This window comes from Camellia sinensis, chromosome 11 (genome assembly GCF_055761805.1).
Source record: "Camellia sinensis isolate YWXY chromosome 11, ASM5576180v1, whole genome shotgun sequence".
Lineage (NCBI taxonomy): Eukaryota > Viridiplantae > Streptophyta > Magnoliopsida > Ericales > Theaceae > Camellia > Camellia sinensis.
In genome coordinates this window covers 26,854,651-26,998,829 of record NC_138971.1, presented here as the reverse complement: position 1 = coordinate 26,998,829, position 144,179 = coordinate 26,854,651, and positions in this window count along the sequence as shown.

The window sequence follows — 144,179 nt, the reverse complement described above, 5'->3', positions numbered from 1 at the left end:
AGCTGCTGTGATTCCCAACAGATCATGGGATAGAGGAGGTTAGAGGGGATCAAGTGCAGGCAAAGAATTGCTCCATGGAAGCAATGAAATCTACCTGCAACATTCGGGAAGCAAAACTAGCAGAGGTTGAGGATGAAGATATGGAAGTCCTGGAGGATGTCAGAAAAGAGCCAACTGAGAAGAGTGAGGAAGCCCTGAAGAAAGTCCTTGTCCAGCAAGGGGACGAAGAACGCTTCTTCCTTCTCGGCTCGGGCTTGGTTGAGGAAGAAGAAAAAGAACTGGAGGCGTTCTTGAGAACAAACATTGAGGTGTTTGCCTGGACGCCTTACGAGATACCTGGCATTGACCCCGAGGTCACTTGCCACAGACTGAATGTGGACAGGTCAGCCAAACCTGTAATCTAACGAGCCAGAAGGTTGACGTTGATGCATGTTGAGGCAGTAGAAGAAGAAGTGGACAGACTTCTGGAGGCCAGAGCCATTCGAGAGGCAAGTTACCTGACATGGCTATCAAATACGATTGTTGTGAAGAAAAAGAATGGGAAGTGGAGGGTTTATGTGGATTTCACTAGCTTGAACAAGGCTTGTCCCAAAGACAACTTCCCATTACTCAAGATTGACCAATTGGTGGATGCCACTTCAGGGCATGGAAGGATGAACTTCCTAGATGCTTATAGGGGGTACCATTAGATAGCTATGTACCCGCCAGATGAGGAAAAGACTGTGTTTATCACCCCAAAAGGGCTGTATTGCTATAGAGTGAAGCCTTTTGGGCTGTATTGGTAACCAAGATGTTCAGACATCTAATTGGCAGAATAGTGGAAGTTTACATCGATGACATGGTCATGAAGACCAAGGAACCTGAAGGTCATTTGGCCGACCTAAAAGTAGTCTTTGTGTCATGACCCGAACCCGCCCCTATGGGTTAAGGACATAACCGGCCAGTAATCTTGAGATTACCTACGGCCTCAAACCAAACAGACATAACTCATCAGATTAAAGAGGCCAAACAGAAGAAAAAATTTAAAACTTTGTCCATAGAGCCGTGCTTATATGTACATCAAACAAGCAATACACATATATGTTAATAACCCACGACAAAATACAGTACCATAAAATACTTTACAGACAGGATCATCCAAACTGAGTCAACCCATATCAAAACTATATACAGATATCCATAAGGTCCTAGCCAACAAGACAAAATATAAATACATAGCAAGATGGCAAGGATGGGTCTCGTGCGTGAGACACAAGGCTGACTCTCTAAAACTCATGTTGTTCCTGGCAGACTTCACTGGGGCTGGGTTTGGACTTCTCTTGGCTCACCTACAAACACATAAATGAGCGTGAGCAATAGCCCAGTGAATAATATCAAATACAGAAACTACATAACAATGTAGAACAACATGTTCCAAACGGCCTTGGGCCCAATTCAGGTTTCCATTCCTGTCAAAACGGCCTTCGGCCCACTCATTTATGTCAAAATGGCCTTCAGCCCATTCATTTCTGTCAGAATGGCCTTTGGCCCATTCATTTCTGTCAAAATGGCCTTTGGCCTATTTATCTACGTCAAAACGGCCTTTAGCCCATACATTCGTGTCAAAACGGCCTTCGGCCCGCTCATTCATGTCAGAACGACCTTCGGTCCATTCATATAGGTCAAAAGGACCTTCGGTCCGTTCATTTACATCAAAACGACCTTCGGTCCATTCATTTATATCAAAACGACCTTCGGTCCATTCATTCATTCATGTCAGACTTTTGTACACAATCCCAATTAAATATTCATAAAGTTTATAAGGGAATAAACAATTGGACATTGACAAGCTTTCAAATATTGATATTACTCACAGTGATCGGCTTGTGGATTTGCCCTGGAGCTTGACCCTACACATTTCATGAACACAAAAGGGTCACTAACAATTCAATCCGTTCATTAATTCACATATTCCTCTTTAGGCTTTGTTCCTATCTCATTAACTCATTTACAATGCTTAACATATGCCTAAGAGTGCTTACAAGTGAAAGAGAACGGAAAACGAATCACAGAATGCATGAACAAAATTTCAGAAAACATGGTCCCCGCTCGAGCGTGGAATTACCCGCTTGAGCGGACCCTGAGGCCTGCAAAAGTACTGGATATGGGAAATTTACGCTCGAGCGTTCAATTCGGCGCTCGAGCATAAGGCCTCTTTGCATGGCTCCCCGCTCGAGCGTGAAATTCCCCGCTCGAACGTAAGCCATGTCTACAAAAAGTTCTGGATGTATCATTTTTACGCTCGAGTGTGACCTCGGACACTCGAGCGGAAGTCCATCCTGCATAGCTCCCCCGCTCGAGCGTGAACTTACCCACTCGAGCGGACATCAAGGTCTGCAGAAAGAAATACTGGGAGCACGTATTTCCCGTTCGAGCGGCCATTACCCCGCTCGAGCGGACTTCAAAATTCTGGAAAACCCAGAATGTGTTCTTGACCTCCAATTCAAAATCTCAGCCTCAATACTTGCATGCAATGGCTCAAATCTCAAATATAATCATACTAACATGGTACCAATGCAAGATTATAACATTATGGAGCTCAATTTCTTGATTTATCTACATGCATGTCTCACAACATGTCAAACTCAACATCAACATAACAAACTCATGCATTCAAGCTCATGTCTTCTCAAATTGTACATGCATGTGATGAATTAGCCACATCCTCAACTTAGATGGCACAAATGATGATTATAACATGAGCTTCAATTAAAATTGTACATGGATTATACAAAACATGCAAATTCAAGGTACTTTCTTACATGCATGCACATAATGGTCTTCAATTCAACCAAACCACTTCAATTTCCTCATAATCAAACTAAATCATGTTCTTGACCATCATTCCAACTTGAATTCACAAAATTACAATTTAATATCCATGAATTCACTTACCTAGAGGCTTGATTCTCCCAATCTATGGTCAAAACTTGAATAATCTTCAAGGCTCCCAAGCTTTGAGCTAAGTTTGCTCAATTCTCTTCTCTTCTCCTCTCTACAGCCGGCTCTCTCTTTCTCTCAATAGTCTAACTCAGATTTTGAGTTCATAAGGGCTAGAGGGGAGTGTAATGCTATCATACAACAAGGCCCACTAACATAATATTCCAATATAAAATATTTGGGCACTAATTCATCAATTAAATCGACTTAATCTGGCCCGAATCAATTTTTCAATTAAATTTTACCGTAGGCTCTAAAAATTACGCTAATCACAAAGGCGTAATCAATTTCGGGTTTTGTAGCTGATAAGACCCTCAATTTAATTTCCAAAGTGGATTATTCAAATAGATATTCCTACGGTGAACAGATAGAATTGCAAAATCACATATATTCACATAATGGCACATAAAATCATGCTAAACACATAATCATACTCAAATTAAGGACCAATTAGCATACTTCGGAACAGGGGTATCACAGTCTTCCCCCCTTTAGGAAGTTTGGTCCTCCAAACTTAATTTACCTTCGTCGGGAAACAAATGTGGATAGCGGAGACGCATTTCCTCCTCTTTTTCCCATGTAGCATCTCTCCCATAGTGTTCCTTCCATTCCACTTTCACCATTGGGATGGATTTGTTTCTCAATTCTTTCACTTGTCGGTCAACAATCCTTTCCGGCCATTCAGCACATTCCATATTTTCATCAATAGCAACCCGGTGATAATCAATCACATGCAACGGTCTCGGAGGTAACCCCTCAACATTGACACATGAAACACATTATGGATTTGCTTGAATCCCGGTGGCAAGGCAACTTTATAAGCAACTGGACCGAGTCTCTCCAAAATCTGGAACGGCCCAATGTAACAGGGCGACAACTTGCCCTTTTTCCCAAATCTGACTTGGCCTTTCATCGGAGAAACACGGACGAACACATGGTCACCAACCTCTTACTCAAGAGGTCTTCTCTGAACGTCTGCATAATTCTTTTGTCGGTCCTGAGCTGTTTTGAGCCTTTGACGAATAGTCTTGATTTTCTCAGAAGTGTCTTGTACAATTTCTGGCCCAAGCAAAGCTCTTTCCCCAACCTCTGTCCAACAGATAGGTGACCTACACCTCCTACCATACAAAGCCTCGTATGGTGCCATACCAATGCTAGAGTGGAAGTTGTTATTATAAGCAAATTCTGCAAGTGGCAAATAATCTTCCCAACTCCCCTGAAAATCCAAAGCACACATGCGAAGCATATCTTCCAATGTCTGTATCGTTCGTTCTGACTGCCCATCGGTTTGTGGGTGGAATGCAGTACTAAACCTTAGTTCTGTTCCCATAGCTTCCTGCAACTCTTCCACAATCTAGATACAAATTTCGGATCTCTATCCGACACAATAGATACTGGAACTCCGTGTAAACGGACAATTTCATCAACATAAATAGTAGCCAATCTATAAGCAGTAAATAAAGTTTTGACAGGCAGAAAATGTGCAGATTTAGTTAGCCTATCAACTATAGCCCAAACAGAATCCATACCTCGAGAAGTCCGAGGTAGGCCAACAACGAAATCCATAGTCACATGTTCCCATTTCCATTCAGGAATAGGGAGAGGTTGAAGTAGACCGCCTGGTTTTTGATGTTCAGCCTTAACTTGCTGACACAGAAGGCACTTGGACACATGTTCTGCAATCTCTTTCTTTATTTTAGGCCACCAATAGGTTTGTTTCAAATCCCGATACATTTTATTGTTACCCGGATGCATAGTAAATATGGACCTGTGGGCTTCATCTAACACCCTCTTCTTTAGTTTAGGGATATCTAGGACACATATTCGGTTCCGGAATTTCAACACTTCATTCTCAATGCTAAATTCTGCTTTCGGACTTGTCTCAAATTCACCAATTACCTTTCTGAGGAACTCATCCTCTTTCTGTTTCCGCTTGATTTCATCAACAATTGTCGGCTCAGCTGTAATGGCGGCTATCAATCCGCCCTATTCACATACTACCACTTCAATTTCAGACTTTTCAAAGTCTTGCAAAATCTCCCTTTATTCAGTAAGCAACCACGCCATACTCCCTGTTGATTTTCTGCTCAAGGCATCAGCTACTGTATTAGCTTTCCCGGGATGATACTGAATCTCTAGATCGTAGTCTTTTATCAGTTCTAGCCACCTTCTCTGACGCATATTCAACTCTTTCTGCGTGAAGAAGTATTTCAAGCTGTTATGATCCGTGTAGATTTCACACTTTGCCCCATACAAATAATGCCGCCAGATTTTCAAAGCAAAAACGACTGCGGCCAATTCTAGGTCATGTGTTGGATAATTCTTCTCGTGTGGCCTCAGCTGTCGGGAGGCGTAAGCAATAACCTTTTCGTTTTGCATTAACACACAACCCAAACCCTTATAAGATGCATCACTGAAAATCACAAAATTTTCCGTACCTGAAGGTAGTGTCAAAATTGGTGCAGTGGTCAATCTTGTCTTCAATTCATGAAAGGCTGATTCTCTTTCACTATTCCACTCAAATGGTTGTCCTTTACGTGTCAATTGGGTAAGAGGTACTGCTAATTTTGAAAAGTCCTTCACAAACCTCCTGTAGTACCCAGCTAAGCCCATGAAACTGCGAACTTCTGTCACATTGGTCAGTGTAGGCCAATTCACAATTGCCTCTATCTTTTGCGGGTCCACTAAAATTCCTTCCTTGTTGATCACATGCCCTAAGAAAACAACCTCATCCAACCAAAACTCACATTTCTTTAATTTAGCAAATAGTTTTCTTTCCCGAAGTATTTGTAAAACAGTCCTCAAATGATGTTCATGTTCAAGTCTATCTCTAGAGTATATCAAAATATCATCGATAAAGACTATAACAAACTCATCAAGGTAGGTTTTAAAGATTCTATTCATTAAGTCCATAAATGCTGTCGGAGCATTAGTTACCCCAAATGGCATAACAAGAAACTCAAAATGACCATACCTTGTTTTGAAGGCGGTTTTCTCAACATCCTCTGCCTTAACCTTCAGCTGATGATACCCGGATCTCAAATCAATCTTAGAAAACACCTGTGATCCCTGCAATTGGTCAAATAAGTCGTCAATACGGGGTAAGGGATATTTGTTCTTTATCGTTACCTTGTTCAACTCCCGGTAATCAATGCACAAGCGCAAAGTACCATCCTTCTTCTTTACAAATAACACTGGTGCACCCCAAGGCGAAGTGCTAGGCCAGATAAACCCTTTATCAAGAAGGTTTTGCAACTGTTCCTTTAATTCTTTCATCTCGGCAGTAGCCATTCTGTAGGGAGTTTTAGAAATAGGCTGGGTGCCTGGCACAGTTTCAATGGTAAACTCGACCTCCCTGTCTACCAATTCCCCTGGTAATTCATTCAGAAACACATCCATAAATTCTCTAACAATAGGAACATTATTCAATTCAACATTCTCAGATTGTTCAGACAACACATAGCACAAATAACCCTGGCACCCTTTCCTAATCAGTTTACATGTTTTCATTGCAGATATCAAATAAGGTGGAGGCACTACCCCATTACCCACAAACACAATCTCTTTCTATTCTGGTAGGTTAAATACAACCCTTTTTGTCATACAGTCTATGGTGGCACAATACTTGGTCAACCAATCCATGCCCAAAATTACATCGAAATGTCTAAAGTTCAAAGGCAACAATCTACATATAGGGTAGCATCCTCGATATGCATGTCACAAAACCGATATATATAATCACATAACACAGATTCCCCCGATGGAGCAGACACACATAACAAATATGATAATAACTCTAGGGGTCTATTCAGTCTAGATGCAAACGTATACGTCACAAATGAGTGCGTTGATCCAGAATCAATTAATACAAAGGCATCCTGATTACATATTGAAATAGTACCTGAAACAACGGCATTGGCATTCCGTGTATCGCCCAGAACAAGTGCAAAGACTCTCCCCTGTCTCACTGTATCCCCAGTAGTAGTAGATTTCAAAGTGTTCCCCGGCTTCGGGATCGATGCAGTGGAACTAGCTGCTAGTTTCCCACTGTTCTGATTACATTCTCGGGCTATGTGCCCTTGCTTCCCACATTTGAAACAGGCTCTTGATGCACGGTAACAGACTCCACGGTGCCTTTTGCTACAAATATTGCACATGGGAGCTGTGTCTCGGGAAGAACTCGAAGTATTTGAGGAGCCCGTGTTTTGCTTTTTCAGAAATTTCTTCTTCGAAAAGAAGCCTTGTCTTTTGTTGCCTTTCCATTCTGTTACTGGCTTAGCTTGTCTGGCTATGTTAGCCTCTGATATAATGGCTCTGTCAAGCACCCCAATGTAGGTTTCCAATTTCAGGACATTCACCCTTTCTAGGATGTCATTGCGGAGCCCACCTTCAAAATGTCTTGCCTTCTTACAGTCCGTGTCAATTACATGTGGTGCAAACCTGGCCAATTCAGTGAATTTGGCCTTATACTCAGCTACAGTCATGCTGTCTTGCTTGAGTTCCATGAATTCTGCCACTTTTCTATCCCGGACACACTGCGGGAAGTACTTGTCATAGAATATTTCCAAAAACTTTACCCAGTCAACATCCTTGTGATTTTCTCGCATCAACATCCACCATCTTCTTGCTTCGTCTTCCAGCATAAAAGTGGCTAGAAGCACTTTCTGAGTCTCTGAACAGGGGAACACTTCAAATAATTTCTCAATGCCGAGGACCCACGCTTCGGCTTTCAACGGATCTAATCCCCCGTGGAACTGTGGTGGTTTCATTTTCTTGAACTCCTTGGTGAGAGCTATTATTCGGCCATCATTTTGATGATCTGGCATGGGTGGTGCCAGAGGTGGAGGTGGCGGGTGTGGTTGCTGCCACTGTTGTTGCCACTCCTGTTGCTGTCTCAAAGCTTCTGCCATTTCCTGTATCAGTCTTTCCATTCTGTCCATTCTGGCAGTTGAGGATTCTTCTATTTCATCTCCTCTGGTTCTCACCATTTGATTAAACTTGTATTATACTTATACAAGATATACACAAGTATGCTTGCAACAAAGAGCATATATATTCAGGTAATTTGCAATGCAAGTAATTCACAACTTACAACATATAATTGCTCGTATCAAAACATTTAAGCATATAATCAATGCTTCCAATTCATATTTATCACATGAATGCGTCCTAGATCTTATCTAGACACTTATTGCTCTTTTTGGACAAGTGTGTGAGTTATTAACTCGTGCTTTGATACCACTCTGTCATGACCCGAACCCGCCCCTATGGGTTAAGGACATAACCGACCAGTAATCCTGAGATTACCTACGACCTCAAACCAAATAGACATAACTCATCAGAGTAAAGGGGCCAAACGGAAGTAAAAATTTAAAACTTTGTCCATAGAGTCGTGCTTATATGCACATCAAACAAACTATACAGATATATGTTAATAACCCACGACAAAATACAGTACCATAAAATCCTTTACAGACAGGATCATCCAAACTGAGTTAACCCATATCAAAACTACATACAGATATCCATAAGGTCCTAGCCAACAAGACAAAATATAAATACATAGCAAGATGGCAATGATGGGTCTCGTGCGTGAGACATAAGGCTGACTCTCCAAAACTCATGTTGTTCCTGGCAGACTTCATTGGGGCTGGGTTTGGACTTCTCTTGGCTCACCTACAAACACATAAATGAGCGTGAGCAACAGCCCAGTGAATAATATTAAATACAGAAACTACATAACAATGTAGAACAACATGTTCCAAACGGCCTTGGGCCCAATTCAGGTTTCCATTCCTGTCAAAACGGCCTTCGGCCCACTCATTTATGTCAAAACGGCCTTCGGTCCATTCATTTCTGTCAGAATGGCCTTTGGCCCATTCATTTCTGTCAAAATGGCCTTTGGCCCATTCATCTACGTCAAAACGGCCTTTGGCCCATACATTCGTGTCAAAACGGCCTTCGGCCCGCTCATTCATGTCAGAACGACCTTCGGTCCATTCATATAGGTCAAAACGACCTTCGGTCCGTTCATTTACATCAAAACGACCTTCGGTCCATTCATTTACATCAAAACGACCTTCGGTCCATTCATTTACATCAAAACGACCTTCGGTCCATTCATTCATTCATGTCAGACTTTTGTCCACAATCCCAATTAACAATTCATAAAGTTTATAAGGGAATAAACAATTGGACATTGACAAGCTTTCAAATATTGATATTACTCACAGTGATTGGCTTGTGGATTTGCCCTGGAGCTTGACCCTACACATTTCATGAACACAAAAGGGTCACTAACAATTCAATCCGTTCCTTAATTCACATATTCCTCTTTAGGCTTTGTTCTTATCTCATTAACTCATTTATAATGCTTAACATATGCCTAAGAGTGCTTACAAGTGAAAGAGAATGGAAAACGAATCACAGAATGCATGAACAAAATTTCAGAAAACATGGTCCCCGCTCGAGCGTGGAATTACCCGCTCGAGCGGACCCTGAGGCCTGCAAAAGTACTGGATATGGGAAATTTACGCTCGAGCGTTCAATTCGGCACTCGAGCATAAGGCCTCTTTGTATGGCTCCCCGCTCGAGCGTGAAATTCCCCGCTCGAGCGTAAGCCATGTCTACAAAAAGTTCTGGATGTATCATTTTTACGCTCGAGTATGACCTCGGACGCTCGAGCGGAAGTCCATCCTGCATAGCTCCCCCGCTCGAGCGTGAACTTACCCGCTCGAGCGGACATCAAGGTCTGCAGAAAGAAATACTGGGAGCACGTATTTCCCGCTCGAGCGGCCATTACCCCGCTCGAGCGGACTTCAAAATTCTGGAAAACCCAGAATGTGTTCTTGAGCTCCAATTCGAAATCTCAGCCTCAATACTTGCATGCAATGGCTCAAATCTCAAATATAATCATACTAACATGGTACCAATGCAAGATTATAACATTATGGAGCTCAATTTCTTGATTTATCTACATGCATGTCTCACAACATGTCAATCTCAACATCAACATAACAAACTCATGCATTCAAGCTTATGTCTTCTCAAATTGTACATGCATGTGATGAATTAGCCACATCCTCAACTTAGATGGCACAAATGATGATTATAACATGAGCTTCAATTAAAATTGTACATGGATTATACAAAACATGCAAATTCAAGGTACTTTCTTACATGCATGCACATAATGGTCTTCAATTCAACCAAACCACTTCAATTTCCTCATAATCAAACTAAATCATGTTCTTGACCATCATTCCAACTTGAATTCACAAAATTACAACTTAATATCCATGAATTCACTTACCTAGAGGTTTGATTCTCCCAATCTATGGTCAAAACTTGAATAATCTTCAAGGCTCCCAAGCTTTGAGCTAAGTTTGCTCAATTCTCTTCTCTCCTCCTCTCTACAACCGGCTCTCTCTTCCTCTCAATAGTCTAACTCCGATTTTGAGTTCATAAGGGCTAGAGGGGAGTGTAATTCTATCATACAACAAGGCCCACTAACATAATATTTCAATATAAAATATTTGGGCACTAATTCATCAATTAAATCGACTTAATCTGGCCCGAATCAATTTTTCAATTAAATTTTACCGTAGGCTCTAAAAATTACGCTAATCATAAAGGCGTAATCAATTTCGGGTTTTGTAGCTGATAAGGCCCTCAATTTAATTTCCAAAGCGGATTATTCAAACAGATATTCCTACGGTGAACAGATAGAATTGCAAAATCACATATATTCACATAATGGCACATAAAATCATGCTAAACACATAATCATACTCAAATTAAGGACCAATTAGCATACTTCGGAACAGGGGTATCACACTTTGACATCGTTAAAACATATCGGCTCCGACTCAATGCATCGAAGTGTACATTTGGAGTTGGGTCTGGTAAGTTCTTAGGATATTTGGTAACCAGAAAGGGCATTGAGGCAAGCCTAGATCAGATCAAGGCTATCCTAGAACTGAAGAGCCCAACATCAGCAAAACAAGTGCAGATGTTAACCGGAAGGGCTGCAGCCCTGAACAGATTCATAAGTAGAAGTTCTGATAAATGTAAGCCTTTTTTCAGCTTAGTAAAGAAAGCCACAGACTTCTTATGGACCGAGGAATGCGAAGCCGCCTTAACCGACTTAAGGAGGTATTTGACCACAGCTCCAGTTCTCTCAAATCCAGTACCTGGAGAGGAGCTGTTCTTATACTTGGCAGTTTCAGAACATGCAGTAAGTGCAGTGGTAATCCGAGAAGAAAAGAGAGAACAAAGGACTGTTTGCTATGTAAGTAAAACCCTTGCAGATGTAGAGACTAGATATCTACCCTTAGAGAAGTTAACACTAGCTTTAGTAATGGCTTTCAAGAAACTAAATCATTATTTTCAAGCCCACAAAATTGCAGTGTTAACTGAACATCCCTTGAAATCCCTGTTATAGCAAGGAGATCTGACAGGCAGAATAGCCAGATGGGCAGTGGCCTTGGGCCAATATGACTTGGAATTTAGACCCAGAACAACCATCAAAGGCCAAGTTTTGGCTGACTTCGTGGCCGAGTTCACACTAGGTTCCATCACACATCGGGCTCCGTTGAGCCAAGGCGTGCGATGTCCAGGTGAGCAAGAAAAAACCCAGCAGGGAACAACAGAGCAAAGGAACAAAGAGAAACTCAGGCCCTACAGTATTTACATCAGCGACTCCTTCCGGTTGTTTGTGGATGGGAGTTCAAACCGACAAGGAGCGGGGGCAGGAGAATTACTAGTATCGCCAGATGAGCAGATACCGGAACAATTCATTCGTTTGGGGTTTAAGGCCTCAAACAATAAAGCAGAGTATGAAGCACTGATCGCAGGACTAAAACTGGCAGCAGCCATGGAAGCCGATCAGGTAATAGTCTTTTGTGACTCCCAGCTGATAGCCAATCAGGCAACAAGGGAATTTGCAACCCGAGATGAACGGATGTCGGCCTATGCAAAGGAAGTAGGTAGACTGGTAGCCTTATTTCAAAATTGCCGACTACAGCAGGTAAGTTGAGATGACAACAGCCATGTCGATGCTCTGGCCAACCTGGCTAGTGCAATGAAGCTTGGTGAGACAAGAACAATAATGGTTGACTACTTGTCAGGACCAAGCATAGAACCACTGAGCACAAAGCGTGAAGCAATGTGTGTGGAGATAGAACCAAGTTGGATGGATACAATAGTAGCATTCCTTAAAGAAGGAAAATTGGCAGACGACCGTAAAGAAGTGCACAAGATCAGACTGAAGTCGGCAAGATTCAGTTTGATAGCAGAAGGCCATCTCTATAGAAGATCCTTTACTGGATCCCTTCTGAGGTGTGTGCATCCTGCACAAGTTGAAGACTTTCTATACGAAATACATGAAGGAGTATGGGGAAGCCACGCTGGGGGCAGGTCACTTGCTCATAGGGCCATTACATAGGGGTATTGGTGGCCCTACATGCAGAAAGATGCTAAAACCTATGTCAAGAAGTGTGAGAAGTGCCAAAGGCTTGCACCTTTGATACACCAACCAGTAGCAGACTTGAACCCAGTGTCCAACCCTTGGCCATTTGCCCAATGGGGCATGGATCTTGTTGGAAAACTGCCCTAAGCAACTGGACAAAGGAAGTAACTGCTGGTAGCAACGGATTACTTCACCAAGTGGGTAGAGGCTGAACCCCTTGCCAAGATTCGGGACGTTGATGTGAAAAACTTCATATGGAAGAACATCATCACCAGTTTGGAATCCCAAGAGCAATAATAGCTGACAATGGTACACAGTTTGACAGTAAGCTAATCAAAAGCTTATGTGCAAAGTTCAAAATCAAGAATTATTTTTCCATCCCAAGTTTTCCTCAAAGCAATGGACAAGCAGAAGCATCCAACAAAGTCATCTTGGATGGGATTAAGAAGAGGCTGCAAACAGCAAAGGGAAAGTGGGTGGATGAACTGCCAAGTGTACTCTGGGCATATCAGACTACGTTGAGAAGATCAACTGGGGAATCCCCATTTGCCATGGCTTATGGCACAGAAGCAGTCATTCCTCTAGAGCTCGGCATCCCAAGGATCAGAACCCAGGGAGTAGAGAATGGAACTAATGATGTATTTATAGCCCAAGATCTAGATCTGCTAGAAGAGAGAAGGGAAAAAGTAGCAATTCAGTTGGGGGCATACCAGCAGCAGCTTGCCAGGGCTTATAATAAGAAGGTAGGCCCACGAGAGTTCCAAGTTGGTGACCTCGTCCTAAGAAAGGTTGTCGGCAACAAGAAGGATCCCAGAGAGGGCAAGCTTCGCTCAAACTAGGAGGGACCCTATAGAATCATCTTAGTCTTGGGCAATGGGGCATATCGGCTTGAGGACTGTGAAGGCAAAGAATTGCCAAGACCTTGGAATACTTGCAATCTAAAGTTTTTCTACCACTAGATTTTCTTGTTTTCTAAGATTTCTTTTTATCTTGTTATTAGCAGAAGTAATAAAGTTTTAACTTGATCTTTGAACTTGTCTAATGTGATTGACCGGATACTTGACGATGTTTCTAAGTGAAACATGACGAATAACTTCGACTTATTATATGGTAGAGTAGAACTTTTACTTGCATATAATAGAGTTGAACTAAGTTGACGATGTTTCTAAACGAAACATAACGAATAACTTAGACTTATTATATGGCAGAGTAGAACTTTTACTTGCATATAATAGAGTTGAACTAAGTTGGCGATGTTTCTAAGTGGAACATGACGAATAACTTAGACTTATTATATGGCAGAGTAGAACTTTTACTTGCATATAATAGAGTTGAACTAAGTTGGCGATGTTTCTAAGTGGAACATGACGAATAACTTAGACTTATTATATGGCAGAGTAGAACTTTTACTTGCATATAATAGAGTTGAACTAAGTTGGCGATGTTTCTAAGTGGAACATGACGAATAACTTAGACTTATTATATGGCAGAGTAAAACTTTTACTTGCATATAATAGAGTTGAACTAAGTTGGGATGACCTGGGCTGGTCAAACTGACAGAATCAAACTCAGATTGGAACTAAGTACGTATCAGTCAGATTAACAAAAAGGCCGAGGTTAGTTACCTCGGCCAGTCTTTATCTGAATCTGACCTCTGCAACAAGGTCAAAGCCCCAGTCTTAAATGAGAACACAAGTGGAACTTAGGTTCACATTAGGGGGCAGAGGGCTAGGGCTGGAAATTGATGCTTGGAAGATTGGTTTAACACTTGTTGAAACCTGAGTTTACAAATTGAAGTTAAACCAATGTCATGTTTAACACTTGTTGAAATTTAAGTTTACAAGTTGAAGTTAAACCGAGGTCATGTTTAACACTTGTTAAAACTTGAGTTTACAAGTTGAAGTTAAACTAATGTCATGTTTAACACTTGTTGAAATTTAAATTTACAAGTTAAAGTTAAACCGAGGTCATGTTTTACACTTGTTGAAACTTGAGTTTACAAGTTGAAGTTAAACTAAGGTTGAAGTTACAAGTTGAAGTTAAACCAAGGTTATAACTAAAAGAAAATTGGTCTAAACACTTGTTGAAATTTTTTAGAAAAATTTACAAGTTAAGACCAAAGTTGTATTAAAAGAAGTATTTGTGTACTTGCCAAGGTAAACCATTGGTTTGTATAACCAAGGTATATCACCCCGAGGAAATTGCACAAATAAGGTGTATGCTTGAAAGCATGCAAAATTATTCTAAGTACAGAATCATACAAGAGTCATACAAAGGAAATTGTACTTGCATTCAGAAGAATCAGTTCAAAAAGAAGAGGGCACTTCGGCCTACCAAAAGAGTAGTTGTTTAGAAATTACAAAAGTGGCACTTCGGCTAGATCCAAGCTTACATTGATTCAAAAAGTAAGACAAAGTACTAAGTACAAAGCAAAAAACCAAGACTATTAGGCATCAGCAGTAGGATGGGGCTCTGAAGACATTTGAGAATTATTCTCGGCGTCCTTCTTGGCAGAAAGCTCGGCATCGATCTCTTTGAGAGTCTGGTCGATGCTCTTGTCGGCAATGGACACGTTCGATGTTGTCTTCTCAGGAGTGTCATTTTTGGGGACCTCACCCTCCTCGTCCTGAGTCAAGTTTAGGACTTGCTCATTTGGAGTAGGGGACTTGAACCTAGTAGCTTCCTTCGATTTCCTCACCAAAGCTTCCACTTCAGACTCAGAATCGTCTTCAAATTGGCTTGGAGTAGGGGGGAATGGAAATGGGAGGATGTCGGCATTCTTGAGGGGGGAGTCCTCAGGGACATCAAGCTTTTTGAGGGCAACCATCCAACCAAGGGTGAAACCTTTGTTTCATGCCTGCTTCACTTGCTTTTTGTAGTCCTCCTTGACGTCGGCCGCCCCCTCAGCATACGCCCTCTCATCAGCGGCCTTGATCTCGGCCTCTTTTATGGCCAAAGCATCCTGGAGTTCTTTTTGGGCCTCGGCCATCTTTTTTTCGGCCTCTTTCTTTTGGGCCTCAAGGACCTTGGCAATGGCCTCGGCAGCATCAGCTTTCTCTTCGGCCTTATCTTTAGCCTTGATGGCTGCCTCGGCCTGATCTGACAAGGTCTTTATCTTTCCCTTGGTCTTTTTGAGGGTCTTCTGCAAATTAGAGACCTCCCTGGTCTTGTCGGCTAACTCCTTCCTCATTTCAAAAGATTACATTGAGAAGGAGTGGGTGTGCTGGATCGCCTGAAGAAAAATGGACAGAGCAGAAGTTATTAGAAAAATCTCTAGGTATAAAAAGAAAAAAAAAGAAAAGTACCAAGTGTAAAGAACTTACTTGAACGGAATGCTGCAGCATTAGAGCAAAATTTTCGTATTCGCTCATCCTACCTTTACGATTAAGATCTTCGGGCAGAAGCAAGGCGGCGGAGAGGGCAACGCCGACCTCAATGTCGTTGGCGCTATCACCAGCCTTAACTGGCTTGTCGTCGATTGTGATTGGCGGGGCCCAGGGGGAATCATATTTTAATGGCCCCAAGGTGGTCACAGAGGACGACCTCAGCCTCTTTGATCTAGTAGATTCGGATGGTTGGGCCTTGGCGGGCCTCTTCTTGGCAGCAGAAGGGGTCTTCTCACTCTCAGCCAATTTTGAAATTGGCAAGGTATCCTCAGTATCAATCTGAGTCACTGTTGCCTTAGGCTGAGCCTTTTTGAGTCTTTTTGGCTTTTGCTTTGGTTGAGGCTGGGTTTGTGCTGGTTGAGCGTTAACTGAATCAGGGATGTCGGCTAGAAGATCTTCATTGACAGCTTTCTTGCGACCCATCTCGGCGACAATTGCAGTCCTACGGCGGCGTTGGCATTAAGATGATGGGATCAGATATGGAGCCGAGGTTGACGGTTGCTCTGCTGGATCAGAGGTTGATCATTGATCTGGCCGAGATGATGAGGCTGTTGGAGGAGTTGTGGCGGAAGGGTGAGAATTGCTTTTCTTCCTCTTTGGGATGTCGGGAAACACCGACTTGTAGGTCGGGATGAAGTTCAGAAGCAAGGGAGCTCTCCGCTTGTGAACTGTCAGATCTAGTGGCTTCTTCAAGTCCTTGCTGGTGAAGAAGGACTTGCGAAAGCCCTTTGATGGTTGTAGAAGAACTGCAAAAAGAAGAGCACAGACGTCAGAACAAAGTATTGAAAACTTGAAAAAAAGGCAAGGAAAGGTGACACTTGGTTCTTACCATCTCTTTCCCTGAAAACTGTTCGGCTTAGGGGATAAAGGTGGAGGTCATCGTTTAGTTGAAATTTCCAGTTGCCCGAGACGATGAAGTAATCATCTCCAACACCATTGTTTGAGTTTGGGAGGTCGGCAATAAGCTTGTACTCCGTGGACCTCGGCTTGAGGTAATAGATGTGGCCTTTTTCCAATTTTAGGCGACACATGATGTAGCAGCACTGGATGTTGGCAAGGGTAACCCTAGTATTTTCTTTCTTGGCTAAGGTGATTATACCATTGATAACTCGATAAGAGTTGATGGCAAGTTGCATTGGGTTCAATTTGTAGTAGTGGAGGACTTCTCAGAAAAGGGTGTCAAGTGGAAACCTAAGTCCACACTCAATAAAGGCCACTACTGGGAAAGGCATGAGGTCCACGTCGGGCATAATGGAATCCTCCTCCCCTGCCAACCTGAGGTGGACATCGGCAGGAATGGAAAACTCCTGCCTAAAGTATTCTAACTTAGTTGGGGTGTCCACTCTATGCTTCCACATACCCATGACGTCGGCTTAATTAGAGGAGTTGGATTTCAGAAGGAAGTGTTTTGGAAGGGTTTAAGGGACCTCGGCTAAAACCTAAAAATGTACTATGGTAAGAGTTTGTATGGATCTAAAAAGAATTCTTGTCAGTTTTTCCTAAGGTTCATAAGTTCTATAGACAAATCCCAATCCTAAGTCTAGGCAAGTGAAGATTGAAGGCAAGAATCTGGAAAAAAAAAAAAAAAAAATGGCAAACAGAAACAGGAACGTGATTCAGAATCAAGAACAGTGACAAAGTCGTCAAGAACACTAACAAAGTTTGTGCAGGTGTGTGAGGCCAAGAACAGTGGCAAAGATCAACAGATATGTAAGCAGTGTGTGAGTAATCAAGAGTGGATTGGGCCAAAAATAAAATCACGATGTAAATATGCCCAAATGCATGATTGAGTTCACATACACAGATTTGTAAAAAATATATACGAAGCCACAGTAACAGAGCACGAATGTAACAGAATTCAAAGAGAACCAAGAACTAGGAACCATGATGAAAACAGTGGCTTACCAGAAGAGTGAACCCGGTGTTGAAGACGCCGGAGTCAGGAGGTGGTTACAATCGGAAGAGGACATCGAAAGCTTCACCGAAAGAGAGGAATAAAAGTGGTTACAGATCTTGAAGATCTGGAACAATGGCAGATTTAGAGAGAAAAGTTAAAGAGAGAAAAAGTTGGGAGCTTGAGAACGAGGATGCAAAAGTGAAGAGACGGAGAGAGAAAATTGATTTTAATCAAACATGGAGAATGGCGGCAAAATACCATCAATGCGTCTAGGGCGACGTGCTTGTCAGACAACGCACCCAGACACAAGGCGACTTACAGGCGCGTATCAGGTACAACCCAGAAGGAGAAAAACACGTGGCAAGAACGGTTGAGTTGTTATGTGTGACAGCTCATACGCGTAAAGGAGCTCTTGGAGTTCTTGATTTAATGGAGCAATACCTCGGCTTGAAGGATGATCTCAGCTGAGCAACTTGAATGAACCTGGTTAATGGTTCTAAGACATTGGTGAAAGCAGGCTATAGGTCTTGGACATATTGAGCCCACAAGTTATGACTTCGGCAATAAATGTTGAAATGAGCTTAACCGACTTGCAAGATGGAAGAAATGATATAGGTTCCATCACCTCAGCATGCCGAGGTAATAGAACCTAGGGGGCAGTTGTGGGGACATAATTTTTGAGTGACAACACATGGCCGAGGTGGCACCGAAGTGTCAGCCGAGGTGCCACGTGTCCTGGACATGACGCCGAGGTTATCTCGGCTAGACCGAGGTTATCTACAAGAATACCAGAATCTAGGAGAAGTGGATAAGGGACAAGAGTCCTAAAATGAGAGAAGACTTCAGTTTGGGTAAAGATAAGACTCTTAGAGAGTTTATCCCAATCCTGTTGGGAGTCTAAGATTAGCAGTAATCCTAAGTCCACTAGAGCTAAGCTTGTGTTGGGACTAGGATTGTGTTGGCTGTAAAAGAGAGGCACCCCCATGGGTCTAAAGTACGCTTTTTGTATTCTGAATAAGTGAATTAAGCACTTTTGCTATCTTTGAGAGATAACTAACTTGATCATCGGAGTGCCCCCAGGTGGACGAACCACCGCTGAAATCTCTTATTTCTGTTGCAGGTCATTCAAGCGCCATCTATTCTACCAGTGCTCTCCAGTTGAATACTAAGTAGGCAGTATGGTTAGAAATTCACTCACACACATACTTAATCCATATTGTATTTTTTATTGATCAAGAGTACGACGTAGGTAATATTTAAAAGGGCACTCGGTTCATAAATCCAATTTTGAATTTTGTTTGTCTAAGGTCCACACTCTAAAATACTTTGTCCATAAAGACAAGCTACCACAAAATAACCAAACTACCCATGTATATATATATATATATATATTTAAGAGTGGGCAATGATTTATTGGACCCGCACAACCTGCCCAAATCGACCATACGTGCATGCATAAATAGGGCAGGTGTGGGTCTATTTTTAAATTCAAAATCAAATTCAGGTCAGATCCGACCCTGCCCGTGCAAATCCACAATCCGCCCGCAGATTATGTTTAAAAAAAAAAAAAATCCCACTCATGTTGAACTAAACAAATCTTCATTCTTTTGGTCCACCTCTATCTCTCTACCCATCTCTCTCTCTCTCTCTCATCTCGCCTACCTCTCTCTTCTCCTCCCTATCGCCGTCACCACCACCTTTCACCCCTTGCTCGTTGTCTCTTTCATCTCCTCCCCGTCACCATCTCTCTCATCTCCTCCCCGTCGCAGATCAGCCCCTACTCTAGCGCCACTCCATTATCTCTCATACATCAATCCAACCATGTCGTTGGTTGCTTGCTGTTGTCCCCTCCTCTTCTCCCTGTCGTCGTCGCCCAATCGCAAACCAGATATGGAGATGCTAGATCTAGAAAATGTAGAAACTGGAAAAAAAAAAGTTTGTTTCATTGCACAAAGGTATGAATCCTAGATCTGGAATCCTCCATTTTCATTTATTTATGGTTTGCTAGTTGTGTTATGGGTATGTGTAGACGTCCCCGAATGTCCTGGGGGGAATCCCCCGTTTTGTTCATTGGGCTCACTACAGTTCGGACTCAATGTTGTCACGGTTCTTAATCTGATCTCACAATGTGCAATGTGAGATTGATAAATCACCAAAGAGTCCAAATCCGGCAAATCGTTTTAGAAAACAAATTTTTGTAAAGAAGTGCCAAACATGGACTGCTTTGCCAGATACAAAGTCGCTACCTAAATATTTATTTTGGGGGAATTTAGGAAACCCTGACTAGTTTGCCTAAGGCCATGTGTCCGTCATCACCAAAGTTGCCTCGGCTTGGGAACTTGGGTACAATTGGGGAAGGTAAGCTATGAGCACCCCCGCTCGTCTGATCCTAAGATCGGCCTCTACTAACCATGATATCGAGTTTTGAAAACATTACGCATTCTTATTCCGGTTATTAGCCTAGAATTACTATGTGATGCGCACAGCATAAAAGTATAGACTAGATCGCCTAATTTGGAACAAAGCATCGCATATCCGTTTGGTTGAAAAACAATTTGAAATTTGCTACTCACAAGTAGGCTAAAACACGGATTTCAATGAGTTATTCCAACTCAAACAATCCGACCTTCACCCACAGGCATTCAGGCAGTTTATATCACATAAGCATATAGCCGCATGGTAAGCGTGCTGCCATGGCAGTCACTCACACGCATGCAAGGTTGCTAAAGCATAAACACTTATCAAGTACTCCAAGCCAAAACAGAAACTTGTTAGTAATCATATGCATGATCCTAGTTCATGTTAAGATGGCTAATGCAACACATGCAAGATGCAACTACAATAGGCTCGGCTATTCTAAGATGGCATATGACTATGCTACAGCTAACACGTATTCAACTCGGAATTGAAATACTATGCAGTTAGTATGATGCGCCGAGCCCGGTGCATGTAAGACAAATGTATGGATGCACGCATGCATAGCATAAGGTATGCTAATTTAAATATGCCCTAATACTAACCATTGAAAGCAGGTAAGTAAAAGGGAGAAAAAGTGGGGGTTGGAAGACATACACACACTCACAAACACTTATTACACAATTGCCCTCGCTCGGAGGGTCCGAAAGAATAATACAGGCGGAATAATGAACCAAGTATCCTAGCTAATTAATTATTACAAAACTTCTAATTAATTAACAAATTAATTACAAAAAAAGGCCTAAATATGAAACTAAAGAGACCGCTGCAACTCTGCCTCGGAATGCGTGGATGATGCATGCTTGACTCGCCTTGCTCAGAAACCCGGTACCATGCCACTGTTGCCTCTGTTTACACTGCCTTACTCCTCTGAAAAGTATGAAAGTTTCCAGGACCCTTCTGAATAACTCCCTGAGTGTTGTGGGGTGCCACCGGCCGTGATAGAGCATTACCGGCTATGAGAATGTGGCCATCGGCCAAAAATTGAACCACCGGCTGGACTTTGGTAGTCAGTCGGCACTGTAAGTGGTCGGCCGGCCATTCCTTCCTGCAGAACCCTGTTTTGACAGCAGCAGAGGACAGACAATGCATGGCATGGAAATTTCAAAGCAATGTGTGCATGGTCACTCTCCCAATCACGCTATGGACTCAAGGGAGTGTGGCCCTTGGTCCTCGGGCCACCAATCACGCATTTCGATGCATGATGGCCAAAGGCACCAAGCTTGCAAATCAATGTAAATGCATGCGACAAAACAAATAAATGCCTTGTGCCCTATCATGTTGAGATCAAGGGCATCGGCGACCGAGGGTTGAGACGTGTTTCGTCACTTGGAGTACGAACACACCTTACCTCTCTTGCTTGGTTTGACACCCCAAACCAAGCAAAATGTAATGCATGTATGCAACATGGCTCAAACATGTGAAGTAGCTCAAGTATGCCATATGGGACTAAGGTAATGAACATGCCAAATGGGACTAAGGTAATGCAAGATGCAATGCCATGCAATCTATCATGCAAGCTAGGATATGAAATGCAACTAGCTAAACAATATGCAAATGTGCAAACATGATACAATGCAAGCATGATACCAAAGCAATGCAACACATCAAACATGCGATTATATACAAAGATGGACTTAAACCGAGATGGGAAGGCCTCAACCCATCCCAAAACAGTGGCCAAAATGATGGGTGAAGGTGACAAAAATGCAAAGCAAACAAGCTTACTAATCGGTCCATTACTTAGACCACGATGCACAACCTTCAAGCATGAGTGAAATGAGATGAATATGAGGATATGGCATTATAGTAAACTTTGAAATCTCATGAGGAGTGATGCCAACTCAAACAAACATGCAAGTAAGGCATGCAATGGGGCTCCAAACTTGAGGCCAACAAGGGAGTTCAAACCATAGCTATGGCAACCAAACCCCAAAGGACCAAAATGACTAAAAATAGTCCTAGGGCATTCCAAAATAAGACTAGCACATGCATGAAACATGATCAAAACAAGCCAAGAAATGGGCCCAAAACAAAGGGCATTCAAAGCCACGAAAGGGAGCATTGCTCTACACCCACCCCAACCAAACATGGTATGGACTAGACAACCAAAAACAGAGTTTTAATACATCAAAATGTACCCCAAAACCCACTGATATGGCAGCCTAAGGTCTTAAACAAAAAGACATACACCAAGGCCCATTTTAAGGCATAAAAGAACAACTCTTCAAGGCATGAAAGGGATGATGAATGCAAGCATACAAGCAGGGATTATGGATTGAAATAGCATGAGAAGTGATTCTAAATCACTGAAACAACCCAACTAAAGCATGCTAAAGACTCACACACTCAAGGCTCACAAGCCAAAATGCAAAGGGGCTATACCAAACATGGCAAACATGATCAAATCAGTACCCAATAGACCTTAAGCATGGCAAAATATGACCAAAAGCTTCATGAAGTTAAGCTAGAACATGCAAGCATGGAGGGGCAAATGCATGGCACATGTTATGACAATAAAGGGGATTACTAAGCAAGTATGTGATGCATGTAATGGACAATAAATCCGACCAAAAACAAAGGTATAATATGACCAAATAACACCCAAAAATCTCTGAAATGAAGCTAAGAACAACTAGGCATGCATGCTACCCTTATGAGCCAAAAACATGAACAAATGAGACACAAAGGGAGAGGGGTGTCCCTCCCCTATGCAAGACCTCAAAACCACTTTTTCACCACTGAAAATCCTTTGGATTTCAGTGGTGAGAAGGCCAGTGCACAAAAGTATTCAAAGCTCAACCAAAGAAAGCACAAAAGGGGCCAAACAAGGCCTGAGAGGGGGAGGTCAACTCCAAACACAAATGAGACCTTAATGAAACATCTTAAGCATGCAAATACAAGACTTTTTTCAGTTATACACAAAGCTTAAATCAGCATGCAAGATAGGTTAAAAACTAGTGCAAGAATGGGGAATATAAAGCAATTATACTCACCCTTGAAGAACACTTGAAGAACAGCAAGTCCAGCCCCTTTATCTGATCAAAACCAACCCAAAACCTCCAAGAACAATCTCTCTCAACACCTCAAGAACCGAAGTATGGTGTAATACTATGTGTCCTAGTGCAAAACTAAGAACAAAACACACTTTTGAACTCTCAAACACATACAAATGAAGAGATATATATATATATATATATATAGTGGTTTATATATCAGATATATATATATTATCTCTGGTTTTTACTGAACCTCTTCAAAGGAAGAGGAAGGCTCTCTTATATAGATAAGGCAAAGGCCTAAGCTTCCAAGAGAAGCTAACAAAAGGGGTCAAGGCTTCTCAAAGAAGCTAAGGCAAAGGGGCCAAGGCTTCTTTAGGAAGCTGAGACAGGTGTCCAAGCTTCTTGAGGAAGCTAAGACCAAGGTCCAAGCTTCCCCAAGAAGCTAGACCAAAAGGGTGCAAAGGGTGCAAATTCATCCATACACGTGTATGGAGGACAGGTCCGTGCACTCTAGTTGGCACAGCTGGCATGCACAATGCCTGACAAAGACAAAAAGGAGGTGCCGGCCAGAAAAGGAGTCCATCGGCCAAATAAATGGTCGGCCGACCACACAAAGTGCCGACCGACCATCACCAATGGCCGGTGGCAAGAAGACACGGCCACTGGCCTCAAGACAAGGCCGGTGAGGCGTGAGGATGGCCAACAAGCCATTCTCTACCTTCCAAAGCAAAAACCAACAAGTGTTTGGTCCAACCAAGCACAAGACAACCGAGTTGAGAGATCCTGAGGCAAGGCGCGTAGTCGAGACCTCCGGGAACTCAAAACGAACACGAACATGGATGATCACTGAGTGTTCAAATGGTGACGTCCAAGTCTTGAGGACGGTAAAAAATATGGTGTCTACAGTTGCCCCTCTTTGACAGAACTCGAAAGTCATAACGATGACGGGAGTGAGTGTCAAAGCTGAGAGACGACCCATTTTTGACAAGGCCGAAGACTTAGACAAAGCATACAAGCTACAAGCAAAGATATGCGCCCGAAGGCAGAGGTAAAATGCATGACAATACACAAAGCCGAGCATAACTTATGATCATGTAAAGAAAGCTGTAACGAAGTATATACATACAATAAATGCAACAGTTTTAAGCAATTTAACATAAATCCAACTACATTACAATGCAGAAAGGATGTAAGAGAATTACTGCAATTCTCACTGCGAATACAGTGTGCATGTGTGATAGATACACAAAGCGAGAGTGTGTGATTGATACACAAAGCGAACGTGTGTGATTGATACACAAAGCGAGCATGGTGAGCATAGTGTGATGGACACAAAAAGGGAATATGTGATAGATATACAAAGTGAGCATGTGATAGATACACTATATGAAGCAAAATGTGATAGCTACAGTAGCTGAGCGCGTGATAGATACACTAAGCGAGTGTGGTGAGCACAGTGTGATAGATACACAAAGGGTGAACATAAAGTGTGATAGATGCACTAAGTGAACAAAGTGTGATGGATACATAAAAGGTGAACACAAAGTGTGATAGATGCACTTAGTGAATAAGGTGTGGTGGATACACAAAGGTGAACACAAAGTGTGATAGATGCACTAAGTGAACAAGCGTGATGGATACACTAAAGGTGAACACAAAGTGTGATAGATGCACTAAGTGAACAGAGTATGATAGATACACTAAAGGTAAACACAAAGTGTGATAGATGCACTAACTGAACAAGACACTAAAGGTGAACACAAAGTGTGATAGATGCACTTAGTGAACAAAGTATGATAGATACACTAAAGGTGAACACAAAGTGTGATAGATGCACTTAGTGAACAAGTATGATGGATATACTAAAGGTGAACACGAAGTGTGATAGATGCACTTAGTGAACAAGTATGATGGATATACTAAAGGTGAACACGAAGCGTGATAGATGCACTTAGTGAACAAGTATGATGGATATACTAAATAAATAAAGTTTGATTGATACACTAAATGAATGAAGTGTGATTGATACACTAAATGAGTGAGAGTGTAATAGATACACAAAGTGAATGAAGTGTGATTGATACACTACATAAATGAGAGTGTAATTGATACACTGAATGAAGTGTGATTGATACACTAAATAAATGATCTTAAATGGAACTTCTTTGAATGAACCGTACATACAATATCGTGCATGACTGAGAAAGAAATTTGATAGGTACAATGCATTACAATGCATGATGCTTAAGGAAAGCAATAAATGGACAAAGTGGCGCTTTAGAAAGCACCTCATGAGGTGAGTGGCGGTGAACCGGTCTTCTCCGACGGGGATCTCCCCTTGTGCTCTTCGAACACTTACCTTCAACTTACAGTACAAAGGCTCTGAAATACTGACAAGGGTTCTTCACGTAGAACACTTTGGATGCTTCCTTTCTTCCTGATCATATTCACAACTTTCCCTATTCTCCAACGGGGTGACAGACTAGGTTGGTTCAGTATCCAGAATTGAGATGCATACACGCTATCTCAACCTATGGGGCTTCCATACAGATTTCAAGCCGGGGATACACTCTTGGGTATTTAAACCAGACTTTAGTCCCAGAAATCCCGAACCTTTACATTCTAGGCATTAGTCATTTGAACTCTAGTTTCCACCATCGCAGTTGGTCTCCTAAGAACTCATTGCAAACACGGCCATGATGTCCCTGGCACGAAACGATACTCGAGGAGAGCACTTCTGATCGCCATTCTGGCTTGAAGAAGACTTGATCTTGAGCTTGAGGTAGAGGCACACTCATACTTCGGAGCATTGGCAAGACCTGAAGAGGTACACACGGAATGTAGTCTCGGAACTTACTGAAGTTGAAACAAACTCAGATACCTGACATTTTCCCTCTATTCTTTTTTTTTGTAGTCTGGAACCCATATAGCTTCAAATAGGTCCTGGTTTTATTGTTCTGACATGACCTGGGTTGAACCCTGCGGTTTTACGAAAGAAAGAATCTTGTTTTGCACAGATGTGGCGAACGACACGGCACGGCACGACACTCAGAGCGCAAAATGATTTTATTTTTTGAAATTGAGAGGTGAGTTCTCGACCGGGTATTGAGCCTACGACTGACCATAGAAAAACCGACTCAACAACGAAAAGCAAAAGATAAAACAACCTAAACACAACCGTTGACACTCAAAACGACTCAAAACAAGAATCGAGACAAATAAAGACACAAACACAACACTCGGATGTGTTACAAAGGCAAGAGACCTCTCGGTGCACGAGGAGCCAGTTTCTCCGGGTATTGTTTCCCGTCCTTCCTCATTTGTGATTCTCACATCACTCGGCCCTCAGGCTCTGTTTTTCTGAAAAAGAAGCCCCTTTTTCTCACTTTTTCTCTCAGCGCACATCTCTCTATTCTTCAATCTCTCATTTTTTATCCCTCCCCTGCGTAGTTGATGGATAAACAGAAAGTTGTGGGCTCTTGCCCCTAGCATTTTGTTAGATTTTTCTTCTTGTTCACAACAATGAGTTTCTTCCACAGAGGGGCTGTGCTACAACTGGGTGTGTAGCAAATCTGCAGCTGACATCGGTTGACGATGCTTTGCTGGGGAGTTTGGACGTGATCAGATCTGTCCAGATGAGGAAGTGGAATATCTTGATCCATTCCAGTTCGTGCTTCGCACTTGACTTGATACCTTGTTGCTCGGAGGGTGTGAGAGCTTTCTGCCCTTTTGCGGTTAGCTTTAGTGGTGCCCTTTTCTGGCAAGTATGATGCCCTTTCTGGTAAGTGCGTTGATAAATGGGGAAAAGACAGAAAACCTGACTCAACTGTGCTCCTAGTTCATTATTTTGACCATTTTTGTTTTTGGCCTTCTACTAAAACAATTTTGACCAATATGAGAGTTAGATTAACATGCTTGTTCAACTTTTCTGATTTAAAATCATGCAAGTCAGGCTATAAGCACTGAAAATTTTTCTTTTTTTTTGGGTTCAAGAAAATGGTCTAGTTTTGGAAAATGAAATAATTTTCGAGAAATTAGTCAACCTCAGTAAAAATTCTCAAAAACCGTTTTGACAAACAGCCAGTGCTCAATGAGCACGGAACTTACTCTCGAGATGCACAACCTTAGATCCGAAAGATAATTGCCCCTTGCTTGAAAAGAGCTGCATGGTAACAGAAAGTTGCCCCTTGTTTGAATAGCACCATAGCGCATTGTAGTCAGTCCTTAGAGCGACGAACACAACCAAATTCTTGAATACAGAGAAGACAAAGATGACCAGAACCATCACATGGACATAGTCGAATTTGAAGTGTTTGTGGCTGGACTTCAAGATGAAGTTGCCTACGTATCCCAAACATGGGAATCAAGCCATACGCAGTTCAGGTTTAGGTACACTCGGGTATTTAACCTCTCCTTTTGCACTATAACTTTTGCCAAGGCCGCCCTTCTGGGTTTTCAACCTTGCGAGCTATGTTTTTCTTATTTCAATTTTTTTTTTCAATGCTCTAATTTTTGCCTAGGTCACCCTTTCGGGTTTTCAGCCTAGCGAGCCTCTCAGGGGTAATATTTCTTCAACTTGTCCATGTTGATTAGTTGGGAGAACTCTAGGCCATCTAGGTCCATCAGAACCACAGCTCCACCTGACCAGATAGACTTGATGATGTAGGGACCGGTCTAATTAGGTCTGAACTTGCCCTTGGGTCGTGGATGAGAGCTCGGTTGTCCTTGAGCACCAAATCTCCTTCTTTCAAATTCCGGGACTTAACTTTCTTATTGAAAGCCCGGGCAATTCTGCGCTGATGACCTTGAACATGGTACAGTGCTTTCAATCTGCGCTCGTCAAAGAGCATGAGTTCCTCAAATCTGCTCTGCTGCCAATCTGCTTCGGCTATCTGACACTCAGCCATCACTCGCAAAGATGGAACCTCAATTTCAATAGGTAGAACGGCCTCCATCCTATAAACTAATGAATACGGAGTCGCTCCAGTGAAAGTTCTAATCGAAGTCCGATAGCCCCAGAGAGCAAATGGCAACTTATCTGGCCAGTCCCGGTAGGTTTCCACCATCTTCTGCAAAATGTGTTTGATGTTCTTGTTGGCGGCCTCAACTGCTCCGTTGGTCTGCAGCCGATATGTGGATGACTTATGAAAAGCCATGTTTTATTTCTCCAACAAGTCAATCACCTCCTTTTTGAAGTGGGAACCATTATCTGAGACAATCTCGTTTGGGACGCCATAGCGACAGATGATGTTGTTCCTGATAAATTTTGCGACGTGCGACGCTTTCAACACAACATAAGATTGGGCCTCAACCCACTTTGTAAAATAATCTATCGCAACCAGGATGAACTCATGCCCATTTGACCCCTTCGGAGTAACAGCTCCGATCACATTAATTCCCCAAACCGAAAATGGCCATGGCGAAGTCATATTGTACAGCTTCAACGACGGGATATTCATGCGATTTGCATGGATCTCTCACTTGTGGCATCGCCGAACAAAACCGATACAATCCTCCTCCATGATGGACCAGTAGTAACCTTGTTTGAGGATCTTCCGCGCTAGCATTACCCCGTTCATATGCGCACCGTATTCCCCTCCATGGATGGCCTCCATCAGGCGTTTTGATTCTTCAACTTCAACACACAACTTATGCATTCCCAGATGACCTCTCTTATACAATTTACCTCCGCAGATGATGAACTGAATGGCCATTCTTCTGATTGCCCTTTTGTCCATGGCATTTGCCCCTGGTGGATACACTTTCTTCTCCAAGAAGTTCTAAATGTCGTAATACCAGGGGTTCTAGTCCTGAACCTCGTCTATGGTAGCAATTGATTCATATGCTGCCGCAAACTTCTGGTCAATGATGATCGGACATATCCGGACTCCAAACGGGATGTCTATCATGGAAGATAGAGTTGCTAGTGAATCTGTGAACCTGTTGTTCTCTCTTAACAGATGAGCGAAATTTAGCTTCTCAACCCGAGGAATTAACAAGTCCAAGGTCTGGTGGTACATTATCATCTTTTCTTCTTTGACTTTCCAGTCTCCTTTTGCTTGAGACACAACAAGGTTCGAGTCCCCGATGACATCCAACTGTTTTGCCCCTAGTTCCAGGGCTGCTTCTAGACCGGCAATGCATGCCTCATATTCTGCTTCATTGTTCAAGACTTTGAACCAGAGTTTGAAGGCTAGAGGGATACGGGAATTGTCGGGTGCTATCAGCAACACCCTTATCCCATACCCATACTGGTTTGACGCTCCGTCAAAGTACATCGTCCAAGTTTCATCGTCAATATGCAAAATGGCCTCATCTGGGAATAAGTACTCAACTGCTTCACCCCCTTCCACTGGACGATCGGCTAAGAATTCTACTACTGCTCTTCCCTTGACTGACTTGCGCGTCACATATTTTAGATCGAATTCGGAGAACAACAGTAACCAACGAGCCAGCCTACCCGTAAATGCTGGTTTCTCGAAAAGATATTTGATGGGATCTAATCTTGAAACCAACATTACAGAGTGAGCTAACAGATAGTGCCGTAGCTTCCTGGTAGCCCATACCAAGGCTAAGCAAGCCTTTTCCAACGGTGTGTAGCGAGTCTCATACTCTAGCATCTTCTTGCTCAAATAGTAGACAGCCTTCTCCACCTTGTCCTCTGATTCTTGCGCGAGCATACAGCCCATTGTAGTCTCAGTTACTGAAAGACACAAAATCAACGGTCTCCCCGGCTCTGGCAGTGACAACACGGGTGGGTTCTGTAAGTATTTCTTGATCTGTTCAAAAGCAGCTTGGCATCGGCCGCCCCATTGGAAATTCTTTCCTTTCTTCAGGAGGCCAAAAAGTGGTTCACAAGTCAAGGTTAATTTTGAGATAAACCGTCTTATGAATTGCACTTTACCCAGAAAGCCTCGCACCTCCTTTTCAGTCCTTGGTGGTAGCATTTCCAAGATGGCCTTGATTTTGGAAGGGTCGACTTCGATACCTCTCTGTGTAATCAGAAATCCCAGCATTTTTCCCGTTGTAACACCAAACGTACACTTCTGAGGATTCAGCCGCAACCGAAATTCTCTGATCCTTTGGAAGAACTTTTGCAAGGCCGTGTAGCAGCCCTCTCTTTCTTTGGACTTGACAATCATGTCGTCTACGTACACCTCAACCTCTTTGTGGATCATGTCATGTAATATCGTGGTCGCGGCCCGTTGATATGTAGCTCCAGCATTCTTCAACCCAAACGGCATTACTCTGTAGCAGTATGTCCCCCACGAGGTAGTGAAAGCAGTCTTCTCTCGATCTTCAGGTGCCATCACTATCTAATTGTAGCCTGAGAAGCCATCCATGAACGAAAGCAAAGCATGCCCCGCTGTGAAGTCCACCAACTCATCGATATGCGGTAAGGGAAAGTCGTCCTTCGGACTAGCTCTGTTCAAATCCCTGAAATCCACGCATACCCTGATCCTGCCATCCTTCTTCGGCACCGGAACGATGTTGGCCAACCAAGTTGGGTACTCGAATACAAGCAGGAAGCCTGCGTCAATTTGCTTAGTGACCTCCTCCTTAATCTTGAGATCCCAGTCCGGGCGGATCCTTCTGAGTTTCTGTTTAACAGGTCGGGCCTCGGGGTCAAGAGGGATCCAGTGCTGCACAATCTCAAGATCGATTCCAAGCATGTCTTCGTAGGACCACGCGAAAACGTCTTTGAAATCTTTTAATAAAGCGACTAAGCGCTCGCGTTCCTCTGAAGACAACATGAACCCAATCTTGACCAACAGAGGGTCCTCCTCAGTACCGATATTCACAGTAGTGATTTCATCCATTAAGGGTTTAACAAATCTCTCATACTCTTGTTCAATTAAGCGTTGCAAAATCGGAGGAATTTCTTCCTCGTCGTTTTTATCAAAATTTTGAAAGTCTGAGTTAATGCAATAAATCAAGGGCACAGAAAAGTACTCAGAAACTACAGCCACATCATTCTCATTGAGCACATCCAAATCGTCCGATTCTTTGGTTACAACAGACTCAAAAGAGAAAGAAAAAGACGACCTGGACAAGACTGTGGTATCCGGGTTATCACCCCCAAGAATACCAGACTCAGACTTAGTCAAGCTGGAACCTGATTCCGACTCAACAGATTGGTGGAATCAGATTCCGGCTCACTACCTGACTCGGTGCTGCTTGACAAAAATCCCTCTTCATATTGCCAAATCAGAGAGGGTGCGATAGATGCATCCAAAATGTTTGCTGGTAGGCCCGCAGCTGTTTCATTCCCGATCATGGACATCAAGAAGTTATCCCTCAAGCACTTCTGTTCGATCAGAGGATCTGAAAGTAGACATGTCAGCGCTACCCCCATTTCACTTTCGGCATCCTCAAACTCCACTTTCTTGCTCTGCTTAAACTCAACTGTTGGATCTGTCTGCTCTTCGGCAACATCATCCCCAGATAATTACAGGTCAAAAAAGGTCTCAAAACTTGGCATGCGCTTCCTCTCCGTATTCAGCCACGGCTCTAGGAAGCCACAAAACAGAAAGTCCTCCCCCTCCCGGACAAAGCGTCCGTTTAGGGTACCCTGGATGGGCCGGTGCATTAGCTCAAAAGGCTTCCTTGCCTGCTTCGCTTTGGCTCTCCCAGCCATCTCCTTGCCTTTCCTTATCCAATCCTCTTTGGTGGGTAGATAACCCAAACCAAAGGTATGCGGGTTGTGTGGCACTTCGATCAATGCTGCGACGCCCTTCTGGCTGCTCTTTCCCAATCCCATCCCGGGGATGTGTTGGAGCTTGTTCATGAGGTACACTGATTGAGCACTGACATATAACCCCTCATTAACAGCCAAAATGTTCTGTACAACCTAGGCCTCGACAAGGGTAAAACCCGACATGAACACATCCTCCATACTGTGCTCAATTTCTAAAACTGGCGTAGATACATATGGTGGTGGATGGATCGACGAATTTCCAAAAACAATGGCTACTCCCTTCCCATGGTGGTATTTCACCATCTGATGCAAGATGGATGAAACTGCCTTTACCTGGTGCAGTCACGGCCGTTCCAGGAGTAGATTGAAAGTGGTGGGAACCTCTAGGACGTGAAAGTTTATCTCATGCTATCCCGGGCCAACCTTGGTCTGAATTTTCACTATTTCCATTACTTCTCTGCTCGTGCTGTCATATGCCCGAATCACCTGGGTTGTCGGCACAAAGGCCGCGGTTTTTAAATCGATTGCATATGCAGTTCTTGCCGGGCACACATTGATGGCGGACCCTGTGTCGACAAGTACCACGGGTATCCATTTGTTTCTACACTCCACAGAGATGTAAAGTGGCTTGTTATGGTTCGCACCCTCAGGTGGCAATTCCTTGTCGGAAAAAGTCAACATTGGGGTAGCTCCTCCCGAAAAAATTAAGTCCACCAACTGTTCAGGCGTGGTGTCTATTGCGAGCTTGGCCTTGTCCATGGCCGATAAGACAGCTTGTCGATGCACCTGCGATGCTATAAGCAATCCCCAGATGGAGATGTCTGCTTGTATCTTTTTCAACTATTTCAGTACAACCTCATCTTCAAGTTGCTTCTCTTTTTACTTCTCTGCCTTCTTATCTTTCCCAGACGCCTCTGGCTGATCTAGGTGTGGAGGCTTGAAATACCGTCCACTCCTAGTCATATGGTCGACTTCACCAATATACCAGGTATCGTCTGGCTGATTGCTTCCCCAATCCTCATCCATGTGGGCAAGACATAAATCATCGTCCTCCCACCACATTCCATCAGCAACCGACAGACACCTGTCTGGCTCTGTTTCTACTGTCCTTGTACTCACAGTATTTTCAGTCCCCTCATGGGCTTTAGCTTTTATGATTCTCTCAGAATCCTCAAATCTTTCTTGTTCCAACTGCGTCAGTACAGCTGTCTGTTCAATAATTCCCATATTCAAAGTTCCTAGATCCCGAGCGAAATTCTTAACACCGGCGCTCTCCGGCGATGCACTCCGATCCTCAGCCCTTCCGGCCACAACTGATGTCCTTGACCCTGACGGGCCCCGTTCTGACTAAAATTCTTCGACAACGTCTGGTAGGTCATCAAGCCACCCAGTAGCCTCTACTGATTCCTCGAAATCTGACCAGTTGACAGCCATGTCCCCTGGGCCTTATTCGTTGAAAAATTGGAGGTCAGCAAAGTCCCCTTCCACAGCCGCTAAGTCCTCTGATCTCTGATCAAATCAATCCCCTTGTATCACACAAAGCTTTGCCCTTTCTGGCAATTCCACACTTGATCTATCCTGGCCTACCGACAAAATGTAGTCATTCGGACTGTACATCTCTCTGGCAAAACTTCCAGATTCCTCAGATTCTGACTCAACAATCCCATTCTCCTCTGAAATCTCCCATGTTCTGTCTTCGACAGTCACCACTATTGGTTCAGTTTAGGTTTTGGAGATGTCCAACATGCACAAGTCAGTGCAGTTAGGAAGGAGCACCTCCGGCTTGGGTAGGTGGGATGGGGAGATATATATGCTAGGATCGTAAGACACGACCCCAGTCTGGATAAAGTTGATTCTTTTAGGAGGTGGAGCTTGGGGGTGCGGTGGGAGAGGGTTTGTTGTGACATTGGGTTTTTCGGGAGGCACAATAACCCCATTATCAATGAGATCTTGAATCTCATGACGTAATCGGAAGCATTGGTCAGTGTCATGACCGTGCTGTTGGTGAAATGCGCAATATTTGGTTGGGTTGTGGGTAGGGGGAAGTTTTTCCTGCAATGGCCGCGGCTCTAGGGGCTTCAAGTGCCCTTTTTTGATTAAAACCCCTAGAGCTTTGGACAAGGGCATATATAGTGGAGCGAATGTTCTTTGATTTTTGAGCGGGTATTTGGCTATTTGTGTATTGCTTCCGGACGCACCGGAGAATGGCGTAACTGCCATGGTTCTCGGAGAGGGGGTGGTGGTGATAATGCTCACTTCTGAGGCTCTTGTGATTGCAGCGCCACTCGGGCCTGTATTGGTGATACGGTTGAAAGTTTTCCTGGGTTGCTCTCTATCATTGTCAATCAAGCCCTGCTTCAAGGCATCCTCAATTTGTACTCCCATCTCATGCAGATTTGAAAAGGTAGGGAAGGGGAGCACGATCATTTTCTGCATCAGCTTTGGTTGGAGATTGCGCACAATCATCCGAATTTGATCTTTATTAGTGGGCCTTAGGGTCATCATTGAGGCCTTGGCCCTTCATCTGGTTACGAACTCCGGAAAGCTCTCCTTAGGCTCCTGCCTTGTCGTCTCGAGATCACGGGTTGTAATCTTGATTTGCGTGTTAAATGAGTACTGTGCAATGAACACCTAGGCCATTTCATCCCAATTCCTCTTAACATCATCTTCTAATTTGGCGTACCAGATAGCCGCCACACCCGATAGGGTCCGGCTGAACAAAGATAGCTTCTGTAGTCTGGTGAGGCCCATCGGCCTTAAGATATCTAAAAATAACCTCAGGTGCACCATGGGGTCCTCGGACCCATCAAATCGGTCAATATGCGGCATCTTGAATCGGTCCGGCAGCGTCACAGCTGCGTCGGTATACCTGTCCTTAATATCAGGGATGGTCTTGACTCCCTGGGATTTCTTAAACATCTTTTCTAGTTTTCTCAACTTTAATGCTATGGGGTCCACTTCGAACTCGAAGGGAGAATCCGGTACATTGATAGGCGAGGGCGCCTTGGATAGTTGCGGTAGAATCGGGGGCGGAGCCGGTCCCGTTGGAATGTCTGTATCCTCTTGGATATTCTAGACATTTGGTGTCTCCTCGGGTATCGGAACCCTTGGTGGGGGAGGAGCTTGATGTGAGGCAGATGCCCCGGTTTGCTGCTATAGTCTTATGATTAACTCTACTTGTTCAGTCATAACCGTGGCCTGTTGTTTCGCGAACTCTGCCTGTCGGACAGCGTCTTGCTGCATAGTTTTCATGCTCTCTTGGAGCTGGCGCACCATCTCCTCTAAGCTTGCCACACTGCTCTGCTCTGATTGAATTACCGGTATATATTCCCTTTCTGTGGTGAAAACTGAGGCCTCGGCCTGACTGTCCACTAGTAGGGTTGACCACTACTCTGGCAATCTCTACTCGGATACACTGCATCTTCTCGACCTTCGTCTGATAACTGGGGGTAGAGAATAAAACACTGGTTGTCCGTCGACCAGATCCTCAGATCGATTAAGTCGGCGACCTCTAGTCCAGAGTGCTTGGGGAATATTTGTTGGGTCGGAAGCAATTGTGCTAAACTACCTAGCAAAAAGATAAATAAAGCAATAATAAGGAAATAAATAACCAGACAAACGGACAGCATAACAGCGTAAAATAAACACACAACACACAGTTGGGCATCGCAACACATGGTTGATAAGATGAATACACTATTCCTCAATACTGATTATTGTCCCCGAATCACTGTTCTCGAAGACTGAATCTGATACCTGCGGATAACTGATTCCAAAATACTGAACTGGTGCCCGCAGGCTTGATACCCAAATTTGTAAGCTGATACATGCATTCCTGTAGAGGTCAACTCTAAATCCGACAAATCGTTTTGGAAAATAGATTTTTGTAAAGAAGTGCCAAACATGGACTGCTTTTCCAGATATAGAGTCGCCACCTAAATATTTATTTTGGGGGAACTTAGGAAACCCTGACTCGTTTGCCTAAGGCCACGTGTCCGTCATCACCAAAGTTGCCTCGGCTCGGGAACTTAGGTACGATTGGGGAAGGTCAGCTATGAGCACCCCCGCTCGCCCGATCCTAAGATCGGCCTCTACTAACCATGATATCGAGTTTTGAAAACATTACGCGTTCTTATTCCTGTTATTAGCCTAGAATTACTATGTGATGCGCACAACACAAAAGTATAGACTAGATCGCCTAATTTGGAACAAAGCATCGCATATCCATTTGGTTGAAAAACAATTTGAAATTTGCTACACACAAGTAGGCTAAAACACGGATTTCAATGAGTTGTTCCAACTCAAACAATCCAACCTTCACCCACAGGCATTCAGGCAGTTTATATCACATAAGCATATAGCCGCATGGTAAGCGTGCTGTCATGGCAGTCACTCATACGCATGCAAGGATGCTAAAGCATAAACACTTACCGAGTACTCCAAGCCAAAACAGAAACTTGTTAGTAATCATATGCATGATCCAAGTTCATGTTAAGATGGCTAATGCAACACATGCAAGATGCAACTGCAATAGGCTCGACTATTCTAAGATGGCATATGCTACAGCTAACACGTATTCAACTCGGAATTGAAATACTATGCAGTTAGTATGATGCGCCGAGCCCGGTGCATGTAAGACAAATGTATGGATGCACGCATGCATAGCATAAGGTATACTAATTTAAATATGCCCTAATACTAACCATTAAAAGCAGGTAAGTAAAAGGGAAAAAGAAGTGGGGGTTGGAAGACATACACACACTCACACACACTTATTACACAATTGCCCTCGCTCGGAGGGTCCGAAAGAATAATACAGGCCGAATAATGAACCAAGTATCCTAGCTAATTAATTATTACAAAACTTCTAATTAATTAACAAATTAATTACAAAAAAAGCCTAAATATGAAACTAAAGAGACCGCTGTAGCTCTGTCTCGGAATGCGTGGATGATGCATGCTTGACTCGCCTTGCTCGGAAACCCAGTACCATGCCACTGTTGCCTCTGTTTACACTGCCTTACACCTCTGAAAATTATGAAAGTTTCCAGGACCCTTCTGAATAACTCCCTGAGTGTTATGGGGTGCCACCGGCCATGATAGAGCATTACCGGCTATGAGAATATGGCCATCGGCCAAAAATTGAACCACTGGCTGGACTTTGGTAGCCGGTCGGCACTGTAAGTGGCCGGCCGGCCATTCCTTCCTGCATAACCCTATTTTGACAGCAGCAGAGGACAAACAGTGCATGGCATGGAAATTTCAAAGTAATATGTGCATGGTCACTCTCCCAATCACGCTATGGACTCAAGGGAGTGTGGCCCTTGGTCCTCGGGCCACCAATCACACATTTCGATGCATGATGGCCAAAGGCACCAAGCTTGCAAATCAATGTAAATGCATGCGACAAAACAAATGAATGCCTCGTGCCCTATCATGTTGAGATCAAGGGCATCGGCGACCGAGGGTTGAGACGTGTTTCGTCACTTGGAGTACGAACACACCTCACCCCTCTTGCTTGGTTTGACACCCCAAACCAAGCAAAATGTAATGCATGTATGCAACATGGCTCAAACATGTGAAGTAGCTCAAGTATGCCATATGGGACTAAGGTAATGAACATGCCAAATGCAATGTGCCAAACATGCAAGATGCAATGCCATGCAATCTATCATGCGAGCTAGAATATGAAATGCAACTAGCTAAACAATATGCAAATGTGCAAACATGATACAATGCAAACATGATACTAAAGCAATGCAACACATCAAACATGCGATTATATACAAAGATGGACTTAAACCGAGATGGGAAGGCCTCAGCCCATCCCAAAACAGTGGCCAAAATGATGGGTGAAGGCGACAAAAATGCAAAGCAAACAAGCTTACTAATCGGTCCATTACTTAGACCACAATGCACAACCTTCAAGCATGAGTGAAATGAGATGAATATGAGGATATGGCATTATAGTAAACTCTGAAATCTCATGAGGAGTGATGCCAACTCAAACAAAACATGCAAGTAAGGCATGCAATGGGGCTCCAAACTTGAGGCCAACAAGGGGGTTCAAACCATAGCTATGGCAACCAAACCCCAAAGACCAAAATGACTACAAATAGTCCTAGGGCATTCCAAAATAAGACTAGCACATGCATGAAACATGATCAAAACAAGCCAAAAAATGGGCCCAAAACAAAGGGCATTCAAAGCCACGAAAGGGAGCATTGCTCTACACCCACCCCAACCAAACATGGCATGGACTAGACAATCAAAAACAGAGTTTTAATACATCAAAATGTACCCCAAAACCCACTGATATGGCAGCCCAAGGTCTTAAACAAAAAGACATACCCCAAGGCCCATTTCAAGGCATAAAAGAACAACTCTTCAAGGCATGAAAGGGATGATGAATGCAAGTATACAAGCATGGATTATGGACTAAAATAGCATGAGAAGTGATTCCAAATCACTGAAACAACCCAACTAAAGCATGCTAAAGACTCACACACTCAAGGCTCATAAGCCAAAATGCAAAGGGGCTATACCAAACATGGCAAACATGATCAAATCAGTACCCAACAGACCTTAAGCATGGCATTATATGACCAAAAACTTCATGAAGTTAAGCTAGAACATGCAAGCATGGAGGGGCAAATGCATGGCACATGTTATGACAATAAAGGGGATTACTAAGAAAGTATGTGATGCATGTAATGGACAATAAATCTGACCAAAAATAGAGGTATAATATGAGCAAATAACACCCAAAAACTTCTGAAATGAAGCTAAGAACAACTAGGCATGCATGCTACCCTTATGAGCCAAAAACAAGAACAAATGAAACCCAAAGGGAGAGGGGTGTCCCTCCCCTATGCAAGACTTCAAAACTGCTTCTTCACCACTGAAAATCCTCTGGATTTCAGTAGTGAGAAGGCCAATGCACAAAAGTATTCAAAGCTCAACCAAAGAAAGCACAAAAGGGGCCAAATAAGGCCTAAGAGGGGGAGGTCGACTCCAAACACAAATGAGACCTTAATGAAACATCTTAAGCATGCAAATACAAGACTTTTTTCAGTTATACACAAAGCTTAAATCAGCATGCAAGATAGGTTAAAAACTAGTGCAAGAATGGGGAATATAAAGCAACTATACTCACCCTTGAAGAACACTTAAAGAACAGCAAGTCCAGCCCCTTTTTCTGATCAAAACCAACCCAAAACCTCCAAGAACAATCTCTCAACACCTCAAGAACCGAAGTATGGTGTAGTACTATGTGTCCTAGTGCAAAACTACGAACAAAATACACTTTTGAACTCTCAAACACACACATATGAAGAGAGAGAGGGAGATATAAAGAGAGAGTGGTTTATATATCAGATATATATGTATTATCTCTGGTTTTTGCTGAACCTCTTCAAAGGAAGAGGAAGGCTCTCTTATATAGACAAGGCAAAGGCCTAAGTTTCCAAGAGAAGCTAACAAAAGGGGTCAAGGCTTCTCAAAGAAGCTAAGGCAAAGGGGCCAAGGCTTCTTTAGGAAGCTGAGACAGGTGTCCAAGCTTCTTGAGGAAGCTAAGACCAAGGTCCAAGCTTCCCCAAGAAGCTAGACCAAAAGGGTGCAAAGGGTGCAAATTCCTCTATACACGTGTATGGAGGACAGGTCCGTGCACTCCAGCTGGCACGGCTGGCATGCACAATGCCTGACAAAGACAAAAAAGAGGTGCCGGCCAGAAAAGGAGTCCATCGGCCAAATAAATGGTCGGCCGACGACACAAAGTGCCGACCGGCCATCACCAATGGCCGGTGGCAAGAAGACACGGCCGGTGGCCTCAAGACAAGGCCGGTGAGGCGTGGGGATGGCCAACAAGCCATTCTCTACCTTCCAAAGAAAAAACCAACAAGTGTTTGGTCAAACCAAGCACAAGACAACCGAGTTGAGAGATCCTGAGGCAAGACGCGTAGCCGAGACCTCTGGGAACTCAAAACGAACATGAACATGGATGATCACCGAGTGTTCAAACGGTGACGTCCAAGACTTGAGGACGGTCAAAAATAGGGTGTCTACAGTATGGGTGTTTATTGGCTGGGTTATGCAAGTACCCTCTCTCTCTCTGTCTCTGGGTCATAATTTTTTAAGTAGTTTTGACTATGAAGTTCTTCAACACCAATTTTCATTGCTAGGTTGGAGAAATTTTTTTTTTCTTGCAGATTCAAGGTTTGGGTGTTTCAGGCTTGGTTATGGGTTTGTAAACTTTTGTTTGTAACTTTTTGCTTTGTTTATTTAATAAAAAATATATTTTCATTGTTGTATGTGAAAATGTTGCATTGTTTATTTAATAAAAAAATGTTTCCATTGTTGTATGTGAAAATGTTGCTTTGTTTATTTAATAAAAAAATTGTTTTTGTTGTTGTTTTGTTTATTTAATAAAAATGTTGCTGGTTCTGGAATTCTCCTTGTCTTTTTATTGTTTTATGGCTTCAAAAAGTGGGGAAGGCGAAGCCCCAAAGCAAAAGCCCAAAAATAAAATTTCAAAAAAAAGAAAAAAACTAAAAATGTCTATTTCACAAACCGCTTGGAACCATCCGCACAATCGCATGACCCACCCGTTTAATCTGCAACCCGTACTACGGGCGGACGAGGTTCCATTTTTTCTCAACCCCGCACCCTATCGGGCGGGTCCAACTTGTCATCCGAACCACACAGAACTGATCCATGACCATCTCTATATATATTCTATCTTAAAATAAACTCTAACCCATCCCCTTCTCTCTCTCTTTTCCCTCCATCTCTCTCCTTTCAGTTTCTCTCTCTCTTTAAAACCCTTCCCCCACCATCGTCCTCTCCGACACCACCACCACCACCACTATCCTTTCACCACCGTTCTCCGTTGCCATCCTTCCCCCATCCTTCGAATCTAACCGTAACCGTAACTCGAACCCTAGTTTCACAATCTTAGGTCATCATTATCAATCTCAAATCCAAGTCTCTCTAATGGCAAAGGAGAGATGCAACGGTGAGCCTCTCTCCTCCACTGCTATGAGATCTAGATCTGTAGTTCGTCAAATAGATCTGGAAGAGGATCTAGAGTGGATCTATTCTTTTCTCTCTGGTCTTTGCGACGACATCGAGATCTTTAGATCTACATATATCTAAAGTCGATTTACCTAGGGTTTCTCTTTCTCTCTTACACACACACAAAGAAATGGCGAAAGAAGCTCCTAGTCCTAGTGTAGTATGTTGAAGCAACATTATGAAGCAGAAAGTAGCCGCACCGAACCAACTCCGGCACGGCATTAGTGCGGCGACAAATCGAGTGGTGGTGGAGAGCTGTAAGTCCACAAAAGGCATCGTCATCGTAGTGATGGATGCCAATGCCATCATACAAGGCAGAGAGGGATTTTCCAACTGCACCGACAAGTTTGTATCTGTCTCTGAAGTCATAGATGAGGTCTGAGACTGTTTGCCCCATTATCGCCTCAATTTCGTCCCCTTCACCTTCGACACCATTGATCCCTCTCCCGATTCCCAAAAAAATGTATTTTCTTCTCTCTCTCTCTCTCTCTCTCTCTCCCTATATATATATATACGCATACACTTCGTGTTCTTTGTTGTTTCTAGTGTTCCAACTATACGGGATAATTTGGAAAATATTTAATTGTTGAGAACGTGATGCTTTGGAGTTTCTCACTTGGCTAAAATTTGAAAATTTCAATTCTCATAGTCTACAATCTTGATTGGAATTGTGATTATTAAGTTTTTTTTTTAGTTTTTTTATTGTTAAAATCTATGTTCAGCTTTGTGTGGTATTGAATGGTTTGGATCTGAATTTGTGGCTGTGTGGCAGGTGATCTCCGACCTCTTCACTATCGGCGACTGAACCATCGTCACCCTTAGAAGAAGACAAAGAGAGTCAGTGACGATAATGATCCATGGAAGTTGAATGCATTAGAGAATTTGAACATAGATTCCTCTTCATTTTTGTTTTTTTCCTTTCTTGGCTTAGATCTATTTTATTTATTTATTTGTTGTTGTTGATAATGATAAAGAAGAAACATATTGCAACAAATTAAAAAAAAATAACAGATATGACAGATCTGTTTTGAACAGATAATAAGATTTGAACAGTTAAGATAATAGGACAGATCTGTGCAAAATTTGAACTGATAATAAAATATGTTCAAAATTTTAACAAATAAAAAATTTTAAATAGATAAAATATTTGAACACATAAGTGAAGAAATTGAACAAATAATAAAATTTGGATAAATATTTGAACAGATAAGAAATTTCAATAGATAGATATTCCAGCATAGGGATAAGTTAAAATGAGAATTTCAACAAATAGAGAGATAGAGAAAAGGGATGTATAAATTCAACAGATCAAGTGGTAAATTTCAACATATAGCAAATTTTTAAACAGATAAGGGGAAAAATTGAACAGATAGTCAAAAAATTTGAACAGACAGTTAAAAAATTTGAACAGACAGTTAAAAAATTTGAACAAATAAATATAAATTTGAACAGATAGAAAAGAATTTGAACAGATAGTAAAAAAAATAACAGATAAATTGAGAGATAAATTTGAAAACAAAATGTCCTCTAAAATCAACAAAAGAATTTCTCACTAAACTATTTTATAAAAGGTGAATATCTCACCAATAAAAAAATATCTCATAAATCTAAAGCCTTATACAAATGTTAAATTGGATTTTTTAACAACAATCTCTATTTATAATTTTCCATCTTCTCCAGCCAAGACTACTGCCGTACCATGACGACACAAGCATGAAGATTATATTATTAATTAATTTTTTCTATTTTAAAAAAAGAAAATTGAAAAAGGTAATCGAATCAAATCAATTTTCTATATTAGATTAGTAATTACATCTTATTTTGTGCTATGTTGTTTGAATAAATTACAAATACGTATTTTTAAAATACGGACTGCTTCTTTGTGATTCTAAAAATTACAAATATCTCATTAACTGAAATTTTTATTTAACGGAATTATTAGAAGGGTTTAGTTAACGAATGCTCTAAGGACATTGTTTAACAATATTTAAATTAATTGTACATTACATGTTACACACTCCCATGCATTATGTATAAGCATTTCAAGTTTCTTATCAAGTGTCCTAAGGACACTCATTAACAAAACTTTCAATAGAAAAATAAAATTCCTAACTATACTTCTATAACAATAAAATTACTTAAATTATTAATTAAAATATATTTATGATATCATTAAAAATTGTTAATTGACTTTATGATTTGTTAATAAAAAATAGTAATTTGTTATACAATCAAAAACTTGAAGGGACATGATGTAATTTCTAAAACATACAAGACAACATATATTTTAAACAAACCTCAATAAGTGTATTTATAATTTACTCATCTTATTTTATTCTATTTCCGGTAAGTGCTCGTCTTATCCCTATTGTGTATCATATGTTTTATTCTAGAGCAAATTATACCGATGATTCCTATATTTTGCTTCTTGTGTCATTTTGGTCTCTCATTTTTAGTTGGCTTAATTTTGACCATTAATTATAAATTTTATATCATTTTGGTCCAATTAATAATGCCGTTAGTGTTTTTGACAACAAATAATTACTAAATTGGTTGAATTTATCTTACTGACATTAGTAAATTTATACTTTTACTCTAAAAAATATGACACATGCCACTTATATACATATTTTTCATAAACAATGCTAAGAGTTTTAATCAATTAGACCAAATTGAAACAAAATCATAAATTCATGATCAAAATTGATCCAATCAAGATTATAGAGATCAAAATAACACAAAAATAAAAGTACATAGACTACTATCGCAATTTGTCCTTTATTCTACCATAGTATTTTCTTTTTTCTTTGTTACTTTTATGATTATTTATTTATTTTTTAAATAGGCATTCTAATGCTTTTCATGTTTTTTGTTTATTTTTTTATTTTTTTGGGTAAATGTAATTTTTTTTTTTTTTTTGGCTAAGATTATAGAATGTTAGTTTGTTAGCAAAAATTATATTACAACTAAAATAGTGTCATTACTGCTTTATCAATTTTTTTTTTTTTGTTTTGTGTTTTTTTTAAGGTCTCCCACGGTATCCCCAGGTTTTTTGGACCCATGACTAATCAACGGAGGAAGCTGCCGGACACATATGCGGGATCCTCTCCCAAGGGGGTTTGCTGCGAATTGGCTTGCCTTTCATAAAATATTTGGAAGGCTAGGAATGAGCTCATATTCAACCATACACCTGTTGATCGTTTTGCTACGATAGCTAAAGCTAGTAGGGAGGATGCTGAGTTTGTGGCATGGTTTGCACAGTAGTGTGGGTAGCAGGCGGGTTGGTTACCTCCTCCAATTGGATGCTAGAAGGTAAACAGTGATTGGCTGTCAACTAGGGGTCTAGAAACAGTAATACTAGAAATTATTTAGAATTGTCATCTTATGATTCAAATTTATTCTACACATGAACCCCACACTATACAAACTCAATCTCAACCACACAATTCTCGTTCAGGATACATTCAGAGTTTGTAAGTGGAATTCATAAAATTTTTCCGTCTAGAAAGGATGCAATTGCTGTTCTTTTGCGGAATGAGCATGGACGTTTGATATATGGGATGGTGAAAAAAATCCGAATGGCTTCCGTAGAGCTCAATTCAATGAGAGGCAATGGCAGTGAGATATGCATGTGTAATGGTTGCTTCTCTTAATCTTTCCCATGCTGAAATTGAAGGGGATCACAAGAAAGTTATCCAGTTATATGTGATGATATTAGATCTATGGCAAGTCGAGACTGTATTTCCTTCAAATGATACCCCAGAGTAGCTAATGAGTCAGCCCATTAGATTACCCGTCCTTGTTTAGATGAGTTCTTACCTTTAGATTGGGTATCCCGTCCTTCGCCACTTCTTGATTGTCTTTCTTTCAATTCTATGTAATTGTGTAATTGGAAGTTTTACCATTCAAAAAATAAAAAGTGACACTTTAATATGATGAATGATGCCTCAAATGCTCTGTTTCCCACCAATGTTGGGAAAACTTTATATTTTGGATATATGTTATACATATAGCGAATATTATGTAAGTTTTTGAAAGAGTTGCAAAATTTGTGATTGCAAAAATAAAATTATTGATTTTTGTGATAATGTTATATATTCTTATGGTAATTAGGGATGGCAATGGATAACCTACCCTGTGGGTATCCATGGAGACCCAACCCAAATACATGGGTTTTCCCCTCTTTTTTTTATCCATTGGGTAGGGTAGGTGATATTCTTTAAATATCCACAGGGGATGGGTACCCACTAATTTCCCCATATGTTTTTTTTTTTTTTTTTTTAAGATTCACAACTAAAACTAAATATACATTCAATCTTTTTTCTTTTTTTTATTTATTTATTTTTTCAGGTTCACAACCATTTTTTTTTTTTTTTTTAAGATCCACAACCAAAGCTAAATATACCTCCAATCTTTTTTTATTTTATTTTTAAGGTTCACAACCATTTTTTTTTTAATTTTTAAGATTCACAACAAAAGCTAAATATACATTTAGTTTTTTTCCTTTTTTTAATTTTTTTTAAGGTTCACAACCATTTTTTTTTTTTTAAGATTCACAACCAAAGATAAATATATATTTAATTTTTTTTCTTTTTTTTTTTAATTTTTTTTTAAGGTTCACAACCATTTTTTTTTATTTTTTATTTTTTAAAATTCACAACCAAAGCTATACATTCAATCTTATTTTATTTTATTTGGCTCAACAATAAAATCAAATACACATTAATTAACATTGTCACATTATTCTTGTCAAATTTTATGTATATCTAGAATTTTTTAAATTTATTTAAAAAAAATTAAGGACATTGTCTAGTGTAGGTTTCGGTTTGCTTTTCTATGTTATTTTATTTTGTTGTGTATTGTAATTTTCAGAATGGTTTGCTTGTTCTGAAATTTCAATTAACGAGTATGAATTTATTTGTTTTATGTTATCACACAATTTATACAACATATATATATATATATATATATATATATATATATATATATATATATATATGAATGTATTTGAAAATAAGGAAATTGTAGAGAATCAAAACAAGCATGAGTTGTGATTGGTTAGAAATGATGGGTACATAGATTTATTTGCTAGAAAAATAAAAAGGGGATACAAAGTCATACTAAATAATTTTTTTTAAATTAAAAGAATTTTTCTTAGTTATGAACAGATTTAACTTAAATCAGCTTGTTTCCCAATGTTATGCTTCATTTATTTAGATAGAAAATATTTTTTAATGAAAAATATTTTTTATAAAAAAAATTCAAAATATATTTTTTTATATTTGGTGGTGGTGGTGATGGAACGAAGGTGAAAGTAGAAATTGTTACATAGTGGTGGGGTGATGGCGGCAGTGATGATGGTAGTGGCTATGGTAATGGTAGTGTAACAGTGAAAGTGAGAATAGTGGTGATGGTGTTGTGAAATTAGTAAAAATTTAATTGAAAAAACATTTTTTGTTTTTTAAAAGTAACAAACAACAAAATTCGTGGGGGACTAAAGGAAGAAGATGGAGGATGGATTGGGTGTGGTAATGCATAGATATCTTAAAATGAGTGGTTCAGATTTGTTAAAGGTATAATTAGATTTTGGATAAATTAAAATGAATTGTTCAAATTTGCTAAGAGAAAGATGGTTTAATGTCTAAATTGTCCGTGGCTAACAATTCCTTGTTTATGCCCTGATGCAATTTAATATGAGTCTTATAACACTTTCTTCAAACAAACTTTTTGATTTTCTCAAAATTATATATTTGATTATTATAAAACAAATTTTTTAATTAATTAATTAATGTGTATTTGATTTTGTTGTTGAACCAAATAAAATAAAATAAGATTGAATGTATATTTAGCTTTTATTGTTAACCTTAAAAAAATAAAAAATAAAATAAAAAAATAAGTTGTTAACATTAAATATATTAAAAAATAAAGAAAAAAGATTGAAGGTATATTTAGCTAAAACCTTTATAAAAAAAAGACAAAAGAAAAACAAGAAGGTTGTTAACATTAAATATATTAAAAAAGAAAGAAAAAAGATTGAAGGTATATTTAACTTTTGTTGTGAACCTTAAATAAAAAATAAAATAAAAAAAAAATTGTTAACATTAAATATATTAAAAAAGAAAGAAAAAAGATTGAAGGTATATTTAACTTTTGTTGTGAACCTTAAAAAAATAAATAAATAAATAAAAAATTAATAAATAAATAAATAAATAAAAATTGTTAACATTAAATATATTAAAAAAGAAAGAAAAAAGATTGAAGGTATATTTAACTTTTGTTGTGAACCTTAAAAAAAAATAAAAAATAAAAAAAATAAAAAAATAAAAAAAAAATTTGTTAACATTAAATATATTTTAAAAAAAGAAAAAATATTGACGGTATATTTAGTTTTTGTTGCGAACCTTTAAAAAAAAAAAAGTATTTGTTAACATTAAATATAAAAAATAAAAATGGGGATTAAAGTGGGTTGGGGAAAATCCATACCCATTCAAAAATGGGGAGGGTGGTACCCATGGGGAATGGGGAATGGGGAATGGGGAAAATTTATTATAGGGGAATGGGGATGGGGAATTAATATCCACCCCATTGCCCCCCATTGCCATTCCTAATGGTAACGCTAAATGTTTAAATAAAAAGATAATATTATAAAAAAAATGCATAATTTCATTTTAAAATCACAAGTTTTCATAATATATAATAAAAGATTATATAATAGTTGTAAAAAAAAACTACATGGCATATAGAGAGGGAAAAAAAAAAAACATTACAAGATGTATAGGGGTGTGTACTGAAAGAATTTCCTTCCTGATATATAAAACTAAGAAAAATGCTTGGGAGCACTAATTAGTGCTCCCACTAATTAGGTGGCAGTGGGTCCCGTCATTAATGATGTGATGTTTTGGTCTTGGAGTTGTATTTTTTTTTTATTTTTTTTACTTTTTTAATACATTAGTGCTATTAGTGGTGGTGTTTTTAGTGGGATGAATCATTGTTGTAAAACTAATCACTTGATTACACATCCTAATTTTGGAGGCACTACTGATTATAGCTGAGAATGATCGTTAGGGGTGTAAGAAAAATAATATTAAAAAAATCGATTAAATCGATTGATCCAGATCAAATTAGCCATATATAATATATAACAAGAATTGGCCTTTTTGGTTTTTTAATTTGATTTTTTTCAATTTTTCGTTCAGTATCGGTTCAAGCACTTTGTGTACCGAATTAAACTGAAACCGATCGCTTTAAAATATATTGTATTTATAATATATATATATATATATATAATCTAATAATATATTGATATTAATAAGTATAATAAATTATTAATTTCAATTAATTAATCTTATCATATATATAACCTAAGTTAGTAAAGTCTTATTATATATAATGTTCACTCTAACTCACTATTTTTGAAGTCTTAATATTTATTTATTTATTTATTATTAATTATTATTATTATTTTTTTTTTGGTATTTTTGTTAATGTAATAATTGAAAAGTATTTTTTAGATAAACGGATTGGATATGTTTGAAGTGGTGGACAAATGGCTAATTCAATATTTTTACATATAAATTAGTGACTATACTTAAAAATAATACAAATTTGAAAGGTTCTAGACCAATTAAACCGTATTGAATTGAACAATTTCAATTGATGCGTTTTGATAGAAGAAACAGTTTGTATTGATACTTAAAATAACAAAACTGACATTATCGGTTTGTTGAAATTTTTTATCCAAATACATACTGTACCGAACCGATTATATCTCTAATGATCGTATTGAGAGAAATAAGACATAATATGATATGTTATAAATAATAAAGTTACGAAGTAATAAATCTTAAAAAATGTAAGATGAGAAATAAAAGAAATGAAAATGAGTATTAAGTGTAACATTTTAATATTTTTATCTTATTATATTTAAGAAAATTAAATTAGGGTAAATTACAAACACATCCCCCGAGGTTTACTTAAATTACAAATTACCCTCTATGATTCTAAAAATTACATTATGCCCCTAATGTTTCTAATTTCATAAAAAATAGGTACTCTTATTAATAAATCATCAAGTTAATTAACAGTTTTAAATAATGTTAAAATTTTATTTTAATTAATAATTTAAATAATTTTATTATTATATAGGTGAACAGTTAGAAATTTCACTTTTTTAATTAATTCTGTTAAATAAAAAATTCTGACAGAGAGGTATTTGTAATTTTCCAAACCAGATAGGACAATTCGTATTTTAAGCAAAACCTCAAGGGATGTATTTGTAATTTATCCATCAAATTAGATATATTATATATAAATATAAAGAAGGCAAAAGAAATTGCAAAGAATAAACAAGGCAAAACAAATTGTCTTCCTTATCCCTGATTTACAAATCATTTTTATAAAACACATTAATCTCTCACTTTTTGAATCAATTTATAGCGATCCTGGTTTTGCCCCGACCTTCATTGTGTCCCGGACTTGGGTTCTATGATTGAATATTGTATCAATGTCTTGTTTTTATCCTTTGATTCTTTGTATTTGAGTTTTGGAACTTGTTAAGCGTGTTTGGAACATGTTGGTTGTTGATTGGGTTAGATTGTTGTTGCATAGATTTTGGCCTCTTCACTCGAGCGAGGCTTCTTGCGCTTGAGCGAGCCTTGTGTTATTGGCTTCTTCGCTCGAGCGAGGTTTCTTGCACTCAAGCGAGATTTGAGGGTCTTCAGGTTTTCTTCCAGACGTAGCTTTTCTGGAAAAGGTTAGGTTCTTCGCTCGAGCGAGGTTTCTTGCGCTCGAGCGAGCTTTGTGTTGTTTGTTCCTTCACTTGAGCGAGACTTCTTGTGCTCGAGCATGCGTGTGCGTCTGTGGTAGACCTGGAGCTTTGTATTGTGCGCTCGAGCAACGTTTCTTGCGCTTAAGCAATGCCATTTGTTGTGTTTGGTCGCTTGAGCGACAACTCCTTTGCTCGAGTGAGGACTGCGTATATCAGTTCACAGCAGAGCTTTTCTGCATCACTTTTTGTATCTCTTTCACCTAAAACCCTAGCCCAGCTCATTTTCTCTCTAAAATACTCTCTCTCTCTCTATAAATATACCTTGATTTGGGGGTCTCTCAACCCTAGTCCATTTGTTAAAAAGGTAGAGCAACTCGTGGGCTTCCATTTGATCCAAGAAAGTTTGAGTTTTGGGCATCTTCAAAGTTTCTCCTACTCTCCTTTGAGCTTCTCCACTTGAGGTAGGGATATTCTACTCTTTAATATGAATTTTAACCTAGGTGTTTGTCATTTTGTATAAAAAATGGGATTTGGGAAGATTTGGGTGAAGTTAGGGTTTGGATTTGAATTTTTGAAAGAGGGTTTTTCTATATTTGACTCCATATATGTATGTGAGGTCTTGATTTTGATGTTATATGGGAATAAGTGGTGAGATAGAGCCTTGGGGTTGATATTTGAAAATGGGGGAGATTTTCCCTAATATGAGTTAAATAAATTATTTGTATAAATAATGAAATTGATACGAGAAATATGAAATTGGAAGGATGTATATATGAATGGCGTAGTTGAATTTGATAAATCACTCACCTATGGAAAGTTTGGCAAATCATTTGTTTGATTGGCTTTATTTATCTGTTAGAAATATCTGTTTTTGGCTATCGGTGGAGGATAGCTATGATTGTTGTAAAAACTGCATGGGGACTAGGTAAATTGAAACTAGTCATATGAATTATGTCATTGAATATGACGGTTTGATTAAATTGTTGAATGTGTGAATTTGGTAGCCATTGTATATGGCACGCTTTTAAATACATTGTATATGTATCATTGTTTGGGAGGAGATAGGGGATGGACTCTATTGAAAATTAAGTTGGCCAGAGTGTCCAATGTGAAAGTCCCGAAATCTTATATATATGGGTGTCGATTCCCTCGGATGTGAAATGACAAGAAAATGAAAGTGTTTGAATAATGATTGTTATTGATGTGTTAATAAATGAGTTGTAGTCTTGTTTTGAATTTTTTAAATTACAATGAACTATATCAATGAATTGATTTTGATAAATGAATAGAAATGGACTGAACTATAGATGTCGATATTGATTGGTCATGGAAATGATGTAAGTTGGTTTGCAAGTATTGAACATTTATCTAATGCTGATATCTTAGTTAATTCTCATGTCTTGTTTTAGCATATCTCTACTAGGCTTTGGCTCACCCTACTTGGGAAACCATTTTTAGGTACAAGTGACATGTCGCCTCCAAGGACATAGCTTGGGAGGTTTAGGGGCTGGAGGCTTTATTTTGTTATTTTGTTTTGTGTTTATATGTTTTCTTTTAAGCCGTGGGCTTTAATTGTAAAGAGCTTATGACTCTCTTTTAGTGTAACCAAGTTATCTCTTAGAAAGATGTAAGCCCGCAAGGCATTTATTTTGTTTTTATTAATTAGTGTTACATGCTGTAGTTTCAGAATGAATGTTTATGAAAGTATAATACATGTAATCTCTTTCGTAATATGAACTCTGATGAATGAAAGTAATATATTTCATATTATGGTTGTGAATCTCTTGTTTTGATTTATACTATTTTTTTGAGGGCATTACAACTTGGTATCAGAGCGTACCGGGTTTGAATACTTTGGCACGTGGGAAGTGGTTAGTACCACAATGGTTTGTCTCGCTTGTTAGAGACTTAAGTATGATGTTATGTACTTATATGATAACATGTTTATGTGGCTATATGGGTATGAGATTTAGTTTCTGGGATGTTGATTGGGTCCACGGGTTTCTGGGAGTCCTGTTGGAAAGGCACTTGATCACTGCCGTTTCTGACTAGAACTCTAGTAACGCCACAAGACGGGTTATTATCCGGAAATGAAATTCGTATGTGTTTATGTGATTATGTGCTTATGCAGAGTGAATTACAGTTGTCCATCAAATTAGGACGTGAGTGAGATAGTTTCGGCACATTTGTAAATGTGCTAATCTCTTTTGTTACCTTTATTAGGATGTTAGGATGAGGTCGTGGTGGTAGGCGTGGTAGGCCTAGAAGGCACGAGATGCCTATACCGGATGAGATTCTGACGCAGGAGGAAGGAGTTGGTCAGGCCAATGTGGCCGAACCAATTGGTCAGTAGGCCATGGGTGCCTTAGCCCGTGAGATAGCTGGAGCATTGAGGGAATCTATGGACATTCTCAGGGCTGAGAATCAAGTCCAGGTCCAAGTAGCTGAGGTAGGGCCGTCTTTTCTGAAGAGGGAGTTCTTCCGGTCAAATTCAGACGAGTTTTTGGGTGACCCTAAGGAGACATTAAAGGCTGACGAGTGGTTGGAGCAGATGACAAAGATGTTTGAGATGCTTGGCATCGAAGACGGAGGTTTGAGGGTGACCTTGGCGTCCTTCCAGCTAAAGGAAGACGCGGGTCAGTGGTGGAAGTATGCGCGGGGGCGCATTAGAGGGACTTGAGAGGCCTTTGTTAATGTTTTCCAGGACAAGTACTTGCCTGCTACAGTAAGGGAGAAGTTGAGGGATCAATTTTCTTAGCTCAAACAGTTGAATACACCAGTGGCTGAGTTTAAGGCCACCTTCACTAGCTTGCCTAGGTTTGCACCGGAGTTAGTGGCGACTAAGGAACGACGTTATCTGGAGTTCGAGAAGAAATTGCGGACCGGGCTCATGTTTCGAGTTACCGGGTCCATGATTAGGGATTATGGACGCCTTGTGGAGGCTGCAGTCCATCTTAAGACTATTATACATGCGGAGGAGGAGAGGATGAAGGGCACCAGGAGGAGTCAGGATGGTCAGGGAAACAGTAAGAGGTAGAGGGGTTCTAACCCCCAGCAGTCCCAGGGAGTGCATTCGAGGTCTACCATCCCAGTGCAAAGTTTAGGTTCTGGGAGAGGTGGTCAAGGAGACATCACTTGTTTTAAGTGTGGCCAACTGGGTCACAAGTCTCTGGCTTGCCCGCAGAGGGAAGAAGAGCAGCGAGCGGCTTCATCTTCAGCTCATTCTTAGGGCCAGAGTCAGGGCAGAGGCCAACCGCTCACTTGTTATCAGTGTGGGCAGGCGGGGCACTTGAAGAGGTTTTTCCCACAGTTGGGTGGCACACTTGGTGTGTTTGGTTCGAGGCAGACACAAAGTCACCAGCTAGCGCAATCAATACAAGTCTCGAGGGTCAATTAGGGAGCCTCTTCGGCCCAGTCAGTGCATCAGTCTTATGCTTCAAGGGGTGAGCAAGTAGATTAGAGACCTGCGGGGTGCGTGTATGTTGTTACCGCGCCAGATCTTGTACCAACCCCATCTATTGTGAGAGGTACCTTTTTGTTTTGCAACTCGGTTGCTAATGTGTTAATTAATATGGGTGCATCCCACTCCTTTATATTTTCTGCATTTGCATCTATTTTGGGGTTGGAGTTGGCGTAGTTAGCATCTCCTATTTGTGTTTTGTCACCCGTCGGGGGTGAGATGGTTTTGAAACAGGGGTGTCGGGGCTGTGATATAGAGGTCGCCGATCGCCGGCTTCCGTTTTCTTTTGTATTGATGGATATGACTTGTTTTGATGTTATTTTGGGTATGGACTGGCTATCGTCATATCGGGCTGTTATAGATTGCTACCGTCAAAGGGTTACTGTATATACCTTGAGCGGTGATTGTTTTCATTTCTTGGGAGATCGGGTTGGTAGAGTCTTATCACCGGTGTATGATCCGCGCGGGCAGAGTGAGCTTAGTTGTCTTCTTGCTAGCTTTATGAGTAGTGAGTATGATGAGGCCCAGGTTGAGTTGCCAAAATTGGTTTGTGAGTACTTGGACATTTCTTCCAAGGATCTTGTTAGTTTACCACCTCATCGAAAGATCGAGTTCTCTTTTGATTTAGTGTCTGGCACAACACCGATTTCCATGACACCGTATCATTTTGCACCAGCTGAGTTGAGTGAGTTGAAGATTCAACTCCAGGAATTACTAGATAAGGGTTTTATTCGCCCTAGTACTTCGCCTTGGGGAGCATCAGCCCTCTTTGCTAAAAAGAAAGATGGAGTGTTGCGACTTTGTATTGACTACCGAAAGTTGAACTGGGTTACGGTTAAGAACAAGTATCATATGCCTCGTATAGATGACTTGTTTGATCAGTTGAAAGGGTCTCGTTGTTTTTCTAAGATAGACTTGAGATCGGGTTACCATCAGTTGAGGGTAAAGAAGGAGGATATCCTGAAGACGGCATTTCGTATGCAGTATGGCCATTATGAGTTTCTGGTGATGCCTTTTGGGCTAACTAATGCACCAGCTGTGCTTATGGACTTGATGAACCAAATATTACGAGAATTCTTAGACTGTTTTGTGGTCATTTTTGTGGATGATATTCTAATTTACTCACCCTCTGAGGAGGAGCACGAGGAACACTTGTGAGTGGTGCTTGAGTTGCTTAGAACCCATAAACTGTATGCTAAGTTCGGGAAATGTGAGTTTTGGCTAAGAGAGGTTAAGTTCTTAGGCCATGTGGTATCCGGGGAAGGGGTAACTGTAGATTCATCTAAGATAGAGGCAGTGCAAGATTGGGCACAACCTAAGAATGCCTTCGAGATCTGTAGTCTCTTGGGATTGGCCGGTTATTACCGTCAGTTTGTGAAGGATTTCTCCATATTAGCTTCGCCTTTGACTAGATTAACGAGAAAGGGGGTCAAATTTGTGTGGAGTGACACTTGTGAAAAGTCATTCCAAGAGCTTAAGGTTAGACTTACCACCGCTCCAATCTTGATTATTCCAGAGAGGGGTTTGGGCTATTTAGTGTATTGTGATGCCTCACGAAAGGGTTTGGGTTGTGTATTGATGCAAGAAGGAAAGGTAGTAGCCTATGGCTCACGGCAGTTGAAAACCCACGAGAGGAACCACTCTACTCACGACCTAGAGTTAGCAGTGGAGATATTTACCTTGACGATTTGGAGGCACTATTTGTATGGCGAGAGATTTGAGGTGTTTTTTGATCATAAGAGTTTGAAATATCTGCTTACACAGAAGGACTTAAATTTGAGGCAGAGAAGGTGGATGGAGTTCATAGAGGATTATGACTTCGAGTTACATTACCATTCGGGGAAGGCCAATGTTGTAGCAGATGCCCTAAGTAGGAAATCCTTCAATAGTGTGGCTTGTATAGCTATCCAGGAATAGGAGATGTTGGGTGCTCTTGGGGAGTTTGACTTGCATCTCGGCGAGTCTGTTGAGTCTACAGCCTTATTCTCTATGGTTGCACAACCTACACTTGTGAACCAAGTGTTAGAAGCGCAGAGGGGTGACTTTGAGGTAGAATCCCTCCGGGAGAAGATCTCCAGTGGGAAGGTAGAGAAATGTATGACTATGTATCCCAACCTGAGTGTGAGATACCGAGACCGCTTGTTTGTGCCGGAGTCTTGCAGAGAGGATGTACTCCGAGAGTTTCATCATTCGCGCCTTGCGGTGCATCCTTGAGGCACAAAGATGTATCATGATCCGAGTCGCCAGTTTTGGTGGAGGGCTATGAAGAAGGATGTGGCAGTATTTGTATCGAAGTGCCTTACTTGTCAGCAAGTGAAGGCCGAACATTAGAGGCCAGCGGGTTTGTTGCAACCCTTGCCTATAGCTAAGTGGAAGTTGGAGCATGTCATGATGGATTTTGTTGTGGGTTTTCCGAGGACTCAACGGGATAGTGATGCCATTTGGGTGGTAGTTGATCGGTTGACTAAGTCGGCACATTTTATTCCTATGCGCATAAGAGATTCAGTAGATTACCTTGCTGACTTGTATATTCGAGACATAGTAAGGTTGCACGGGGTCCTTGTGACAATCGTTTCGAATATAGATTTGCGTTTCACTGCTCGGTTGTGGCAGAGTTTGCAGAGTGCCTTGGGCACTGGATTAACTTTTAGCACGACTTACCATCCTCAGACTGACTGACAGTCCGAGCGTACTATTTAGATCCTTGATGATATACTTCGAGGCTGTGTCCTTAACTTTAAAGGGTCGTGGGAGAGACACTTACCCTTAGTGGAGTTCGCCTACAATAATAGTTTCCAATCGAGTATTAGCATGGCACCGTTTGAGGCCTTGTATGGCCGACCGTGTAGATCTCCAGTGTGTTGGGCCGAGGTGGGTGATGCACCTTTGTTAGGTCCAGAGTTGGTTCGGGAGACGACGGAGAAAGTGGCACTTATCTGTAAGAGGTTAGTTACAGCCCAGAGTTGCCAAAAGAGTTATGCCAACCGTAGGAGGAGACCTTTGTCATTTGAGGTGGGTTATCATGCCTTTTTGAAAATATCACCTAGATGGGGTTTGATGAGATTTGGGAAGAGTGGGAAGTTGTTCCTTCGGTTTATTGGCCTTTTTGAGATCCTTGAGCGGATTGGGGAGGTTGCCTATTGTTTGGCGTTACCGCCACAACTTTCCGGGGTGCATGACGTGTTTCATATTAGCATGTTTCTGAAGTATGAGCTGGATTCATCGCATGTGCTGGATTGGACTGACTTAGAGATAGATGAGGATGCCTCATATGAGGAGAGACCAGTGTGAGTCTTGGATAGGCAGGACCAAGTCTTGCGAGGCAAGACAATTCCCTTGGTCAAAGTACTATGGAAACATCACGGGGTTAAGGAAGCAACTTGGGAGCGTGAACTGAAGGTTTAAGGGAAATATCCGGACTTATTTGTTGGTATTTGAGTACATGTTGAAATTTTAGTTTTGTTTAAGAACTATAGAAACAGTATATATGTTTTGGATTATGAAAACATTGTGAATGTTGACTATGTTTCGGAAATACAAGTTTAATTTGAACATTGCATATGTTGTTTAAGTTTTGAAAATGTAAACTTGTCATAAACATTGAATATGTTTTGGAAACATGAGTTATATGTATTGAAATTAGCTAAATTTTGGAAGAATGCATGTTGGTAATACATGTTGGGCTTTATGTTGTGGAGTTGTTCTCTTGTGGAGAAGTAGAATGACCGGTGGGGGGGTCATGGTGATGAGAGTTGAATGGTGATCATTTTGAAAAATTGGATAATCATGATTTTGAAACTTGTACTAAATTTCAGGGACGAAATTCTTTAATGCTGTGTTTGGTTGGGGGATTTGGGGAGGGATTTGGAAAGGAAAAGGGAAAAGGTGTGTGAAACTAGGTGAAATATAGGCATGTTTTATTCACATTTCACCTACCTTTTCTATTTCCCTTTCCAAATCCCTCCCCAAATCCCCCAACCAAACACAGCATAAGGGGGGGGGGGGGAGGTTATAGCGATCTTGGTTTTGCCCCGACCTTCATTGTGTCCCGAACTTGGGTTTCGTGGTTGAATGTTGTATCCATGTTTTGTTTTTACCCTTTGACTCTTTGTATTTGAGTTTTGGAACTTGTTGGGCGTGTTTGGAACGGGTTGGTTGTTGATTGGGTTAGATTGTTGTTGCCCAGATTTTGGCCTCTTCACTCGAGTGAGGCTTCTTGCGTTCGAGCGAGCCTTATGTTATTGGCTTCTTCGCTCGAGTGAGGTTTGAGGGTCTCCAGGTTTTCTTCCAGACATAGCTTTTCTAGGGAAGGTTAGATTCTTCGCTCGTGCGAGGTTTCTTGTGCTCGAGCGAGCTTTGTGTTATTTGTTCCTTTGCTCGAGCGAGACTTCTTGCGCTCAAGCGTGTGTGTGCGTTTGTGGTAGACCTGAAGCTTTGCATTGTGCGCTTGAGCGACGTTTCTTGCGCTCGATCGATGTCATTTGTTGTGTTTGGTCGCTTGAGCGACAACTCCTTCGCTCGAGCGAGGACTGCGTATATCAGTTCGCAGTAGAGCTTTTCTGCATCACTTTTTGTATCTCTTTCACCTAAAACCCTAGCCCAGCTCCTTCTCTTTCTAAAATACTCTCTCTCTCTCTCCCTCTCTCTCTCTCTCTATAAATACACCATGATTTGGGGATCTCTCAACCCTAGTCCATTTGTTAAAAATGTAGAGCAACTCGTGGACTTCCATTTGATCCAAGAAAGTTTGAGTTTTGGGCATCTTCAAAGTTTCTCTTTCTCTCCTTTGAGCTTCTCCACTCGAGGTAGGGATATTTTACTCTTTAATATGAGTTTTAACCTAGGCGTTTGTCATTTTGTATAAAAGGTGGGATTTGGGAAGATTTGGGTGAAGTTAGGGTTTGGATTTGAATTTTTGAAAGAGGGTTTTTCTATATTTGACTCCATATATGTATGTGAGGTCTTGATTATGATGTTATATGGGAATAAGTGGCAAGATAGAGCCTTGGGGTTGATATTTGAAAAAATGGGAGATTGGCCCTAATATGAGTTAAATAAATTATTTGTATAGGTAATGAAACTGATACAAGAAATATGAAATTGGAAGGATGTATAAATAAATGGTGTAGTTGGATTTGATAAATCACTCACCTATGGAAAGTTTGGCAAATCATCTATTTGATAGATTTGTTTATCTGTTTAGAAATATCTATTTTGGGCTATCGGTGGAGGATAGCTATGATTGTCATAGAAACTGCATGGGGACTAGGTAAATTGAAACTAGTCATATGAATTATGTCATTGAATATGACGGTTTGATTAAATTGTTGAATGTGTGAATTTGGTAGCCATTGTATATGGCACACTTTTAAATACATTGTATATGTATCATTGTTTGGGAGGAGATAAGGGATGGACTCTACTGAAAATTAAGTTGGCCGAAGTGTCCAGGGTGAAAGTTCCGAAATCTTATATATATGGGTGCCGGTTCCCCCGGATGTGATTTCGTAAAATGGCAAGAAAATGGAAGTGTTTAAATAATGGTTGTTATTGAAGTGTTAATAAATGAGTTGTAGTCTCGTTTTGAATTGTTTAAATCACAATGAACTATATCAATGAATTGATTTTGATAAATGAATAGAAATGGACTGAACTATAGATGTCGATATTGATTGGTCATGGAAAGGGTATAAGTTGGTTTGCAAGTATTAAACATTTATCTGATGCTGATATCTTAGTTAATTCTCATATATTGTTTTAGCATATCTCTACTAGGCTTTGGCTCACCCTACTTGAGAAACCATTTTCAGGTACAAGTGACATGCCGCATCCAAGGACATAGCTTGGGAGTTTTAGGGGCTGGAGGTTCTATTTTTGTTATTTTGTTTTGTGTTTATATGTTTTCTTTTAAGCTGAGGGCTTTAATTGTAAAGAGCTTATGACTCTCTTTTGGTGTAATCAAGTTATCTCTTGGAAAGATGTAAGCCCGTAGGGCATTTATTTTATTGTTGTTAATTAGTGTTACATGCTGTAGTTTCAAAACGAATGTTCATGAAAGTGTAATACATGCAATCTCTTTCGTAATATGAACTTTGATGAATGAAAGTAATATATTTCACATTATGGTTGTGAATCTCTTGGGTTGATTTATACTATTTTTTTAAGGGTGTTACACAATTACTTACAAATAGCCTCTCCAAATGTTAGGATTATAGGTTTCGTTTAGCAATAGATTTTTTGGCAAAATTAATCACAAAAGGACAAAATAAATTAAAAAATTAATAAGACAAAATGTTACATTCAAATCATAATTATTTTAATTTTTCTCTCACAAAAGTCAAAAAAAAAAAAATCAAACCAAATAAACTTTTAATCGTAAGTTAAAATAGTTAAAAAAAAATCAACTTAAAAAAGTCTGTTGCTAAACCACGAAATATCAAGGACCGATTTAATAGCGAACTATGTTCTATGGACATACTTTAAAAAAAAAAAAAAAAAAAAAAACGGAGGTCACAACCTAATTTCTCACCTCATAGTTAGGAAATGATTGTCTCTCTCTACGTTTTATGGTCTGAGTCTCCCTCTTCTACTTGTCTATATAGTATTTGAAGGTAGATAGTGGTGTAATTTTGGCCCGGCCCATCCGGGCTCGGGCTAGGCTTTGCGGGCTCTCGCAAAAAATCGGGCCGGGCCGGTCCACGGGTCAGAAAAACTAGGCCCAGGTCCAAGTCCAGACCTAGGAGTATTCGGGCTTTGGGCAGGCCAGTGGGCCGGGTTTAGGCCTGGGCACGGGCTTTGGGCGGGCCTAAACATTTTTTTTAAATTTTTTTCACCAAAATTTTATTATTTTTCATTAAAAATAACACTGGGCTTCGGGGTGGGCCGGGCGGGCTGGGCTTTGGGCCGGGCTTTTGTGCGGGCCTTGAGCGGGCCGATGGGTTGAGCCACGGGTCAGGCCAAACGGGTCGGGCCGGGCTTCAAAACAATGGCCCAGGCCCAGGCCCAAGGCCTCGGACTGGGCTTGGGCTCGGGCCTTAACGGGCCGGGCCCACCTCAGGCCGTGGGCGAGCTTCGGGCCGCCCGCGGGCCACGAGCCAAAATTACACCCCTAAAGGTAGATTTCCTTTAATCCACAATTTAGATTTTTTTTTTTTAAACACAATCCATAATTTAGATTGGAAGCTGTTTGGAGTTATGAGACTCACGATGAGTTCAATTTTGATAATTCAAATTATTTATTTTATCGAGCACTTTAGATATATCATCTATAATAATTTTTTTTAAAATTATAACTTATTCAATTTATTACTTTTATCAAAACAAAATTGAAATTAAAACTATAATTGTGGTCCATTTACAATTGTAGTTGACATAGCCCACTATGTGGTACATTTACCATTGCACTCTTTTTCTTTTGGTGACTAATAGAAAAGAAAAGGGGAAATGGACATGAAAAATATATAGTAGTTGCACATTATCTTGAAATAAAAATTAGAGTAAATTATAAATATATCCTTCATGAACATCTTTTTCTTAAAAAAAAAGAAAAAGAAAAAGAAAAAGAAAAGTTCATAATGGAGAGACCACAACCTAATTTCTCACCTCATTGTTTTTAAATAAAAATAAAAAATAAAAAAATAAAAAACTCAATGGAAAGAGCACAACCTAATTTCTCTCCGTTTCATGATCCTCTCTCTTCCACTTGTCTATATTGTATTTAAAGGTAGATTTCCTTTAATTCATAATTTAGATTTTTTTTTTGACACAATTAATAATTTAGATTGGAGGTTGTTTGAACATGTGGTACTCACTCTGAGTTAAATTTTAATAATTTAAATTATTTATCTTATCGAGCACTTTATATATATCATCTATAAAATAAAAAAAAAAAGGGATTTTTATTGATAAGTCCAATTTAGAAGTGTTTTAACCCAAGAAGTCCATGAAGGAATTTTTTAACCCATTTAGTCCCATGTGTGTATAGGTTTATTCCATAAAGTCCATTTTCTTGATTTACACTATTTTCTTGGACACTTATGCCCTTATATTTAATTTTGATACCCTTATAAATATTTTTTCAACGATTAGCAATTTAATGATGTGAACATTCATATTTTAAAATTCACATTTGTAGGAATGTAAATTGGCCCGTGGACGGCCCGAAACCCACCCGTGAGCCAGGGCGGGCCCGGCCCGTTGACAATGTGAATATTCACATTGGCATGTTAAAATTCACATTAATAGGAGTGTAAAATTGGCCCCCGTCCCGTGGTGGCGCGAAACCCGCCCGCGGCCCATGGGCGGCCCGAGGCGGGCCCGGTCCGGCCCGTTGACAATGTGAATATTCACATTGACATGTTAACATTCACATTGATAAGAGTATAAAATTGGGCTGCGGCCCATGGGCGGCCAAAAGCCCGCCCGCAGCCCGGGGCGGGCCGGGCCCGGCCCGGCCCGTTGACAATGTGAATATTCACATTGACATGTTAACATTCACATTGATAGGAGTGTAAAATTAGCTCGCGTCTCGTAGCAGTCCGAAACCCGCGCCACGGCCCGTGGACGGGCCCGGCTCGGCCTGTTGACAATGTGAATGTTCACATTGACATGTTAACATTCACATTAATAAGAGTATAAAACTAGACAGCAGCCCAGGGCGGGCCCGACTCGACCCGGTCCGGCCCGTTGACAATGTGAATATTCACATTGATATGTTAACATTCACATTAATAGGAGTGTAAAATTAGTCCCCGTCCCATAGCAACGCGAAACCCGCCAGCGGCCCATGGGCGGGCCGGGACGGGACGGGCCCGGTCCGGCCCATTGACAATGTGAATATTCACATTGACATGTTAACATTCACATTGATAAGAGCATAAAATTGGCCCGCAGCCCATGGACGGCCAAAAGCCCGCCCGCTGCCCGAGGCGGGCCCGGCTCGGCCCGGCCCGTTGACAATGTGAATATTTACATTGACATGTTAACATTCATATTGATAAGAGTATAAAATTGGCCCGCAGCCCGTGGGCGGCTCGAAGCCCGACCGCAGCCCGAGGCGGGCTTGGCCCGACCCGTGACAATGTGAATATTCACATTGACGTGTTAACATGCACATTGATAGGAGTGTAAAATTAGCCCGCGCCCCGTGGCTGCCCGAAACCCGTCCACGGCCCGTGGGCAGCCCGGGGCGGGCCCGGCCTGGCCTGTTGACAATGTGAATATTCACATTGACATGTTAACATTCACATTGATAAGAGTGTACAATTGGCCCGTGACCCGTGGGCAGCCCGAAGCCCGACCTCGGGCCAGGGCGGGCCCGGCCCGTTGGCAATGTGAATATTCACATTGACATGTTAACATTCACATTGATAGGAGTGTAAAATTGGCCCGCAGTCTGTGAACGGCCCGAGCCCGATCGCAGCCCGAGGCGGGCTTGGCCCGACCCGTGACAATGTGAATATTCACATTGATATGTTAACATTAACATTGATAGGAGTGTAAAACTTGTCCGCTGTCCGAAGCTCGCTTCTGGCCCGGGGTAGGCCCGGACCCAAACTCGGGCCACCCCGGGCCGCCCATGGGACGCGAGCCAATTTTACACTCTTATCAATGTGAATGTTAATATGTCAATGTGAATATTCACATTGTCAACAGGCCGGGCCGGGCCCGCCTCGGGCCGCCCATGGGCCGTGGGCGTGTTTCGGGCAGCCACGGGGCACGGGCTAATGTTACACTCTTATCAATGTGAATGTTAACATGTCAATGTGAATATTCACGTTGTCAACGGGGCAGGGCCCGCGTCAGCCCGGGGCCGGGCTTCGGGCTGCCCACGGGTCACGGGCTAATTTTATACTCTTATCAATGTTAATGTTAATATGTCAATGTGAATATTCACATTGTTAACGGGCTGGGCCGAGCCCGCCCTGGGCAGCGGGCGGGCTTCGGGCCGCCCACGAGCCACGGGCCAATTTTACACTCCTATCAATGTAAATGTTAATATGTCAATGTGAATATTCACATTGTCAACGGGCCGGACCGGGCTCGCCCCGGGCCGCCCATGGGACGCGAGTCAATTTTACACTCTTATCAATGTGAATGTTAATATGTCAATGTGAATATTCACATCTTGTTTCGGGCAACCACGGGGCACGGGCTAATGTTACACTCTTATCAATGTGAATGTTAACATGTCAATGTGAATATTCACGTTGTCAACGGGCTGGGCCCGCGTCGGTCCGGGGCCGGGCTTCGGGCTGCCCACGGGTCACGGGCTAATTTTACACTCTTATTAATGTTAATGTTAATATGTCAATGTTAATATTCACATTGTCAACGAGCCGGGCGAGCCTGCCTTAGGCAGCGGGCGGGCGGGCTTCGGGCCGCCCACGAGCTACGGGCCAATTTTACACTCCTATCAATGTGAATGTTAATATGTCAATGTGAATATTCACATTGTCAATGTGCCGGACCGGGCTCGCCCCGGGCCGCCCATGGGACGCGAGTCAATTTTACACTCTTATCAATGTGAATGTTAATATGTCAATGTGAATATTCACATTGTCAACAGGCCGGGCCGGGCCCGCCTTGGGCCGCCCACAGGCCGTGGGCGTGTTTCGGGCAGCCACGGGGCACGGGCTAATGTTACACTCTTATCAATGTGAATGTTAACATGTCAATGTGAATATTTACGTTGTCAACAGGCCGGGCCCGCGTCGGCCTAGGGCCGGGCTTTGTGCTGCCCACAAGTCACGGGCTAATTTTACACTCTTATCAATGTTAATGTTAATGTTAATATGTCAATGTGAATATTCAATTGTCAACGAGCTGAGCCGAGCAGCGGGCGGGCTTCGGGTCGCCCACGGGCCACGGGCCAATTTTACACTCCTATCAATGTGAATGTTAATATGTCAATGTGAATATTCACATTGTCAACGGGCCGGACCGGGCTCGCCCCGGGCCGCCCATGGGACGCGAGTCAATTTTACACTCTTATCAATGTGAATGTTAATATGTTAATGTGAATATTCACATTGTCAACAGGCCGGTTCGGGCCCGCCCCGGGTCGCCCACGGGCCGTGGGCTAGTTTTGGGCAGCCACGGGGCGCGGGCTAATTTTATACTCTTATCAATGTGAATGTTAACATGTCAATGTGAATATTTGCATTATCAACGGGTCGGGCCGGGCCCGCCCATGGCAGCCCACGAGCAGCAGGCGGGTTTCAGGCCGGCCACAGGCCGCGGGCTAATTTTACACTCCTATCAATGTGAATGTTAACATGTCAACGTGAATATTCACATTGTTAACGGGCCGGGCCGGGCCCACCCCGACCCGGGGCTGGGCCCAGGCTTCGGGCTGCTCACGGGTCATGGGCCAATTTTACACTCTTGTTAATATTAATGTTCATGTTAATATTTCAATGTGAATATTCATATTGTGAACAGGCCGGCCCGGGCCCGCCCCGGGCGACGGGCTGGTTTCGGGCCGCCCACGGGCTGTAAGCCAATTTTACACTCCTATCAATGTGAATGTTAACGTGTCAATGTGAATATTCATATTATCAACGGGCCGGGTCGGGCCTATTTTTTTGGCTTGTGGGCCGGCCCGGCCCGACTCCAATTTTTCCGGGCACCCACGAGGATCGACATGAGCCGGGCCCCTGCACATTGACGATATAAACATTTATATTGACGGTGTGAACATTCACATTAAGGTATTTTGGTAATTATGTCACCTATAGGACTTATTGAAACATAAAAAAATAATGTGAACTAAATGGAACATAAGTAGATGAAAAGGGTATTTTGGTCTTCTTATCTCAAATTGGACCTAATGGAATAGTAAAAAAGAATATGGGTTGGATGGAATAAAGCTCTTAGAAAATGGATTTATCAAAAAAGTTCCCTAAAAAATTTTTTGATAATCATAACTTTTTTAATTTATTGTGTTTGTTAAAAAAATTAAAATTAAAACTATAGTTGTGGTCCATTTACAATGGTAGTTGATATAGCCCACTATGTAGTACATTTATAATTCTACTCTTTTTTTGTGACTAATAGAAAAGAAAAGGGAAAATGGACATGAAAAATATATAGTAGTTGCACGTTATGTTGAAATAAAATTTGGAGTAAATTATAAATATATCCTTTAAGTTTGTTATATTTTCTTTTTCCTTTTCTGTAGTTTTACAAATTACAAATATTCTTGTCGAAATTATTTATTTAACAAAATTAATTAAAAAAATTAACTATTATTTTATGAAACAATAAATTTATCAGAATTTTTAATTGAAAAATAATTTTGACATTATTAAAAACATTTAATTGACTTAATAATTTATTAATAAAAATAGTTTTTTGTTAAGAAATTAGAAATTTAAAGGCGCAAGATGCAATTTCTAAACTATAAGCCATAATTTATGTTTTAAACAAATATCTAATAATGTATTTATAATTTATTCTAAAAATTATGAGGCAATATATGTGTAACAACAACTCAGGTGTTATAATCTATACTATATATTAAGCAAAAGGAGGTTTTTAACCCCCAATGCCTGTGGAAGTTTCAATATCCCAATCTAAATTTTCTAAAGTTTTTATTAAAAAAAAAAACTCAGCATTTATTGATTTAATCAAAATCCCCTGATTAGCATTTATTAACTTTTTTCAATTCACATGTCTTTCTACATGCCTACATTTATTGATTTGATCAAAATCTCCTGATCAGTATTTAAAATCCCCTCATACAAATAATTATAGATACAATCTGTGTATAGTTACTGCAGTACCCTTTTCAACTTTTTTCGTACACTATGGTTAGTGATAAGATTATTAAATTATTTTTATAAAAAATCTTTGAAAACATAATTTATATATTAAAAAAAATCTAAAACAAATATAAATATTTATAATTATCCTGTGCATAGCACGGGTGATAGGCTAATATTATATAAGAATAATGAGGTTTTTAATCCATCAGCTTTTTGGGAGTTCCAATATCCCAATCCTAATTTTATAATTTTATGATTTAAAAAAAATAAATAACCTCAACATTTATTGACTTCTCCCAACCCACAAACCTTTTTGGCTTCTCTCATAGTTACTGCAGCACCATTTTCAACTTCTCCCATACACTATGGTTAGTGATGGGATTGTTAAATTATTTTATAAAAAATCTAAAAAAAATAATTTGTATATTAAAAAAATATCTATATATTATATAAGAAAAAGAGGGTTTCTAATAAAAAAACCTTCTAAGAGCTCCGAACTCTCATTCTAAAATTATTGATTTTTCAATTTATAAAATAGATTAAAAAAAACCTATTGGCTGGTTTATTTATTTAATTATTTTAGAAATAATAATGGGAAGATAACAAAAATATTTCATAATATCTCCATCATAATCTCTCTCACCAAATTTCAAAAAAAAAAATAATAATTAAAACTTGGATTCATTTTCTCTCCTCCAAAAAATCAGATAATATTTTTCATGAAAGTTGTGGATATCTGTCTATATCTTATATATTATATTATAGCATAACAAAAAAAATTAAAAATCAGATATACAAACAAATAAAATTAATAAATTAGATTTTTATTTATTCAGTTAAAATATTTCTTTTTTTTCTCAATATCCAATTTTAAAGTTTAAAAATCTATAAAGTCTATCTAAACAAATCTGATTTGAAAATATCTCTCACTATCATACTTTAAATCAATAAAACTCACATATTTAACTTGCATCATAACTTACCTAAATAATAATAATTAAAAACAAATAAAAACCACATATAAATTAAATTTAAAAAAAATAAAAACCCACAACTCCATCTAAAATAAATTGAAAAAAAAAAAACAAATGGAAACCACACAAAAATAAAGAAGATAATAATTTAGATATGGATTTCAAAAAAATATAACAACATCTAAATTTGAATTATGATTTACTAATCTAATTATCTATTTTTCTGATGTATATCTATCAAAATTTTAAATCACAGACAAATTAATTAATTTTCTAAAATTATTGATTTTTAATTTATAAAAAGATTTAAAAAACAATTATTGACTGATATATTTATTTAATTATTTAGAAATAATAATTATCCTTTAATTTATGAATTTCAAATGGAAATATAACAAAACTATTTCATAATCTCTCCATCCTAATCTCTTTCACCGATTTTCAAATAAAAAAATTAAAACTTGCCTGCCTTCTCTCTTCCCCAAAAAATCAGATAATATTTTTCATGAAAGTTGTGAATATCTATCTATATCTTATATATTATATTATAACATAACCAAAAAAAAAAAAAAACTAAAAATCAGATATACAAATAGATAAAATTAATAAATTTGATTTTTATTTATTTAGTTAAAATCTTTCTTTTGCATCTCAAAATCCAATTTTAAATTTTAAAAATCTTTAAAGTTTATCTAAACAAATTTAATTTGAAAATATCTCCTACCATCATATTTTAAATTAATAAAACTCACACGTCTATCACATATTTAACTCACATAATAACTTACTTAAATAATAATAATTAAAAACAAATAGAAACCGTAGATAAATTAAATTGAAAAAAAAAATAGAAACCCACAATTCCATCTTAAATAATTTTTTTAAAAAAAATGATAAGAATTTAGATATGGATCTCAAAAAAAATATGACAATATATAAATTTGAATTATAATTTAGTAATATAATTATCTGTTTTTCTTATGTAATCTACCAAAATTTTAAATCACTTAATGAGACAAATTAATCAATTTTTAAGTCTTATTTAAAGAATAATCTGATTAGTCATCCCGACTCCTAGTATAGCGATCGCGGTTTTCCCTTTCATGTTTACTGTATTCCGGACTCGGTTCCGTTGATTGTTGTCGTTGTTTGTATTTCATTTTCGTCCTTTAACTCTTTGCATTTGAGTTTAGAATTGTCTTGGGCGTGTTTCAAACAGGTTGGTTGAGCTTTTGTCCCAACTCTTGTTGCCCAGATTTTTAGTGATCCACTTGAGCGGGTCTTTTTGCGCTCGAGCGGAGTTTGCATACCTTCATTAGTTTGTCCGTCTGCAAAAAATATTGTAGATGTGTTTTTCACGCTCGAGCTGATTTCTTTATGCTCGAGTGGGTTGAGCTCGAGCGGGTATCCTTGCGCTCGAGCGGGTGTTCGATGTCTGTAAAAGTACTCGAAGAGTGTAATCTACGCTCGAGCGGGTGTTCCTTTGCGCTCGAGCGGGTGGAGTTTTGCAGTTGTGTTATGGCGCTTGAGCGGGTCCAGTTTTTGTGTTTGACGCTCAAGCTTCCTATTCTCTGCTCGAGCAGGTCATACGTATATTAGTTGGCAGCTGGGTCATTTTCGATCACTTTTTCAACTCTCACTCTCCCTCTTACTTTTCAAAAACCTATTTTGAGAACTTCTCTCACTACATTTCACATTCTCTCTAAGGTTTGATCTAGTTCTAGTGTGTTTCTAGCCTTGTCCCTTTGCAAAAAGTGTAGAGCTTGGCTTGGGCTACTATCAATCCAAAAACCTTGGGATTTGGAGCACTTTCGATTTTCTTCACCTCCTCATTTGAGCTCCGGATTTGAGGTAGGGATAACTACTCATTTTTATAGTCTTTGATATAAACTTTTAGTCACTTTGATATGATGTTGAAGTTGGGTAACTATGGGTGTTAGGGTTTCAATTGTTTAAAGAGGGGTTTTGTTCTTTGGGCCATTACGTGTGTATTTTGGGTCTCAAGTGAGGTCATTGTTGATAATCGAGCCTTTTGGTCAATGTTGAGAAAGAGGAGAGAAAGCCCTAATTTCTGTTATGAATTAATTTATATAATAAATTTGGGAATGTTATGGAAATATGAAATTGAGTTGGGAATAATGAAATTGGCTCATTATGCAGTAGAATGGTGGAGTTGGACTTAATAATCACTCACCTTTGAGAATTATTGATAATTTATCTGTTGGTGCATTTATTATCTATTTAGAAATAACTGCTTTGGGCTATCGATGGAGGATAGTCTTGATTGTTGTAGACATTGCATGATGATTAGGTGAATTAAAACTAATCAATTTGAGTATGTCATTGAGTATGACGGTTGGAATAATACAATGAATATGTGTATTCATTGGTCATTATATATGATGAGTATTTGAATACATGGATGCCGAATCTCGCGGATAAAATTTTCGTAAAATGGCAATTCGAAAATAATTATACATGGGTGTCGAATCCCGCGGATGAAATTTTCGTAAAATGACAATTCAAAAATATCTATACATGGGTGCCGAGTCCCACGGATGAAATTTCCGTAAAATGGGCACAAGAAAATAATTATACATGGATGTCGAATCCCGCGGACGCAATTTCCGTAAAATGGCAGTTTGAAGTATTGTTGGCATGAGATGTAGTTTCATTTAAGTTGTTTGGCCAGGTTCTGAGCTGTGCTTACAAGTTGAGAATTGGTTAAGTAAAGGATTATGGAACTGGATTGTACTGTATGTTGGTTTTTATAAGTTAAACATTTATCAAGTGCTAATGTTTTAGTTATTGCTCATACTATGTTTAGCATATCTCTACTGGGTGTTGGCTCACCCTATTTTTCAGGTGCAGGTGACATGCCACCTCCAAGGACGTAGCTTGGGAGGCTTAGTGGCTGAGAGACCTTTTTGATTATTTTTTGTATTACATGTATATCAAGCTAAGGGCTTATTTTGTGTAGAGTTAGTACTCTCCTGTTTGAAACTAAGTATTGACTTGGAAAGTTGTAAGCCCGTAGGGGATTTCCTTTTGTTGTCAACATGTAATACATTCTGTAAGAATACTCTGATTTATGAAATGTGATATCCCTTTCTTGTATCATGGATGTCTTTTTTTGGGTTTTTTTTTTTGAGGGCGTTACAACTTGGTATCAAAACATACCGGGTTTGAATACTTTGGGTACGTGGGAAGTGATCAGTATCACAATGGGTTTGTCTCGCTTGTTAGAGACTTAGATGTAGTGTTATGTGCTTATGTGATGCCATGTTTATGTGGCTATATGGGTATGAGATTTAGTTTCTAGGATGTTGATTTGATCCTTGGGTTTCTGTGAGTCTTGTTGGAAAAGCACTTGATCAATGCTATTTCTAACCGGAACTCTAGTAACGCCTTGGGACTATCACTATCCAGAAATGAAATTCGTAAGTGCTTATGTGATTATGTGCTTACGTGGAGTGAATTACAGTTGTCCATTGCATTAGGACGCGAGTGTTATAGTTTCGGCACATTTGTGAATGTGCTAATGTTCTTCGTTACCTTTATTAGGATGTCAGGGCGAGGACGTGGTGATAGGCGAGGTAGGCCTAGGAGGCAGGAGATGCCTATACCGGATGAGATTTCGGCACAGCAGGAGGGTGTTGGTCAGGCTAATGTGGCCGAGCCAGTAGGGCAACAGGCCATGGGCGCCTTAGCCCGCAAGATAGCAGGAGCTTCGAGGGAATCCATGGGCATTCTCAGAGCTGAGAATCAAGTCCCGACCCAGGGTGTTGATGCAGGGCCTTCTTTTCTAAAGAGGGAGTTCTTCTGGTCAAATCCGGATGAGTTTGTCGGTGATCCGAAAGAGCCACTTAAGGCTGATGAGTGGTTGGAACAGATGACAAAGACGTTTGAGATGCTTGGCATCAAAGACGGGGCATTGAAGGTGACCTTGGCATCTTTCCAGCTTCAGGGGGATGCGGGTCAGTGGTGGAAGTTCATGAGGGGTCGTATTGGTGGCACATGGGAGGCCTTTGTAGATGCTTTCCAGGAGAAGTTCTTATCTCCAGCTGTCAGGGAGAAGCTGAGGGACCAATTTTGTCAACTCAAGCAGCTGAGTATGCCAGTGGCCGAGTTTGAGGCCACTTTTACCAGTTTATCCAGGTTTGCTCTTGAGCTTGTGGCGTCTGAGGAATGCCGTTGTCTTGAGTTCGAGAAGAAGTTGAGGCATGGGCTCAAGACCAGAGTTGGGGGATCCATGATCCGGGAGTATGGGCGTCTTGTGGATGCCGTGACCTATATGGAGACTATGATGCAAGAGGAGAAGGAGAGGATGAGGGGCTCCAAGAGGAGTCAAGATGGCTAGGGGGATGGTAGGAGGCAGAGGGGTTCAAACCCTCAGCAGTCCCAGAGTGCTTTGGTGAGATCTACCTTTCCAGTACCGAGTTCGGGTTCTAGGAGAGGCAGCCAGGGAGACTTTACCTGTTTTAAATGTGGTCAGCTGGGCCACAGGTTTCCAGCTTGCCCGCAGAGGGGAGGAGGTCAGGGAGAAGCTTCATCTTCGGCTCGACCTCAGAGCCAAAGTCAGGGTAGAGGCCGGTCGTCCTCCTGTTACCAGTGTGGTCAGGCGGGACATCTGAAGAGGTTCTGTCCATAGTTGGGTGGTACACCCGGTGCATCTGGTTTGAAACAGACGCAGAGTTCGCAGCCAACACAGTCTGTTCAGGCCTAGAGGGCCAATCAGAGGGCTTCATCGTCTCAGTCTGTGCAACAGTCTTTTGCTCTGAGAGGTGAGCAGGTTGACCAGAGAGCTACCAGGCGCGTGTATGCTGTTATCGCGTAGGATCTTGTACCGGCTCCATCTGTTGTGAGAGGTACCTTTTTGTTTTGCAACTCGGTTGCCAATGTGTTGATTGATACGGGTGCATCCCATTCCTTTATATATGCTGCATTTGCATTTGTTTTGGGGGTTAGAGTTGGCACAGTTAGCATCTCCTATATGTGTTGTATCACTTGTTGGGGACGAATTGATTTTGAAACAAGGATGTAGAGGTTGTGACATAGAGATCGCCGACCGCCGTCTTCCATTCTCTTTTGTAGTTATGGCTATGTCGGGTTTTGATGTGATTTTGGGTATGGACTGGTTATTGTCATACCGGGCAGTTATTGATTGTTACCGCCAGAGGGTCACTGTATGTACCTTGAGCGGGGATTGTTTCCATTTCTTGGGGGATCGGGTTGGCAGTGTGTTACCACTAGTATATGATCCGCAAGGGCGGAGTGAGCTTAGTGGTCTCCTTGCTAGCTTTATGAGTAGTGAGTGTGATGAGACCCAGACTGTATTGTCGAGAGTGGTTTGCGAGTATTCGGATGTTTTTCCCGAGGACCTTGTTAGTTTGCCACCTCATCGAGAGATCGAGTTCTCCATTGACTTAGTGCCTGGTACAGCACCGATTTCCATGGCACCTTATTGTTTTGCCCCAGCCGAGTTGAGTGAGTTGAAGATCCAACTCCAGGAGTTGCTAGATAAGGGCTTTATTCGCCCTAGTGTTTCGCCGTGAGGAGCACCGACCCTCTTTGCTAAAAAGAAAGATGGTGCCTTGAGGCTTTGTATCGATTATCGGAAATTGAATCGGGCTACGATTAAGAACAAATACCCTATGCCCCGTATAGATGATCTGTTTGACCAGTTGAAAGGATCCCATTGTTTCTCTAAGCTAGACTTGAGATCGGGTTATCATTAGTTGAGGGTCAGGGAGGAGGATATTCCGAAGACGGCATTCCGTACGCGGTATGGCCACTATGAGTTTCTGGTGATGCCTTTTTGGGCTCACCAATGCACTAGCAGTGTTTATGGACTTGATGAACCGGATATTCCAGGAATTCTTAGATCATTTTGTGGTCGTCTTTGTGGACGATATTCTGATTTATTCACCTTCAGAGGAGGACCATGAGGAACACTTGAGAGTGGTGCTCGAGTTGCTTAGAGCCCATAGACTGTATGCCAAATTTGGGAAGTGTGAATTCTGGCTAAAAGAGGTTAAGTTCTTAGGCCATGTAGTTTCCGAGGAAAGGGTGTCTGTTGATACATCTAAAATAGAGGCAGTGCAGGATTGGGTACAACCTAAGAGTGTTTTTGAGATCTGCAGTTTTTTGCGATTAGTTGGTTACTATCGTCGGTTTGTGAAGGATTTCTCCAGACTAGCTTCGCCGTTGACTAGATTGACGTGGAAAGGGGTCAAATTTGTGTGGAGTGAGACTTGTGAAAAGTCGTTCCAGGAGTTGAAAGTTAGACTTACCACCACTCCAGTGTTGATTATTCTGGAGAGAGGTTTGGGTTATGTGGTTTATTGTGATGCCTCACGAGAGAGTTTGGGTTGTGTGTTGATGCAAGAGGGGAAAGTGGTAGCCTATGGCTCACGTCAGTTGAAAATACATGAGAGGAACTACCCTACACATGACCTTGAGTTAGCAGCCGTGATTTTTGCCTTGAAGATTTGGAGGCACTACCTGTATGGTGAGAGATTTGAGGTGTTCTCGGATCATAAGAGTTTGAAGTATCTGTTTACTCAGAGAGACTTGAACTTGAGGTAGAGGAGATGGATGGAGTTTATTGAGGATTACGATTTCGAGTTGCACTATCACCTAGGAAAGGCCAATGTTGTAGCCGATGCCCTTAGCAGGAAATCCATTAGTAATGTAGCTTGTATAGCCATCCGGGAGTGGGAGATGTTGGGTGTACTTGGCGAGTTTGATTTGCTTCTAAGCGAATCCGTTGAGGCTGCGGCTTTGTTTTCTGTAGTTTTGCAGCCTACACTTGTGAATCGAGTGTTAAAGGCACAGAGAGGTGACCTTGAGGTAGAATCCCTTCGAGAGAAGATCTCCAACGGGAAGGCTGAAAAGGGTTTGACTGTGTATCCCGACCTGAGTGTGAGATACCAAGACTGTCTGTTTGTGCCGGAGTCTTGCCGAGAGGAAGTACTCCGAGAGTTTCACCATTCGCGCCTTGCGGTGCATCCTGGAGGCACTAAGATGTATCGTGATCTGGGTCGCCAGCTTTGGTGGCGGGGTATGAAGAGAGATGTGGCAGTTTTTGTGTCTAAGTGCCTTACTTGTCAGCAAGTGAAGGCCAAACATCAGAGGCCAGCGGGTTTGTTGCAACCCTTGCCTATTGCCGAGTGGAAGTGGGAGCATGTCACTATGGATTTCGTTGTAGGTCTTCTGAGGACTCAGCGGGGTAGTGATGCTATTTGGGTGGTTGTAGACCGGTTGATTAAGTCGGCGCACTTCATTCCTATGCGCGTGAGAGATTCGGTAGATCATCTTGCCGACTTGTATATTCAGGACATAGTGAGGTTGCACAGGGTCCCAATGATGATCGTCTCAGATAGAGATCCGCGTTTCATTGCTAGATTGTGGCAGAGTTTGCAGAGTGCCTTGGGCACTAGATTGACCTTTAACACGACTTATCACCCTCAGACTGACAGGTAGTCCGAGCGTACTATTCAGATCCTTGAGGATATGCATCGAGGTTGTGTCCTTGATTTTAGTGGGTCGTGGGAGAGGCACTTGCCCTTGTTGGAGTTTGCCTACAACAACAGTTTTCAATCCAGTATTGGTATGGCACCGTTTGAGGCCTTGTATGGCCGACCGTGTAGGTCTCCATTTTGTTGGGCCGAGTTGGGTGATGCACCTTTGTTGGGCCCGGAGTTGGTGAGGGAAACGACGAAGAAAGTTGAGCTTATCCGTAGGAGGCTTGTTACAGCCCAGAGTAGCCAAAAGAGTTATGCTGACCGTAGGAGGAGGCCTTTGGCATTTGAGGCGGGTGATCATGTCTTTCTGAAAATATCACCTAGGCGGGGTTTGATGAGATTTGGGAAGAGTGGGAAGTTGTCCCCTCGGTTTATAGGCCCTTTTGAGATCCTTGAGAGGATTGGTGAGGTCGTCTATCGTTTAGCTTTACCGTCCCAGTTGTCCGGGGTACATGACGTGTTTCATGTTAGTATGCTTCGGAAGTACGAGCCAGATCCATCGCATGTATTGGATTGGACCGACTTAGAGGTTGATGAGGATGCCTCGTATGAGGAGAGACCGGTGCGGGTCTTGGGTAGGCGGGAGCAAGTCTTGCGAGGCAAGACGATACCCTTGGTAAAGGTTTTGTGGAAACATCACGGAGTGGAAGAAGCCACTTGGGAACATGAGTTGGAGGTCCGAGAAAAATATCCGGACTTGTTTGTTAACATTTAATTATGTAATGGGAGTTTTGTTTTGTATTGATAAACCTTAAAAGTATTGAATATTTCTTAAGTTGTAAAGCATGGCATATGCTTTAATTTATGGAAGCATTGTTGAATATGCTTGGAAAATGGAAGTTTATTTTAACATTGCATATGTTAATTTTTTTCAGAAATGCAAATATATTATTGGCATTGGGTATGTAATTGAATTGTGGAATATGTGTTGAAATTGGTGAATTTCAAGGAAATGCATGTTGATAATGCATGTTGTAGAATATGTTGTAATTTGCCCCTTGAAAAGGGATGGTATGACCGGTGATGGGTCAGGTTGATATATATTGAATTGTAATATTGTTGATAATTGAGAAAGAAAAACATGTTTTTGAAACTTGTATCTAATTTCAAGGAGGAAATTCTTTAAGGGGGGGAGGTTATAGCGATCCCGGTTTTCCCTCTCATGTTTACTGTATTTCGGACTCGGTTCCGTTGATAATTGTTGTTGTTTGTATTTCATTTTCATCCTTTAACTCTTTGCATTTGAGTTTAGAATTGTCTTAGGCGTGTTTCAAACAGGTTGGTTGAGCTTTTGTCCCAACTCTTGTTGCCCAGATTTTTAGTGATCCGCTCGAGCGGGGCTTTTTGAGCTCGAGCGGAGTTTGCTTACCTTCAGTAGTTTGTCCGTCTGCAAAAATACTACAGATGTGTTTTTCACGCTCGAGCTGATTTCTTTATGCTCGAGCGGGTCGAGCTCGAGTGGGCATCCTTGCGCTAGAGTGGGTGTTCGATGTCTGTAAAAGTACTCGAAGAGTGTAATCTACGCTCGAGCGGGTGTTCCTTTGCACTCGAGTGGGTGGAGTTTTGCAGTTGTGTCTTGGCGCTTGAGCGGGTCCAGTTTTTGTGTTTGACGCTCGAGCGTCCTATTCTCCGCTCGAGCGGGTCATACGTATATCAGCTGGCAGCTGGGTCATTTTAGATCACTTTTTCAACTCTCACTCTCCCTCTTACTTTTCAAAAACCTATTTTGAGAACTTCTCTCACTACATTTCACATTCTCTCTAAGGTTTGATCTAGTTCTAGTGTGTTTCTAGCCTTGTCCCTTTGCAAAAAGTGTAGAGCTTGGCTTGGGCTACTATCAATCCGAAAACCTTGGGATTTGGAGCACTTTCGATTTTTTTCACCTCCTCCTTTGAGCTCTGGGTTTGAGGTAGGGATAACTACTCATTTTTATGGTCTTTGATATAAACTTTTAGTCACTTTGATATGATGTTGAAGTTGGGTAACTATGGGTGTTAGGGTTTCAATTGTTTAAAGAGGGGTTTTGTTCTTTGGGCCATTACGTGTGTATTTTGGGTCTCAAGTGAGGTCATTGTTGATAATCGAGCCTTTTGGTCAATGTTGAGAAAGAGGGGAGAAAGCCCTAATTTCTGTTATGAATTAATTTATATAATAAATTTGGGAATGTTATGGAAATATGAAATTGAGTTGGGAATAATGAAATTGGCTCATTATGCAGTAGAATGGTGGAGTTGGACTTAATAATCACTTATCTTGAGAATTATTGATAATTTATCTGTTGGTGCATTTATTATCTGTTTAAAAATAACTGCTTTGGACTATCGATGGAGGATAGTCTTGATTGTTGTAGACACTGCATGATGATTAGGTGAATTAAAACTAATCAATTTGAGTATGCCATTGAGTATGATGGTTAGAATAATACAATGAATATGTGTATTCATTGGTCATTATATATGATGAGTATTTGAATACATGGGTGCCGAATCTTGCGGATGAAATTTCTGTAAAATGGCAATTCAAAAATAATTATACATGGGTGCCGAATCCCGCGGATGAAATTTTCGTAAAATGGCAATTCGAAAATAATTATACATGGGTGTCGAATCCCGCGGATGAAATTTCCGTAAAATGGCAATTCGAAAATATCTATACATGGGTGCTGAGTCCCGCGAATGAAATTTCCGTAAAATGGCCACAAGAAAATAATTGTACATGGGTGTCGAATCCCGCGGACGCAATTTCCGTAAAATGGCAGTTTGAAGTATTGTTGGCATGAGATGTAATTTCATTTAAGTTGTTTGGCCAGGTTCTGAGCCGTGCTTACAAGTTGAGAATTGGTTAAGTAAAGGATTATGGAACTGGATTGCACTGTATGTTGGTTTTTATGAGTTAAACATTTATCAAGTGCTAATGTTTTAGTTATTGCTTATACTATGTTTAGCATATCTCTATTGGGCGTTGGCTTACCTTATTTTTTAGGTGCATGTGACATGCCACCTCAAAGGACGTAGCTTGGGAGGCTTAGTGGCTGAGAGACCTTTTTGATTACTTTTTGTATTACATGTATATCAAGCTAAGGGCTTATTTTGTGTAGAGTTGGTACTCTCTTTTTTGCAACCAAGTGTTGACTTGGAAAGTTGTAAGCCCGTAGGGCATTTATTTTTGTTGTCAACATGTAATACATTCTGTAAGAATACTTTGATTTATGAAATGTGATATCTCTTTCTTGTATCATGGATGTCTGTTTTTGGATTTTTTTTTAGGGGCATTACACCTAGACTTCGCGGGCATTGGGAAATGAGCTAAAGGATTGAGTTAGGTAAGATCTAAGTTGTTAGAGGTAGCATTCTCTCATTCCATAAATTTATTTGTTTTTAATTTTTTTTTATGTGTGATTTTCTTTCTTTGCTGTTGGTTTGGTTTATGTTTTGGTTTGGTTTCGGTTTTATTAAGGTTTACGTGTTTGTTTATAGGTTTGCATGGTGGAGAAAAATTATTGGTGATTATGGTTGCAATCGAAGTATTTATGTCCGTTCTATGTTAAGGATTTTGATCGGATTTTGTTTTCTTCAATGAAGACCATAAAATTGAAGTAAAAAAAATGGGTATCAATTTTTTTTTTTATTGCCATTTTATTTTATAGATAATGTGAAAATTTATTGAGAATTCAAGATTTTACTATAACATTAGGTAAATTTAAAACTTTTAAATATCATTGTTTTATTTATTTTTATCCTCTTTCTATCCCATTATACAATTATAGCTATTTGTTAGTTTGTTAATTATAATTCAATTAATTAAAAATAAAAGCTTAATATAACTTTTCATATATATTATAGTTAATTTGTTACAGCTATAGTCGTATATAATAGCATAATATATAGGGATAATCTCTAAATATAATTTTTATTTTTTTATGTGATTAAATAATCCATCTTAAATAGTATATAGAAGAGTTAGATGACTTCTTTTATCTCTGAAAAACCCAATCTATTTTTTTTTTACTTTCTAATTTTTAAATTGAAACATCAATTTTTTATGTCCACAAAACAAAACTGATAAACACATATCCAAAAGTCACACAATTTTTTTTTTTAATATGTAGGATATTTACAAATGAAAATGTTTGACACCTTTTTTTCGTAATCGGACTTATAATGATGTAGTCGTAAGTGTCAATTTTTATATAAATATGAGAAGAAAATTAATTAAATTATACATTTCAACTAACCACATACTCAAACTTTGACTATTTTAAAATATTATTTCACTATAATTCTAATTAAGAGAATCTTCAACCCTTAATATTTTTTTTATCAAATTATAATTTGATAAAAATTTAAAAAGATGAAATGTTAAAAATTGTTGTTTTTTTCTATCAAAATTGGTGAAAAGGAAAAAAAAAAAAGGGATAAGAATCAAATTTTTTTAAAAATTGATATAAATTTAATGAAAAAGTCAAAGTAATTCATATAAAATAGAAAAATTTATTCAAATTTAAAATCAAATTAGATTAAAAAAAACTTAAAAGAAAATGATGAAAGTTTGACAATATTTTGAAACATTCTTATTATTAAAGACTAGAAATCTATATGTGTATTATATTCATATTGTATTTTTAGTTATAAAATTGAAATCAAAATAAATGTAACTTAATTTATTAGATTAATAATAGAAACATCATATTAATTATTGTTAAATATCACTTCACTTTACATTTAATAATAAAATTGTATATTTGTCTTAATTATAATTTTTAAATTTATATATTTTTATAACAAGAAGTGGTATATCATAACTCATTTAATCTCATTTAATCAGATTTAACTTTTTTTTAATACAAATTATCAAAATTGCACTAATTAGACTTATATATATATATATATATATTTAATTGTTTAAAACTAATAATTTAAAAAGTTATAAACATGGAAATTAACTTATAAATTTTAAATTTGATTTTTTATATTTTATTTTATACTAGTAGTAATACCACAAGACAAAATATTAAATTATTTCAATATAATTATAATAATTTTTTTTTAATTTATAAAATCCCCACTAGTAATAATAATAATTGAAAGGGGAATTTGCTCCGCACAAATGGCGCGAGCAGAGTCAGGATTTGGGCCACTGTCCTGGGCCTTACAACTGGTCTGGAAAGACACCCAAGTGCTGGGCCGAGGCTTCTAATTAGCTTGGGCCATTAGCTTGGGCCAAGGGTTGAGGTCGATCGAATGGTAGTATTGCTTTCAACCGGGCTAAGGGACAGCCTATTTATTTATTTATTTATTTTAATATTTTTGTGAATGTTGGAATTGAAAAGTATTTTTTAAATAAATGGATTGGATATGTTTAAAGTGGTGAAGAAATGACTAATTCAATATTTTTACATATAAATTAGTGACTATACTAAAAAAATAATACAAATTTGAAAAGTTCTAGACCAATTAAATCGTATCGAATTGAACCATTGATGTATTTTGATAGAAGAATCGATTTGTTGACATTATCGGTTCGTTGAAAAATTTTATTCAAATACAGACTGTACCGAACTGATTATATCCCTAATGACCGTATTGATAGAAATAAGACATAGATATGTTATAAATAATAAAGTTACAAAGTAATGAATCTTAAAAAATGTAAAATGAGAAATAAAAGCAATGAAAATGAGTATTAAGTGTAACATTTTAATATTTTTATCTTATTATATTTAAGAAAATTAAATTACATATATTAGATATAAATATATTTAATAAATATAATTAAAGTAAGGACATTAGGAATGCGATAGAGAGAAAAATCCGTAGTTGCCCTGTTTCTTTGCCAGGATGACAAAAATACGTGCAAAAAGTGCAAAGAATAAACAAGGCAAAAGAAATTGCCATCCTTATCCTTGATTTACAAATCATTTTTATAAAACACATTAATCTCTCAATTTTTGAATCAATTACTTACAAATAGCCTCTCAAAATGTTAGGATTATAGATTTTGTTTAGCAATAGATTTTTTGGCGAAATTAATCATAAAATGGTAAAATAAACTAAAAAATTAATAAGACAAAATGTTACATTCAAATCATAATCATTTTATCTTATCTCACAAAAGAAAAAAAAAAAAAAAATTCAAGCCAAATAAACTTTTAATCTTAAGTTAAAATAGTTAAAAAATCAAATTAAAAAAGTCTATTGCTAAACAACGAAGCATCAAGGACCCATTTAACAGTGGGAAATGTTCTATGGACATCTTTTTCTTTTTTCTTTTTTGGGAAAAAAAAAACTCATAACGGAGAGAGCACAACCTAATTTCTGTAGAAAAAATTCTTATGTGTACAATTGTAACATGCAGTAATTGCACCACATATATTACTAACTTATATAAAAAAAATAAAAGTTGGATATAACGTAAATTATTCGGGTTAAACCAAATCAAACCATATAATGAGAATAAAAAATACTTGCATAAAAGTATAAAACTTACAAACAGATTGTAAAAATTTGGAAATGAAAAACAATTTGATCGAGGCTTGTGTTGGACACAATTTCCTTTAGACAAATCCGTCCCTCTCTATGGTGCACACGATTTTTTAATGGATGTTCGTCTCCCAGGATACAACGATCGAACTTTAGAAAAGCAGCACTACCACGGCAAGTCTGGCAAACCTTACTGTACAGAATTCTCTTACAGAAAAAACAGAGTGCAAAAGAAAAGAAACACAAGATGATTTTTTTTTTATTTGGGCGAATTATACTAACAGACCTTATAGTTTAATGCTCATGTCACTTTGATCTATGACTTTTCAATTGTGATACATTTGATCATGGATTTTGAATCTTGTTCCAAATAAAGACAATTGAAAATACCATTGCTCAATTTCGAGGACAAAGTCCTCAATTTAATAAAATATAAACTAATTTGACAAAATAAATGTCAAAAAATATTTTTGAATTTTTAAAAATTATTTCTATCCACCAAAGATTAAATTATGTAAAATTGATAAATCTTTTACACATTTATTTATGTATTTTTTACCAAATTAATTTTTATTATGAGTTTGGATGATAATCATGTAATAGCTGGTTGTTAGACTTTTAATGTGTAATTGATATATTTAATATATAAAAAAATTTACTTTTGATTTTTTAATTTAATGGGTTGGTTTAATAATGATATTAAAGTTGTCTTCATATTTGGCTTTTGAAAAAATATAAACTAATTTAATGAAAATAAAAATAACCACTCATTACATGATCATCATCCAAACACATAATAAAAATTAATTTGGTAAAATAAATAAATAAATAAATTTGCAAAAGAATTATCAATTTTACATAATTTTATCTTTGGTGGGTAAAAATAATATGTAAAAATTCAAAAATAATTTTTTGACATTTATTTTTATCAAATTAGTTTATATTTTATCAAATTGACAACTTTGCCCTTGAAATTGGATAATGGTATCTGTAGATACCCCATTTTTGACCGTCCTCAAGACTTGGACGCCATCATTGGAACACTTGGTGATTACCCTTGTTTGTGTTCGTCTTGAGTTCCCGGAGGTCTCGGTTGCGCGCCTTGCCTCAGGATCTCTCGACTCGACCGTGTTGTGTCTGGTTTTGCACCAAACACTTGTGTTTTGCCTTGGAGGGGCAGGGAATGCCTTGTGAGGCATCCCCACACATCACCGGCCATGGCTTGAGGCCACCGGCCAGTGATTTTATGCCATCGGCAATGTATATTACCGGTCGGCACTCTTTATTGCCGGTCGGCCATTTATTTTGCCAAAATGGCAATTTTGAATGGCCGATCACTGTTCATCTACTTTTAGTAGATATTTTGTGCCAGCTGTGATAGCTGGCACCCACTCTGTTCCCCTCCATACACGTGTATGGAGGGATTTCCCTCTTGGATGGCTTGTTTTGGAAGCCTTACAAGAGGGAGTTGCCTATAAGAAGAGGGCTCCTCTCTTGGCATTAGGGTTACAAAAAAATTTCAGAGGGAGCTCTGGATTAGGGTTAGGGTTGATACATATTTCCTATCTCTATATCTCTCTCTTGTGTGTGTCTAGTGTGTGTTTGTCCATACTATTGCACACAAACACATAGTGTTACACCTTCTCTTGGTTGTTGAGGGACCAGAGGGTTGTTCTTGGTGTTCTTGACTGGATTTGAGCTTAAGGAGGCAACAAGATCATCATTTGTGAAGGAGGACTTCAAGGGTAAGAAAGTAGTCCCTTTTTATCCCATTTTTGCACACTACTTTTACCTATCTTGCAACTGTTTTTTGGCTTTGCATATAACACATAAAAGTTCTGTTTTTAAGGCCTCTAAATAGTTTGTTAAGAGTGTTTTAAGCTTTGGGGTTGTTTGACCCCTCTTAAGCCTTGTTTGGCCCTTGTTTTGTACTATTTTGTGTGAGCTCCGGGACTTTGGTGTTTGGGCCTGCTCACCACTGAAATCTTGAGGGGTTTCAGTGGTAAGGATGGTGCCTTGAGGTCCCAAGGAGGAGAGGGCCACCCCCTCTCCTTGTTGTCCTTGAAAAGGACCATTTTTGCCTCTTGAGGGAGCACCTAGCTTAGGCTCTTGTTGACCATGCCTTGGCTGTTATTTATGCTTATTTTTCCATGAAATAGCATTGTTTTAAGTTGATTTTGGTACACCATGCTTGCTTAGCGTACATGCCTTGTAATGCCATTTTGTTGCCTTAACATGCCTTAGGTTGTAAACCATTGTTCTAGCATATTTTAGGCTAGGCTTTGTGAAGCTTCCATGTTTATTTTGCCATGATTAAGGTCTGTCCTTAGTTGTTTGGGTCGACTTTGGCATGTATTGTATAGCCCCTTTGCATTTTTGGCTTGTTGGCCTTAAGGGTGTGAGTGTATAGCATGCATTACTTGCTTTGATTTAGTGGGTTGGGACCATTTTCCATGTCATTTCAGTCCACTTAGTATGCTCGTATGCTTGCATTTCGTGGTCCCTTTGATGTGTCAAAGGCTTGTGTTGCATACTCCATGTTTTGGTCATTGTGCATTCTTTTGAATTCAAGTCATTTAGATGCCATCTAAGTAATCTTTTGGTTTTTGTTTTATGTGCTAAAACTCTGTTTTGGGTCATTGAATTCATGCCATGTTTGGTCTTGTTAAGTGTGGTTCAATACCCCTTTAGCTTGCTTTGAATCATGGACTTTGCTTGCATACCTTGATTGCATTGTTTGGGTTGGTTTGGCACCATGTTCTTGCATGATTTTCAAAGCTTAATTTACATGCTAATTGTCCATGTTATGCCTCTTTCAAGTGTGCTTGAGAGTTGCCCTTTTGTGCTTAAGTATTAGCCCTTTAACATGTGCATGTGTGTGCGTGTGTTGGCCTCCATGTTTGAGCACTTTGGCCACTGACTTAGGCTTGTTTGAGAATTGCCTAATCATGTTTAAGTCCATCTCTTTGATTGTTTGCATACTCACCTCGCATGGTTGCTTGCATACTTGCATGTACACATTGTATTGCCATGTTGCATCCTTAGCTCGCATGCCTAGGTTGCATTGCATTTTGCATGCATTGCCTCACCTCTTGAAGTGAGTCATGATAGAGGTAAAAGCCCCTTGGTTTGACTATGTGCATTGCATTACATTTGAAATGAAAAATGCACAATTTGGTCTCTTGGGCTATCACGCATTGAAATGCGCGCTTGATGGTCCGAGAACCAAGGACCATGTCCCTTTGAGTCATAAACATGATAAAGGATATGGTCGGTGCATACATTGCTTGAAATGCATTGCCATGCTGTGCCTTGCCCTCTGCTGCTGTCAATTGCACGTTCTGCAGACATTCTTGGCCGACCGGTAGTGTTCAGTGCCGACCGACCACAAATCTGTGGCCGATAGCTTCATCAACAGCCGATGATCACATCTTACTGCCGATGGCCATTCTCCTCAGCCGGTGGTGTCTCCCAATGTCCAGGGAAGCAATTCTGAGACTTTGGCAGTTTTTAGAGGGGCAGAGCAGGGAAAACAGAGGCAGCCTACGTATGGCAGTGGACTACCGAGCAAGACCCGAGCACGCGTGCATTGAGCCCTCTTCCCGAGGCCCTTTTTCTTGCTTTCTTAAATTAATTAATTTGTTTAATTAATTTAGTTGGTTTGTAATAATTAATTAGCTAGGATAGTTAATTCATTATTCGAATTGTATTATTCTTTTGGTCCCTCCGAGCGAGGGCGAATTTGTAATAAGTGTGGGTGAGTGTGTGCTTGTCTTCCAACCCCCACTTCTTTCTCCCTTTTACTTACCTGTTTTGATGGTTAGTAATAGGTCATGTTTAATTTAACATACCTTATGCTATGCATGTGTGCATCATTCATCAGTATTGCATGCACCGGGCTCGGCGCATCATGCTAACAGCATTAGTATTTCAAATCTAACTTGAATACATGCTACCTGTGCATTTTCACATGTCATTCATAGACTAGCCGAGCCTACTCTAGTGACATTCCGTATGCGTTGCATTAGGCATTTAAACATGGACTTGGATCATGCATTGATTGCTAACGAGTTCTTTGTTTTGGCACGGAGTACGATGTAAGTATTTATGCTTTAGCATCTCGCATGAGTGTGAATGTTAACATGACAGTATGCTTGCCATGCGGCTATATGTTTACATGATATTACTGCTTGAATGCCTGTTGGTGAAGGTTGGATTGTCTGAGTTGGAATAGCTCATTGAAATCCGTGTTTCAGCCTACTTGCGAGTAGCAAATTCCAAAACGTCTTTCAAAACAAACGGATATGCAATGCTTATTTCCAAAATAGGCGATCTGGTCTATACTTTTGTGCTGCGCGCATAACATAGTAATTCTAGGTTAATAAATGAAATAAGAACACATAACGTTTTCAAAACTGGATATCATGGTTAGTAGAGGCCGATCTTCGGATCGGGCGAGAGGGGGTGCTCATAGCTGACCTTCCCCAATCGTACCCAAGTTTCCGAGCCGAGGTAACTTTGGTGATGACGGACACGTGGCCTTTGGCACCGAGTCAGGGTTTCCTAAATTCCCCCATAAAAAATATTTAGGTGGGGACTCTGTATCTGGCAAAGCAGTCCATGTTTGGCACTTCTTTTCTAAAAATCTGTTTTTCAAAACGATTTGCCAGATTTGGACTCTTTGGTTCAGATTAAGAACCGTGACACAAATCGAGTCCGAACTGTAGCGGGTCCCTCGCGGACGTGTTACAGTTTCTGGCGACTCTGCTGGGGAATTTAGAGAGCTTGACTCGAACTCGTGATATCCTGTTTTGATTTCACTTATGTGTTTCTTTGCATTGCATGTGCATTGGTGCGCCTAGGACACCGTGTTTGCCATTTTCCATTCCTGAACGGTTTGCCGGAGGCTTGTCTTGTCAAGACATGACCATAAGGCAGATCGGTTATGGGCTCTGACAGCATGGGAACACAAACCCCGGTTTTACCGGGGCACCCTTTTTTTGACCATTCGACTTAGTGCATATCGAAACCCATAGTGACTATTCCAAACTAGGACAGGTTGCCTACCCGATATTAGGTTTTTTGAAATTGCTGCGTGCATAGTGAAACCCTAGCTCCTGACAAAATAGGACAGGGAAACCCTACCCCAACATAGGGGTGTTTTGGCTCTAACTTATCTGCTATGTGCCTTGGAGTGTATCTCTGCAGGGAACGTACATATCAGTTTGCAAGTTTGAGTATTAGGCCCGAGGGCACCAGTATTAGTGTTGTTGAGAAATCAGTTATCTGCGGGTATCAAGTTCAGTTTTGGGAACAGTGATTCTGGGGAACAGTGATCAGTAGTAGAGTACAGTTGTTCGGCTACACCTGTGATTGATCTGTTTGGGCTGAAATGCTGTTTGTTTTTCCTTTCAGTTCAGAGTGTCCAGAGAATTGATACAGAATAGCTAGTGTTCCCCTTTGCTGAGGCAGGACTTATGATGACGCAGAATTCAGAAGAGATTGTGGTTATGACAGCTACGCTAGATCAAGGGATCACCCTGCGGGATGAAACCAATGTTGATGTATCGCATCCGCCTAGGTCGCCTATCGCGCACCCGGTCTGGACCCCCCAGTTGTATCAGGCTCGCGAGCCCACTACATTCGAGCTGATGGGAATGATTGGTGACCTCCAGAGATCCGTGGCCGATCTGGCCTATGGAATGCCGGCTTCGCCGCCAACGGCACCGTATGCCGGGAATTTCATACCACAGGAGCCCCCGCTACTGGGGCGGATTGTAATAGAGCTCAGCCAACCAGAGGTTGCTTCCAGCTACAGCAACGACGTGTCAGCAACAACCGGGCTTCGTTCTGATGTAGTAGCCCAAACCCCCGATCAGGCCGAGGCCAGAGGCAAGAACAAAATGAAGGCAGATGCCGATCCCATTGAACAACTGCTGCGGGCAGTCGAGGCTTTGAAAGCCGGGGGGATGAGCAAGCAACAGATATCCGCAGTTGTGGCAAAAACTATGAGGATGCATTCCCCATTCCACCTGAGGGTAGTTCAAGTCAGTCAGAAAATCGGGATAGGCCCCGTCATGCCAGAACAGTTCTTCCTATTCCCAACCCTGCACCTGGGAAAGATCAGAAAATCAAGGCAGTGTCTGCCGACCATTTTGCTAGTGCGTCTAGTAAGAATACTCAGACTTCAAAGTACCTGCCCCGAGGGCGCAGGATCTTTCATGCTCTCTACATGCCTCTGTCTAAGGCACTTCAGATTCTTGCCGAAAGGGGGCACCTCAAACCTCTTGAACCTCGGCCTCTCCCGAAGAATCTCCCTCTCATACATGATGCTGCTTTGTACTGCGCGTACCACCAACAGACCGGTCACGCCACCGACAACTGTTTCCGCCTTCGCCATGAAGTGCAGGATCTGATCGATAATGAGGTCATTCTTCTACCTACCTCAGCGAAGTCTGTTACCACCGAGCTGTTGGACTTTGAGGATGCTGTGAGTATGTGATCAGGGGTTGGACCACCTGCGGGCGGCGTTCGGTGTATTTCAAATGTGGCGTCTGGCACGCACTTTTTGAGCATTTGTAAATGCAGTTTTGTAGCTTCTGGCTTGGGTTTTGAGTCAGTTCTCTGTTTTGTTTTTGAGTCTGCCTCTTTGCTTTGAGTCAGTCTTTTTGTTTTTGGGTCTGTCTTGTGGTACCGAGTCAGTCCCGTTGTATAGGATGTCAGGTGATTTTAGGGTTGTTGCCTTGAACACCGTTTTGGTTTTGTAAATACCCTTTTGTTTTGAGTCTGTCTCTGTTGTGGAGCCAGTTACAATCAGGGAATTTGAATGGAGCAGCTGCGGCTATCACGTTTCCATGCTTATTGCTAATTTTGAGCTAGTTGTGCCAAAGGATTTGAATTGAACGGCCGTGCATTCCACCTGTTCTCCTATGCCCTGAAAATCATTGCATTGACCTATGTTTTTTTAAAACCTCTTTAACACTGCGGTGAAAACAAAGAGGAAGGGATTCCTCGAGTTTTGCGAAACTTTGATCAATTTGAGAAAAGGAGAGGCATGCTAAGCCTTTAATGAACGAAACCATGCTTGTTAGCGTGAGTACTGAGAAGGACCCTGGCTTGATCCAGATTGGTTCCACACTATCTTCGGCGCGAGCGACTTGTCGCTTTCTTGAAAACTTTCAAAAACAAATGTTTTGCGCGGCCCTTTGAAGACCTGTGTGGAATCGCTCTTGAGATTGTGCAGCCTAGGATCGCTCTCAGCCTCAAGATTCAACCCGTTCGTTTTCAAACCTTGAACCCGTTCAGAACATTCAACGGTCAACTGTCAGAGGAGGCCCGTGTGGCCAGTTTTGAAGCAGCCCTCGAACAATAGGCACCAAAGTCGAATAAAAAAGATTAGATCTCACCAGAAGAAGCTCGTGGAGCAGCCATGATGGATTCTTCTGCAAATCATTGCAACAGCCGTTCTCCTAGATACAGAGAGGCTTCAACTTCAAAAACCATTTGGCATGGACTTGTTACACTTTTACCCTTTGAGAGGCTCGCTGGGCCGAAAACCTGGAAGGGCGACCCAGGCAAAAGTTAGAGCAAGAGAAAAATAAAAAAAATGCAAAAAAAAGAGAAGAAATAAAATCAAAAAAAAAAGGAAAGAAAAAAAAGAGAATGAAAAGATACAAAAAAATAAAGAAAAAAAAGAAAAAAAAAGAGAAAATGAAAAGAAGCTCGCAAGGTCGAAAACTCGCATCGGGCACCTTGGCAAAAGTTAGAGCCTGAAAAGGTGAAGGTTAAAATACCCGAGTGTACCTTAACCGGAACTACGTAAGGCTTGATTCCCATGTTTGGGATACGTAGGCAACTTCATCCTGAAGTCCAGCCCTTAACGCTTTCATAGCGCCTCAGTCCATGTAATGGTTTTGATTATTCTTGCTCTCTCCGAATCCGATAGTTCGGTTGTGACAACCGGATACATAGGCAACTTCATTCCGAAGTCCAGCCCTCAACACCTTCAAGGTGACTGTGTCCATATATTGGTTTTGACCGTCTTCGTCTTCTCTGTATCCGAGAAAGTTCGGTCGTGATCATCACTGGTAAGGACTGTTTACAATATGCTGCGGCATCATCCAGACAAGGGGCAACTTTCCGTTGCCGTGCAGCGTCCTTCAAACAAGGGGCAATTTTTCATTGCCTCCGATCCGAGGTTGTGCATCTCGAGAATGAGTTTCGCGCTCGTTGGGCGGCGGCCGTTTGCCAAAAAAAAAAAAAAAAAAAGTTTTTTAGAATTTTTACTAAGGTTGACCATTTTCTCGAAAATTATTTCATTTTCCAAAACTGGACCATTTTCTTGGACCCAAAAAGGAAAATTTTCAGTGCTCATAGCCTGACTTGCATGATTTTCAAATCAAAAATCGAACGAGTACGTTAATCCGACTCTTATCTTGGTCAAAATTGTTTTAGTAGAAAACCAAAACAAAAAATGGTCAAAATGATGAACTATGGGCACGGTTGAGTCAGGCTTCCTGTCTTTCCCCCATCGCTAGCATACTTGCCAAGAAGGGCACAACTTAAGCTGTCATTAAAGGGCTGAAAGCTCTCTCAACCTCCGAGCAACGAGGTATCAAACCAAGTGCGAAGCACGAATCCGAAGGGATCAAGGTACTCTATTCCCTTACCTGGGGCATCGACCAAGCACCACCGGAAGAAACAGCCGTGAGCTAACCATGTCGGGCGTGAACCCACGACTTCCTATTCATCCATTAAAAAATCCCGGGGAGGGATAAAAATGAGAGAATAAAGAATAGAGAGGTGTAAGTTGAGAGAAAAAGCGAGCCAAAGGGTTTTGAGGAAAAACCCGAGCCTGAGGGCCGAGTGATGTGAGAATCACAAATCAGAAAGGGTGGGAAATATACCCGAAGGAATTGGCTCCTCGAGATTTGAGGTCTTTCGTTGAACATGTCCGCGTGTCGTGTCTTTCGTTTTGTTCACCTCAGCTTTTATTTTGGGTCTTTTCCGAGCGTGTCTCGTTGTGTTTAGGTCGTGTACCCTTTTGTTTGAGTCCTTCCCGCTGTGTTCAGTTGTAGCCTCGATACCCAGGTTGAAAATCCTTTTTTATTTCGAAAATCGTTTATGCTCAGAGTGCTGTGCCATTCTCTACATCTGTGCGAAGCAAAAGAAGAAGAAAAAAATTCAGGGCATCTGAGCGTGCTTCAACTTCAACTGGTTCCATCTTTGTGTTCCGTCTTGTCAGATTGGGCCGTTTGTTCAGGATTTGCTATGTGCAGAATGAACCGAGTGTGGTGTTAGGGGCTGTATGCAGACTAATCCCCAACAGAGTATGGGCTGTGCGTTCAGTTTGAGCAGTGTGTTGCTTGGGCTGTTTTGCTATGAGGCCGTTTGGTTATCTGATCATTACAGTACAAATGCTCGATTTTTCAGACAACAGGTCAATTCCATTCACATTGAGGTGTAACATGATGTGATGCGATGCAATACATGAGATATGTAAATGTAACACTTTTTAAGCAAAAAGTTTGTTCATTTCATTATCTTTTTCAAGTACATAGCTTTGAAAACAAAAATCTGCCTGTGGCAGTACAAGGTAATCTAACTATCAGCAAAGAGAAGGAAGAAAAAGAAAAAAAAAGTACAAAAAAGAAGAAAAGCAGCAATCTGGATCATCATCAGTAGTCTCGGGCCCGGGGATCTGTCCTCGCCCTCTTTCTGGACGAAGGTCCAGGGGCATCGTCATCAGCATCGTCATCTGAGCCTAAGTCTGAGTCATCTCCAGCCTCCTCAGATGACCCGGCCTCTGCCTCTGCCTTGGACTCATCATCATCATCATCGTCATCATCAGGGGTCGGCGCCCGAGAGCTACTCCCGACACGAACACGCCCCGCCCTGGTACGGGGACGTACAGCGTCTCCACGCCCTCCTCGAGCAGGAATAGAGGGCCCAGCCGGAGCGCCACCCACCGGAGGAATCTGGAAGGGAGGCTGAAAAGCACAAAAGGCAAATACATCAGAATACTGTGAGCAGTGTATCAGTGCAGAATGCAGTGTATGAGTACAGTGTGTGAATGCCGTGAGCAGTTTAACAGTGCAGAATGCAGTGTATGAGTACAGTGTGCAAATGCCGTAAGCAGTTTATTAGTGCAGAATGCAGTATATGAGTACAGTGTATGAATGACGTGAGCAGCTTATCAAGTGTTGTGTTGTGCACCAGATTATGTGAAGTAGCTTATGAGTATGGTTTGAGGCCGTGATCAGAAGAACATACCGGAATACTATAGAGGGCCAGGAGGTCGAAGGTCCACTGTAGCATCCCAATCATGGAGGCATTCAACTCTAGAGACTGCCGGGTGTACTCGGAGGACGCCTGCAAAAGTATCAAAGGCATCAATATTCTGTAGAATATCAAAATAAACTGAAATAAAATGACAATGCAAGATGCAAGAGGAAGTAGTACATACCGGAGGTAAGTCATAGAACTCGACCAACTCATGGTCAGCCGGAGGAGGAGCAAAGGGAATCTGGTACGTCGCCCCACCCTGCCCTCGGCATGTCAGTATCGTGGGTAGCGCTGGCCAGCTAATCCCCTGACCCCTCCGAGCTCTGCTCCTGCCACGGACACGAGCCGTCCTCGACGTCCCTACCCCAGCTCCTGCTCCAGCTACTGGCGCCGCAGGTCCCCCTCTCTCAGCTCGGCGGCCATCGCTCAGAGGCCGCATAATGTAGGTCTGGACGTACTCTCTGAAGTTGCCCTCGCCCCTGAAGTCCCCCGCGTCCCATCCGATCGTGTAATCGGCCATCTCCTGGGCGGTGAACCTCTCAGTATCTCTCATATGTGCAGGAGGTGGACCCGGGACTATCTGCTCCGGTAAACCCAGGGTCTGACGCAAGAAACGCTCGCCCAAGTACCAAGCCCGATAGACCGGGCCCTCCAACAGAATCCGGCAATGGGCAGTCTCCCCTGTGCCCTCATAGTGATCCCGGGTCACGGCTGGCAACGGAGCCCAGGGCTGCCAGGTGATCTGCGGGTAAACATGCAGTTTGTTATCTATCTGTTATCAAACATACAGTGCTAAGTGAAGCCTAAGAAAATTCTAAAGTTGAACATACCTCTGCGGCGGTGATGGTGTCGAAGTAGCGGCGGAAGAAAATAAAAGACTCCCGTGGTCTCCGCACACATCGCATATCAAAGCGATGAGAAAAGGGGACGCCGAGTGGGGTCTCCACATCAGGTACTGGGGAAAGCCTGGGAAAGTAGGCATACACCCACAACTGCAGAACAGATATAAGTATGACTATCAGATAAAGAAAAATACAGAATAAAGCAGAAATGGCAGAGCCGTGTGTTGTGCAGTGTATTATACAGAGCATACAGTGTGTGCAGTATACAGTCAAAGTAAAGTAGAGTATATGTGTGTCGTGTGTGCAGTATATAGTTAGTGAGAGGCAGACCGTGGTGTGTACAGTGTACAGAATACAGAAAACGTGAAGCAGTAGTGTAAAAGAGGAAGAAGAGGTACCTCCCAAGCTCGCCAGTAGCCACCGAGAAGCTGTCCGCTGAGGCGGGAAGAAGAGCTCATGTAACCATACAATGTGGCCAAGCCTGCGCCACCCCAATCATAACAGCGGATCCGCCTGACATCCACCAGTGCGCTCAACAGACATAGAGGCACGGTGTTCGCCTGGTCGGCGAAAAGAGTCATCCCGAAGAGGAACATGATGAAGCCCCGCGCATACTGATCCACCTCCTCTGGGGTCATCTGCGCCTCCTCCGCCAACGCTGGCTGAATCCAGAAATGGCTCTCGAACCAAGAGTACCTGGAAAACCCTGCCCGAGTGAGGGGAGGCTGAGTGCCGAGCAGGTACAGCTGGGCGGCGTCCCACTCATCCATATCGGTGTCGAAGGGGATCGGATCACCCCCTACCCCGATGCCGGTGAGCATCGAGAAATCATAAGGGGTCATCGTCATGTCCCCCGCAACGGAGAAGTGGAAGGAGTTGGTGGTATCCTACCACCTCTCCACTAAAGTGGCAAGTAAGGGCCTGCAGGTCGTAAGCCGGGAGAGCCCCCTGCAGAAGATGCCGAAACCGGCCTCGTCGACGATATGGCGAACCGCATCTGGCAGCTCTATGTACCAATCCCGAGCAAAGACATTCCCATACCCGCGGGTGGTATGGGAATCCCCCTGTAATCAAAAACAACAATTGCGAGGCAATATTCAAAACGCAGTTTTAAGAAGCATACAGGTATACAACATGTGTGCATGTTTTCAAATTCGAACAGACATCGGGTGCCGGTGTACTTACAGTGAACTACAACGTGTGATGTGTCAGCGTGTTTGAGTGGTTCAGGGCAATACAGCATGTGTGCATGTTTTCAGACTCAAGCAGATACCGGGTACCAGTGTGTATGCAGTGAAATACAGTGTGCGCTGTGTGTTTGGGTGATTCAGGGTCAGTGCAGTGTGTGTGCACGTGTAAGTTTCAAACAGATATCGGTTGTAAGTTTTTTTGCAATCAACTACAGTGTACAGTGTATCGGTGCATCCGGGCTAAACAGTTAGAGAACAGAATCAACTAATGGCAGTTATGTTCTACATTACGGAAAGTAAAGCAGGAAAGAATGTTACCTCGGAAGCGCCGAAGGACAAATGAGAGGTAGGCTCACGCAGGAGAAGCTCGGGTGCCACGCCCCTCTCGAAGCTCTGGAACTGGCGTAGTCCATCGGGGAGCATCACATGAACCGCAGGCCTGTAGGTCTCCGGATCAAACGGCCGGATATGAAGTGGCAAGGGGTCGGCCTCGGGAACCATCTCGAGCTCTGGAGGGGTCCCGCCCTATGGAAGATCGTCCGCCATCTCGAAGAGAATGTAAAAATGGTCGGAAGACGAAAAACCGAGCGAGAATGTGAAGAGTCAACAAAAAGTCAACCCCGAGAGGGCCGGAAAAGGCCGGAAAAGCCGAAGTGCGGAAAAGGCACAGATATTGAGAAAAACTCAAGGGAAACAAGCCCTGAGTGGCGGAAATCGAAAAAACAACACTGAAATGAAATTTCAATCGGTTCAAAACGTTCGAAACGCAAGGGTGAACGCGAATCGAATGACGAAACGGAGCCAAAAACCAAGGAAAACGAGGAAATAAGGCTCGGAAAATATTTTAGAGAGAGAGAGGAGAAGATTTCGAGCAAGGAGAAGTAAAGAAAATAGGGCTTAGCCCTATTTTAAAAGGCTCGTAGCGAAATGCAAAAATTGCCCCGATATAGGGACTTTTTGCCGGTTGGCCACACTCTTTGCCGGTCGGCAAAATAGTTTGCCGATGGAAATTGTATGATGGCCGATGGATGGCCGGTGATGCATTCTGATGGCCGGTGGACATCCAGTGGTCTCCTACCGTGGTTTTGGAGCCTCTTACACCCTTGTTTGAGTTATGTGTGGGGTCTAGGGCCTTTAGTGCTCAAAACAGTGCAAAACAGTGCATCTCCGACGCTCAACCGACCTCCGTTTTGACCTCGGATCGTGTCTTCTGTGCGTGGCACTCGAATTCGTGCAAGGTGTATCCTTTCCGTATCCTTTTGGCTTTTAGAAAACCCAAAAGTTGCCCCATGTGCATTTCAAATCAATTGCACTGTCTTGTGCACTCGCGTTGTCTAACACATCGCGCTGTTTTGCGCATCTCATTGCATTTTACATGCATTCCATCGCGCTATCTTGCGCATCGCACTGTCCTGTGCACTCGCGTTGTCTAACGCATCGCGCTATCTTGCGCATCTCATTGCATTTTGCATGCATTCAATCGCGTTGTTTTGCGCATCTTATTGCATTTTGCATGCATACAATCGCGCTATTTTGCGGATCACACCGTCCTGTACATACAACGGTCTAGGAGACCCTAAATCCTCTGAAGGTGCAAGTCCTTCGGTGTTTGTCGTGCCCGAACGACTTTTGATAAGTTGCATTATACATGTATTTCAAGCAACTCGCATCGTCGCATATTCAAGTTCACGTGCATCTTAAAAGCCGTGCATTGTCACGCACTTCGAAATCATGCATCATCATGCATTTGCATTCCAAAAACAAAAAATATAATTGCATTGTCATGCATCATCGTAAATAGTTGCATTGTCATGCATCATTGTAATATAGTGTTTATTGCATTGTAGCTTGCATGCATTCACTGCATCACTTCCATCTATGGCTTGCGCCTTTCCATGATTGAGCTTGGTCCGGTATGCGCCCATACTTCTCGTGTCGAAGCATAGTTCAGTGAACCGTTCTATGTTAGACGCGGCTTGTACGTGTACATGCCCTTCCTAGGCAAGATTTGGTTTGGCCTGCGTGCCTTATCCATCGTATCTTTTCCATCCCAGTGCACATTGCATTGTAATTTGCATGCATTCATTGCATCACCTTCCATTTATGGCTTGCGCCTTTCCATGTTGACCTTGGTCTGGTATGTGCCCATACTTCTCGTGTCGAAGCATAGTTCAGTGGACCGTTCTATGTTAGACGTGGCTTGTATGCGTACATGCTTTGCCTAGGCAAGATTTGGTTTGGCCCGCGTGCCATATCCATTGCCATTTCCCCAGCATTTTCATTATATATTACATTATAGTGTAATTGTTGCATTCAGCATTAGGATCGTAGTCCTTTCCCCAGCGGGTCGTTTCCCCACCTTTGTCATTCCCCCCAATACTTGTTCTTGTGTCCGTCTACATTACTCATAGTTCTGTTGACCGTTCTATGGTAGACGGACTTGTTACCTCCATCAATCTATTTGACATAGGTGTGGTTTCGAACCGTTCATGATTGGATCATGATTCAATTGCATTGCATTTTCATTTGCATTGTTCATACATAGTTTTGTATATATTGCATATCATTTTGCATTCATTTTTGCATTGTCATGCATGTTGCTAATAACATTGTACCTGTTAAGTTTGCTTTCTTTGCAGGCACGATATTGTATGTACGGTTCGTTTGAAGCTGGTGCAACCAGACGAGCCGCACAGGTATTGTATCCTCCGAGTGAGACGTATCGAGAATTGCATAATTCTCTTACATCCTTTCTGCATTTGTAATGTAGTTGCATTGGTGTATGCTAGCTTAAAACTGTCGCATGTGTGCTTCATTACAGCTTTCTTTGCATGATCATAAGTTATGTCCGGCTCTGTGCATTATCTTGCATCTTGCCCCCGCCTTCGGGCGCATATCTTGTTTGTCTTGCATGTTTGTCTAAGTCTTCGGCCTTGTCAAAAATGGGTCGTCTCTGGGCTTTGACATTCACTCCCGTCATTATTATGACTTTCGAGTTCTGTCAAAGAGGGGCAACTGTAGACACCCTATTTTTGACCGTCCTCAAGACTTGGACGTCACCATTGGAACACTTGGTGATTACCCTTGTTTGTGTTCGTCTTGAGTTCCCGGAGGTCTCGGTTGCGCGCCTTGCCTCAGGATCTCTCGACTCGATCGTGTTGTGTCTGGTTTTGCACCAAACACTTGTGTTTTGCCTTGGAGGGGCAGGGAATGCCTTGTGAGGCATCCCCACACATCACCGGCCATGGCTTGAGGCCACCGGCCAGTGATTTTATGCCATCGGCAATGTATATTGCCGGTCGGCACTCTTTATTGCCGGTCGGCCATTTATTTTGCCAAAATGGAAATTTTGAATGGCCGATCACTGTTCATCTACTTTTAGTAGATATTTTGTGCCAGCTGTGATAGCTGGCACCCACTCTGTTCCCCTCCATACACGTGTATGGAGGGATTTCCCTCTTGGATGGCTTGTTTTGGAAGCCTTACAAGAGGGAGTTGCCTATAAGAAGAGGGCTCCTCTCTTGGCATTAGGGTTACAAAAAAATTCCAGAGGGAGCTCTGGATTAGGGTTAGGGTTGATACATATTTCCTATCTCTATATCTCTCTCTTGTGTGTGTCTAGTGTGTGTTTGTCCATACTATTGCACACAAACACATAGTGTTACACCTTCTCTTGGTTGTTGAGGGACCAGAGGGTTGTTCTTGGTGTTCTTGACTGGATTTGAGCTTAAGGAGGCAACAAGATCATCATTTGTGAAGGAGGACTTCAAGGGTAAGAAACTAGTCCCTTTTTACCCCATTTTTGCACACTACTTTTACCTATCTTGCAACTATTTTTTGGCTTTGCATATAACACATAAAAGTTCTGTTTTTAAGGCCTCTAAATAGTTTGTTAAGAGTGTTTTAAGCTTTGGGGTTATTTGACCCCTCTTAAGCCTTGTTTGGCCCTTGTTTTGTGCTATTTTGTGTGAGCTCTGGGACTTTGGTGTTTGGGCCTCCTCACCACTGAAATCTTGAGGGATTTCAGTGGTAAGGATGGTGCCTTGAGGTCCCAAGGAGGAGAGGGCCACCCCCTCTCCTTGTTGTCCTTGAAAAGGACCATTTTTGCCTCTTGAGGGAGCACCTAGCTTAGGCTCTTGTTGACCATGCCTTGGCTGTTATTTATGCTTATTTTGCCATGAAATAGCATTGTTTTAAGTTGATTTTGGTACACCATGCTTGCTTAGCGTACATGCCTTGTAATGCCATTTTGTTGCCTTAACATGCCTTAGGTTGTAAACCATTGTTCTAGCATGTTTTAGGCTAGGCTTTGTGAAGTTTTCATGTTTATTTTGCCATGATTAACGTCTGTCCTTAGTTGTTTGGGTCGACTTTGGCATGTATTGTATAGCCCCTTTGCATTTTTGGCTTGTTGGCCTTAAGGGTGTGAGTGTATAGCATGCATTACTTGCTTTGATTTAGTGGGTTGGGACCATTTTCCATGTCATTTCAGTCCACTTAGTATGCTCGTGTGCTTGCATTTCGTGGTCCCTTTGATGTGTCAAAGGCTTGTGTTGCATACTCCATGTTTTGGTCATTGTGCATGCTTTTGAATTCAAGTCATTTAGATGCCATCTAAGTAATCTTTTGGGCTTTGTTTTATGTGCTAAAACTCTGTTTTGGGTCATTGAATTCATGCCATGTTTGGTCTTGTTAAGTGTGGTTCAATACCCCTTTAGCTTGCTTTGAATCATGGACTTTGCTTGCATACCTTGATTGCATTGTTTGGGTTGGTTTGGCACCATGTTCTTGCATGATTTTCAAAGCTTAATTTACATGCTAATTGTCCATGTTATGCCTCTTTCAAGTGTGCTTGAGAGTTGCCCTTTTGTGCTTAAGTATTAGCCCTTTAACATGTGCATGTGTGTGCGTGTGTTGGCCTCCATGTTTGAGCACTTTGGCCACTAACTTAGGCTTGTTTGAGAATTGCCTAATCATGTTTAAGTCCATCTCTTTGCTTGTTTGCATACTCACCTCGCATGGTTGCTTGCATACTTGCATGTACACATTGCATTGCCATGTTGCATCCTTAGCTCGCATGCCTAGGTTGCATTGCATTGTGCATGCATTGCCTCACCTCTTGAAGTGAGTCATGATAGAGGTAGAAGCCCCTTGGTTTGACTATGTGCATTGCATTACATTTGGAATGAAAAATGCACAACTTGGTCTCTTGGGCTATCACGCATTGAAATGCGCGCTTGATGGTCCGAGAACCAAGGACCATGTCCCTTTGAGTCATAAACATGATAAGGGATATGGTCGGTGCATACATTGCTTGAAATGCATTGACATGCTATGCCTTGCCCTCTGCTGCTGTCAATTGCAGGTTCTGCAGACATTCTTGGCCGACCGGCAGTGTTCAGTGCCGACCGACCATAAATCCGTGGCCGATAGCTTCATCAACAGTCGATGATCACATCTTACTGCCGGTGGCCATTCTCCTCAGCCGATGGTGTCTCCCAACGTCCAGGGAAGCAATTCTGAGACTTTGGCAGTTTTCAGAGAGGCAGAGCAGGGAAAACAGAGGCAGCCTACGCATGGCAGTGGACTATCGAGCAAGACCCGAGCACGCGTGCATTGAGCCCTCTTCCCGAGGCCCTTTTTCTTGCTTTCTTAAATTAATTAATTTGTTTAATTAATTTAGTTGGTCTGTAATAATTAATTAGCTAGGATAGTTAATTCATTATTCGAATTGTATTATTCTTTTGGTCCCTCCGAGCGAGGGCGAATTTGTAATAAGTGTGGGTGAGTGTGTGCATGTCTTCCAACCCCCACTTCTTTCTCCCTTTTACTTACCTGTTTTGATGGTTAGTAATAGGTCATGTTTAATTTAGCATACCTTATGCTATGCATGCGTGCATCATTCATCAGTATTGCATGCACCGGGCTCGGCGCATCATGCTAACAGCATTAGTATTTCAAATCTAACTTGAATACATGCTACCTATGCATTTTCACATGTCATTCATAGACTAGCCGAGCCTACTCTAGTGACATTCCGTATGCGTTGCATTAGGCATTTAAACATGGATTTGGATCATGCATTGATTGCTAACGAGTTCTTTGTTTTGGCACGGAGTACGATGTAAGTATTTATGCTTTAGCATCTCGCATGAGTGTGAATGTTAACATGACAGTATGCTTGCCATGCGGCTATATGTTTACATGATATTACTGCTTGAATGCCTGTGGGTGAAGGTTGGATTGTCTGAGTTGGAATAGCTCATCGAAATCCGTGTTTCAGCCTACTTGCGAGTAGCAAATTCCAAAACGTCTTTCAAAACAAACGGATATGCAATGCTTATTTCCAAATTAGGCAATCTGGTCTATACTTTTGTGCTGCGCGCATAACATAGTAATTCTAGGTTAATAAATGGAATAAGAACACATAACGTTTTCAAAACTGGATATCATGGTTAGTAGAGGCCGATCTTCGGATCGGGCGAGAGGGGGTGCTCATAGCTGACCTTCCCCAATCGTACCCAAGTTTCCGAGCCGAGGTAACTTTGGTGATGACAGACACGTGGCCTTTGGCACCGAGTCAGGGTTTCCTAAATTTCCCCATAAAAAATATTTAGGTGGCGACTCTGTATCTGGCAAAGCAGTCCATGCTTGGCACTTCTTTTCTAAAAATTTGTTTTCCAAAACGATTTGCCAGATTTGGACTCTTTGGTTCAGATTAAGAATCGTGACACAAATCGAGTCCGAACTGTAGCGGGGTCCCTCGCGGACGTGTTACAGTTTCTTCAATTGTCCTTATTTAGAACAAGATTCAAAATTCAGGATTAAATGTGTCACAATAGAAAAGTCAAGGGCCAAAGTGATACAAGCCCCAAACTATAAGAACTGTTAGTGTAATTCATTTTTTTTATTTTGAATGAATGTAATGGGGGCCTAGTTATATAGGTAAATTGGTGGCTTTTCAAATGGTCATGGTGACTTTTCAAAAGAGTCACCTCTTTTCCATGAAAATGTGTAACTAAAAACCATAATTGTTTTTTCAAAAGAATTTGAATTCTGAATAGAATCCTGTTTAATTTTGACTAAAAAAATTAACGAATTTATCTAAATAAAATCAAAATTTAATTAAATAAATTCCATCTTAAAATCATACACAAATGGTGCACTTTGGAAACAATTTATCATTCACCTATTAATTGTTTCCAAACCATTTTTCCAACAATCCCCCACATGAATGAAATGACGGAAAAAGAATGCAAGACTTAATGCAGACTCAAAGAGAATTCAATTGGAAATATTCTAAATGGGGATAGGTAGATTTTGGCTTTGAACATTCCTTAGTGAAAGACTATCGGACTTACTAGTTAATCAGTGGACGTGATGCCTTGAACTATTCAGTTGTTTTTGTAAGCCAAGACAATAGAATTCACACAGAATATCTCCAGACACAGCTTAGCTCTCACGGTTGTGTCCGTTTTGACCTTGGGCAATTCCTGGTTTTTATGAGTGTTTTAGAGAATTTAGCTTTATCTAATTCTCATAGAAGTGGCCCTTTTACACTCATATAGGTGATTTTTATTTCGAATCTCTTAAATACTCCTCTTGAAAGATACCACTCTAGGTTTGTTCAAGATATAAGTGATCATTAAAAGTATAGCTTACCCTAAGTCCTTTACATACAACACATGTTACAGATATCACTCTCATTATAGGAATGGATAGGAGATGGACTCCTTTATGCTGTGTATGGTTGGAGGATTTGGAGAGGGATTTGGAAAAGAAAAGGGAAAAGGTGTGTGAAACTAGGTGAAATAAAGGTATGCTTTATTCACATTTCACCTTCTTTTTCCATTTCCGTTTCCAAATCCCTCCTCAAATCCCCAAACCAAACACAGCATTAGTGATTTTTGGTGAGTCATCTATAATTTAGTTGTTCCTTTGAACCTATATCTTGTGATCTCCAGTCAACTAGGTTGGGTTACCATTATAGCGGCTCCTTGATGAGCTTTCCCTCATTTGCTCTCTGGTCAAACATCTTGTTTAGCAGCCACTATTTTTTGTTTGACCTTCTCAGTTATATATCATGGAGTAGTTCATGGACCCACTATATTATCCTTAGACAATATTAACAATTGAATGCAAATGTCCTACGGTATTAAGTCTTTGATTAAATCAAGACTTATCGTTACTCTATGTCACTCCCATTTTTACTTTTAAATAATAAATATAGAGGTGTTCCGTAGGAGTTAATGAAACCATTTTTGCTTCTACTCCAACTTTGTCCTATAGAAAGAATTGAGATTCTTTGTAGACCTACTATCAGAACCGTTACTTTAGTAAAATCCTCCAAGCACCCCCACATTTTAAATACTAAGAAAAATTAATTTTCTTATTAAGATATTACCATACGAAAATATCAATATGCTGCCACAATTCTAATAAAAATCAGTATATAACATCCATCACTTATTGACTATGGTGTGCTTGAATAATAAAATTCTAAATCAAATTAATGAAATAGAAAACTTAAAATAATTATGACTACACAAGTCAAAATTAATGCTTAAACAAAATTATATTTTTATAAAGATTTTGCCCAAGAATCAAACAATTCAAAAACTTCATTTAATTGTTTAAATCTTTAAAATGCATTCAAGAAAAAGTACTTGTACCTCCGAATTAAGATTTAAACTCTTAAATTTGAATAATTGTTCTAGTTTCTAAGGATAACTTGTCATAAATCATGATTAGCAAACAATTTTGCTTTCCCCCATATTTGTGATAATACATAAATTAAGACAAATCACATGATTCATTGTTGAACAAGTGTCACTGTCACAAATATAACTCATTTTTGATAAATTCATACATTATTTATTCAAAAATGTTTGTCACAAAAGAAAATTAAATTATCTCTTCTCATTCAAAAGATAAACCCCCACATTAAGATCATAGTTCATGGTTAAACCAATTCTACTATACCAGGTTCATAATTATGACTTGACAAACTATGTCATAAAACTTAAAATTACTTCCAATTAAATGGAACGACACCACTATCTAAACCATCATGTTTAAATTTTTTAGGTGCCAACAATCGCTTTAACAATGAAAAGATACTACTACCATAACCAAACCGAGAGTCACTTACGCATGAAATATACTTTTTCATATAATATTTCAAAAGATTGTAGCGGTAAAATTGTAAACCATGATCACAATTATATGAAAAGCTAACCGGCTCATTAAATTATATTTGAATACAATTATAGCTCAACTTTTCGTGGCCTCTTTCGGAAGACGAATAAGCCCTACAGGTCAAACTCCCGTGATTCTAAATCTGATTTCACAAGTGCAATGTGAAACAGTGAAAACACAGAAAGAGTCCAAATCTGGCAATTCTTTTTGAAAAATCAATGTTTGAATCAAATGCCAAAAATGGACTGCTTTTGCCAGATTACAAAGTCGCCGCCTAAATATTTTTTAAAAAATTTAGAAAACCTGAGACTCGTGCCAAAGGCCAGTTATCCGTCATCACCAAAGTGTCTCGGCTCGGGAACTTAGGTACGAGAGGGGAAGGTCATGAATTGAGCACCCCACTCGCTCGATCAAAGATCGGCCTCTACTAATCATGATGTGATTTTTATTTACATTATATTCTTTTGTTCCGGTTTATTAGGCTATCTTACTATGTGATGCACACATGGTATAGACTAATTTGCAAAAATTGGAACATTTGATTTCGTGTTTGTTGTTTTTTGAAAATGAAAAGAGTTTGTGAATGTGCCACGTGAAAAAGTGGCCTTAAATGTACATTAATCAAACTGTCCCAATTCAAGCAACTAGCCTCCATCTACAGGTATTCAAACAGTTATATCATTTAAGCAATTAGCCTCGTGGAAATATGCTTGGCATGGCAACACGAACATTCGATGCAAGACGCTAAAACATAAAATTACTCACCTAGTACTTCGAGTCAAAACAAAGCAAAATAATTAGAAAATATGCATGCTCCTAACTAATGCGATGTGACTAAATGCAACGCACACATTATGTAATTTTAATAGGCTTGGTTATGAACATGGCATATGATTCTATTCAAGACATGCGATAAAGCACATATTCAAGTAATGAATTTGAACATTGATATTGGGTTAATATGATGAGCCGAATCTTGGATGCATGCAAGACAATGGATGCGAAGCATAAGAATGCTAATTTGAAAAAAAAAATGATTTTCCTATACTAACCATCGTAAACAAGTAAGTAAAAGGGAGAAAGATGTGGGGTTGGAAGATGTACAACTTATTACATAGTTGGCCCTCGTACAAGAGGTTGTGAGTTAAAGTCCGAAAGTCCAAATTAAACTAATTATTACAAAACCGAACGAATAATTAAGCAAAGAATAACTAGCTAACTACTCTATTACAACAAGGATAATAATGATAAGTAGACTAACTATTTAAGCTAATTAGCTATAATAATTACAAATAAACAATAATAATAAATTAATTAATTACATCACTAATAATTAACAAGACTAATTATAACAACAATAATAAATTAATTAATTAATTACAACAATGATCATGATGTAAGTAAGGATGCGCAAGGGTTACTTGCTCAATGTCCAAGAACAACTCTGTCTGTCCCGGGCTTGCTCTGTTTCACCTTCAGCCACTGCCTTCTGTTTTCTGCCAAATACACTATTGACCAAACATTGATGACAAGCCGACCCTTAATGAAGCTCATCTAGGCCTAAAGAAGGTCGGCCGTGCCTCAATTTCATGCCAAATTCTGTTTTGTGCTTTAAAGTGAAAACAATGCAGACAGAGTGTTTTGGACTCTGTTTGTCCCTCTCACACTTCTCTGTCATGGGAAAGCCTCGAGAGAAGGTTGGAATCGTTTACAAAACCATCAATGAGCAAGTTGATTGCTTGATGATTTCCGGTACAATTTGGACAACAATCAATAAATGAAATGAACAACAACCTCCATTCCCTCCTATCATAGAGTGAACTCAAAGAGGGAGGTAAAGACGCTTCAAGATTCATCAAAACATCATGAATTGATATAAGACAACCATCGACACAATGGATTTGACATAACGTCCGGCCGAACCCCAAGTAATATAACTCATTTTCTTTATGTGGGTTGGTTCATTTTAAGCCAAATTCATTAGTCTTTACCATCCTTTAATCTGTTAAGTCCAAGATGATTGTTACGTCCACTAAAGATTACGTCTACTAAATGAGAAATATGTCAAATGGGAGGTGATTCTTAACATAAAAAAGAGACTACACCGTTGGCAATGAACCTCCGTAGAGATTAAGCCATTAAGCATAAATCGCTGGTTCACATTTTGAATAACCATCAACCGATTGAAACAACTCTCAAATGAAAGAGATGAATGGCAAGTTGATTATTAAAATGAGGTTCATAAACATGGAAATGAGTTAAATAAAAGCTAAGAACAATATAGAACAAGCTATGTAGGAAAACTAATGAGACAACAACCAAGCCTATCAAAGCATGAACTATTTAAACAACCTAAAACAGCCCCAAAACAGCCCTCAAGAGATGAAAAAAAATGGCTTAGAATGCATGAAAAGAGCCTAAAAAGCTAATCAACAAAGAGAGAAAACATGACTAGTAAGTAAGAATAAGGAGGGATAGCTAACCCCTCCATTTTTGAAACCTCAAAGCATGATTTTCAGCCCCTTTTTAACTCTGAAAATCAGTTTAGGGAGTAAAGAAAAAGAGTGTTAAAGTAAGGGTTTAAGCTATAGGTAAAGGTGTAGAAAGAGTGTAAACTCTCTCTACCCTTTTGGTAGCTCTCCAAACCCAAACATAAACACTTGGAATAGAATCAAAACAACATAAAGCTACAAGAACTAGATAGCGAATCAAAGAACAAGAAGTAAAAGAGAGGATGACAAGCTTATACCTCTCAAAGAAGTAAGCATTTGCTTATGATTCAAACTAAGTCTCAACACACTCTCAAAGCTTGAATTATGGTGTTCAAGGCTCAACCAAGGTTCCTAGGCTAAGGTATGAAGGTGTATATAGTGTATGGATATAGGTTCAAGGTGATAGGTTTGCTTAAAGTGTTGCTTGCACAAGAAGAAGGAGAAGAGAGTGTTCTCAAGGTGATGTAGAGGCTTTGTAGAAATTCTTCAACCCTCAAAACAGAGATATATGGTCGTTTTTATAGAATTTGAGTAAGAGGGGTCATAAATATCTTAAAAAATGGACAGGTAGCAAGCTCCCGCCCAGAACAGTGTTTCTCGTTACTAAGGCACGGCCGGCCATCAATAGCCACGACCGGCCCTCACTGAGGCACGGCTGGCCCACAATGTGTTCCCCTATTTTTCTATTTCAGCCTTAGCATAGGGTGGCACAATGTGTAAAAATGGATTTCTTGGGTATAATCAGTGGGAATATGGAAGGTTTGGGATTGTTTCGGAGCTTCAAACATGGCCCCTTCATTGAGACCTCGAACCACACACAACACCACTTTCATCATCAAGTGCACCGGACAAAGCGGTCAAAATGGGGTGTCCACAGTTGCCTCTCTTTGACAGAGCTCGAAGTCATAAAGGGACATGAGTGAATGTCAAAGTCCAGAGACGACCCATTTGACAAGGCCGCAAGGCTCGGGCAAAAAATCAAAACATAAATACAAAGATTGAACTCGAGGGTAAAATGCGAACAAAATGCAGCAAATAACTTATGATCACACAATGAAACAATGCAATGAAACATAACGTAAGTGAAGCAATGAAACAACGCTACAATCTAAACAAGAATGCAACGTTTGAATGAAAATGCAAATCAAAGCAAAATAAACCTCACTGTGTTTCACATGAAAAGAAGTGAATAAATAGGCACGTCTCGTGTGAAAAGCACAAAGAAAGCACAAACCAACCTATGTCTCACGTAGAAAGGATATAAGAAAATGCAGACCTAACTACACCTCATGTAGGAAGGGGGAAGGGAGACATAACCATCGAGCGCACCCGAAGTCTCAACCGAGATCCTAACATGTCTCACGCGATAGGAGGAAGAGTGGTGTGAACAAACAGGCGCACCTAATGTTTTTTAACCAAGGTAAACAATCCTCATGCGTCACACGCGAGAAGAGGAAAGGTGATGTGAATGAACATGCACATCTGCCTTTTTAACCAATTTGAACAATCCTAACATGTTGCACGCGATAGGAGAAGAAGGTGTGAACAACGGGCGCACCCGATGTTTTTAACCGATGGTACACTCCTAACGCGTTGCATGCAATAGGAGAGAAGGTGGTGTGAACAAACAGGCGCACCTGATATTTTTAATCAATGGTACAATCCTAACGCGTTGCACACGATAGGAGGAAAGGTTGGTGTGAACACCGGGACACGCCCAAATGTTTTTAACCAAAGGTACAATCCTAACGCGATGCACGTGATAGGAGGAAAGGTTGGTGTGAACATCGGGATACACACAAATGTTTTTAACCGAAGGTACAATCCTAACGCGTTGCATGCGATATGAGGAAAGGTTGGAAGGATAAAAAGAACAAATAAATCGCCTAAGCGTGGATTCTAAACATGGATTCTACATAGACATACCTAAAATCAAAACAATCAAAACGATGTAGTGAAGAGAAAGCCAATTTGGTGGTAAAAAGGATGATGATTTTACTATGGCACGAATGATTTTATCTGGAACTCCTCTGAATGAACCGTACATATAATATCATCTGTAATGTACTATGATTCAGGCAAAACAAATTATAAACTAATGTAACAGTCTTAAACAAACTGAAAATGTTGAAGCAAAACAACTCAACTTATGAGTTTAAACTTTGAGTTAAACAAATGAGACCAAGTAAATCGAATGATATCTACACAAAATAATAAAAAAAGAATAAAATGAATTTTTTCCTTTGTTCCTTTGTTCCTTTGTTATTGTTTTTCTTTCTTACTTTTCATTATTTTTCTTTTTCTCTTTCTTTTTCTCTCTTTTTTGCCTTTTTTGCTTTCTTTTTTCTGCTTTCTTTTCTTCTCGCTTTTCTCTCTCTTCTTTTTTCTTTTTTTTTTTTTGCTTTCTTCTTAACTGTTTTTTTTTCCTTCTTTTTTTTTTCTTTTTTTCTTTTTAACTCCATAATACTAGAAATAAAATAAACTAAAAAACAAAAACAAAAACAAAAACTGAACTGGGTTTACACTGAGAGTCGGCCAGGCCTCAATGAAGCACGGTCGAGCATCGCGACAACTGGTTAGGTTTCGATAGCGGCAGGGGCAGTTTTGGGCATTCCATGCGATTTGTTAATATAAAACAAACTCAAACCCTCATTTCTCACACCTTCTCATTCGAAACTCCCTCCCCTCTCTCTCTAGCCTCCCTTTCTCTCTAGATTTTCTCTTTCCTTGAAGTACCCAATAACCCTCACCATTTTTTTCTTCGAAATCCTTCCCCTCCTCTATACTTTGAACCGAACAAAATTGAATTTGGTGGATTTTTGGGGTTTCCCTTTTGGTTTTTCTCACATTTGCCCACACCTTCCTTCTATTCCCCTTTGATTTTTCAAAACTTTCTTCACTTTCTCCCTCCTAGGGTTTGAAATTTAGGATTTTACCTATTTTCACTCATCCTCTCACTTTTTCTCCATTTCCTCCACTTTTTCCCATGGCTAGTGACGAGGTTCCCATTCCAGACCCTGCCATTGGTATAGGGGCCGTCTTAGGAGCAGATATGGAGGCCGAGGACGCTCTCGCATTGCCTTCCCTCATTGATAGGCCATTTGATGCGGCCATCTACTGACCACTCACACATGTTCTGCCCCCAGGTGGCATTTTGAGATTCGAGGGCCTCATCCCCGGGATAGACGAGAACATCTAGCTGCGAGAGCCTATGGAGCCCTTGTTTGCTGATGCCTCCATGGTAAGCAACTTTTCTTTGTTTGGATGCATTGTTGAATCTCACAAGTAGACTACTAGTTAATGCCATATACATCCCATTTACAGGTGATAGCTAGGAGGATTGGCGGCTAGGGATCCATATCCAGCCCCCGGTGTTGGTATGAGAGACTGCCCACAGAGGTCCGTGTATTTGTTGACGCAACCGGCTTTGGGCCATTCTGTTCAGGGCTCATATAGATGAGGGCCGAGTCACTACTGTACGAGGCTCTGATAGAAAGATGGTAGGACATTACGGATTCATTCCAATTCTCATCGATCGGGGAGCTGACTTTGACCCCGTACGATTTTTTGAGGCTCACTGGCCTACGGGTTGGAGTTGGAGGCCCGATCCCATGTGATCCTGACATGATGCAATGGAGAACCGCACAACGTTAGCTTCTCAGGATGATCCCAGACATCACTAGTTACGGGATGGTGAGGTACAACTGGTTTTATGATCACTTCTCTAAATCCCAGCTCGCTACTCCAGATGAGGTCGCACAGTACACCCTCGACTTCCTCATGTATCTTCTCGGTACTACCCTATTTGTGAGCAGGGAAAATACCGTGGGGTTATACCTTCTGGGGGCACTGGTGCACCTACCACAGGTGACAGAGTATGATTGGGGTGGCACCGGCCTGGCCACCTTGTACTGCTATATGAGCTCTGTCTCCCGCTGTAAGGCGGATTCACTCGTCGGCTACTGGAGGGTTTGAGAGGTATGCCTCACACTTATCTTTTCTGTGCATGCTGTTCATTCTGCATTTTCTGCTCATTTTTGCTTTATATTTCCTATTTATCTGCTCATTTACTTCATCCATCTTTTTCTTCTTGTAACTCTGGGTTTACACATACTTCACCTCTCTAGCTTCGGTCTCGGTGAGGCTGATTGAGTTGTCAGTACCCCGTTCCCAGTACTACAACTCCTGATTTGAGCGACGCCGCCGCATAGACTGAGACTTCCCCTACTTTCGCCACGTCTTCGACACGATCACTGCAGATCAGGTAACAAAATATCAACCTTTAACTTTTATGTACCTTAAGCATGCTGCACTGTTTCCCATACTACATGGTCATTCTCATACTGTTGCTTCTATACCGCACTATCATTCTCATACTACACTGATTTCTTACACTGCACTGATTTCTAACATCTGATGTTTGCTTCCACAAGTTGACTAGCATCCTTGGGTAGGCATTCCCCAGGCATCGAGGATGACCTATGTCGTTACATGGCATCCCTCTACCATGCGGATTTTGTTTGAGGGCCCCTTTGGCCGGGCTTACTACCTAGGGAAGAGGTTTATCCGCCAGACACGAGGTGTTGCTGACCCTGACATTCCACATCCTCCTCCTCCAGTCATGAGGGTAGTTGATGAGCTTTAGGATGGTCCTTCGATCGACCTTCTGATGTTGGGCGAGGATGGCGATCGACATCATGAGCCTGGCGACTTCACCACCTTCTTACACACTCGAGTGATGGCACCTCTTACACCGGGCGTGGTTCGTGCTGTGCCAGAGGTTGCTGTTGCAGCTGGTGATGCGCCTACTGGAGATGCCCCTGCCGTTGCTCCCATTCCTATGTTTCCCATGATTCCCACTGAGATCATATACATGCGTCCAGATGGAGTGATCTAGCAGATCTCACTTGAGCATATCGATGAGAGAAACTGTAGGCTAGTGTTCACTCCTGGCATCGAGCAGGTATATATTTCTTTATGCTTCTACTCACTGCACTTTATCTTGTTTTCTTTTCTACCATTTCTGTTCGTTGTTCCCTATTACTTCTGTTCACCTTTCTCAAATTCTATTCCGTTTGCAGATACCCCGGGCGTATGCTGATGACCTCCTCCGGACGATCGACCGACTACTCCTTATGGTACGGAGGAGGCAGACTACCTTAGTCAATCATGGGATTATGGTACATTCTGTCTATAGTTCACTGTCGTTGCCATACTATTTATACTCCTGTTAGTCCATACTGATACCTGTACTCTTTTCAACTTGAGTCGGCGCCAGCAGTGCCTGCAGGACCTCCCTCTGCTGGTAGACGCAGACAGGGTCCAGTGAGGGGCTGAGGGGGAGCCGATTGAGGGAGGGCCGAGCGAGGCAGCCCTCACCTTCTGAGGAATCTTTTGACGGGTCTACGACCCCGAAGGATGAGGGAGAGGAGGTTGACTTGTAGTCCAGTAGCCCCAGTGATGACAGTGACGCACCTCCTTCGCAAGAAGGAAGACGGCAAGGATGGGTTACTGATGAGGACGACGATTTTGTTTTGTTTTGTTTTGTTGTTTTGTTGTTTTTGTTTTTTTTTTTTTTTTTTGCTTTGTAGTTAAAGACTAGTTTCAGATAGACCCCCATTTTTCTTTGTTCGTTTTTTTGTAAAACAATGATCAGGGTTGGACCCGCTAGTTATAAAAGACAAGTTTTAGAATCTCCTTGCACACTGTAATGAATGGCATGTGATGAATGGCTCATCCTTTGCATGGTAACTTCGCATAAGACTTAAAACAATGAATATTTGCTCTTGCATTCATTCTTGAGTCAGATAGCAACTAACAACCATATAAAATGTAAAATACAACTCGATAACAGGGAAACAAAATGAAAACAACTCGAAAATACTAAAAAACACTTGGTACAAACAAAACAAGACTAAAAACACAACTTTGGTATGTCAAGACAAAGGCTAGCTTTTCCTGCAACTGCACTGATCTGAAACATCATTTAGACCTAGCTGAGCATAAATAGGCACGACCGGGCTTCACTAAGGCACGACTGGGCCTAAGTGTGAGGTTGGTCAATGCTGCCTAGTCGTCATGCAATGCTTCTTCTCATCTTCTATAAATGGTGCTCCCATGTTGTCTTTCTGGTAGAATAGCAAGTCTTTGATATTTTGCTCCCAAGATAGAGACATTGTGCAACAATAGGCCCCGAGATTGGATAGTCACTTTGGATGGCTCGAAAAAGGTGAATTTTCGTGGTTTTGTCCTAAATGCCCTTTTTCCTCTAAGCCGCACTTCTCTTTATTTTCCATTCCTCCATGCCACTGTTTGATGTTGGAACCCGATCACACATGTGTTTCAATTCGGATCCCAAGAGGTGTGTCTGACACTCGAGGAATTTCGAGCTTTAATGGAGTCCAGGCACGACGAAGAAATCGTACCGCAGCCCCATTTTAGCCATGCCCAAGCTTTGGGACGGATGTGTGGGTTAACATTATATGAGGCTCGGTCTTTGGCACATGATGGGGAGTTAGACATCCCCAGTTTAGTTCATCGATTTTCCACCATTGGAGACAGGAGCGACCTTCTTTGGCGAGGCCGCCGGCAACATGCTCTCTGTTTATGCCTTCTTGCACAATTCCTCCTTGCCCCTAGTTTCGGCGGAGCTAGCATCTAGTTGATTGAAGTGGCTCAACGTTTGAAAGAGGGTAACCTTGATGGGTTTAGATGCTTTCCGCTACTTCTTCAGGTATTTATTTTCCACCCTTCTAATATATGATTCTCACATCACTCAACACTCATTCTCTATTTTTCTCTCATAGCCTTTCTCACTTTTTTCTCATCGTACACCTCTCTATTCTTTAATCTCTCTTATTTTTCATCCCTTCCCAGGTATGGTTGATGGATAAACTGCAAGTAGTGGGCCCTTGCCCTGAGCACTCGGCCTGAGCTTACTTCTTTCGCCAACGGCTAGTGGATTTCTCCTTAGAGGGTTTATTTTATGATTGGATGTGCAGCCGGTCTGCAGCTGACATGACTTGGTGTTATCCCTGGCTTAATTTAGCTGAGATGAGCTACGGCATGTCCTGACAGTCGGGTGTAGAGTTGATTAGCCACACACATTGTGTATTCTATTTTCCTCTTCGGTTCTGACGCCAGTTCGGGCATGATTAGATATGTCCAGATGAGGGAGTGGAATACACAACTTCATTTCCAATTCATGCCTCGTACCTGGCCGGTAACTTGCGGCCTACAAGATGAGAGAGATTTTGGTTCCTGCCATTAGTTTCAATTACACCCTGTCTGAGGAGTGTTTGACTCGGCTTGAAGAGGAGGCAGAGATTGGGCCGTCTTTGGCATAGAGCCACCTAACTTAGCTGTGCCCCTAGTTTTACTGCTTTGATCTAAATCAAAGAGTTGGAGAATGTACTTGTGTTGAAATCAATAAAATTAAAGTTGCGAGTACTGAAATTTTCCTTTCGGTCCGAAAAATGGTCCAAGTTGTAAAAGGGTAAAATTTTGAGAAAAATCAATTTTTATTAAAACTTTTCAAAACTATTTTTGAAAATGATCACCACCTGACATGCGCAAAATCGATCCTCATGATGTACAGTCCCGAATCAAAGAAAATCGTAACTGCCCCTAATTGCATACTACCACTGCTATACATTGTACAACAAGTCTTCTTCCCAAAACGAATGTCACAACCAAGGTACGAAGATCACAACCAAGATTATAAATAGTGAACAAAGATGACCTAATCAAACAAATGGACAGGACAGTTGAGTTGGAGATAATTACGGCCGAACTTTAGGATGAAGTTGCCTACATATCCCAAAGATGGGAATCAGGCCTTACGTAGTTCGGTTCAGGTTCACTTGGGTTTTAGCTCTCTCTTTTGCACTCTAACTTTTGCCAAAGTCACCCTTTAGAGTTTTTAATCTTGCGAGCTCAGTTTTTCTTTATTTCTAATTTTTCATGCTCTAATTTTTGCCTAAGTCGCCCTTTCAAGTTTTTGGCCTAGTGAGCCTCTCAAGGGTAGTATTTCTTCAACTTGTCCATATTGATTAGCTGTGAAAACTCCAGACCATCCAAGTTCATAAGAATAACCGCCCCTCCTGACTAGATTGACTTGATGATGTAAGGACCAATCCAATTAGGTCTGAACTTGCCCCTAGGGTCATGAATGGGAGCTCGGTTGTCTTTCAGTACCATGTCCTCTTCTTGAAGATTTCTGGACTTAACTTTCTTGTTAAAAGCTCTGGCAATTCGGCGTTGGTAGCCTTGGACATGATACAATGCTCTTAGTCTTCTCTTATCAAACAACACTAACTCCTCAAACCTATTTTGCTGCCAATCTGCCTCTGCTATCTGACACTCGGCCATAACTCGTAGTGAGGGCACTTCAATTTCGATCGGCAAAACAGCCTCTATCCCATAAACAAGAGAATAGGGGGTCACCCTTGTAAATTTTTGGATTGAGGTCCTGTAGCCCCAGAGCACAAATGGCAATTTATCTGGCTAATCCATGTAGGTTTTCACCATCTTCTGTAGAATTCTCTTGATATTTTTGTTCACAGCCTCGACAGCTCCACTGGTTTGCGGCCTATAGGTTGATGACTTATGGAAAGTCATGTTATATTTCTCAAGCAAGTCTATAACCTCTTTCTTGAAGTACGACCCATTATCGAAGATAATCTCATTCGGAACCCCATACTGGCATATGATGTTGTGTTTGATGAACTTAGCCATATACAATGCTTTTAGCACAGAGTAGGAGTGGGCCTCTACCATTTCGTGAAGTAGTCAATTGCTACTAGAATAAACTTATGCCCATTTGATCCCTTTGGCGTAACTACGCCGATAACATCTATCCCCTAAACAGATAATGGCCATGGTGAATTCATGTTGTAGAGCTTTGACGGTAGAATGTTCATGCGATTGGCATGGATCTGACATTTATGGAAGCATCAAACAAAACCAATACAATTCTCTTCCGTGGTTGACCAGTAGTAGCCTCGTCTAAGGATTTTCCGGGTGAGCGTCACATCGTTCTTGTGGGCTTTGTACTCTCCTCCATGGATGGCCTCCATAAGGCACTTTGATTCCTCTTCCTCAACACATAGCTTGTGCATTCCCAAATGGCCTATGTTGTACAACTTGCCCCTGTAGATGATAAATTAAACGGCTAGACGCTGTATTTCCCTTTTGTCCTTGGCATTTGCTCCTGGCGGATACACCTCCTTTTCTAGGAAATTCCAAATATCGTAATACCAAGGGTTCTTGTCTGAAGCCTCATCTATCGTGACATTGGTTTCATAGGCCGGCGTGTACTTCTGTTCAATAATAATCGGATGCATCCTGACTCCCAATGGAATGTCTACCATAGAAGATAGAGCTACTAGTGCATCAGCAAATCGGTTGTTTTCTCTTAGCAGATGGGTAAACGTTAACTTTTCAAACCTCGGAATTAGCATATCCAAGACCTGATGGTAAACCTTCATTTTCTCCTCTTTAACCAGCCAATCTCCGTTGGCTTGAGACACAGCCAAATTTGAATCCCTGATGACATCCAACCTTTTTGCCCCTAGTTCCAAGGCGACTTCTAAACTAACAATACACGCTTCATATTCTGCATCGTTGTTGGATACTTTGAACCGGAGTTGAAGGCTAAGGGTATATGAGAGTCATCAGGTGCTATTAGCAACACACTGATCCCATAACCATATTGATTGGCTGCTCCGTCAAAGTACATCGTCTACGTTTTCTCCTCTATTTGCAGAATATCTTCATCTGGGAACAAGTACTCCACCACTTCATCCCTCTCTATTGGGTGATTTTTCAGGAATTCCACTACAGCTCTCCCTTTAACCGACTTACGTGTAACATATGTAAGATCAAATTCGGAGAGAAGAAGCAACCAACGGGCTAGCCTACCCGTAAGCGCTGGTTTGTAAAAGAGATACTTGATGGGATCTAATCTCGAAACTAGGATTACAAAGTGAGCTAACAGGTAGTGCCTCAACTTTCGGGTAGCCCATACCAAGGCTAGACATGATTTCTTGAGGGGAGTGTAACAAGTCTCGTAATCCATCATTTTCTTGCTCAAGTAGTAAACGACTTTTTCTACCTTGGCCTCGAACTCCTGAGCTAACATACACCCCATGGTTAAGTTTGTCATTGACAGGTACAAAATCAGCAGTTTTCCCGATTCTGGCAGAGATAACACAGGCGGATTCTGCAGGTACTGCTTAACCTATTCAAAAGCAGACTGACAACGATTATCCCATTAGAATTTTTTCCCTTTCTTCAAGAGACCAAATAGTGGTTCACGAGTCAAGGTAAGTTTTGAAATAAACTGCCTTATGAATCGCACTTTACACAGAAAGCCTCGCACCTCCTTTTCAGTCCTTGGTGGTGGCATTTCTAAGATGGCCTTGATTTTGGAAGGATCTACCTCAATTCTTCTCTGTGTGATTAGGAATCCTAGCATTTTTCCCGTTATTATACCTAAGGTGCATTTTGGTAGTTTCAACCTCAATCTAAAGTCTCTGATAAGCTAAAAGAATTTCTCCAAGACGGTGTAGTGGCCCTTTCGATCTTTGGACTTGACAATCATATCGTCCACATACACCTTAACCTTTTAGTGGATCATGTAATGCAGGATGGTGGTTGTAGCCCTTTGATAAGTGGCCCCTGCATTCTTCAACCTAAACGATATGACTCGGTAGCAATAGGTGCCCCACGGAGTAGTGATAGCGGTCTTCTCCCTATCCTCAGGTGCCATCAATTCCCGAAAAACCCATCCATGAACGAAAGCAATGCATGGCCCGTGGTGAAGTCTACCAACTCATCAATATGCGATAGTGGAAAATCATCCTTTAGAATAGCCTTATTCAGATTCCTGAAGTCGACACAGACTCTAATTCTGCCATCCTTCTTTGGGACTGGAACAATATTGGCCAACCACGTCGGATACTCAGATACGAGCAAGAACCTACCTCAATCTGTTCGGTAATTTCTTCCTTGATCTTCAAAGCCCAATCTGGGCGAATTGTGTGCAACTTTTGCTTAACTGGTCAGGTCTCAGGGTCAAGAGGGATCCGGTGTTGTACAATCTCAGGATCGATTCCAAGCATGTCTTCATAAGATCACGTGAAAACATTTTTGAATTTTTTTAATAAAGCGATTAAACGCTCGCGTTCCTCCGAAGACAGCGTGGACCTGATTTGGACCAAGTGAGGATCTTCCTTAGTACCCACGTTAATTGATACGATTTCATCTATATAGGGCTTAACACGCCTCTCCTCCTTATGATCAACCAAAATTTTCAAAACTTGAGGAATTTCTTCCTCTTCGTTTATGTCAAAATTTGAAAATTGAGATCAGTACAACAAACCAAAGGCATAGAGAAATAGGCAAAGTCCATAGCATTCCCATTCAAAAAGTCTGGATCTTCAATTACAGCAGGCTCAAAGAAGTACCAGACTCAGAGGAACTCGAATCTAACTTTGACTCCACAGACTCAGTGGAATCAGATCCGGGCGCACTATCCGATTCAAAATTGTTGATGACGCCTTGCTCAAACTTTCAGACCAGACGTAGAGCCTTAGATGCATCCACGATAAGATTGGAGAAATCCACTGTTGGGTTATCCTTGATCATTGAGATAGTAAAACTATCCCCAAAGTTGGTGGTCTCAACTCCAGCAATAGAACTTGTCAGTAAGTCAGCCAGCGCTTTTCCCAACGGCTCCTCCTCTTCGATGTCTAGGTTTGCAGTCCTGCCTTGATTTGTGTTAGGGCTCAGGTCTATTTGTTAATCCTCCTCTTCTGGCAACTGGTGTCCAAAAAAGATCTTAAACCCAGGATACCTTGTTTTTGTTTCCTAATCATACCAGGGCTCTAGGAATCCACGAAAGGGAAAGTTTTTCCCTTGGCAGAAAAAATGTTCGTTCAAAGTTCACTTTATTGGTTTGCAGACTAACTCGTACTGCTTCCCATCCCTCTTTACTTTTACCCTTTCTCTTAACTTTTGCCCTTTCCTTTGCCAATCTGCAGTGGTAGGTTTGTATCGCAGCCCGAAGGTGTGGGGGTTGTGACTGATCTCCTTAACAATAGTGCCTCCCTGTCTGCCACTTCGGCCTAGTCTCGACCCAGGCATATGCCCTTGTTTGTTCATCATGTATATGGATTGTGTACTCACATAGTCTCCATCGCCCTCTACATTGATGGTTTGGACCAACCGGGCTTCTACTAAAGAGAAGCCAGAAAGGAACACGTCTTTTTCGCCATGTATGATTTTCAATAATGGTGCAGTGGTTCCTTGGAGAGGATGGATCGCAGAATTAACGTACACAATGGCAATCTCGCATTTGAAGGGGTATTTTACTAACTGATGGACTGTTGATGACACAACACTCATCTGATGTAGCCAGGGCCTTCCTAGTAGTAAGTTGAATGTCGCCGGTACATCCATTACATGGAATTCCACTTCATGTTCAGATAGACCGATTAGGGCTTTTAAACGTTCCCATAACATCTCGGCTTGTATTGTCATAAGGCCGGACGACTTGGGTCGTGGGTGTAAACTCAATCGGCCTCAAACCGATGGCATAAGTGATCCTCACTGGACACACATTGATCGCCGATCCGGGATCTACTAACACCACCGGAATCCACTTTTTTTGACTTTCCAGGGTTACATATAAAGGACGATTGTGGTTGGCGCCCTCAGGTGGTAACTCCTTATCTATAAAAGATATCACCAGCGTAACGTCTCCAGATGTTACCAATGATACCAATTGGTCTGCAGTGGTATCAATAGGCAGTTTAATTTGGTTCATTGCCTCCAACAGTGCTTGCCTATGCTCCCGAGAAGCCATTATCAGTCCTCAGATTGATATGTCAGCCTGAATCTTCTTGAGCTGTTTTAAGACCATGTTTTGCTCAACATCCTTCTCTTTTGCTCTCTCAGCCGCCTTGTTAGAGGTCTCTGGCTTATCTAATGTTGCGGGTTTGAAGTACCGACCGCTTCGGGTCATATGATTGATCTCGTCGGTATACCAAGTGTCATTTGGGGTATCAGCTTTCTAACCTTTGTCAGTGTATGCATGACTTATGTTGGTGTCTTCTCACTACCCTCCCGCAATCATGGCCGGGCTGGCATCAGGTTCTATCTAGAGCATGTTGACATCACGTGCCCCATCATCATACCATTCTTCCTCTTCAATTTCTAAATCTTGATATTTTCTGAGCTTCCTCAACATCATTTTCCGGTCGCTGGGGTCCCATTCTACTTTTCTAGTAGTTTGGGCATCACTTACCATTGTTTCAGGTTCTTCTTTCCCTTTTCCTTTGCCCTGCTCCAGAGCTATCTTTGCCTGGATCTCTTCTATCCTTTCTCTTTGAAATTTTTCCAGTGCCCGTTTTTTCTCAGTCAGAGGTGCATCCTTAGCCTTGCCTTTAATAATAATTTCCTCTTCTGTCCCAGCTTTCCTATCTGCTCCTCCACATCTGTCTCCTTCTCACTCAACCATCCATTGCTTGTTTCTGGCTGGCTCAGGTCCCACCATCCCACTTGAACACAGCTTGTATCTTCTTCCTTGAAGAAGTAAAGATCCTCCAGATCCTCTTCCAATTCTGCTAGACCCTCCTCTAGGTTTGCTAAGTTATTCAAGCCTTGCTCGGGCCACTTATTCTGATTCTACGCCATTTAGTCTTCTCTAATAGCATTAATGTTGAGAAAGTCCGGCAGTATGACTACCAACTTCGGCTGATCGATGGCCATAATGTATAAACTGGGATCGTACTCTTCCAAGAGCGAGACCCCCTTCTCTATGACACGGGTATCAAACAACCCTGTCTTCAGTGCATTTTTTCTCTCTCTCTCTCTCTCTCTCTGTTTCTACTGCCACGGGCCTGGATTGGGTTTGTGGTGTTAAATCCATCATGCACATGTCTGTGCCTTCTAGAATGACCTCCTCCGATTTTGGTATATGGAATGAGGTAATGTATGTACTAGGATTGAAGGTGGGCGGTGGTGTATGGACGCGGTTAATGTTTCTAGGCGTAGGGACTTGGTTGTGTGGAGGGAGTGGGTTGGTTATTACGTTTGGTTTAGCGGGTGGAGTGATGATTTTATTGTCAATGAGATCCTGGATCTCATAACGTAGACGGTAGCACATGTCTATGGGATGGCCATGTTGTTGATGGAAGATACAATACTGGGTAGGGTCATGTTTGGATGGCAATAAGTTTGGAAGTGGAGGAGGATCAATAGGCTTGAGATGCCCCTTTTGCATTAATAGTTTGAGGGCATGGGTTGGGCTCATATGGAGGGGAGTAAAAACTATTTGATTTCGGGGTGGACCGGTACTTTATGAGGGTTGTGAGGTTGTGGCAGTAGTAAAAGGATCAACCATCTTAGCCATTGAAACAACAGTACTGACATCCGTAGGCCGTGGAATAGTGCTACTGCTAGCGTTGGTATTCCGAGAGAACGACCTTTTTGCGGGTTCACTTGCTCTGTGGATGATACCCTTTTTCAATGCACTCTCAATCTAGACCCCCAGCTCATGTAAGGAAGCAAATGCGGATAATGGTGCCATTATCATTCTTTGCAACATGTCTGACTCAAGGTTCTGGACCACTAGTCAGACTTGTTCTCTTTTGGTAGGCCTATTTGTCATTCGGGCTGCCTTGGATCTCTATTGGGCAACAAAATCAATGAATGATTCTTTGGGGTTCTGGGTAGTAGCCTCCAGCTCACTAATGGTTAGTTCATCTGGGTGTTATATGAGTACTGATTGACAAATACTTTAGATAACTCTTCCCAATTCCGCTTTATTGAGTCCTCCAATTTAGCATACCAGATGGCTGCCACATCGGACTGGGTTCTCCCGAACAATGAGAGCTTCTGCGCCCGAGAAAAACCCATGGGCCTCAATACATCCGAGAATAACCATACATGCACAATTGGATCCCCACTCCCATCGAATCTGTCGATGTGGGGCATCTTAAATTTCTCCAGTAATCTGACCGAAGCTTCAGTGTACCCATCTTTGATATCTGGAATGGAGTTGAAGCCCTGGGATTTCTTCAATGCTTTCTCCAACCTAGCAATCTTGACTAAGGCATCAAAAGGAAATATCCCTGCAGGAGGTTGAACCAGAGGCCGATAAGCTGGAGCTGGGGGGAACATGTCCTGAGGATCTAGGACTGGTAGATTTTCTACTGGTGGGAGTAGATCAGGATTTGGCTGAGCAGCCAAGATAGGGTGCACGGTTGATGCGGATGCCCTAGATGTACGTCGTAGGTCGGCAATGATGTCATCTTGTGCAGCATCCTCTAGTTTACAGTATCCATGGTTCTTTGGAAAGCCATCATCATGGTAGCAAATTCCTCCGCGTTTTGTGCTATATCCTGTGCCATTGCTAATCTTGGTGAGCTAGATGCTGGTGAACTAATTGAGCGAGAGTAGATATGTGTTTCCAGAGTGTTTTGTACTGGTGCTACTGACTGTTTGTTCCTTCTTCGTCGAGTGACTATCAGAAACGAGACAAACACGAGCTGGCCACTAATAAGGTCTTGAGCTTTACAAAGCCTACCGAAAGGAGTCCACACAACTTTGGGAATGTCGGGTCTTTCTGAAGCTATGATGGTAAATTACCTAGTAAAAAGAAAGAAAAAACAATCAAAATCGGACATCACTTTGGCTCTAATTCACAGCAGTCATAACACCATCAATGTGAATGTTAACATGTTAATCACACTATCAATGTCAACATTCACACGTCAATATGAATATTCACATTGTAAAATATGAATTTTTACATTACCAAATTGCTAACCGTTCAAAAAATATTGGTAAGGGTAGAAATGTCCACAAAATACTTTAAATATGAGAATTAGGATTTGGTAGATTAAATGTTCAAATAATATGATTTATTGGAATACAAGAATATCTTATGGATTAATTGGGATACAAACACTTGAAAAATGATTTTCTAATAAATCTCCCAATTTTTTAATAGAATTAAATTATATTAAATAAAATATTATTAATTTAAATTATTATTATTATTATTATTATTATTATTATTATTATTATTATTATTATTATTATTATTATTATTATTATTGATAGCTTCATGGGGTTATGGAACCCGTCATTACACATGTATGGTATCCCTACAAATACATTAGCAAAAAGTAAGTCTGAAATACTCAGTACTTTTAAAACAAAGTTCATATGATATTTCAAAGTATTAGTTATGGCTGAAATTGACAAATTCATCACTTTTGTATTAAAATTTTAAGAGACAACATAAAAAGTATTAATTAATAAATAGAATTAAATATTATTTTAAAAGTAATGAATAATTTCTTCAACTACTGATTGGGAAAATAACATGAAGTGGCCTTTGTTATTGGTTTTTGGCATGACGATGCCATGAATAATTGTTTAAAATAAGTATGCTAGGGTACAATATTAAATTAATTATCTCATTTTAATTGGTAGGTAATAGGGAAAATAAGACAATCATATAGATAATTTTGTAATGTATCTCCATCCCAGTTTTCTCATTGTAAGGGGCATAGGATTTACATGAGTGAATTTGGTTAGAAGCGGACATTCACATTCAAAAAGTATGCTATGGAACAATACTAAATTAATTGTACCATTTTAATTTGTAGGTAATAGGGAAAATAAGAACGTCATAAAGATACATTAGTAATGCATCCCCATCCTAGGTTTTTTTCTTTTGGCACCAAAAGATTGTGGATAATTTTTTTTGTTAAATAAATTGAAAGTATTAAAATAAAAAAAATTAAAAAAAAAACCCTTCTCTTTCCACAACATCCAATTACATGGACATGCAAGCAACATTCTCAGGCGATACTAAAATATGGCTTCAAACAAAATCAAGCTGAACATACTCTGTTTGTTAAACATTCCTCTCATGGTAAGACAACAACTCTTATTGTATATGTGGATGACATAATGCTTACAAGAGATGATGTTGAGGAAATCCTTTTGTTGAAGAAATATTTGGCCAGTGAGTTTGAAATTAAACACTTGGGGAACCTGAAATACTTTCTGGGGAATGAAGTAGCTAGGTCCAAAGATGGGATTTTCATCTGTCACAGAAAATATGCCCTTGACTTGTTGAAGGAAACAAGAATGCTTGGAAGTAAAGCCTGTGACATACCACTAGAACCTAATCTAAAACTTTGTGATGATAGTGTGGGAGCAATTGTTGATAGGGGGAGTTATCAGAGACTACTAGGTAAGATTATTTACTTAGCCCATTCTCATCTTGATATTGCTATTGTCATTAGTGTGGTTAGCTAGTTTATGCATGTTCCTCACGAAATACACTTGGCGACAATTATGAGAATTTTGAAATACTTGAAATCTTCTCCTGGAAAAGGGTCTTTATTTTCCCAAACATGATCGTCTTGGTGTGAAAGCTTATACGGATGCTGATTGGGCAGGATCAATAATTTATAGGAGGTCCACTTCAGGGTATATACTTTTGTTGGAGGCAATTTGGTTACTTGGAGAAGTAAAAAATAGAATGTGGTTGCCAAGTCTAGTGTGAAAGCTGAGTTTAGAGCTATGGCACAAGGTGAGTGTAAGCTCTTGTGGATCAAGTTGTTATTTCATGATCTGGTAATTGACCAAAAAGACTCCATGCGGCTATATTATGATAAGAAGGCTGCCATCAACATAGCTCACATTCCTGTTCAACATGACATGACCACGCATGTTGAGATTGATCATCATTTCATCAAAGAGAAGCTCATTAGTGGCACATTATGTACTCTATTTGTGAAGTCTGGTGAAGATATTCTCACTAAGGGAGTTGGCAGTAAACCATTTCATGATAAGAAGGCTGCCATCAACATATCTCACAATCCTGTTCAACATGACATGACCACGCATGTTGATATTGATCATCATTTCATTAAAGAGAAGCTCATTAGTGGCACAATATGTACTCCATTTGTGAAGTCTGGTGAACAACTTGCAGATATTCTCACTAAGGGAGTTGGCAGTAAACCATTTCATGATATTCTTGGCAAGCTGGGCAAGAGAAATATCTTTGCACCAGCTTGAGGGGGATTGTTAGAATATATGTTAGGATCATTCTATTATTTGTTTCCTTATTTAGATTATATTTTGATTTCTTAATTAGTGCCTTAGGACTTTCTTATGCTATTAGTTGTTATTTCCTTATTTATGCTTCCAAGGTTTCCATTGTAAGCTACCTATTATCAATATAAAAGGGGTGATTGTCTAATCATGCTCTAAGTTAGTTTTCTCTCAAATAAACAATATTGAAGTACATTTATTTCAATAAAATAACAATAAATAATTCATCTTGCAAGTTGCTTTAACCTTAACATCTTTAGAATAAAAATTATGATTTTTTTTTTAAGAAAAAAAAGGTTAAAAACATGTTGGGTCTAACTAAATCTAATTGGATCCTATTAAAAACTCATTGATCCCCAAAATAACAACAAATCATGTAAATATATTGGTTATTTTCGTACTAAACACTATTAGTTGTATTATGTCATTTAACTAAAAAAAAGGAGAAAAAAGAATTGAAATATGTTGGACATGATAGTTTCAAGAATTGCATGAATCGTAAAAAGTGAATTGAATCGTGAATCAATTGTAAATTGTGCGATTCACAAAAGAATCACTTCCAAAATAGATTCACTCATAGGTTTGTATTGATTTGTAAAAATTGCGAATCGAATTGGGAATCGTAAGATTCTAATAATAGACTAGGGTAAAGGAATTTTCGATGTTCACAGCCAGAGAATCACTTAATGGGCACTATAATCTACTTACCATTTGGTTTGTTGTGGGTTTTGGTTAATTCATTTGAAGAATTAGAGCTCTGGGCGAAAGGGTCACTCGAGAAAATGTAGGAAGTGGAGTACAAGAGGATTAAAAACTGTAGAGATTTAAGATAAAGACAAAATGCAACTCCTCAAAATATTCTCTCATCGGGGAAAGAACAATTAGGGTAGAAAAGTCCCAAACTGGGATTTTATATAACTGATGGGGAATCACCTAACCATTGTTTGAACAAGTGAACCATTTGGATATTAGGTTACTCCTAAAATATGGTGGTTTTCTACATAGAATGGATTTTGTGGAGAGGTGGTTTTGGAAATACTCTTCTGATCCTGAGAGACGCTAGTGATCCTCTTCTATTCACCTGAAAAGGAATAAACACTCCGGTCGGGGGTGCCAGAATTAGCACTCCGATGGGCAAGTCAGTCTCTAATCTCTGAATTGCTTATGTTTTAAGTAAAGTGTAATAGTTCTGACATACCTCTTACTGGCTGATATTCTTCTATTTATATCCTTTCTCTCTTGGGCCTCGGGATTAGGCCCACTTTCTGTTCGTCATTCGGCTTCCTTTGTAGCAAATTGGTTTTTACCTAGCCCTGGCCTTATTCGGCTATTTGACTGAATAGGGTAGGATTTGGATGCGGGATGAAGCCGAATACTATACATACATTCCAGTTCCCTAAGTTCATATACTAGGCCTATTTACGACCCCCATTATTCGGCCCCCACAATTGCCCCCCAAACATTCCACTAATGATAGTTGGTTGGAATGTTTGGTTTCGAACTCGAAAAGTTAGAGCCGAAATTCGGCAGCTGACCCGATTCCAATGCAGATGTCTGAACACACGTTTCTCGGTCATTATTTCAACTTCCCGCCCCTTCGTACTCTCCTACTTATTATGATTTAAAATTTTGACGTCTTTTCAAATATGCACGCTTTCAGGTACTTGCCGCTGGACTGTCTTCCGCGTTATCTCTGCAACTTCCTTTCCTTCACTATCCTCTTCGTCTCTCTTAAGTTCTCTTCGTCTCTGTTCTAAGTCCTGTTGCCTGGTTTGTTTTTGGTTTCGAGCATTTGTGTAGACTGCAGGAAATGGCGAAACACCTGAAAGATCTCCTCTCTTCGGATCGAATTTCTGGTTTCCGACATCATTTTTCCATTCCTGATGACGTCCGTCTGTCATTCGTGAAAGACGGCACCCTCGATATGGAGAGGGCTGATGAATCCACAATCATCTTCCCTCTCCTATCAATCGTAGAGGGTGGAGTCTAATTCCCACTTCATCCACTCCTTAGGGCTGTGCTCTGCTATTGGGGTTTAATCCCTTCCCAACCCAATGTTAATTTTCTTAGAATCGTAATGGCGATTATCGCACTAAACCGTCGCCTTAGGATTAACCTCGGCATTCCTGCTATTCGGCATTGTTATGCCTTGGCCAAGTCTTCTGGTCGGCATGGACGTTACTTCCTTAGGGCCAAGGACATTGACCATCAACTAGTGACTATGCTTTCCAGCTCTGGGAAGCGAGTTGATGATGTTATGGTCGTTGTCCAAGGTAATTGGGAATTCGGCGAAGGCGAGGATCGCCTCAATCCTATTCCTAGACGGAGGGGCGAACCAGGTGGCCATGTAGCTTCTTTTATATATTTTTTGTTATATTCATAAAGCTTCATTTTTGAGACCTCATGGCTTATCTTGTGCAGGGAACGATTTGAAGAAAGTTCTGACTTCAACCAACGACGCCGTTCTTTCGGAAATCAAGGTTGCGCTCAGATATTTTGGCTGGCCGAGTCTTCAAAAACAGGGGAGGGCGGCCCACGTTCTTCTCCACTACGACCCGACCTATACGACCTTCTCGGCGGCAGAGAACATCCCAGTTCCGAAGGGTGAGGAGTTTCTTACCGCCCTTATCTTGACCGATTTCAAGAATTTGAGGCAAGTCGGTCTCGAGGGGTCTGATTTGGAACGACCAGAAGTAACTGAGGCTGCCGAGTCCGATTAGTCCGAAACTAAGGTCAACGAGGCTTTGCAGTTAGCCTTTGAAGAAGTCGGCCTCAACTCAGCCGACCCTCTGTCCACTTCGGGCTGAGAGGACCTTCCACTTGACAACATTTTTCACGGTCTGGAGGACTTTCCTGGTGCTTTTCCCGAAGACATGGCTGGGTTAAGCCTCACACAACTTGCCAAAAAGGCGAACGTAGAAAGGATGGTAGCATGACGAAGGGCAGAGGCTATTCGAACCGGAGTGCCTCCTGCTATCGAAACTCAGCCCTCCGTGCCTGTTAGCGAATTTCAGCCCTCCTTGCCGGTTATTGAAGAGGGGACGGTAGAAAACTAAAGTGCCGAGGCCGAGTTGGTTGTGCAGGCCGATCGAGAGGCCAAACTAAGGTCAGGGAAGCGCTCTACCGAGGTTGAGGCCGACTCAGAAAATAACCGTGCCGACAAATGACCTCGTTTAGAGGAATCAGATGTGATCGTGCCTTTCGTTATTCAACCAAAGATAAAAAACACGCCGATCCCTTCTGATGCTTCGGTAACTAAAGATCCAGCAGTCGCGCTTAGCATGGCTATATCCGTTTCACTGCTGGCTGACAAGGTGGCTTTTCGGGCAGAGCCGGATCTGGTTTCAATAGCATTGGCCGTGCAATCGACATTTTTGGTATAAATCTTGACTTTGTCTTTTCACTTTATGCAAATACTATTTTGGTCTTAACTTCCTATTTTGCAGGCCATTAGAAGGATAGCGGAGATAGGCCGTCGCCATCATGACGCCATCGAGCAGCTCGACCATCTTCAAATAGAAGTTGAGGGCCAAAGGAGCAGGGCCGAGTTTGAGGCTTTAAGGGCGAAGATGGAAGGCGCGTGGGCCGAAGCTAAGATAGAGAGGGCACAGAATGCGAAGGAATAGAGATTAGCCGCCGAGAGGGGGTCGGATGCGAGTGAGGGGGCGCTGAAATTGGCCTAGGAGGCGGTCTCCAAACTGGAGGCTAAGTTGGAGGAAGTAAAGAAGGTGAAGGAAGCGGCCGACTCGGAGGCTTCTAAGGCAATAGAGGCCGGGAAAAGTGCTGCCCTTGCTGAATATGTAGACGAAGTCTCCAAATTTGAAAATCGGGAATTCAAACACGGCTGGCTCATAGCCCTTGCTGCTGCTGACGTGACATTGGATATGCCAATTCCATACGAGAAGTGGATATTGAGCCGCTGGAGTCTAACTCCAAGGATTAATTTGGGCCACACCTTTTTTGCTTGCTGTTTTAGGAGTTTTCGAATGTATTTTTACAGCTTTTTGTTTGGTAATTTTCATGTGTAAAATGGCTACAATTTGTGCCCAATTTCCTAACGAAAATTTCCTTTTTTTGCCTTGCTGTTACTTGTGCTAGCTTTTGTTATTGATGAATGATATTGCTGTTGATTGCAAGATGGCTACACTTTGTTTTTAATACCAAGTATCGATCGGCATTAGGCATCTGATTAATAAATTTGCCCTTGCCCCAGCCAGTGCACGAGCTTCATTAGCCGAATAGGCCTAGTTCGTGGAATGGCTGAGGCATACATCTATCGGCATCGGGCTTAAATAGATTAATAAATCTTCTCTTGCCCCAGCCAGTGCACGAGCTTCGTTAGCTGAATAGGCCTAGTTCATGGAATGGCTGAGGCATACATCTATTGGCATCGGGCTTAAATACTTAGCCAATCAGATTAATAAATCTGATCAGATTAAAAAATCTGCCCTTGCCCCAGCCAGTGCACGAGCTTCGTTAGTCAAATAGGCCTAGTTCGTGGAATGGCTGAGGCATACATCTATGGCATCGGGCTTAAATACTTGGCCGATCAGATTAATAAATCTGCCCTTGCCCTAGCCAGTGCATGAGCTTTGTTAATCGAATAGGCTTAGTTCGTGGAATGGCTGCAGCATAAATCTATCGGCATGGGGCTTAAATATTTGGGTGATCAGATTAATAAATCTACCCTTGCCCCAGCCAGTACACGAGCTTCGTTAGCCGAATAGGCCTAGTTCGTGGAATGGCTGCGACATAAATCTATCGGCATGGGGCTTAAATATTTGGCCGATCAGATTAATAAATCTGCCCTTGCCCCAGCCAGTGCACGAGCTTTGTTAGCCGAATAGGCCTAGTTCGTGGAATGGATGCGGCATAAATCTATCGGCATGGGGCTTAAATATTTGGCCGATCAGATTAATAAATCTGCCCTTGCCCTAGCCAGTGCATGAGCTTTGTTAACCGAATAGGCTTAGTTCGTGGAATGGCTGTGGCATAAATCTATCGGCATGGGGCTTAAATATTTGGGTGATCAGATTAATAAATCTGCCCTTGCCCCAGCCAGTACACGAGCTTCGTTAGCCGAATAGGCCTAGTTCGTGGAATGGCTGCGACATAAATCTATCGGCATGGGGCTTAAATATTTGGCCGATCAGATTAATAAATCTGCCCTTGCCCCAGCCAGTGCACGAGCTTTGTTAGCCGAATAGGCCTAGTTCGTGGAATGGCTACGGCATAAATCTATCTGCATCGGGCTTCTGGCGTTTGGCATTAATGACGTCGCCTCGGGGGTGCTGCATACATACGAATAAATGAGGTGAGTTTGCGCTAGTGAGTCCACTTATTTTTATTCAGGCTTGATTTGAACTAGCTTGGGGCGAGGGCGAATGTCAAACAGACTATTTTTGGACAACGATGGAGAAGGACGAACGCTGGCTGAGCTAGATACTACGATGAATTGCAGCAGCAAGCCTACGCGCGCGGGAGGAAGGACGCCCAAGGAAAGGGAAAAACGTCAATCTCCAAGCCGTCGAAGTAGATCACCTCGAAGAGAGAAGCAGCAATGGGGAAGCTCCCTGTGACCACGACCGAGGAATGAGCCAGACGCGATGCCACGACTATTGATTTTGCGGTGTTTGTGGGGAATAAACCGATGACTGAGGCAGATTCCATCGTTAATGATCTGGGTGTAGAGGTCGAGTTTGCTCGACAGATCTTTCCACCGGAAGTCCAACAATCGATGGTTGGACGACAAGATTTCGAAATGTTTCGAGAAGGTATCCATGAGGCGTTGAAGAGGCTGTATACCGCCTACGAAGTCGGCATGCGCCTGCACGCCGCGCGGAGGGAGATGGAGAAAATAGGTGAACGGATCCGCAGTTCGGAGGCTCGTGCGGAGAAAGCCGAGAGTGAGCTTAGGAAGGCTAAAGCCGCCAAGCCGCATGCCGCGGGCCAATCGAACCTGATTGTGGAGGAGAGGGTGACCCAACGGCTATTGAGTCATGCCATCGCTGACCGAGATATGGCAAGCATGTTTACCGTAGAAAATGTGAGGGCCAAGGGTTATGAGCAAGGCTTCCATGCTGGCCGAAAGGTTGGGATCGACAAACGAAAGAGAAACTTGCAGAGGAGGTCTGCCGGTGTGAGAATCGGGGCTTTAAGCACGGTTGGATCGTAGCACTTCAGGCCGCGGAGGCTCTCTGAGCAAATGATGTCGATTCGGCATTGCTGCTGTACCATCGTGATCATTTGCCCTTTTCCGCCTTTGAAGTCGAAAATAGTGACGATGAGGGAGACGCCGCATAAAAATATTCTTTGTAATGTTCAAACGCATATTGCGTCTAAAATTATGTAATTATTGGTTGGTTGAATAAAATGTTTTGTTTTTCTTTATAATCTTTGTTTGGCATGCATATATTTGAATAAACGTATTTCAGATGATAGAATAGACATTGATCGGCCTGAATTAATCGCAATCAAGTATTTTATCTCGAATGTTTATATGCTTTAATGTATAAACGGGTATTGTCAGCTCCATATGAGAGTGTTCTACATAAAGTATTTGATCGGCATAATTATGTTACGACCCATGAAGGGTGCTCCGAATCCGGAGGCTTAATCGGCCTAAAGACGTCATGCGCTGATGGGGCTCTGAATCCGGAGACTTTATTTGGCCAATCGTGATATCCACGAAGGGCGCTTCGAATCCGGAGGCTTAATCGGCCCAAAGACGTCATGCGCTAATGGGGCTCTGAATCCGGAGACTATTTGGCCAATCATGATATCCACGAAGGGCGCTCCGAATCCGGAGGCTTAGTCGGCCCAAAGACGTCATGCGCCGATGGGGCTCCGAATCCAGAGACTATTTGGCCAATCGTGATATCCACGAAGGGTGCTTCGAATTCGGAGGCTTAATCGGCCCAAAGACGTCATGCGCCGATGAGGCTCCGAATCCACAGACTTTATTTGGCCAATTGTGATATCCACGAAGGGCGCTCCGAATCCGGAGGCTTAATTGGCCTAAAGACGTCATGCGTTGATGGGGCTTCGAATCCAGAGACTTTATTTGGCCAATCGTGATATCAACGAAGGGTGCTCTGAATCCGAAGGCTTAATCGACCCAAAGACGTCATGTGCTGATGGGGCTCCGAATCCGGAGACTTTATTTGGCCAATCGTGATATTGGAACAACTTCGAACTTGATTGTGCAGTGAGTAAAATGGGATCTTTGCATTACAGAAAATAAGATGTACATGGCGAGTCGTTCAGAACAAGCATCATGTCCCGCAAGTCGGGTCAATGATAAAATTTGCTTAAATACGTGGAATTTCAAGACCATGGCAGACTCCTTCCTGACATGTCTTTGAGCCGATATGCCCCTACCCCCGCAATTGAATCAATCTGGTAGGGGCTGTCCCAGTTCGGACCCAATTTTCCATCTGCCGATTTCTTGGCAGTTGGAAGTACTTTCTTTAGGACCAACTCTCCCAGTGTGTAGCGGCGTAGCTGAACACATTGATTATACGACTTAGCAAGCTGCTGTTGATACTGTGTTACGGATGCAAGGGCACGATCTCTACGTTCTTTAATTAGAACTAAATCCAAGGCAAGCATCATGTCGTTTTGGCCCATATCAAAAACCTTCAATTTCAAGGTTGGGAGGCCGATTTCCAGGGGTATGATTGCCTGGGTTCCAAAGCATAGGGTAAATAGCGTTTCCCCAGTGGATCGCCTTGGCATAGTTCGATGAGCCCACAACACACTCGGTAATTCTTCAACCTATTTGCCTTTGGCTTTTTCCAGCCTTTTCTTGATGCCGTCCAAGATGGATTTATTAGAGGCTTCGGCTTGACCATTGCTTTGGGGATAAGCCGGCGTGGAAAAGTAGGGACGGATACCATACTTGCTGCACAGCTCTCGGTAGATGCCACAATCAAACTGGGTGCCGTTGTCAGAGATGAGAGCTCTCGGGATGCCGAATCGCGTAATGATATTTCTCCATACAAAGCGCTTGACATCGGCATCTCGAATGTGCGTTAATGCCTCCGCCTCAACCCATTTCGTGAAGTAATCTGTGGCGACAATCAAGTATCGCTTGTTCCCTGGGGCCCTCGGCAATGGTCCTATGATATCAAGGCCCCACTGGGCAAACAGCCAGGGACTGGTGATAGAGCTTAACTCTTCAGCAGGCAGATGGGTTAACGGGGAGAACTTCTAGCACTGCTCACATTTTTTCACATAGCATTCGGTGTCGGATCTCATTGTCGGCCAAAGACCACTCGCCAGAGTGTGCGCCACAATTGCCTTCATGAATTTCAGTCAGAAGCTCTTTGACTTTGTTCGGATGCACGCATTCGAGGTATGGACCAGAAAGGGACTTTTTATAAAGCTTTCCTTGCGGATCCAAGTAGTAATGTAGGGCTTTGTTTCGCAGCTTGTGCGCTTCTTTCTTGTCCTCTGGGAGCTGTTCGGAGGATAGGAATGCGGCAATGGGATCCATCCAACTTGGTCCAGATTCTATGACATTGACCTGGACTTCTTCTGAAGGCCAATGCTTGGCTCTGGGACGAAACCCACCTCGATGGCCCGTTTGAGCTCTGAGTTAATGGCGGAGGCTAGGCAGGCAAGGGCATCTGCATGCGTGTTCTGATTACGCGTTATCTGATTCAATTCATGATGGTCGAATTTTACCAGCAAGGAGTTAGCCGTTTTCATGTAAGCCGCCATACGGTCATTTCTTGCCGCGTACTCCCCTTTCAGCTGATTAATCACCAGTTTGGAATCACAAAATACAAGCAGATGTCGAGCACCCAGAAGATGTGCATTTCGCAAATCGGCTAGAAGGGCCCCATATTCGGCTTCGTTATTTGACGCTTCGAAGCCGAGCTTGACGGCCTGCTCAATTATTGCGCCGTCGGGAGCCATGATCACAACTCCGGCTCCGTTGCCCCGCTGATTAGATGATCCATCACAGTACAACTGCTAGATGTCCCCAACATAAATTCTCCAGTTCGACTTCGGTCGAGTTTCATCAGACTTGAAATCGGCGAGACCCCTAGTGAATTCGGCAACAAAGTCGGCTAGCACCTGTCCCTTGATTGAGGTTCTAGGTAGGAACTGAATGTCGTACTGGCCGAGTTCAAGAGCCCACTTTGAAACATGTCCCGACGCTTCTGTACTTTGTAGTATTGATCGGAGGGGATAATCTGTAAGCACCCCAATGCTATGTCCTTGGAAGTAATGAATCAATTTTCTTGCTGCCATGACTAGGGCTAGGATGAGTTTCTCCAACGGAAGGTAGCGTGTTTCGGCGTCGACCATTGCCTTGCTCACATAATATACTGGCCGCTACTCCCCCAGTTCTTCCTTTATCAGTACGGCGTTGACGGCCCGGTCGGAGACTACCAGATACAAAATGAGTGGATCACCGGCCGACGGTGTTGTCAAGAGTGGAGCTGATCAGAGGTAGGTCTTAAGGCCGTTGAAAGTAGCTTCGCACTCGGCGGACCATTCAAAAGCCTTGCCCTGCCGTAGTGTATGAAAGAATTGTCAGCAGTAGTCCGTGAAACGGCTGATGAATCTGTTGAGAGCGGCGGCCATCCCCATTAACTTCTGAACTTCTTTGACCGATCGAGGGGAGCCGAGTTCTAGGATTGTTGTGATTTGCCTTGGTTTGGCTTCGATTCCTCGGTGATTGACAATGTATCCCAAGAATTTTCCAGAGCCGATCCCAAACGCACATTTGGAAGCGTTCAGCTTCATTCTATATTTGCGAAGAATGTCGAATGTCTCTTCCAAATCGGCTATATGATTCTGCTCTTCCTTGGACTTGACCACCATATCGTCAATGTACACTTCCATAGTGCGGCCGAGTTGTTCCTTGAACATGGCAGCGACTAGTCTTTGGTAGGTTGCCCCTACATTCTTCAACCCAAAAGGCATAACCTTGTAGCAGTAGGTTCCTCTTGGGATTAAGAATGCAGTCTTTTCCTGGTCCTCAGGATGCATGGCGATTTGATGGTAACCTCTGTAAGCATCGAGAAAGCTCATACGTTGATGGCGTGCCGTTGCATCCACAAGTTGGTCAATTCTGGGTAGGGGAAAACAATCCTTAGGGCAAGCTTTGTTTAGGTCTGTGAAAACGACGCACACTCGCCAAGTCCAATTTTTCTTCTTCACAACCACCGTATTAGAGAGCCATGTAGGATAAGTCACTGCCCTAATTGCCCCAGCTTCAAGCAGCTTGTCAAACTCATCAACAACGGCGGCAGTGTGCTCTGCGGCTGACCGCTGGCTTTTCTGAATGATCGGCTTGCACTTAGGGTCAACATTCAAATGGTGCAGTGAAACGGAAGGATCTATACCCGACATCTCGTATGGAGTCCATGCAAAGACATCAAGGTTGCTGAGTAGGAAAGAAATTAGCTGCTGTCTGTTGGCTTGATTCAGGGAGGCTCCGACCATGAAGAACTTGTCTGGGTTTCCATCGATTTCAACTCGGTCTAACCCTTTTGTGGCCTTTTCATTTGGGAGCCGCCCAACATTGTCGAGGCTCTCTCGATCCGGCACCTCAATGGAATTCACCCGTAGTTCCTTTGGATTTTTTTTCAGTAAGGAGATAACATGCTTGTGTCGAGTTATGGGAGCCACGGATTTGCTCAATACTGCGTTCTGTCGGGAAGCGTAATAGCTGATGATAGGTGCTTGACACGGCCTGCGTAGTATGCAACCAGGATTGCCCCATGATCAGATTATACGGCAACGACAGTTTGACGACCAAGAATTCCACATCCACTGTTCGGGAGCCTGCTCGAACGGGTAGTCTGATTTTCCCCAATCGGTACTCTGGATTGGCATTGAAGCTGAATGGTGGATAAGGGGCCGGAGAGAGATCCGATTCGGAGAAGCCGAGTTTGATAAATGTCTTATAGTACATAATCTCCAATGTGCTCCCCGGATCAATAAGTACGCGCTCAATTGTGAATCGGTTTACGCATAATTCAATTACCAAGGGATCAATGTGGGGCAGTATTACTCCGGCCAAATTCGAATCATCAAAAGTAATGCCCTCGGCTTCATGGGGCCGTTTAGCCGGAGTGAATTGGCCTTGAGGGTTAGACTTCGACTGAATCGCATGCACCGCCGATGGCATTGGCAGGCTGTATATCATGTGGATCACGCCGAGCGGAGGTGAATCCTATCTCAAGGCTATGGCTTTGGTTGGGTTGCCTTTTCGGACATACTGTTATAGCCGGCCTTCTTGTACCAGTTTCTCCAAGTGATCCTTTAGTGCATAACAACTCTCAGTGTCATGGCCATGGTCCTTGTGATACTCACACCGTCTATCCCATCTTCTTATGTCGGGAGGTCCCATCATTTTCGAAGGCCATTTGAAGAACGGAACACGGTCTTCTTCATCTGAGCTATTTCATCTGCGTTTATGCCTTATACGTGGACTCTCTTCAGAGGAGCTAGAAGTTTCAGATCGTTCTTTTTTCTTGGGCTCCGGGGATAATGAGTCGGAGTCACTATCAGTGTCTTGTTGTCGGGCTCGAGATCGTCGACCTCCTGCCCTCACAGGTCATTCCGGATCTTGGTGTACAGCTTGTTTGGACTTCGCCATTTCCAAGGCCAAATCTTGATGGAGACTTTCACTTTCTGCGATCATGTTCTCCAACCTTTTTTCATTTTGCTTTGCTTGTTCCATGATTGCTTGCAGTACCTCATGTTTTGAAGTCGAGCGTGAGGCAAAGTTGAAAGTGTGTCTTACGAAGATAGTCTCTGGTCCAAGCATGTTCATTGGAGTGAGGTCGTCTCTCTGCGTGGTTTCATCAGTGACTATCAGAGGGTCCTCCGTTACGCCCGCCATGGATGTGTTTGAGTATTTCCATAGACGGCGCCAATTATGGAGAAGTGGTTTTGGAAATACTCTTCTAATCCTGGGAGACACTAGTGATCCTCTTCTAGTCACCTGAAAAGGAATAAACACTCTGGTCGGGGGTGCCGGAATTAGCACTCCAACGGGCAAGTCAGTCTCTAATCTCTGAATTGCTTATGTTTTAAGGAAAATGTAATAGTTCTCACATACCTCTTACTGGCTGATATTTTTCTATTTATATCCTTTCCCTCTTGGGCCTCCGGGATTAGGCCCACTTTCTGTTTGTCATTCGGCTTCCTTTGTAGCAAATTGCTTTTTACCCGGCCCTTGCCCTATTCAGCTATTTGACTGAATAGGGTAGGATTTGGATGCGGGATGAAGCCGAATACTATACATACATTCCAGTTCCCCAAGTTCATATACTAGGCCTATTTACGACCCCCATTATTCGGCCCCCACAGATTTTATTTCATAAAATTCATAAAATTATACACTTCTTGAGTACATTACAAGTGACGTGGTTAGCCTTAAATTTCTATGGTTTTCAATTATTACTTTTGTTCGTACTGTAATAATTTGCACCCAACCTTTGTCATTCACTAAAACTAGTAAAATATTGATAATTTTTTCTTTAACTTTTACAAAAGAGTGATATAATAGAAAGACAAGATAAAAGTTAGACAAATAGGAACTACCCTAAAGGCTTACATCTTTCTAAGACAATGTTTTGTTATAGCAAAAGTGGACTTAAGTCCTATACAGTTAAAGCCCTTGGCTTGTACAAAAGTAAATACGGTAAATACATAAAAGAAGCTCTCGATTCAAGTCCTCCCAATCTATTGCCTTGGCAGAGGCATATCATCGGCACCTGAAATGTTTTTCTCACATAAGGTGAGCCAAAGCCCAGTAGAAATTGTCCAACACAATATATGAATCTTAACAAAGCTATAAGATGAATGCATATGCAATGCTCATGCCAAAACATTTTACGTCTCTTTCCAAAACCATGCAATGCCAAGTTAATATCATGGTTCATAAATCATTTTCCTTTACGATAGAAACTAGGGTGGTGAATCACACTCTGGGAATTTCAAAACTATACAATCTTTTCCAAAAATTTTGTCCAGAGGAAACTATAAACCGGGACCTATGTAAACGAAGGCTATACAAGCATAACTATTGCAATTTCACGGAAATTTCGTCTGCAGGATCGGCACCCATATATGCACGCGGTTTTCGAGACTTTCACATTAGACACACATGCCAACTTATTTGATGCAACAACAATTCCTTCCCAGATTCACCTATTTTCTCAAAACAGTAACATTTCCAATATATAAGTGTGAGATAATGCACAGTGCAAATGATTGAGAAAATAGTTTCAATTATCCTAATTCACATACAATTTCTACAACACTCATAGCTATCCTTCACCGATAGCCCACAATAGATATTTCTAAATAGATAAACAATTATCAATAAAGATAAATTCTCCAAATTTTCAAGAGGTGAGTGATAATGCATATCTAACTCCACCTTCCTCATCAACCTCTATCCAATTTCACAATTTCAATATCAACCTCATAATTTATATAAAATCAGCATTTGAGGCATTTAGGGAAAAATCCCTTTTCTTTCCAAAATCCATCTCAAATACCAAAATCAACTATTTGTTCCCAACTCAACATTTTCTTCCATACCAAAATCATTTTGAAGGACCTATTTGAAAAATCCCTCTTTTGATTTTTACACAAAACCCTAGGTTGTTCCAAATCTACTAAAATCTCAATATTGTTTAAAAATAACAAATAACTATGTTAAAGATCATAAAAAGTGTGGAAAGTATCCCCACCTTAAGCTAAAACACAAGAGAGAGAGAGAGAGAGAGAGAGAGAGGAAACCCAAAGATGCCAAAAATCAACTTTGCTCCGGTTAGAACAAAGCCCTCATCGAGCTCTATCTTTTTGACAAAGGCACACGGGTGAAAAGATCAACGGATCTAGGTGGATTTGTAGAGAGAAGGTGAGTTTTAGAGAGAGAGTGTCTCAACTTAAGGCTTTGAAATGTTTAGAGAGAGAGAGATGAAAAAGTGATGTAAAAAGTGACTTTTACAGATTGATATACGCGCAGACCGCTCGAGCGCAAGAAGTGTCTCTCGAGCATCGAGACACAAAAGATGTGACCGCTTGAGTGCATAAAGTTTCAGTCGAGCATAAAATACAAACTCCCAATAGTTTTACAAACAGAGAACACCGCTCGAGCACAAGAAGTCTCGCTCGAGCACGATACCACTCAAGCGCAGAAAACATCGCTCGAGTGAAGAATGCACACTCCCAGTAGTTTTGCAGGCCTACAAAAGTACTGAGAATTCACAAAGTTTGCTTGAGCGTAAGACTCAAAATCTGGGCAACAGCAATGTTGAAAAACTAACTCCCAACTGTAGACACCCCATTTTTGACCGTCCCTAAGACTTGGACGTCATCGTTTGAACACTCGATGATCATCCGTGCTTGTGTTCGTTTTGAGTTCCCGAAGGTCTCGGCTGTGTGCCTTGCCTTAGGATCTCTCAACTTATCTATTTTGTGCTTGGTTGTGAACCAATGACTTGTGTTTTTGCTTCTAAGGGAAGAGGGTGGCTTGTTGGCCATCCTTGCAACCTATCGGCTAAGGCTTTGTGCCATCGGCCATGTTTTCTTGCCATCGGCCATAAGTGTTGGCCGATCGGCACTTTTTTTGGTCGATCGGCCATGTTTTTGAGCCGAGACCTTTCCATCTGCTTTTTGCAGATATTTTGTGCCAGCTGTGACAGCTGGTGGGCACAATTCTCATCCTCCATACACGTGTATGGAGGGATTGCATTCAAGACTCAAGCTTGTTCAACAAGCTTGAGAATTGAAATTCTATAAGAAGGAAGGCCCTTCTCCCTTTCCAGAGGTTTTGAGAAATTGATACATAAGTTCTACATCTCTCTCTATATCTTACCTCTCTCTCTTGTCTTGCTCTTGTTTGTGCCCAAAAGTGTAGATTCTTCACACTATTGCACACAAACACCTAGTAGAACACCATCCTTGGGTTGCTGAGGTCCTTAGAAATTGGTTTCAGAGTTCTTGGAGTGGTTTAAGCTCAGAAAAGGTGCTGGAGTTTTGTTCTTGAAGGTGTTCTTCAAGGGTGAGTAAACTACCTTTTAATCCCCCATTTTGGCTTAAGCTTTTAGACCTACTTGCATATTGTTTTAAGCTTAACTTTCAACTACAAAAAGTTCTGATTTTGTATGCTTAACATGATTGTTTGAGGTTACTTTTGAGTTGGGGGTTGTCTACCCCCTCTTAGGCTTTGTTTGGCCTTGTTTTGTGCTTTTCTTTTTGAACTTTGGAACCATCTTGTTTTGACCTTCTCACCACCGAAATCCAGAGGATTTCCAGTGGTGGAGAGGTGGTTTTAGAGTCTTGAATAGGAGAGGGACACCCCCCTCTCCTTGTGTCTCATTTGCTAGTATAAATGGCTCATATTGGTAGCATGTTTGCTTAGCATGATTTGGGTTCATTTCAGCAAGTATTTGGTGTTATTTTACCATGCTATACCTCTATTTCAAATTGGTTTGATAACATCTTTCATGCACTATGCACTTGTCTTGCAATCCTCTCTGTTGCCTTAACATGCATCATGCATTTAGACTATCATTCTTGCATGTTTTGGCTCAACTCTATAAAGCTTTTAGCCTTGTTTTTCCATGTTTAAGCTCTGATTTGTGTTTTCTTGATCATTTATGCCATGTTTTGTATAGCCATGGTTCACTCTATCTTGTTGGCTTTGATTGTCTAGGTCATTACCATGCATTGCTTAGACTATTCTTATGATTTGGCATCATTTCATATGAGATTTCAGTCCATATAGTGTGGTCATGCATTCACATTTGTCACCTTTTCCATGCTTAGAAGGTTTGGTGTTTTGTGCCTTAAGAATGGACCTTTGTGCATGCCTCTATGCTTAGGCCTTTGGGATGCCATCTAAGTGGGTTTTTGGGCTTATTTTGACATGCCATAACTTTGATTTTTATTGGTTAAGTCATGCCATGCTTGGTTGTAATAGGTGTAGTGTAACACCCCTTGTTAGACTTGCATGCTTCATACCTTTTGAACCCTTGTTCTAGCTTGTGTGGGCTAGGTTCAAGCTTGTTTTTGGCCTCATCTTGACTTGCCTTGGGACTGTTTTGATTGCCCTTGGCCCTTTTGGGGCTTTCTTTGTATAGCCTTGGTTTAAGTCCTTTGGCTAGTTTCAAGCTTAGAGCTCTCTTGCATGCTACAGTTGCATCGTTTGGTTGATTTGGCATCATTCCTAACATCATTTCAAAGCTTGTTGTGCTATCACATGTCCATGCTTGTCACTCTTTAAGTGTTCTTAAGAGTTACATCTTTATGCCTTAATCTTTGAACCAATTAGCATGCATGATTGTCTTGCCTTTTCATGCTTTTCATACCATCATTTCAGCACTTTTGGCCACTGATTTGGGCATGGTTGAGGTCTGTCCATTTTGGTTTAAGTCCATCTTCGCATGTTGTTGCATGCTTGCTAGTTTGCATGTTGTTGCATGCTTGTTTATCTTTGCATGCTATGCATATTTGTATGTTTAGGTTGCATTTTGCATGCTTGATAGTTTGTATTTTGTCACATGCTTGATAGTTTGCATTTTGTCACATGCTTGTTTAGGTTGCATTGCATTTGGCTTGCTTGTTACCTTAGCCTTGTGTGCATGTTTGAGTCATATTGCATTTGGCGTGCTTATGCTGCATTGCATAGCTTTTCCATGTTGCATGCATTGCATTGTGTTTGGTTTGGGGTGTCAAACCAAACACAAGGACCGAGGGACGTTTCGTACTTGAAGTGACGAAACGTGCCTCAATCCTCGGTCGCCGACACTCTTTATCCAACATAATAGAGCGTGAGGCATTTGTGTGTTTTTGTGCATTCATTCCATACTGAATTGTGTGACTCGGCCTCTTTGGCCATCATGCATCGAAATGCGTGATTGATGGCTCGTGAGCCGAGCACTACACACCTTTGAGCCTTAGACATGATAAGGGGTGTAGTTGCACAACATTTTCTTGCAAATGTATTGCCATGCCTCTGTTTGTACTCTGCTACAGCAAAAGGAGCAGTTTACAGGAAAAGATGGCCGATCGGCTTTCTGGTGTGCCGATCGGCTAGAAATGTTTGGCCGATAGCCCCATATTTGGTCGATGATCATTATCTACTGGTCGATGGCCACCCTTCTTGGCCGATGACCTCTCAGAATGTCCATGAGGTAGGTCAGATGCATCACAGAAGTTGGCATAGTTTTCAGAGGTGCAAAACAGTGCAAACAGAGGCAACATGAGACATGGCAACGACTTTCCGAGCGAAGCCGACCGAGCATGCATATATCCCTCATCACGAGGCCATTTTAGTGCTTTTGATAACTTAGAATAGTTATTTGCTTCAATTAGTTTTGTAATATTTAATTAGCTAGAGTAGTTGATTAATTAGTTGGTTTGTATTATTTATATGGACCCTTCGTCGAGAGGGCGAATTTTGTAATAAGTGCGCGTGGGTGTGTGAATGTCTTCCAACCCTACGTCATTCTCCCTTTTACTTAAACCGCTTACGATGGTTAGTTCTAGGTCATGTTTCAATTAGCATACTTATGCTTCGCATGTTTGCATTCATTCATTCGTATTGCATGCACCGGGCTCGGCATATCATACTAACTGCATTGTATTTCAATTCCTACTTGAATACATGATTATCAAATTGCATCTCAGATGCCATTTTAGAATAACCGAGCCTATTTTCTAGTTGCATTTTGCATGTGTTGCATTAGCCATCTTAACATAAACTAGGATCATGCATTGATTACAAACTAGCTATTGTTTTGGCTCGGAGTACACTGTAAGTGTTTATGCTTTAGCATCTTGCATGAGTGTGAGTGTTGCCATGTCAGCATGCTTGTCATGAGGCTAACTGCTTAAGTATTATAACTGCCTGAATGCCTGTGGGTGAAGGTTGGATTGCTTGAATTGGAACAATTCATTGAAATGCGAGTTTTTAAGCCCACTTGAGGTGGCAAAATCATGTTTTCTAAGCCCAATTGAGGGTGGTAAATCCACGTCTTAGCCTACTTGTGGGTAGCACCTTCAAACCATTTTCAAACAAACAAACATGTGATGTTTTGTTCCAACTTAGGCAGTCTAGTCTATACTTATGTGTTGTGCGCATCACATAGTAATTCTAGGCTAATAACCGGAATAAGAACACATGTGTTTTCAAAAAAAAAATATCATGTTAGTAAAGGCCGATCTTTGATCGGGCGAGCGGGGTGGCTCATTGCATGACCTTCCCCTCTCGTACCCAGGTTCTCAAGCCGAGGCAACTTTGGTGATGACGGACATGTGGCCTTAGGCACGAGTCAGGGTTTGCTAAATTCCCCCCAAAACAAAATATTTAGGTGGCGACTCTGTATCTGGCAAAGCAGTCCATGTTTGGCACTTCTTTATTAAAATTAATTTTTCAAAACAATTTTCTGGATTTGGACTCTTTGGTGATTTATCGGTCTTGCATTGCACTTTGCGAGATTAGATTCAGAACCGTGACATTGAGTCCGAACTATAGTAGCTAATGAACAAAATGGATTTCGCGCCTTCGCGTGCAGAGCTGTGACTTTGGGGCACGTCTACAGTTTCTGGCGGCTCTGCTGGGGAATTAGAGAACTTGACTTGAACTCATGATATCTTGTTTTGATTACACTTATGTGTCTCTTTGCATTGCATTTGCATTGGTGCGCCTAGGACACTGTGTTTGCCGTATGTTATTCCTGAACCGTTTGCTGGAGGCTTTCTTTGAGAAGCATGCCATAAGGCTGATCGGTTGAGAGCTCTACCATGACGGGAACACAAACCCCGATTTTACTAGGGCACCCTCTTTAACCATTCGACCTAGTGCATATCGGAAACTGTAGTGACTATTCTAAGCTAGGGCAGGTTGCTTACCCGATTATAGGTTGTTTGGATCCGCTGCGTGCGTAGTGAAACCCTAGCTCCTGACAAAATAGGACAGGGAAACCCTACCCCAACATAAGGGTGTTTTGGCTCTTACTTGCTTGTTATGTGCTTTTAGAGTTGGCCTCTACAGGAATGCACGTATCAGTTCGCAAGTCTGGGTATCAGGCCTGCGAGCATCAGTATTTTTGGAATCAGTTTTACCTGCGGGTATCAGATTCAGATTTGGGGGCAGTGATTGGGGAACAGTGATCAGTGGTTGAGGACAGTTCTTTCAGCTTGTGTTTGCCAACTGTGTGTTGTCTTTATTTAAGCTGTTATGCTGTCTATTTTTCTATTCATTAGTTCCTTATTATGCTTTATTTATCTTTATGCAAGGTAGTTTAGCACCATTGCATCCGACCAAGTAGATATTCCCTGAGCACTCTGGGTCGGAGGTCGTAGACTTAATCGATCCAGGGATCTGATAGATAGACAAGCAGTGTTCCTTTCTTTACCCCCGGTTGCTAGACAGAGGTCAAAAAGGCGCAGTGTATCGGTACAGTAGTCGTCAGATCAGTTATCCACCCCACCAGTGAACAGTTAGGCTGAGGTCTCAGTTTCTACTACAGGGACAGATATACCGGTTGTTCAGATAGACCAACATCCTATGGCAGGAATGGAAGAGATGATGCGTCAGCTACAGGAGAGTATGAAAGCCATGAAGCAGGATGCTGCCCGTCAACCAGAATTTGCCGCGCGCCAGGCTGAAGTTATGGCACAACAGGTAGAGTTGATTGCTAGATTACAACAATAACAACCACCATAACAAGCCGGAGCATCTGCTTCGCACTAGGCTCCTCCCCTACCAAGAGTTTCAATACTTAGGGAGACAGCTAATGTCCAGGACAATACGGACGATCCAACGAGGCCGACCCCGCCCCTGATCCTACCCGAACTATCCAAAGCACCTACCAATCTACCGGATTCTCCCTTTGAGTTTGAGGTGGACCCCACAACACTAAAAGTGAGCAAGCTTGAAAAGCTGTTCAAGAAGTCCCAGGGCGTGAAATCCATTCCGGATATTGAGGATGGTTACACTGACTCGGCCATGACTCTGCCAGATCAATTTAAAATGCCGCACATAGACCGTTTTGACGGGTCTGGAGATCCTATGGTGCATTTGCGGTTGTTCTCGGATATACTAAGGACGATGGGCCTCTCCAGATTACAGAATCTTTCCCTGTTTGGTCGGACCCTATCAGGTGTAGCGACTATTTGGTATGCAAAACTGGAGGACTCCGTTAAAAGGAACTGGGAGGAGATGGCTGAGGCCTTTATAGCCCAATACTCCTATAATACACAGATCGAGGTCACAACTCGTGATCTCGAGACAACTAGGCAAGAGCCAAAGGAGAGCTTCTCTGATTTTGTGACCCGGTGGAGGGCTAAAGCCTCGATGATAACCATCCGGCCTGTTGACAAAGATCAGATTCGGATGGTTATGCGCAACCTCCAGACCAAGCTCATGTAGAAGATGACGTTCTCCCCCTCCCCACCTTTGCAGATCTACATGAGATAGGGGTGCAGATCGAGGACGCTACGAAACAGGGCCTCATTGATCATGAGAGAGAGCAGCCCAAGAGGGCATTCAACCTCAATACAAATGCAGGCACAAACAGTGCTGCAGCTGCCAGATCTTCAGATGTCGGAACGGTCACCACCATCACCCCAAGAACCCTTGCAGCTACCCTATTCACTGGTGCGTCCGGAAGTAGCTCGTAAACAACCAGGAACCCACCCCGAGGCCAGAGAGTCTTCACCCTGCTATATATGTCTTTGTCCAAGGCTTTGGGGGTTTTGATCCGGAAAGGGCACTTGAAGCCCCTAGAGCCACAGCCATTACCAAAGAAACTTCCCCCTCCCATAACCCGGTGAAGTACTGCGCGTTTCACCAACAGCATGGTCATGACATCGATTACTGCTTTAGATTGCGTTACGAGATTCAGGACCTCGTTGACAACAGGATGATCGTGCCACCGGAGAAACCGAATGTCACAACCAACCCTCTCCCACCACATAACCAAGCTCCACCTCCCAAATGCATCAATCTAATCCAAACTGGGGTTGTGTCATACGACCCTAGCAGATATATCACCCCTTCTCACCTACCCAAGCCGGGGGTGTTCATTC